Here is a 144,179-nt window from a genome sequence, read left to right on the forward strand (position 1 = left end):
CGATGCGAGAGTCATATAAATATGCTAAATAAATTGAATGGGATTTTTGCTTTGTTAAACACTCGTTTAATGCCAAATTTTATGATTCCGATTAATGCTGGGAACACATCAAAGAACATTCACAGTGATGTCACTGAAATTCAGCTAGAATTCTTCCCGCACTTATTTAAAAAATTGTTGTTCAAATGCATGCAGACCAAAAATTCGCACACAAGATATTCATTCTGAAAACTTTTCTTATAAATTAATTTATTCAATAACTTGAATCCCCAATGCAAAACTTTCCGTTAATGTCCCGAAACTATTTACTCCCTAGCATAATATGAATGGAGCATCAGTTGAGCAGAGAGAATAAGTTTTGTAATTTATTTACTGTTTGGTAGTCAATAAATTTTAAATACAAGGTACAGCACAGCGGTACCAGTATTCTTCAAGCACATCCTTTAATTTTTTAGAGTTTTACAAAATTTAACGATGTGCTAACAGTCTAGTGATAAAAGTATAGTTGGTACACAAATCGATGTACAATAGTAGTTTGTGTAAAGATTTTTTTTTTGGATTTTTGCATCCCTGCTAGGGTGGTTCGCTTTTTCATTTTGTTTTTATTTTTAAATGACATTTTATAAAATTGAAATTTTTGGTCGAAAAGTCTTTGCACGGAACAGTGACAGAGCTACTCTGTCCGAGTGAGTTCGTAGAACGTTAACGCTCTTATACGATTTTGTAGCTAGGTTCCTCAGCTATTAACACGTAGAGATAATGCTCGAGCAGGCACTTTAGGCACGCGGGAAAGTGCTAAGGGAGTCGGGGAATACCTCAAAATAAATTTCTGAGAATCAAAAGTCAAATTTTTTATTGCAAGCGCAGCGCGCAGCGCTGCGCCTTAATACATAACTGTCCCGGCATCTATTACACGATGCCCGCAGGGCATCGTTGTTTCTAAAAATCTAAAAAGTAGATAGGAGCGTTTCTTAGGGTGGCGAGATGGGAAAAAGTCGAGTTCGGACCTAGGTTAGGACTGAGGCCGTACCTCGGACCTAACGATTTTACGGCTGATTTCGGTAGAGCTTTTGATGCTGATTCAGGAAATGTAGGTCAAAAAAAATTTTTATGCGTCGCTTGGCCGCTAGGTGGCTTCAAAGTCGGAATTTTTGAAACGAAAAATGGCTGCCATTTCGCGTAAATACAATGGATTGTAGTGAAATTTGTGTCTAAAGGGTTTTCGAGGTCGGCGCTTCCGAATAAAAACATTTGAGAGCGGCCACATGCATGTGAGCCACCGCAAATTACCAAAAAGTGGTTTTTTGGGTGGTTTTTCTCAATTTTCTCAAAAACGGTACATAGAATTTTTATGCAAGTCTTACCGTTGATAGCCGCTGAAAATACCTATCGATTGAGGTATATATCAAAAAAATCGGCGGAAGCGTTTTTGAGAAAAGTTGGAAAATGTGTCAATTCAGTGTGCCAACTTTGATGTTGGTACGGCCACAAGATGGCGTCGTAGAGATTTGGTCTCTTCGGGACAAATGTTCAAAAATGAAAGTTGAGGGGGGTCCTAGAACAAAACTTTTATGTCCGAGGTCATTGGACCGATCTTAGATTTTAGGTCACTCGATGTTTCCAGAGCCTCAAGGTGTGGCACCAGAATTTTATTTCACAGGTGAGATCTTTGTGTCGCTTCAATTTCGTGTTTACGTAGACAATATCATCATAACGCATCGAAGAAAAAGTATCTGTTTTCTAAAGTTCGGACCGGCGATAATCTAAACTAATGTAAGCAGTTGATGCTGGATCATTTTCCTAAAACAATTTTTCGAAAATAAAAATTTGGATCAGTGCATGTTTACGAATTAAATTACCTGCGAAAAGATAAGGCCTATCGATTGCACAACATTTGATCATCAAACACTAAACATTTTATATTAAAATATTCGATTTTCGATTCAACTTTTACAAAATTCCAATTGCATCAAAGAACCATTTTGTGGTTTGTAAACATCAACAATGTTTCTGATTGATGTATGTACGTCAAAATGGTAGTGCTAAACGTACTAGATCAAAAGGTGTCGAAAACAGAGAGATGCTAATATGACGGCTGGGACGCCGTTTCGACGGATAGAGGGAATTTGTCCATCATTTCTGAAAAAAATTGAACCGTATGCGACCAGCTGTCAAATTGAAAAAGACATAACCACAGATTTTTTTTAATACTTCCAGCATCACCAATTTTAATGAAATAAATTGCTAACATGATCCTTGTGGGATCAGAATGAACGTAAGTCCATTTATTTATAAATCAGATTCAGTATTCGTACAAAATTTCCGAATTGAAAAAAGCAATTTTGGAGACCAATTTTTGAACGCGTATATCTCAGATAATACGAAAGTACCTTGCAAATAAAACCCTTTACGTTAATTTTGACACCGATGCAAACGTATTTCCATATTCTGCTTCTCGAATCATTGTAGTCAAAAATTAATTATTTTGTAAACAACCGACCAATTTTGGAAAAAGTCAGCCATTTTTGACATTTCATTCGTTATATGAAAAAGGCTGACAAATTCCCTCTATCCGTCGAAACGGCGTCCCAGCCGTTATCTTAGCATCTCTCTGGTCGAAAATGGTACGCTTTTTGTGAGCGCTAAAATTTTTAAAAGTTCATGTTCTAACCTTCACATGCAAATGGAAACTGATTGTTATATTTTGTAATTGAATCAATAAAGTTGCAGTAACAACTGTTGTTCGCACTATTTGGATTTTTCGAACATTGAAAACTTTATTTTTATGGAAAAAATATGAATTTTTTTCGGTAATTTGCTGAACATCGATGTCGTGGGATTGTTGTCACGTGGCGATTGTGGTTGTTTCTTTTTGCGATATCTATTTTACTTTAAAGAAATGTTAAAGTGAAACATTTCGTTTGGGAAAAGTGAATTCATCCTTTTACAAATTGTTACAGTCGGCGGTTCAACCGAATTTATTCAATTTACGCCTTTAAAAATCTTTTGCGACTTTCGAACGGATCTTAAATAAATGATTACCAATCGTTTCCCGTTATTCATTGAAAATTTAAATAGGCTAATCCAAGGTAGTATACCGATGCGCTTCGGCTATTATTGTAAAACTTCTTTCGAAGAAAGAGTTAAAATCTTCGTGATTGTTTGTCCATTTTCGTATTATTTTGAATGTTCAGCGGAGTCATAAAGTGAAAAGTCGTTAGAGGCGTAAATTATGGAGAGGTTATAATTATTGCTCATTCTAATACAAATAATTCACATACCATGATCGTCGTCGGGATGATAGAATGAATTTTGTTATTATGTAAAATCATTAAAGGTCCTATAAAAAAATTATTTTAGGAGGATTAAATTTGACTAAATGTTCAAACGCAATCTTTGATTCCAACAGATTATACAGACTGCAGTTTTTGCACTGAGTCAGTAATCCAAGAATATCCTATAGTCTGTATGAAAGTTTTCAAAACCAATTTTTCTGTCCCATAAAGAAAACCTAGGAAGATGGTTAAGCAGCTTTAGCTGCTTCAGATGTATCTCCTTTTGAGTTTACCACAGTGTTTTGATCTTGAGCAGCGAGTAAGATATATAAGAGACTAGTTTTAAATTTATTTGAAGATATTCCTCGACTCCCTAAGCACTTTCCGGTGTGCCTAAAGTTGACAAGTCACAATAACCGGCAACGTGTTAACTACAGTTATCAGTATTATAGCCTTCTGTTCCCAAATGTTATAGATGTCAGTCACCAATATGTAAACCTCATGCTACGAAAATCAAAAATCAGCCTAGAGGCAAGATAAAATTAAATTTTCAGAATTATTTCTGCTGTTTCAGATTCCTTGTTTAATTCTAAGTACAGCCTGGGGTAAGGCTTTTTAAAATAAAAACAAAATGAAAATACAACCCACCCTAATCACTACTCGTGTGTTTGGCTATAATGCGAAAGTGACATCGTCGTATATCTTTTTAGGATGGGCTGACAATAGCTATGCAAAAACAAGTGATGAAAATAAGGAACACGTTGCGAAATGGAGTTGCTTTTGTCACTAGGTGTGAAACGAGTTTGATAACCACATCGTGTGACAAAAACACCCAGTTTCGCAAAGTGTCACAAACTTTCTGTCGCAAAATTAACTTTTTAATGCAACATTCAGCTGTATAGTGTTTTACTTTTTATCACTAGTGACTAATAGTTATAGGTAAATTAAATCCGTTATATCATTAATGATAAACCGTCCGCCAATATACCATTGCGCAAAACTTCCGTTGCCTTTATTTAACATTTTGTTTCGGAATCGGAATTGCATAAATTACTATATTTATCAATTAAACATTTCAATGAATAAATATGCGGTACCGCACCGGATGACGAAGAACACATTGCGTGTGAAAAAGTAAGATTTTTACAATACGAAATTAATATGAAATAAAAGGAAAGAAAAAAATTGTTCTGTCTATTTAAAAACGCCACAGGGGATATGGCGACAATTTTTTTTTCAATTCTTCAAGTCAAAAGGATGAAGGATGCTGAGATATATAAATCGTTTTGTTAAAGGAATTTTTTTTCTCTCTCTTCCATTTGAAGTACACTCATTAATTTAATTTTTTTCCTTTGTTCGTTTTTTACATTTGGTTTGTGTCTTTCGTCATTATGCAATGTAATATTATCTCTGTGCTCAATCTCATCGTAAGCGTACATTGGTTAGATACGGATTCATTCAATTTGATTATGGTGTAACACGTAAGAAATTAAATTTTCGAATTTGAAGAAAGAGAAAATACCTTTACGTGTTGCACTACAATAGGTATAATGGACGATACGAACATCACATAGGAAAAGATTGATGGCTGACTACTAACATTTTAATTTAAATTTCAGTTTTTGAAATGATAAATTGATTGATTGAAAGATAAGGCATAAGACGACATTCTGTTGGTAGACGTAGAAGTTTGTGTCGTAAACGAATCGAGAATATTATTTGCTTTTGCTGAGCCAGCGATTTGCCTAATCGTGTTATTCGAACATTGTGCGAATAGCCAAAGTATTATAAAGTAAATATTCGCACAATGTCTCTTCTTAGCTTTTCGAACAGAATAACATATCTTTAGATTAGAGAGCTTACCTGCCAAAAGGTTTAACAGCTCTTACTTTCCAAAAAGGATTTGATCGAGATTACCGCTTAATCAGCGCGTACAACTACCTTTAAATGCCGGTGTTCATACACCAACATTACCAAAGGTGAGGCCAGAGCCTATCATAACCCTTACTGCACTTCCACCGGGAGCAGTACCCCAGCGCATAAAGCGCAATTGAACCACAACCACCACGTTTCAGCCAAGGATAGACTCCTCAACCGTCGCTGGGCCCGATACCGAGAGTTTCTCACTTCGGATGGAATCATGAACTTCCAGCTCCGATCGACTTGCATCAAATTCCGCGGGGTTGCATCGCCCCGAGGGAACATCGTGAAATGGGCCGGGACTGCTCGGTTTAGAAGCAGAACCAACTTTTACGTCAGTAATACTGCCACCAGTAGTTCACATTTTGCGGTTTTTCGAACAATCTGATTCTGAAGAAAATAGTATTTGCTCAGGGTCGAACAAAACACTTAGGAAATGTCTGTACACATGTTCATTTTTTCAGTAGCGCCAACAGCTAATCTTTGATGCTCCGGAACACCACCTTTTTAAGTTGACTGAACAGAACGTATATTTTCGAATTAATGATAAATTAAGTGTACTTGCAGCACTTAAAAAGTGAACGTGTTTATGGACAGTCACTTATACAGTGGGCGATTGTGGAAGAAAAGACTATTAGCATATCGAGCGAATAGTCGCTTGATAATACTTTGACTATTCGCACAATGAATGTTTGAATAGCCGAAGTAATATAAAGCGACTATCCGTACAACGTGCAAAGAGCCAAAGTATTATTAGATCGCTAAGCCTGTTCAATACAAATGAAGTAACAGATTTCTGAAAACAATCCCTGAAAATCTTCGATCAAATAAAGTAATAGTTTGAGTAGTAACACTGTTAATATGCTTGCCGTCTGTGATGGCAGGTTAAGGAGAGCCTAAAAGTTCGCTGACTCTACACTACTGTGAAGTGCACTTTAAATACGAAGCTCATATGCAATCAATTAAAAAGTAATCATTTCCAATAAAACCACACAATTCAAATCATTGTATTTATACCACAAAATTGAAATTTCGTTCAACGCAGAACGACTGTAAAACATCAACCATCTGTCCATAAATCCAAATCAATTAACTGAATTTAGTAGCAGCCATAATATTTAAACAATTTGTTGAAAGTGTTTAACACTTTTATTAACTTGAATTAATTCATAAATCAAAAATTAAAATTCAGTTCGGATTCAAATTGCTCAAATTCACACAATTATCAAACGAAACGTAAACATAATGCAATCCCATAAACGATAATCAAACATAATGACACATAATTGCACCTGAAAGTTTTTCTGAATCGAATTCAATTTTCGAATTTATTTTTCTATTTTTTTTTCTTTTTTGTATCTAATTCTTCAAGCTGATTTGATCTGAACATAAACTGAAGAACATTTTTTTTTTCTACATAACATTCAGTTTGTTACTCAAGGAATTAAGATGCCACACCTAAAATAATGAACATGACTTAACAATATTTTAATTCTTTATCTTCAGATTCAATTTGTATAAACATTTCGTTTAATATTTTCACTACGCTCGATCATTCTTACACAGAAAGTTTTTTTCTCTCTCAATATTTTTTTGGGTTGTGAATGTGAAAACTCTTTCAAATGTTGAAGAGACCATCATCGACAAAAATGTACATTTTACATGCATAAGGAGGTTATATAGAGTTTTGATGGTACTTGAGATACAAAAAAAAATGTTTTCTCATTTCTTCAAAATTTTCAAACATTTGAGAAAACTATTCAGCTCGAACACACCATAAACACTTCCAATGACATATTCTGTCTCTGTTAGGCAATAAAATTATTCTTGGAGCACAAAATTCAGTTCAGAGCTTAATTGAACAAATAATATTTCACTTCAATTGGAAACTGAAATTATTACAGAGCATCGCGTCGCATTAATACAATAACAAATTAGATTTTAATTTTTCGTATAAATGCAATTTAGCTTGCTCCATAAATTTTTCCAGATATTATTTAAAGACCCGCATATGATTTCAGCCATGAAATGTAATTTTACAGAGATTTGCAACTTAATGAATTTCGTTCACACATTAATGAATTTTTTCATGCTTCGGGGCCGAAAATGAGGGCAATTTTTCGAATGTTCTCGGGTTTCCGGCCCTCTGCATGAAAACTCACATGTGCACCTGTTTGGGACGGTTGATTTAAGGCACTTTCGCTTGTAAGCCTCACTTCGTTCGGCCTACAATCCGCGAAATTGCCTAAAATCAATCGTCCAAAACAGGTACACAAATGACTATTGTTATATAAAACCCGAAAGACAAAGTTTTGTTGTCGAATGATATTTTTACTCAACCGTGACTGCATAGCATCATGTGGAATAGAATTCACAAGGTGACGGCAATAAATTTTCGTTGAACGGATAAGTTATTGCTGAGGAATAGTTTTGCTCAAAATAAGGGTGAGAACTAAGTCGACTTTTAGACGGATTTTTTTTTAAATTTGAACACAGACGGAATGTTGTAGGAAGTTATTCAATTTTATAATGCTAAAAAAATACAAACCAGAAAAAAATGCGACAAAAGCGAAGCGAGGGCTATAAATCAATCGAGGTCGAATTTCCCCGGGGTTCATGTGCAGGGCTTATTTTGGGAATTTTAGTTCTGAAAATTCCAAAAAATTTGTAAAGAAACCTTAAAAAAATTAAAACCAAAAAACCTTAAACGATGAAAGTGACGCAAGTCCTTGTGTCTACTTACAAAATATCTGATATCACTGGGGGTGACACAATCTCCGCCTGTCCATAAACCAAAAAAGAAAGAAAATTTTACAGAAAAAAAGAATTTGCGTCACAAGTGGCAGATGATGCACGGAAAATTCGGCAAATTAGACATTTGTTGTGTGCTGCATATATTTGCTGCAGACTGAATAATGTTCCCGTGTGTTGTATTACAATAAACATGTAATATGAATATTTTCAAAATATAGTTCCGGCAACAATATTATTCAGCTCGTAGGAATATTGTGAGGTTCCCAGGTATATATTTGCTGTGTGCTGAATTATATCTTCAAATTAGTTGTGGGATGTATTACTTAACTTTACCTGCATGCCGAATATTGACTAAATGGTACTATCGAACTATACCTGCATGCTGAATATTGACTAAATGAATAAAGTCGTCTGTATTTAGAATGGACTATGCAACAATAAATTTATTGTTTTAATGAAATAAAAGGAAGATCTCAAGAACATACGCATAAAGATGATTATCAAATCTAATTTTATTCCTTCATTTAAAGTTATTTCTATTTTTACCGAATTAATATGCAATGATAGTGTTACATTTATGTATTTCAATAGAAATTTTGACGAACGAACTTTCAAATCCATTTTCGGTGTTAAAGGCTTTTGAAATGTTAACAGAAATAGTTGGTGGTATTCAGCGTAATTCGCGTAATCGATGCTCACTATTAATGTGAACAGTTTTTTTGTAGAACGATTGAAAAAACCTCGAATTCAGAACCAGGCTCAGAATTAAAATAATAATATCCGATGACATTGCTTAGTGGGGAGAAGTACTACATTTCATAGAAAATAAATTCAATTAAATGTTGTTGCATAACCCATTCTAAATACGGACGACTTTATTCATTTAGTCAATATTCAGCATGCAGGTATAAATATGCCTGTGTGCTGCATAAAGCAAAGTAACAACGGTTCGAAATAAGACTGCCACTATATGCAAGCAGTATAGCAGCAGTGGTAAAGTCGTTGGCAGTCAGAAACTGAGGTTAAGCATCGATGGTCGCGGTCCGTACTTGGGTGGGTGACCGGAAAAACCGTAAGCAAAAAAAAAATCTGTTAGCAATTTAATATGATGAATTTAAATATAAATCTACGGCTAATATAATAATAATAAAATTGAAAAAAAAAAAAATTTGAAAAAGTTTTTTTGTTTTTTTTTTGCTTACGCAAATAAAATTGATAAAGTTAATTAATCAATTTCTTCTATTAAACGATAAATTAGGTTGTTTATTGAATTGAAAAAAATGGCGTCATTTTATATTATAAAACAGGCATACAGCTAAGACCTGCACGCTGAAAAATAATATCCAGCACACAACACCAATATTCATTAGGCGGGCATTGTATGATCCTCAGATCAATATGCAGCACACAACTAATGTTCTATAATCGTGAAGCTGTTCCCGATTTCTTCGTCTGGGGTGCATATATGAGTTTTCCGTGTGAGGAAACTACTGTTACGCAAATGGTTAAAATAGAGAAAAGTACGTCCTGAAAGACTGGAATTCAAACGGAAGAAAGTCGAATCGAAAGCCAGGAGGGAGAAGTCAAAAAGTTGCTGTAAATATGTTCCGTCGTCACCAAAAAAAAAATTAAACAAATTTTGGTAGTGGACTTGCTCTGCTTACTAACGTTCGGCATGATTTCGGAATTTTCGGAGCTTTCTCAGAATTTTTGAAATTTTCCAAATGAAAACTCGAAAAAAATCTCATCAACCTGCTACCTGCTCATCTCTTAAATCAGGCCTCCCACTAAATTTTGCCCTGTCCGAAATTCGGACATTTCGGACAATTTGTATAAAATTTCGGACATTTCCAGAAAAAATTTCGGACAAATGTTTTCCAGTTTTCACTAAAGAATCGCAATAGGAATAGTCTGTGAGACATTTAAAATCATTCCCTCACCAAATTTCAACGTTTTATATCAGCAGAATTTGGTGACAAATTCTAAACTCAAAAATTTGTTTGGAGTATATTTTGACGTGACATGAATTGATCATTAAGTTGATATAGGACTTGAAAAATGTTTTACTAAAAGTATTGTTAAATTTGAGGGTTAACTGAAACCTGGCTGAAAATATTTAAAAAAGAAAGAAAAAGTTTTAGAACGGCTTTCTTCAAATAAAACTAGTTGAACTTCCGGGCAACATACTTTTTTACCGCAGATGACTTCAATTCCAAAACTTTTGTACTAATGCTTAGAAATGTATTTTACTTTACTAGTGAGGGAATGTAGCCTTTCTCTCACTAGTGAAAACCCTTTCCCTCGCTCGTAAAGTAAAACGCCATACTATACACTGGTTTAGTAATGTACTATTGTTCGCACTTCTTTGTGCTAGATGCCTACTAATACGTCGACCTTCAAAACATCAGTCGTATTTTTACTTTTCGAAGCTCGATACGCCACACAGTGTTCCAAAACGTTACTGCCACATTCATAAATCTATTTTTGACATCAGTACATCACTTTGCGACCCCTTTATGTACTGAATTACCCTACAGTAACAGTAGACTTTCGAAAAACCAAGAAAAAATTTTCTTGGTTTTTTGGGTTTGGGAGCCCATTTTCACCGTGAGGGGTTTATAAATTTTCCTTGTTAAATATAAAAATCCTAAGGACGTTGCAACTTGCACTGAGACACCTCAAGCATACTCCATATGGTATTTTCTATGTTCCCGAACCTACCTGCTCACCAATCGCTGTAAAACAGATCTCTTATTCCACATTTTCATCAATAACCAAAAAAATTCAAAAAAGCCTCATGAAATAAAATCGTTGTCTCTAACATTTCTGCAGTAGTAAGTGAAGGAGAGAGGCAGGGGAACATAGAAAATACAATAAGAAATGTGCTTGAGGTGGCTCAATGCAAGTTGCAACGTCCTTAAGATTTTTATATTTAACAAAGAAAATTTACAAACCCTTCACGGGGAAAATGGGCTCCAAAACCCAAAAAACCAAGAAATTTTTTTCTTGGTTTTTCGAAAGTCTACTGTTACTGTAGGGTAATTCGGTACATAAAGGGGTCGCAAAGTGACGCATTAATGTCAAAAATAGATTTATGAATGTGGCAGTAACGTTTTGGAACACTGTGCGCCACAGGCAGGCAAATTTTCTATTTAGTTCCAAGTAACTTAAAAAATTCGACAATATCGATAGTTCCCTTACTGAATAAAAAATCTTTAAAAATTTGTCAATATGGGATGCAGAGTTTTTTGAATTTGACTGCCTTCAGAAGTTAAAGTTATCCTGAAGAAACCAGGAGAGCGTGTCTATCTCATCGATTATTACAATATCTATGTGGAGGCTCGGATTGTGACGAGTGAAATGAAAGTAGTTTAAGTTAATGGCGGCTCGCCGGTTCGCTGATGATAAATTGTAAAATCTGTAAAATCGTCTATCAGCGGACGCCTGAGTTTCTATGGTGAACGAAAAAAAAACTTGCTTTAGACGATAGAGCGTGAAAAACTATGGAACAAATCCGTTGTTGGCGGAAAAAAAATTTTGATAGCGGAGATCGCCGTAGAATAAGGGTTTGAAAATGCAGACCTCCGCCAATTGCAATAGTTTTGTATGACCAGTTACCTCAGATCAAATTTTTAACACTTTGAGGCAATAGAGAAAGGATCAGTCTAATGCCTAAAACTACGATTTTTTCTTGAAACTAGAGTTTTCAGTCTTAAAAATTGTAACGCAACAGACCGTTATTGGCGGAATCTGCCCTTAACAAATTCAGTAACGATTTAATCAAATTAAAATCGTTTTTAGTAAAACACTTATTTAATTAGCGAATGAGTGTTGTTGACTGATGGACGAATCTTAATTCAAATAATTCAAAGGGTTGTACATATGTACATATGTACGTAAAATTAATTTACTCCCTCATAAATTTTAAGACAAAGAATTGGTACATGGAAATTATAATTGAAAAATGTATGAAGCGCGCCGCAGGCGATTTTTTTTTTGTAGAGTCTTTTATAAGTTTCAATATTTAAATCCGGTCAGATCTTGAAGAAAATTTCGGACATTTCGGACATTTCGGACAATTTCGGACAAATGTGTAAAATTTCGGACATTTCGGACATTTCGGACAAGCGGGACGCCTGTCTTAAATACACAAGTCTTTCGCTCTGTTAAGTTAAATAGTATTTTAAATCAGCAATTTAAGGTTTACTTGGAAAATTTTCTTTATTAAAAGCGAAAAAAAGGCTGCAAAGTGCAACCGGTAAAAACTTGGAAAATGGTTTCATCTTAAGTACTTCAAAGCTTTTTTATTCGGATGCAACCGCTTCAATTTATCAAATCATTATGTTAAGTACGTCAACTCACTGCAAGCAAAAGTGTTTCTAATGACAGTTGCCACATAGAGTACTATTTTGTGTGTAACTCCATTTTCTAATTCTTTACAGCGCCAAAATTTGTTTGGTGCACTGTCCAGTTTCAGTTTTCTCAGTACTACCAATCATGCCGTAAGTGCGTTGACGACTTCTATCTTTAATTTAGTTTCTTCTAAATATATAGACAACTACAAATTGTCACAGTGCAGCTACAAACTTCAAACACGACAGAGTAAAATAAACTTTACTTTTCTCTTCCGTGGTTCAAGTAGTTCTTAAGGAATTTGGCTCTTGATTACACAACACATATGAGAAATCTCCCACTCCAATTGTGATTTCCTTTTCGCGTAATATTCAGTACAAAATCTTTTACTTCATTTGATTTAACACACATTTTCTTATTATAACAATGAGTTGTCACCTTCTGTCTGCAGATTTCTGTATGCCAAAGGAACTACTGAAAATCATTAATAACATAAATGCATAAGAAAACCATCAAGATCTACAATTAATCCACAAATTGCAATTGCATCACCTGTCAGTTTTGTGACTCAAAAGTTTCAATTCCATTTTAAAAATTAATCAAGTTATTTGCAGTAAAATTTTACGTAGTGCTACTCCTTAAATTTAAATTTTTATACAAATACTCCCTTTCCCGAATGAATTTTCTTTCTCCTGTAAAAATTAACTCTCCATCTCATAAAAACTGACTATTATTACAACGAGAAGAAATACCATCATGGCTAACGATAACAGATTTTCTCAGATAGCACTAAATAGGTCGACATTCACACTGTTTTTTTAAAACACATTCTCAAATCAATTCAAAGAAAATCATTTTCTATTTTTCCGCACACACCAGAAAAAAATCGTTGTTGAATTCTCACCGTAGAGCAAGACTGGAATATTAAAAAGGTGTTTTCAGTGGGTGACTCCGGTCGTTTCAAAATTGTATACACAAAAGCGAATGTATTTTTCAGTGGTTATGGGGCTTCCCTTAGAGCCACAAAATTAATTCTTTTAGGAATGGAAAAGAGCTTTAGGTATTTCGAATGAAAAAAAAAACTTTCTCGGTTGATTTTTTTTCCATTTTGTTGCTTTTGAACGCAGTTGAGAATAATAAATTGGGAAAATGCTGGTATTTAGAATGGAAAGAAGATTGTCTAAGGATTCGTTTATTTTTCTCCCGGCTCGATGGGAGCGCACCATAAAAAAGTCTATCATACTTAGTAAAGAGAATGAATGATATACATTTCTGGAAAGTATCAAAGTGTCGGGGGTCTTTTCTTAGTTGAGTACGAAAATGGAATTATTTTGACATAGAACAATTAATGGATTTTTTCCGTTTTTACACTTTCCTATGGGTGTGAAAGCATTTTTCCTCCGTTATGGTTGGGAAATGGCCATAAAAATAATTATGCAAATCAGGATTTATTGTTTTTCATCAGATTACATTAAAGGTTCATGAGATTGTTGCGTCCTGCATGAATGGTAAATTCCAAGTTGGCAACATTTCTGTAAAGTCACACCATTGCAATTAGTAATGTAATTTGCATTTGAGAAGAAAATTTGTCACGAAGTAATGGGTTGAAATTATCAGAAATTAAGAACACACCACGTATGTAGTGCGTGCCGCGGTAATTGTGTGCTTACGATAGCGATTCAGTATTTTTTTATAAGTAATACGACCCGACGACAGTTCATTTTTTATGAACTGCTAAAAGTGGTAATAAACTCAATTTTAATTTTTGTGGTTTGAAGGTAAGTTCTTTGACTGTAAGTGAAAATGTTTTATTGTTTGCAAGCTGCTGTTAAAGTGCTAATCGAATAAAGAGGCTGAGTAGCTTCGAAATATTCCTTTTATAGTCATGGATAAAAAGATGAAAAGTGAAGTTTCGTGTGAATTTTGTTGAAGCGAGGCGCGGCAGAGGTCATTAAACACACGAAAACGAAACTTTTCATTTTTATCACCAGTTATTGTAATAGAGAGTTTGCACAAATGACTTATAAATTATAAGTAACTGAGCTATAAGTTATAAGTCAAACTTCAAATTTTGTAAAATTTGTCAGTTTTTTACAAATTGCGACACATTTTACAGAAATTTGAAGTTTGACTTATAACTTATAGCTCACTTACTTATAACTTATAATTATAAGTTATAAGTTGACTTATACTTTATAAGTCATTTGCGCAAACTCTCTCATGGTTTTTACATGCTGATGGCGTTGAAAGCAGTGCTTGAAACATCAAAAGTATGGTTTTCGACTCATGTGGCATCTTGTTGTAATGTCACTAGGAATTTTGTTCATATAGACGTGACGGAATTTATCAATGTAGCTAACTTGAAATTTCTCTCGGTTCTGATACAAGTACAAACTTGCTGCACTCGTGTTAATGTGCTTGATTCTACGACACACAAATCAAAGAGTTAATCTCTTACTTCAATCAATGAAAGTATCTACTGTTGTTTGATACAAAATCTATTACTTCTTTTGTTTTAGCATTCATTTTGCTATATTTAGGATAACATAGGCGGGTCAAAGCGTTTCCTTTTTTGGCGTCGTTGTCGATAACAGATGACTAACTTGTTGAATACAACTTGAGTCCGGAGTGTGGATACTCATTATATTTTAAAAGGACAGCTTGAACTGTCTCATGGTATAAAGAAACATTAAATCCAAAGCAAATTTCAAAAGTAATTGAAGTATTTGTGTTGTCCGTAGATGTAGAGAAGTAATAAAGGATATTTATTTGTTATAAGGTTCACTGCTATTTGTTCAAGGCTCCGATTGATGGGCTAACTTCCACATCGTCAACGATGAATGTCTTCTAAAAAGTTAATCACAAGGAAAACACGAAAAAGGTCTCCTCGTTTGATTCGTTAATAAATTCTATGAGTTGAAACGTTGGATCATCATTGCATGATGGTTGTTATTGTTTAAACACTTCTGATGCCTTTCAAAGATCACAATAAAAAAACATTAAAATTATTCAGATTTAATGTTAATTCGAATGAGAAAACCAGAATAACGTTTCAAACCACAAAAGCGGCTATTGAATGCGACACAGCGTCGAACTAGGGATTATCAAAGTAAAACGGAATGAAGGAAATGATTTCATAAAGTGTGGACACTAATCCGAATTTGTAGGATTTGAATTCAAGTTTCGAAATTGTAATTCGTAATCCTTGTGTGAAGGATTTAGTCGATTTTAATGATAAGTACACCAGACTATAATTATGGCTCTACGTTCTGTTCATATTATTATATAATAGTGTAGGCACTGGTTTACACATCCAGTGAATTATGTTATAATACATCCCTGTCTGTTGCACTTCAAGTGAATGTAATTTTTTGGTTAAATGAATTTTCAAGTGCATATTATTGATGCCTACATTTCTATATGTACAACAATATTCTTGTGCTGTGCTGCATACAATACGTACATGCCATCGAGTGAAACCTCTCTACACCTCAATGGATACTTTACGTTTAATTTATACGCATAATAATTTAAAAAAAAAGTAAAATTCGAATCATCTCCATGCATCATATAAATATTTATGATGACTCTGAAGAGAGGAATTGTTGTTTGTTTAGGACAATCAGTTTCGAATTTGTTGCATGTTGATTTTTAGAATGTAAATGTCCACTCTGAAAATATTGACCATTTTAATTATTCAACTTGAAAAATATTGAATTTTGCTGAAGGCTCTTAACCTGAAAAAAAGGTGTATTGAATGTCAATAAAAATGATTTTTTTTTGTGTACGGTTCATTAGCACAATATTAATCTTGTTAAAATGTAAAAGTAATTTGGAGAACGATTCGTTTTTTATTTGTTTTATTGGATGAATGGTTGGATGGTTATGGCTATTTCATTAGCAACTCAAAGGAAAATTGTGTGACAATTTTGTTAAGTGAGTGAGTGTCGTTGATGTTCGTTGTCTATAAAAAAAATCATAAAGGAAGCTCAAACTTCATGATTAGTTAATTTTTAAAAAATATTAGACGATTCACTGAACGCCAGATTTTTACCTGTGATTGAATTCGAATTAGACGATTAGACCTACAATAGACAACTTGCTTGGTCTTCTGGAAATATTTTATTATTGTTATTCGGGTTTCAAAACCATTAAATACACAATCTTATGGTCAAAACAAACGAGGCATTCAAAACATGTTTTGGTCCTATTTTTCATGACGAAATTTTCGAAACTGTCAAATGAAGTTAGAACTAGAGATGAGCGGGTCGACGTTTTTTCAATACCCGACCCGACCCGGCCCGATCCAATTTTTTGAACCCGAGCCCGACCCGACCCGAGACTTTTCTCTTCGCGGCCCGACCCAACCCGACCCGAAAAAATCATCGGCCCCACGTGACCCGACTTTTTTTTACTATAAGAAATTTAATGAAAAATCATTTTCTACACATAAAAGCTTTGCAATAATCTTATACGCGAAGTAAAATAATAAAATAAGTTAGTGTTTCATGCTTTATAGGCTTTTATTGGCTTACTTTAAATTTGTATTTCTAAGTCGGGCCGGCCCGAATTTTTGTTTTCAAAGCCCGACCCGACCCGGCCCGAATGAATTTTCAAAACCCGGACCCGAACCCGATCGGGCCGGGTCGGGTCGGGTCGGGCCGATGTATTTCGGGCGGCCCGCTCATCTCTAGTTAGAACTTTTTCTATTCAAAATCGCGATTGCTGCATCTGTCAATGAAAACTAGGACCAAAACACGTTTTCAATGCCTCGTTTGTTTTGAGCATTACACATCTCTTGAGTGAATTAGTATTTTAAATCAGCAATTTAAATTTTGCTAATTCGTCTACGTCATCGTTCTCATTTGCGAGTAGTTGATTACATTCGAATAAGTATTTGTTAATATTTTGTTTTTTTTTTTTGTTGGTACGTAAATAGACGAACAACTAATGACGTAAGCGCAGCTTTGCGAGTGTGTTAGTGTATGTATTACATTATTTGAATTTAACTATATAAGACCACAAAGCAGTAGGTCGTCGCTTATAAATGTCGTTTCTGTTGATGACAGATGATTAGCGTTTCTGAATGGTGAGGATTTTTTGTTAATCCAGATGTTATGTTAAAAATCCTAAGATGAATTAACTGTTTGAGTTAGTTTGGTTTGGTTTGGAGGTAAGAGTTAATTTTGACCTTAAATCAGATACCCAATACGCAAGGGAGCATGAGTCTATAATTTGGCGTTATATTTTAAGCCGAAAGTACACGAGCAATTCCATATTTCCGAGATTGACAATTGACGAAGTAAGTGTGCCTCAAAATTTGAATTTCAGTTGAACGATAAAAAGTGCGACAAATACGTACTTTTCGGCAAGGTAAATATACATACTGAAGGTAACGCAAAACCTCAGGGAATAGCAAGAAATGCGGACTCCAAGTTCCGGGTGAATATAAGATTTGTTATGTTGCATCCGTGACGTTTGGCGCGATAATGTTGTTGGAAGTGTGTGGTATAGTATTGAGTTTTGGCATGTGTTGGGGTCCGTGTCTTCTTGCGGATTTGCGTTACCTTCAGTGTTTATATACTCTGCTTTTCGGGTCCTAGGTATGAAATAGTACATTTCGTACCTAGTGTATAATATTGGAGCTTCCCGCGACTATTTGAATCGCTATTGTAAATATGACCGAATTAAGGGTAATCGATGCGCGTCATCTATTATAAATCATGATCAGTATTTGTATGTTCGTTTAGAGCGGTAATCAGAATTTAGTTATAGTCATTCTGTGTTAAGCAACTAAAGAAACAACAACCAACCAACCAGCCAACCAACCTATCATTATAATACAACCAACCTACCAATTGTTACATTTATGAATAAATATTAAATATCAAAAAATCGAGGATTTTAAACACCTAGGACTAAAAGTCTTTTTTAGCGTGTGAGAAGTTTCCAGACAGAGCCGAAGGCGAGGTCTGGAATCGAATTCGCTAAAAAAGACTTTTAGTTCGTGGTACGAATAGTATTTTTCATATTGGACCGAGAAAACGTGCGACGAAGTCGCACTTTTCGGGTCCTAGGTATGAAAAATAAATTTCAGATTCCAGATTTCAGGCCAAAAACACACTAGCCATTTTTCGTTGCTGAGATCGGCAGTTATGCTGGATTTTTCATTGTAATCCTATTTGTAGCATATTACGTTTAACAACGGAAAATACAGCATAATTGGTGATCTGAGCAACGCAAAAATTGCTGGTGCTTTATAAGCTTTAGGCCTAAAATACACGAGTAATTTTGGGTCGATGGGATTGACAGTAATGCTGCGTTGATCTCATCAACTCAAAATTGCATGTGTGTTTTCGGCCATACAAGGGAAGCGGTTATTCGATGTACGTTGATATTTCCGCCTCGTCAGACGTTGATTGACTACTGAAACTGAAAAGAAATGCGAGATTTTTCCAAGAACGACGACAGAGTTCCATTGGTCCGAAAGGAAAATCCATGTACTCCAAGTACGTAATATCGATAGTCAAATTTCGAAAAACGAATTATCAATCAGTTCATTCCTATAATTTCACAAATAAAATTAAATTGAAAGTTTTTTTTATTCAACTGACAAATATTCAACGGCACAGCAACGTAAAAGGAGGTATTTAGAAATAATTTCGTCGGCTCCAAGTTATAAAACTCTTAGAGTACATAAACTTCGTTGATAATAGCATTGAGACTTTCTTCAAATTTGACATAAAATTCCAGTCACGTTCGCATGTCTCCTCCAATACATATGTATGTATAGCCGAACCGAAGCTCATATGAAAATAAGGCAAATATTTCGATAAATAAGATTTAGTGACATATAATAAAAACGTATGTACCCTATGCACGTTTCATTTTTTTCCCGTTTCTTGTGAATCGTGTGTCACATGTAGTACACCAGTATTTTGAACCTCAATAATGTTTACGCTATATGCATCGTATAAACCGAAAAATTTTCATTGCCATGAATTTTATTGTTCCGCTTCTATTTAATATCATATCTCCTCGGTTATGTAACATTAAATGGATTGAGCTTCTGACCTACATCAATGCATTTTAACTATGTATTTCTGGGCGATTAGATTGAGATGCTCGGTTTTCTTATTTATATTCTACGAACTGCTGATAAACATTTTTTTTTGTTCCTGTTATTACATAACATTGGGTACAAGACAAAAATAAATTTCACAAAAATTCTGTCATTCTATTCGTTTTAATGTATAATAGAAAAGCGTACGTTTGTTATCTGTTTCATGCACAACTCATAAATTTGGAAATCGTCTTATACTCATAGACGAGTCCTTTTGCTATTTTACCGACATACGGAACACACTGCGATTTTGTATACATTATACGGACTATTTACGTAAGATGTTTGGTGCCACAGTTAGACGTTTTTTTTTCTTCTTATATTACTATTTCGGGACATAAGCAATATGTCAAGTACGTAGACGGCTACAGTCTTCATGGAGATTCCATAATTATGGATCATGATAGATTAACAAGTGGACTAATTTTCAAGAAAGTCAATCATAAGTCTATAATAATCGAATCAATCACTTCGTTTTTAAAAGATTCATGCAAAATCTTTTACTTCATTTGTTTCAACATGAAATTTGCTGTATAAAGAAACAGGTTGGTCAGAGTTGGTTTTTTTGTCATCTCTGTCGGTAGTAGATAGCATATCCGGATTACATTGATTTTACGAAGGAATTGTTGATCCAGAGAGAGAATCTAACCAATTTTGTATAAAGGTCTACCCTATGCTTCTCGAATTCTCTGAAGTGTTTAAGTGAATGAGATGGCGAAATAACACCCTTTTGTTCCATCTCGGGGTCTGGTTTCAGATTCTTTTGTATTATCGATGACAGCATACCTCGAGTTGATTTTCCATCTCGCTCTACTTTAACACCGTATAGGTGCCACATGTCATTCACATGCTCCTTCTATCACGCTACATGCGTACCAACTTAACATTTCTCTGTGTTGATCATAAAATTTTCGGATATGTTAAAATGCAACCTGTAGAAAACCTCAGCTGGCCTGCAGATGCGTTACCATTTTTTTAGTACTTCATTCTTTAAATATAGTAGAATTTTACGAAAATTATAGTTTCCAAACAGCAATTTTCTCTAGACCTACTTCAGCATTTGATCGAAGTAGATGTCAATAGAAAAAAATCTTCAATTTATTTGTAGACTGTTTAAGTTGGGGAAAGAGACCAGATGAATCGGGTGGACAATGTCATCATTTTGCATAAAAAGTATTTATAAAATGACCGCATTATAAATTTTGTATGAAAATAATGACATTATCCTTCCGGTTCATTTAGTCGTTTTCCCCAATTTAAAAGGTCTATTGTCTTTTATCGCTTTTACCCGTGGGTCTGGACAGTGGAAAGTTAATATGATCCGTACATTTCAAAGCTAGTACAAATCATCAAGTAATTTTAATTGTAAATTAAAATCTATTTTATGAGTGTAAAATTGGGCAACGTACTCTCTAACCTGCATTGAACGATAAAATGATAAAAAAAAACTTTGTTGCTACCAATTCTAAGCCTAACTCATCGACGTTACAAATATTTTAAACATATAAAAACCAAATTTAATTATACTTCTGAATAAAACAGCGCTGATATTTTAATTGATTTGTTTTCTCACTAAATAAATTCCCTTAATAATTTACGGATAATTTTCATAACATTATTCGATCAAAGAATGAAAATTGCTACTCTTTGCTAAAAGAATGTTCGAACTATGTTCGATGATGTTTTGTTTTCATAAAATATTTAATAAAAATTGAAATACCAACGGTCATAAAAATCAGTTATGCACGCATGGGGTCCCTTTTGTGCGATCCGTACAAATCAAAATGTATAAAAAACGGACATTTTGTATCTGATTTACAGTTGAAAAACAGATTTTGAATTATCTTCATAACTTGTTAAATTAACAAGCACGTTACAAGACACGTGGAAAAATAAACAGATTTTCCAGCTTTATTAACCGTTAACCCAGACTGATGTAGTGCATGCTATTTCGTATTATTGTAATTTGAATAACTTCACAATGGTTGTCAGAGCGAGAGAGAGAGAGAGTTGAAAACTTTTGTTATTATTATTTAACGATTTCGTTCTGTTTTCATAAGAATTAACTTAGTTGGTATGGGATAATGGAATCAGATAATGTTTTTTCTTTGAAAATATTCAAAATAAAATACAAAAAAGAAGTTAAATAGAGGTATAATAAGAAGAAAGAGAGCATGGTCTGAGTCGAGTACGCATCTTTTATATTTCATTCGAAAAACTCAAAAAAAAGTTGTTGAATTTAAAACAGAACAATTTTCGTTTTAACCATTATTTTTTGTGTTTATTTTATCACGCTGCAGTAGCTCGCCCATAATTCTCTCTACTTGAAACCTTTATGAATATAAATAATGTTTCGTGATGAATATAAATATTTTCGGTGTTGTTTATAGAGAAAAAAAAGGTTTACAAAATCATAATACAGAGCCATGATATCCCAATTGAAACATGGCAAATACTAACATCTTGTAGGTGTGTATTCGATGCGTAAGGGCATATGGTTTCAAAACGGTACGTTCGGTTACATTCCGTTTACAAAAATGTTGTTACATCTTCGTTAAAATGACCCAAATTAGTGTAGTATTTAACAAATACCATCTGTATTTAATCGAAGATATTTCGATACATTTTGACGACATAGATAAACAAAAAATAATTATGTTCCAGACGTTAATGACTATCATGTATGTTCGGATACATAAGTATAACCTGCCTGCATAACATATTTTATATTCAAGTATGTATATGCAGGATATGATGGAATCGTAAAATTTCACAAGAGCAGAAACAATAGAAACATTTAGTGGAAAGTCAAAGACTAAAAAAATGGAAGAAAAAGCATTTCGTGTCATTCACACAGTGTCCACAATGTGCACGAAAAAAATTGGCGAATTTCAGACATCTTCTCCCATGGGTTCCACCCATCCACTCCTTCCTAATTTTTAGGACCTAAAGAGAATACGTTATTTGTAACGGGCTCCTCAGCGATAAACGATCCGTTCTGTACAATCCAATCCGGAGAAACATTACTGCGCACAAACGCGTCAGAACGAGTTTCAGTCAGCGCTTTTATTTAAAATCTAATGTTAGCTTGTCTCACCTTGCCTCTTATTACCACATTATCATTGAAACAATTTTCAAAAAGTTTGTCGTACGTTCGAAGGTGTGTTTCAACCATTATATGCTCAGCGACTTCAAACGGATTTTTTAATTTCAGTTTAACATACAGTTAAACGCTTGCTCCTCTTTGCACCACTCAAAGGAACTTTTAAATGTCTGATTCGTTTCCAACAACTTTTTTTTTCTTCTTCCGTTTGCATCAACCCATTTTGCCATGCGAATATCGTGTGTACCGGGTATACAGCCACTTTCTTCGAGTAAAATTACATATTTGCGAAAAAAAAACTCCGGTTGCGAAACAGTAAATAGTGGAAAACTAATTTTCACATCAAGGAAAAACACCACATCTGAAACGTTTGAAGTATTTTCCAACGCTATTTGAAAATGCATGACATTTTTTTTCCACTTATTGTTCCAACCATTCCGACTTTGATGTTCAATAATAGCAAATTTCATCTGAAGGAAATAGTTCAATGAAAACTGAAAGATTTGAAATGCTCTGGTAGCGAGTACCTACTATTCAGAGCTATTCTTAAAAAAAAATCCTGAGGTTAACAAAGTGTTGACAATATCTACACATTTTCTTCGGAGGAGTTATAAGTGAATGGTTGACCGAACAACATATCAGACTTCGCTTTCCACTGGACTTTATAGATTCATTTCATCATTATGTCGAATAACAAACCTTGTACTAATTATTGAATCTGTTCTTCATTTAAATTTAAGATTAGTCAATCGATTCGTACCAACGCACTTCAAGCAAAAGTGCTATTAATGACAGCTGCCATATAGATTACAATTTTGTATGAAAAAAGTGCCTGAATTTATTACAGTGTCGATATTTGTTCGATACACTGTCCAGTTTCAGTACCCTATTTAAAGTACCACTAATGCTTGAAGTGCGCTGTTCATACTCAAAATCTATTACTTCATAAATTTTAACACACATTTTGCTTTATAAGACCACATTAGTAGTAGTTCATTGCTTATTCTTGTAGTATATGTCGATAACAAATGGTGACCGCAAAAGATTTAGACGTCGTCCTTCCTTGCACATTCGAGTTTGCCCTGTGGACTAAGCATGAACACTGAATCACTGGCAGGAATGTGCCACTTGTATCGGCAGTATGCATTGAGCATCTACATGTTGTACAGCGCCAAGTCGCCACTTGAAATGCGCGTGACTTACATGCTAACAACAATCACCGCCGCTCGACAAAGTGATCGGACTAGCTACAAAGTTCGCGTTTCAGTCAACATATTAAGCATTCAATTACCTGTGTACCATTCACTTAAGTGATCTTTGTTATACCATCATATTAAAACGTAAGCTGCAGCTGTATGTCAGACTTCCACACATCCAAATTTCCAGTGCTTGCTTATAGGAAAATAGAGTTTAGAAACTAAGGGTAAAATCTATTACAATTTAGTACTTTTCTTCATAAAAAGACTGCTGTCACTGAATTATTTTTTAATGAACAAACTTCACTGCTGTGACATTTCATGGGAATGAATCAATGTGAAGTTGTTACACCAAAAAATAGTCCAGTGGGATTGAAGTACTATAAAAAAAATGTGGCGCCTCTACAGGCCAACCGACTAGGCTAATCGGCAGTGCCTTGGCACTTTCACACGCCTTGAGATTGGACCACATACGGGTCTACTCGACTGGCGTAGACTCGAAATACTGTTGGTGGACGGAGCAACTGTCGGCAGTGATATTGACAGGTTGACGGAGTGTGATGTGCACACACTAAATAATTTTTAGTCCTAGTTTTCATGACGAAAATATAGTAGCTGTCAAAGGAAGCTAGGAATCTTTCTGTCCAAAATCTCGAACTGTCAATGAAAACTAGGACCAAAGAATAGTATATTTCATTATATGCGGCGAAAAGTATGCATATCATGAGGGATCAATTTTTTGATACGAGCCGAACTCACAAGTGTGTGTTTAAGCGTCAATGTTTGAAAACTGTTATTTTGAAAAGGGTAAAGTTTGCATATCCGAGCCGAAGGCGACTTTCCCTCCCTAGGTAAGAAATGAACTTTCCCGAACGGACAAAAACACTCAAAATATCGCTACCTGATATACATGCTTTCCGTAGGGGGTAAACATACGTGTTATGCTCACTTTCCGGGGGGATATGCAAAAAAAGGTTTTAAAGTTTTAAAGTTAAAATTGTTATACATTGAAGGTTTTTGAGGGAACATTCCGTCTCGTTCCCTGGACCATATTACATTTTATGAGTACTTCAATTTTTGCTCTTTCTGGTTTATGTTTATAAAATATAGAGCGCTGCACGGCACTGCTCCTAGCATGAATACTGAATTGAAAAGTGTCATATTTGGAGGCTGTGAGCGCTGACATTAGTTTATTAATTTTTTATGACGAAATATCCTAGAAATATAATAGAATTATACAAAAGCTCTATTACGTTTGAGTTTTAGTTTCCAAACCACATATCTCTTTGTTGACTCTTCAAATTTCTGACTTCCACCATTTTAACATACATTTTGCTACATGTCAAAGCACTAGTCGCGGCTACTGATTATCATTGTTAAGGTCGTTGTTGACAACAGTCGACTAACCATAGCCATAAATAAGAGGTGGAAATTTGTGGGTGCGTATTCGCTCTACTGATATTTTCATAGCTATGTTGACCGCAAATGTTACAGCTGACTTCCATTATGTGACAGACATTTTATGGTAATAAACCAATGGAACCAATGGTATGCCATCAATGACAAGAAAATAAGGACACATTTCTGTTGCTTCATTAACCATATAGGTTATCATCGGCTGGATGTAACAGAAAATATGGCTTACGCAAACATTCGTTTGCAATAAATAACGGTGGCTATTAGCATAAGATAATGTTTTCCCTTTTTATTCCGTATTTTCGTACAGTCAAGGAAGTTTTACATTCGAGTCTTCTTGATATGAAATATATTTTAACTTCTGATATTAATCAAAATAAGTGTATGGTAAGTCAACTTCTTACGCTAAAAAGTTTTCCCAGTATTCGCGCATTGCAATCCAGGAAATAAATAGCAAACACGGGCACTTTTTTTGTCGCTTTTTATATTTTTCTATATATTTGAAACGGAACATTTTATGGGCAACATAATATTTGTTTGGCAAGAAGTTTTGAAAAATTTGTTGAGTTGTGTTTTATCTGTATTTTACCCATGGAGTGTGTTGGTTTTTGTTTCACTTCAGCTATTACGGCGGATATAGCGTTGCAGTTTTCAAAAGTGTACAAGGAAGAAATCATTACTTCCGACTATGACATAATGGTGGAAGTTCTTTGATATACTTTTTCAAAGAATAAACATCTATGATTTAGATGAGCTTTTATAAATTGGTACTTTACAGTCAACTTTGTATACGTATATGTGTGGTATCCAGAAGAGTTAACGTACACTCCCAGCATACATGAAAATGTATCTTGAGTAAGGCAAAGAAAAATTTATTAATTATTGTTGGCGGGTTGTTGTAATGCGGATCCATTGTCTATTTTTCTTTGACAATGTTGCCTTTGATGAATTTTCAAACGATCCAAAAGCACGCACTGGAAAATCTCGAAAAATACATTTGTTGTTCGTAATAATCCCACTTACAATTGAAGCAGTTTCCACAAAGTATTACGTAAAGTAGCATGAGTAGTTAATTAGCCTTAGATATATTGTTCGTCGAAAGCTTTTACGTTGAGAAGATTTTTTTTATTCGGAAAATATAAGACTGTGAGAGATCTAACGCATGTTATGATAGAGAATAGAGAACACTACTCGTAATTCAACACTGTTTTGTATAACATCGGGAAATCTGCATAAAAAACATGAAAGCTTTCCTCATTAATTGGTAAATGTAAAGCAATTGCACTACTTGATATTGAAAAAAAAATTCAAAAAGAAAATGTTTTGAATGGTTCTAATTAGCTGGATGTTATGGAAAAACAACACAAAACACGTAAACTCTCAAAGAATGCAAACGATATGGTTGTTTAGTGTAGTCACATTCAAAAATTCTGTATACCCTTTGAACAAAATCAGTTCTTTGAGCTTAATATTAAAACATGCTTTTGACTTTGTTTGCTAAGTAATTGTGCCGTGAAATAAATTTTCATCTTACTATGACTGCAGTTAATAACCAAACAAAGAACTATTTTCGAGATATAGAGACTTTGTTTCCAGAAGTGTGTCGTTTTTCTACGAGGCTTTTGCTGACATATAACATGACATGAAAGCATATTTTCGATATTTTCTTTAATGCCATTAACGGCGTCATTTTTTCATTTTAGAAAATTTGTCTGGGTTTGAATTTGAAAGCATAAATTCTTCAAAGAAAATGCTATTACCGATAGTTCATTGATGCAATGCGTTTCTACATTTCTTTTATAATTTATTTCAGCTGGGGTGCACGTGGAACAGGAACATCAAAAGCTTCAGAACACTGCTTTTATCATAATTTTTACACCGGTAAGTAGAGCTAAATTTTCACTGCTTCAAGCTAAATTTAATCAACAGCTGGCTAGGTCAGGTAATATTTTTAGACATTGAAAGATCAAACGGTCAAACTTTTATACGAGCTTTTTGTACAAAAATTTCTAGTGGGTAAAATATCTCAATTGATTGTGCTCCGTTGTAGAAGTTTTTGGAAGCGGATAAATTTTATCCGCTTCCAAAAACTTCTACAACGGAGCACAATCAATTGAGATATTTTACCCACTAGAAATTTTTGTACAAAAAGCTCGTATAAAAGTTTGACCGTTTAAAATCCTTAACATGATTTAATCATGTTAAGGATTTTAATTCGGTGTTGTCTCATTTCATTTCGAAACGAATAGGTTTGTTCCAAGTAACTGTAAACACGAACTTTGACAACCCGAAAAACGACAATTTCATCCATAGCACCGTCGTTTACGTGATATTTCATACAAATCGAGCAACGTCGCCTACGCGATTTACACAGAAATATTATTGAGGTTATGGTTCTGTGGATGAAATTTGACAATTCATATGGCCTTGGAACAAACCTATATATCAAAGTGACATTTTCTCAACTCAATTGTCAACCAACAAAACGTTAGCAGGATGCCATTCTATCAATACATTTTGAGGCGAGAAGTAGTTCTTTGTTTACCGAACGGAAAAAAAGGAAGTGCCAACAAGAGTGACGTATCCTATTTTCTGCAGAATTGAATACAACGTTTTTCAACAATTTTTCTGAGCGAAAAGAAAAGTGACAGTTCGGGGTAGAGAATAACTTTGTTCTCCTCTGTCAAAACGAAATGTGAAGAAAGTATACATTTTCACCACCGCACTGCCATCAATTGCACTGAAAAATCGATGACACGAAAAATGACGACTTTCTTAAGAAACGGCGAGTTCCTGAAAAAGATGTGAGTAGCTGACGATTCTTCATAAACTTTTCTTGCCTCTTTAAAATTTGATACAAGGAAAATCATCTTCTACAATATGTTAACTACGAAAAGGCGAGTGCTTGAAGATCCGGCGACTGCTCACCGCTTGGTAAAGAACTCCCCGATTTTTCAGATAGTCGTCGTTTTCTCGTGTCGTCGATTTTTCAGCGCAATCTGTCATCGGGCAAAGAGTCAACAAAACGTCAGTTTCTCATGGCCTTTTGAGCCAAGGTTCTGAAAGAACCTTGGTTCTGTTAAGCAAGTGAAATGTAAATAAACTGGATAGTATGAATGTGTTAAGTCTGTATTTTATAAGACGACAAAACAAGTCCAAAAGAATTAAATGTTTAGTTCTTTTTCAGAATTTTTTTACGTAAAAAATTCTTTAAATCTGTTACATAAAGCTTGATAGTGCTGTAACTATGAATAAGTCTCTCATTCACTCGCAAGAAAACAATAAGAAACACAATTACAGTTGAATTAGATAAAAATAACAGAAAAAACTACTTTTGACCACTTTTGACTGTTCCTGGCCTCGATATGGAACATTTGCCACATTTCTTGGATGGAAATACTTTTTTCGAGTGCCATAAAAAACAATCAAATGTGGAAAGGTTCAACGAGCTATCACACGTGGCAAAGGTGAAGATTTGGCCGAGATGTTGAATTTCAAAATCTTTATTTTTGTATGAAAATAAGCAAAATTTTGTATTTTCAGATAACTCAAATTGCCTACGTTAGCTAATAAGTTCCTATTGAAAAGTAAATCAAGCAACTCCTAAACGTTTCTAAAAAAATTGCGTCACAAAGTGGCTGATGTTGAGGAAACTACTGGAATTCAAATGTAAAAAAGCCGAATCATCTGGCACTTTGTGACGCAATTTTTTTTAAATTTTCTTTCTGATATGTTTTTGAAACTAGTGTTTGTGCTAGAAGCATAGCAATGAATCAAAAGTTAGGATTTTTTTCACGAAGATTTTATTTATTCCAATCGAAATATCTAGTAACGACAAGATGATGAGTTATGTAATCGTTGCACAGTTGGTTTGTTCACGGAAAATCGTAAAGATCGACGTAAATTGATTTTTAGCAATTGGATCTACACAGTTTTCAACTGATGAAACGAAACATTCCGACACAGCATCGAATTCACTAAAAATTGAACCAAAATATAGTTATGAATTGTGAACGACAACGGCAATCACTTACTCGCAATCGTCTTTGTCCATTTTGAATTCAAAATATTCGTTTTCGATGAACTTTTTCACAACTCTCTTCAAAAACGCGTAGAGTGCCTTATTTCCGCATGTCAGAATTTCGTCCTTGTTGATCATAACACATTTTCGTCCTTCGCCATCACGAGAAACCAGCGAAGCCAGGTCGGTTCCGCCATTAGAGCAAACTGAATCCGAAATGGCTTTCAGAATGTCCCGTATGTGGTTTTCTCTTTTGATTTCGCGTGGAAAAGAACAGCGATCTTTCAGCATCCTAAAATCATTCACGTACCCGAACAGTTCATCTCGCTTCTGGCAAAATCTTGAATTTTAAATGCAAATCAGAGAATGTAATGAAAAATAAAAATTCGCTTGGTCTTACGTCGTTGCGACTAATTTGAAATCTTTAGCTTTTGTAGCATTCTTAATAGTCTCATACTGATATTTCAGCCACATTACCAACGAATTTTTCAATTCGTCCTTTGCGCTACTCAATTCAGCGTACGCATTCTCATCCCCGGACAATTTCGTACACTTTTTCTGGTAAGCTTCCTTTAAATCCTGTTTCAACAAGCCACACAATTGACCCACACGGAGTTTCGGACCAATTTCTTCCTTTACAGTGTCATTTGAATTGGCTATCAAATAAACGTGATTTTGTTAAAATCACGGCAGAGTAAATTTTACTAAAATAAACCAGGCAGATGCAGTTCATTTTCGAAACGTCAAATTAAGAAATAAAGCGACCTAATACACTGTATGAAAATGAGCTCAAATGAACACTGACAAAAGTTGAATTAATTTTATTCGCAAAAAATTAAGAAGTGACTATTCGCAGTGAACTGCCAATAGTCAATATTGATGCTATTCGCAAAAAAAAGACTTCTAGATAATTCAGGTCCCTTGTCAAATAAAGCGCCCCTGCCTGGTTTACTTTACTCTGCCGTGTTAAAATGCATAGATTCTTGAAATAAAACTTTTTATTAAAATATTTACGAAAATACTGCTCCCATGCAATTCCAATCATAAAGACGAAAGTTCGAATCCATCGTTTTGTTTTGTAGACTTTGTGGTCGTATTCGTCCTCTTCGTCTTCTTCGTCGTTGACGACGTCTTCATCGTCGTTGACGACGTCTTCATCGTAATCGTCTGATGAAAATGAAACTGAGGTAGTGGAATCTGCAATCGTGGAACTGTTGTCGTTCTCGTCATCTTCTCCCTGAGGAGATTTCGTAGTATCATTTCGATCGTTATCGTCACCATCATCAGTACTTGATACCGAACAAACTGTGAATCCAGTTCGAAACAAATTAATTTTAGTTGCTTTTAGATTCACAATTTTTTTGATTTTTTCTGAAAGGACAGATTGACACCCTCATAGCAAAGCCAAAATGCAAAGACTCAATTGGTATTTTTCCACCAAAACGTTTCGTTTTCACCATATCCCGTTTTATGATGAAACAGAGAGGTCACGGGTCACTAGAGAATTTCAATGACCCTTTTGGATTAACCTGTCTTTTCAGAACTGTGCCTTAAAACTACTACGTATGTATCCAACAGTACTATTGATGTTGTTGAAATGAGAAATTAATTAATTTTACCACTTGTTAAAATTAGCAGAACTATAAGAACCAGTTTCCTGTTCATATTGAACGGTCATTCACTTTTTGCAAATTTACACAATTTACACAACGTTTCAGAGGTATGACAAATTTATAAAAATTGAATATTCTTTCTTCTAACACTAAACGCTAATAAGCGGAATATGGTTCTTACGTCTCCTTTTATGTCTTCATAATGCATAGTAGAGGGGACTACTGATTTCAATAAAGGGCCGCACTCTGAGAAATTAGACGCCCTTTGAGAAGTTAAGCGGAAGAATAAGGATAAATTAATTGATGTTTTCAACTAAAAGTCAAAACTAGAAAGCAATAATAGTTATTTGTGTATCTGTATTGGACGATTGATTTTAGGCAATTTCCCAAAACTCACTCATTTTCGGCCCCGACACATGAAAATACAGTTCTTCACCAAAATTGTCCTTCAGATGTTGGAGGCAAGTATACTACGCCGGAAAGTGAATATCGACAATAAATTTCAATTAACAGTTTTTTAAAGTGGCATCGACTTAATCCAATAAACGAACCCTATTGAAGATATCCAGAATCCGATTTCTCCTTCGAAAGTTATTTAAAAAAAAAACTTTACCTTTATAAAAGACAAAGTTCTTAAAAATTTTCGAAAATTTCCGAAAATATTCTTTTCTCGCTGCACCCCTGGAAAATGAGTAATTACTTCCAGACGGCTTCATATTATTAAGTTCATTTCTCCCCTATTTCCCGAACGCTTAACCAGTAATATATATTATCACATACGTGCAGTGTTCGGATGTCAAAATTACTTAACTAGAAGTTTAATTCAAAAATTACACCTCAGGTCTATGTTGTTGTCTCGTTTTCGCTTATGTGATAAAATAGAGTACACACTTATCACTATCTGTCTCGGCAAGCCTCGACTTCTTCGTGACAAGTGTGTAATATATATTATCGCATACGCGGTGTGATTCCCCGGAAAAATTATTCACCTAGGATATATAAACAAACATTATACTTCTGTAAATTGTGAAAGTGTCATTCGCATATCTTGTTGTCTCGTTTTCGCTTATGCGATAAAAAAGAATATGCACGTATGACAAGCCGTCTCGGCAAGCCTCGACCGCTTTGTCATACGTGCATAATATTTATTACTTCCGAGGTTCCAAGTTGTGTATTTGATAAGTTGGGTGTTACAGCCCGACCCGAAGGGGAGGCCTGTATTCCCCACTTGTCAAATAACAACTTGGAACCTTGTAAGTACAATGCTTTACGTGATTAGGCAATGTAAATGAAAATGAAACATGCCGTAACACGTAAATTAAAATACCTACTGGTTTAGATATTTTTGTGTCCGTTTGAAACTCGATTCGAATGTGAAGGATACATCCACACAAATCAAACTGAAAATCTACCAGTCAACAATTTGGCATTGTTTGCTAAAGCGGTAATTATATTGGGCGAGATGCGAATAAAGTCGCGACATACTAGCATATTTCAGAACATTTTCAACTTTTTCATGTTGATGTCAATTGATATTGATAAAAACCATTTTTAGTTATCAATTTTAAATTATAAATAAAGCATCGCATCGCCTCTCCAATGCAATTACCGCCTAAGTAATTCTGCCGTGAAATAAATTTTCATCTGTGGTATTCTTGTGATAGACAGGCTGCCGAAATCGGACGCATTTTATAGTAGACTTTTCTAGGTGTGCCTAGAAAGGGCTTCGACCCTAGAAGCCAAAACCACTTTCAAAAAAATTCTTCGAAGTTTGTGTGGCTGGTGAAAGGTGAGCAAAAACCGAAAACTTGCAATTTTCTTATATAAAAATTTCTTCAGTTACGCGAGCCGGTTTTCGGTTTTTGATCACTTTCACCACACAAACTTCGAAGAATTTTTTTGAAAGTGGTTTTGGCTTCTAGGGTCGAAGCCTTTTCTCGCCACATATAAAAAATTCCACTGGAAAATGCGTCCGATTTCGGTAGGATGTTTTTCAAAAGAATCCCTCTCTGGCTATGACTGCAGTTAATAACAAAACAAAAAACTATTTTCGAGGTATATAGACTTTGCTGCTAGAAGTGTGTCGTTTTTCAACGGTGCTTTTGGCAACATATAACATGACATGAAAGCTTATTTTCGATATTTTCTTTAATGCCATCATTGGCGTTATTTTCTTCATTTTCAAAAATTTGTCTGGGTTCGAAAGCATAAATTCTTCAAAGAAATTGCCATTACCGATAATTCATTTATGCAATGCGTTTCAACATTTTTTTTACATTTTATTTCAGCTGGGGTATACGTGGAACTGGAACATCAAAAGCCGGTAAGTAGAGCTAAATTTTCACTGCCTAAAGCTAAATTTAATCAAAAGCTGGCTAGGTCAGGTAATATTTTTAGACATTGAAAGATCAAACGATCCAATTTTTAAACGAGTTTTTGTAACTTTCGTTGGCGTCTAGATGTTCTCGTGGGTATTACCACGATAAAATATCAGAATTGGTTAGAATTTTTTGGGAAAGAGTTGAATTGTATCCCACACGCCATAGGTTAAGGGATGATAATAATAGTAGATTATTCACCTCTGTCCACATGTTTATTTAGACACTTGGGGAGTTGTTGCATGAGCCGAAGGCGAATGTTATAACCCCAAGTGTCTAAATAAACATGTGGACAGAGGTGAATACGCTATTTTATCTACCGACGGCGAAATAATAGCACTTTTTCACTGCTATTATTTCACCTAGGTAGATAAATTGAATTTAAAAAAAAAGTTGAAAAAGTAGAAATTTTCTCACATAAATTGTCAAAAGACATCAACAGATTGCCATTCTGTCAATGCATTTTAAGTTGAGTAGTATTTATTTGTTTACCGAGCGAAAAAAGCAAAATTCCAACAAGAGCAACATTTTATGCGAATCGCTCGAGCTGGACCTACTTTCTCCTGAGTTGAATACAAAATTTTTGAACAATTTTTCAACACAAAACCAAAAGTAACAATTCGTGGTAGAGAATTTCTATTTGGTCCTCTGTCAAAACAAATGGGGACAAAATCTAAATTTTCTTCGCCGAACTGTCATCAGACAAAGAGTCAACCAAATGTCATTTTCTCATGGCCTTTTGAGTGGAGAAAATAAGGTTAATCCCACCGCACGCACACATAACATATATATTTATGCAACCATTTTGCCACTAATTGCTTAAATAGTCAGTCACTCTAGCCACAGACACAGTATCAATACATATAATGTGCCTACACAAACATTTATCACCGAGGTGAATACAACCTTTTTCTCAAAAAAGGCATCAGAACAGTCGGAGCGTTTGCTGCGACTTAGCCCCGTACGACCCGTAATCCTATTTCGTCCGTAACCATAATACGTCCGTAGCCGTAATACGCCCGGAACCCTAATACGTCTACAACCCTCTAATGCGTCTGTTACCAAAATGCAAGTCAAGTTGGGCATGGTCAAATTTACTGAAAGTGTTCATTTTTAAAATTGCGCATAGCGCAATTACGAAAGCCGGTACGAAGTACCTCTCAAATAAAACCAACAATTTACGACATTATTTTAGAAACCCAAAATTTTTTGCCAACTTTCTATTGGGTATTCAATTATCTCTCAAATGAAACAAAAACTAGAAACTTTTTTCGCCACGTTCTTTGCGGTATTCAATTACCTTCCATAAAAAACTAAATCTAGCAAAATCGGATGAGATTTACTCGATTTATGTGCAAAAAACACTTAGGGCCGAGTAACGACCTTTGAGCCCTCCCAACAAGCCCGGGTTGCATCTTACCCAAAAACAATGTTCAGCAACTTTGTTCTACTCGTCAATACCTTTCATTTGATATTTCACAAGCAGCTACTGCGTGAGTATTTCGGTAGATATCGTCGAAAGACTGAAAAACACCTATAGGGCCCTAGCCCTGGAAGGGCCGGCCCTACCATGCCCATTTTCGAACTTGACCTTACTTTTGTCGATACCAATCGGGGAAAAAAGAATTTTGAAAAAAGGTTGTGATTTGCTCAAGCTAGAGGGGTCACAGACGGACGGACGGACGGACGGACGGACGGACATTTTTTTTTATTGCGGATTCGTCATCTATGAACATAACCAAATGCTTTGCCCTTACTGTCTGCTTCCAATTCGACGTGTTACAAACGGCATATTAATCTCATAAGCCCCCAGTACTTCGTACGGGGCTAAAAAGTCAACGAAAGTTTCAATTTTCGTCACTGAATTGAGAAATTTCTTCTAGAGACAGCTAGTTACCTGTTATCGATACCAACGACAAAAACAAGCGATAAACGCTTCTTATCATCGCCTTATAAAGTAATAGGGGCTCGTCTTTGATGGTTTTATTTAGTATTTAAAACCAATGGAGTCAATGATTTTGCAGGATGTCCCCTCAAATACTAGAAAATATTTTCAACAACGAACAAGATATGATTGCCGTTTGTAAAATCATTACACCTACACCGAAATACTGAACGAGGTTTCAGAACACTACTAAAATGAAGAAGACCAAGCTGCCATGTTTTTCGAACAAACTCTCTAATATTAATTGATTAATTCAATGATTCCAATCTTGTCGAGATGAATGAGACTATGATGCAGTTGTCATATTATATACAACAGTCAAACATTCAATTTGTTTTTCATGGGAACAAGACAACAAAACGTATTCTTTGGACAGGAATTTCAATAACTTAAAATTCAAAATATCAAATATCTCGTCAATAAATCAGATGGATATCATTTCGTGTTACTGCCGACACAGGTGTACTTTTCTCTCTGTCATTCTCTGGTTCTCTGGCTGTGAAAGGATAAACTTACACACATTTTATACATACTCGAAACCGATTTCTCAATTGATAAGAATGGAAATACATAGAAATTTGATGTTATTTTAATAAACAAAATGTAATCCTATTCCCGTCGTTGTCGACCGCTTACATTTTTTTTTTATTGAAACGGAGAAATTCGACTGATTAATATTTTATGTTGATAATTGTTTTGATTTTATATTTTGATTTAAAGTTTAGACGACGACGTAATACCACAAGCGATATGTTAATGCTCAGCAACAGAGAGTTGGATAAATTTTCCATGTAAAATTCTAATTAGTAAAAGTTTTGATAAATCATCGTAGTTTTGGTGGTACACTGATAGAAAAAATTTCGTCGACATACGTCCAGTATGTATGAAATGGCTGATAGACAGCTTCATTTTGCCTTACTTCAGATATTCCAACGTCTGACATGTATAGTATATCGTCAACGCACTTCAAGCATGAGTAGTACTCAAAATGGAGTACTGCAACGGGACAATCTATCAAACAAATTTTGGCTCTGTAAAAAAATCTGGAAACATTTTTCATACAAAATAGTCACTCGAAGCACTTTTGCTTGAAGTGCGTTGATATCGTACATGTTCGACGTATACGAGTGACACGAATAGTCACTAGCGAGCGCAACCTTACACGTTGGACATGTACGATATACATGTCAGACGTGTCAGACGTGGGAAAATACATATCCGAAGTAAGGCAGAAATGAAACCAGGGCTTATTATTGGGAATTTCAGTTCTTAAAATTCTAAAAATTCTTAAAAAATTCTAAAATTTCTCAAAATTCTTAAAAATTCTTAAAAAATTCTTAAAATTCTTAAAAATTCTTAAAAATTCTTAAAAAATTCTTAAAAAATTCTTAAAAAATTCTTAAAAAATTCTTAAAAAATTCTTTAAAAAAATTCAAAAATATTTTGCATTTAATATGAAAGTCAGGGTTTTATGACAGAAAATAACCTTAATGTACGTAACGCTAAGTTCAATATGATATTTTGAAAATGTTCTACATTGGCATAAAACGTTAAATACAGAAAACGTCCGTACGCTTGCTTCCGCGATAACTCAAGTAATTCTTTACCGATTTTCAAAATTTTGGTTTTAATCGATGGAGAATGAAAATCATGACGTTAAGTTCGTAGATGGGTAATATTGAAGTAGTGAGTTGGGAGTAATTCTACACACAACTTTTTTCTTTTTATTGCCACGAAATTTTTTTTTGGTTGGTTGAGTACAGTGAACGACATCTCAAATGTCTCACTGTCATTTTTTTCAGAGAATGTCATTGTGAATTTGCAATGACACAATAAAATTCTCAGAAAAATTTGACAGTGAGACATTTGAGATGTCGTTCACTGTAGTTATTATGCTCTAGAAATTGAGTTTACATAAAATACACATGAAATCACTAAAAGACGAAATTTAATTATATGATACGAATTGCTGTCCATATTGTTTATAGAGATAAAGGTTTAGGTAGTCTGTGGTTTGGAGGTACATGGGTCTTATAAAACTTCATTCGGTCGTAGTTCAGAAAAGTGAGTTTTGAAAGTAAGTTTAAGCATGGATTTACATGACATTAAATATTTTCTGGTGGTTCCGACTAGTGGGTAGTGAAGTTCGAAGATTGGATTTTTATTGGACTAGTAATCTGGAATCTAAGACAATTTTTGCATGAAATTATATCTTTAAAAGAATTTTTCACATGCTTATAAACTTATGAAAGGGAACATTTGAACGAATGTAAATATTGCGACCAGAGCGAAGCGAGGGCAGTAATTCACGAGGTAGGTAAGAAATATGCCACCTTTCTAGTGCTTTTTAGTACTCATATTTATTGGGTGTAAAACATCGCTTGCTGAACCTTCAACTCAGAGCTCTCTTTGTTTATTCAGAAAATTAAATTAATTTTGAGTTTTCTAAACGGCCAGTGAAAGTAAAAGAGATACACAATCAATGATGTGGCAAATAGACCATTATTGTATCGCTTTTTCATCTGAATATAGTTTTGTGTTCTTAAAAACACAAGCTTATTCAAAAATTGTAAGAAAACTGGGACTGCAATTATTGGAAAACTTAGTCAGACAAGCGAGGTGGGGCCTAGTTTCGAACTCAAAATAACTTTCTTCACATTAATTAATGGTTTTTTGTCGCTTTGACAATCAGAGGCGACTTCATCAGTCGAAATCGTATCAGACACAACTTCATGCGATAAAATTGAATTTTGAATTGTTCGATTTTACAGCAAAAATCAAACAAATTCTTAAAAAATTCCTAAAAATTCCTAAAAAGTCTTAAAAATTCTTAAAAATTCTTAAAAATTCTTAAAAATTCCTAAAATTCTCAAAAATTCTTAAAAATTATTAAAAAATTCTTAAAAAATTTCCAATAATAAGCCCTGAATGAAACTGTCTGCCAGCCATTTCATACATACTGGACGTATGTTGACGAAATTTTTTTTATCAGTGTATGATACGTTCATAGACATAGAGATGCACAGATTATTGTAAGAACAATCTCTTCTCTTATACTTACTAGTATAGTTCTGTATGGTATGGTATGTGCTACGTACAGTCTTCTTCATATTGCTAAATGAAGCACACACCATATTTCAACAATATCGATCCTTCTGCTCAATATAAATACCGTAATCAGAGCCAGCACATCCACTCTATTTGCCATTATATACTTCTAACACAACGAGTGTTTTAAGCGCCGTTAAATTAATTTTTATTAAATCTCCGGTTATGCGAGAAAAAAGTTCGTGTGAGTTCAATATTGCACCATATGTAACATCAATTATATTTGCAGTCATGGTGGCATAAAATGCGTTTGGAAAATGTGTTGTTATGGGCATATATTCCGAACAATTATGATATTTTTTTATCCATCGTTTTATCGCTAAACGAAATTATTGGCGATATTTTCAATTTATATATAATTTGCGTGACATGGTAATAATAAATTTATAACCATAGTTCCTATTATATATGAGCAGCGAGCGGTTTTTAGATGCTTTTCTGGAGTCAATAAACTAATTAAAAATTAATTTTTTTACGATCATCACCAGAGTATTTTACATTTCAAGAATTTTATACTAAAGCCAACAGCTCAGTATATATATGATGTAATTTGTTCAACAATTGCTTACGACAATTTGCTCATCGATGCACGATAATCAATTGATGGTTTATTGCCGATAAAAAGTATTCTAGACCGAAAACACATCAGTCCATTAACCGGTTACAAACGGCATGTAAATGACCATTATTTTTATAACATCTGTTACTTCCATCGATCAAAGTATTTTTAATTTGTTGATTGCAAATCTTGTACTTCAATTTTTTTAACATGCATTTTACTATAATAATGGGACCATATTACCCACAGTTTGTCATTATTTTTGTCGTCGTTATCGCCGCATGTGACAGGTTCAATTGTTTCTTCGAAGTGAATTTGCATCGCTTTCTGGCAAAATTTAAATTTCGAACGAATGACAAACAGAGTTTTGCTGGGATAGAAACAGAGCATCTTAAATACGTTTTTGCACATTTTCATGAATTTCCACGAATTTTCACGATTTTTTATAAATATTCCCGATTTTTCAAAAATTATGAAAATTTGCGAAAACTATTAGAACCTATTCGAATAAGAGCAGAGCCTGTAACAGTGAAAACGTTTTCACCAATTTTCATGAGTTTTCCCGAATTTCCACGAATTCTCACGTTTTTTAAAGAATCCCGAAAATTCATGAAAATTCGTCAAACATGGACTCTTTGTCTATTTTATTATTTCGATGAGTCAACTAGTTGCCGCTGCAGAAAGAGCAATACTGGGAAGTCATTTTGGGTAAATTATCAATTTGGAATGAAACGAATATTCGAAGTGCATTTTTATATTAAAGTAGACTGAACCGCACACATACTGATTCTAGTTTCCGAATACCTGCTGAAAACTTTTTCAACGATAAGGAAATTATTATCTTCATCAATAACTGAATATTTCGTCGAAATTCCTCATAGTAGCTTCGACGACAGACACAGGATGTAGAAGTTCTGCCTTTGTGTTGGTTCTATACATCTTTCCCTTTATAATTTTATTGAACCAGCTTTCATGCTGACTGTTTCCGTAAATTCAGTCTCACATCGAAGTCGATGGGAAAAGTAAATTATGACCACCTCTTACCACCCCTGGCCCGTCATCTGGAAATATCAGGTGTCATTTATATAGTCAAACATTTTATTATAATTTCAAGAAGAACAAGAAAAAAAAACAAGAAATTCTTCACATCAAAATATTATGTGGGTGCAGGAGGTAGGATATATCATCCATATCGTCGCGTAAGTGCCACATATATATATACATGGCAGAGACATGGAAAGTGTTATACAACGATGCACTTCAATTTGAATAATGTGTGTTTTTTAGGGTGTAACGTTTTGTGATATGAGAAAGTTTAATATATTTAACAGGAACACATCTTAGCCTCCATATACATACACTCATATTGTATAAAATATGCAACATTTTAATAGAAATGTCTTATTCGAGTGTAATGCAAGAGATATATAAGTTAGTTTTGTTCGGAAGATATGTCTGCGGTATTTATGGCTCGGTAAAGAAAATGTTTCAAAATTCATAAGCTAAAAAGGTGGTGGAAGTATTTCGAAGAAACTGATGCTGGAATACCATATAACCATCCAGTACATATACCTAGCCAGATATAAAATGTAACGTATGATTTATGCAGAATGTCAGTGGAAAAGGTAGGAAAAATTTCATTTCAGCTCTGCCCTTTTTTTTCAATTAAATGTTTAAAGTCGAAACGTAACTTCATTTATTTCACGATATTCTTGGTGATATATCGCATGTGTTGTAGCAAAAAATAGCGGGTATGAGTTCTGGTGTACATTATGTAGTTAAATATGAGAAGATAGTTCGCACTCTAGGTGGCGGAAGGAAGATTATTTGAAAGCATTTGGTCGCCTTGACAAGTACACTTGATATTGTTACATGTTAATTGAAATTATTGTTTGAACGTTTATCGTATATAAGAAGGAGGATACGATGGGATTGTGTGCATATATATCTTACAACAACATCGTTTTAATTAACATTCAATCAAATATTTGTAAAGCCGGCAAAGCTAACACACACAGACAATTTATTATTATTCGAAAACATACAAAGATTTGCATATATATTCCAGCCATTCAGTGTTCCATCAGTGTAGAAATTCGCATTTAACACCGACTCACAATATAATTACAACACAAAACCGTATTCTTTGGAAAGCAATTAAACTATTCGAACAGGCTCTCTTACTCCTTTTCGCTGTATGTGTAACTCACATACCCTATACAACATCTTAACCTTATGTAAGTATTTTAATCGAAAGACACATAATTTGAATTGAAGGTAGGATGTGGAGTTTAATATGACGCAAACTTTGTTCATTATTACTTAACAAAAGCACGCCCTCCCGTTAGATATATTTGAGCTTAAGATCCTATATTATATTTAGAACCCAATATTAAATTGGCGCACAGATATAAAACTTGGAAACATACTTTATCCAACCGACACCACTCTATCTGTTCCTTGTCTCGCATAAACAAAATTTTCGATTAAAATTTTGCCTGTCTCCGCTCTCGTTTTGTTTGCGTATCTTGTCATAATATTTGAATAAATTTTTCTTTTCTCTGTTGTTAGTTTATCCTTCAGATTGTATTGTATCTAAAAGATGTAAATTTTTTTCGCTTCCATATCCATCCATCGCTTTTTTATTTTTCACTCTCAATTGTTTTTTAAGGATATTAGAAAATGGGCCAAACAACAGAAAAACCGAGATATTTATAGCGGATACATAATATTGACATTGCCTCAATAGAAAATTATGGATTTTCAATATATATCCATCAATATATTGTGTATAATGTAGAGGGCCTCTTTCAATAACATTAGGGACATTTTGTTTATTGTCTGTGTATTGCCTATATGCGTACATCGAAAAGTGTTTGAACAAAAAGAAAAAAAAAGAAAAATTATTCTCCATATGGCGAATTCTATGTACCAATCGACAAAATGTAACGTGGTAACGGTAATAACACTCTCTAAAATCGAAATGGTGTATACCGATGTACCATTTTGAGAGAATTTTGTTTTTATCTAGTTGATTTTACATATCAGCACCGTATGGTGTAGCGTTTAAATTAAATTAATTTTGCTGTACCATACCATACCATCTCGATGCGATGGTTTTACTTCGCCAATATTCACAATTTCAATAAGGCTTTCTTAATTTAACTTGAATTAAATTAATTTTTTCTGCAAAATAAATTAATTTAGATTATCTAATTAATAATCTAATAATTTTTCGATAGGTGGTATCCAGCCGAAAATAAAATTCAAAATAAATAAAGTGATTCGAACTGAACCGATTGTAGCGTCTGTAACATGGTTCTCAATAGAATTACCGATATACACCGAGAACATTTTCATTCGTATTGTATGGTGTATCCATTATTGTTGTAGCGTGTTAAAGGAAGGGACATATACAATATTTTGTAGGCACAAAAGTTGATGGATTTTTAATGTTGCGTAATGGGAATTTCGTTTCTTTTTCAATTACTCCATGCTCAATTAGACGATGTAATCGGGAATTATGGATCGTGTATATAATGCAGAAAATTTTCAACTTGAATAAAATTATTTCAGACGGCAATGACGAGTTTCTAAACATTTTGGTACCGTTTTCACCAAACACACCCTAGAATATGCTTCTCGTTCATAAATTTCTGTAATTTATGACTTTATTGAATAAATAAACCCTCCGTGAGCCACATATAATACATACATCGACGATCGGTCAATTTACGAAGAAATAATCGACAATGCGATGAGGGTATGACCGATTTGAATTTAAAGTTTTTTTTTTTGATCTTTGATATTATTGGAAGAGAAACAAAGATTTTACTTCAATCTTTGGAAGGGAAGAAAATATTCCTGACGTTTTGTCCTACTCCGCATTATTTATTTAAAAAATCAACGGAATCTTGGTATGGCTCGACTCGATCTTGAGTTATAAAGTAACAATAAATATTATGCACCTGTGTCCAAATGTTTCTTTTGACGAGTTGGTGATGTGATCCTAAGCCGAAGGTCAGCCTGATTTAGTTGAGATCTCAGATCAGGTTGTCACGTTGATGTCAACATGCAAAATTGCACGAAAAATATCAGGTCAAACTGAGCCTGAAGTTATCACAGGCAACCCCAACAGTCGAAACAATAATTTGAAAGATTTAGTTATCTACCAGTGTCGAGCGACAAGTAAATACTAAATCGCCGTTATGATTCTTCAGATATATTGCCCCTTACATCCCATCAACAGACACAATCTGTTAAAATTGTAACTTCATTTTATCAAAAGACGAACATTTGCATGTCTATTAGGCAGTTGTAAAAAGTGATTGTTAGATGTTGCTGTACTTATGGCACATAATAAACCGTTTCAATGTAAAAACACAAAGAAATAGATGTTAGAAATTTGGTGAAAAATCTAGTACTTGAAATAATTCACAGAACCCATTTTTTGATCATATTGGAGGGTTTCTAAAAACCCATCCCCACTTCCGATTGATGGCTAAAAATATTTATTTTTGTATTACTGTTCTATCATTTGAGAGCATGACACCAGACATGAACAATTTGAATGCAAAATGAATTTTGTGCGACGCTTTTTATATTGCGGAACAGTGGTATAGGTGGTCGGGTGAGGTGTTACACAAAATAATGGTATTTCTAGGAACCCTCTCGAAGCTTTCAAATAGAATATAATTTATAAATATCGAACAACAATTAATTTTTTTGAGCATTACGTACTGCGCGGAAATGGCCTGTTCCGCTATATAAAAACCGTAGTCCAAAATTCATTTTTCATTCAAATTGTTCGTGTCTGGCATCATTTGAAAGCTGATGGTACAGGGATACAACAATAAAGGGTCATCAAGAAATCGGAAGTATGAAGAAGGGTTTCCGAAATTCTCCTAAATGATCAGAAGTTAGGTTCTTTGAATTTTTGAAGTACTAGATTTTTAACAAAATTTCTTAAATCTATTTCTTTGTATTCGCCTAGTCGGTTGGCCTGTAGAGGCGCCACAATTTTTATAGTACTTCAATCTCACTGGACTATTTTTTTGTGTAACAACTTCACATTGATTCATTCCTATGGGAATGTCACAGCAGTGAAGTTTGTTCATGAAGAAATGATTCAGTGACAGCAGTCTTTTTTATGAAGAAAAGTACTAAATTGTATTAGATTTTACCCTTAGTTTTGAAACTCCATTCTCCTATTCTTACATTGAAACAATATTTTCTGTACCATTAAAGTCACAGGCCACACAGGAAGAAACCAATTTAATTTCTCCCATAGACATCCACAGTAATTTAAACTTTAGACAGTGTTGTGGGTAAAAGTTCTTAGATATTTCTAAAAATGCTCGATACTTTTCGCTCGTTTTCTCGTAATAGAATGTATTTCCTGACTTTGAATGCATCTATTAATGCTGACGCGAATGCTTCGCACTTTGTGTATGTAAATACATACTCAACCGTATCAGTTCTCAATAACCAATCTTTACACCTATCTGGTATACGGACAGTGCTAAGTAATTGGTGTCGGGGAATCTCGCACACGCGATCATAGTATGCGTCCTTTTACGACATGTAACGAAAAGTCATGACTGTGCGAGATTCACTACTTAGAGGTGAATCTCGCACACCATGAATTTGTGTGGTGTGCGAGATTACCCTACCCCAAGTAATTCGATACACAGAATAATAATGAAATGAAGTAGACACTGACGATAATTCCTTGCATTTAATTATGCATGGACCAAAGACTGACAACATCAACGATTAAAATATAAATTCATATTCAATATTACGACCAACCGCTAGCCAGTTCCTAACTCCTACTAAAGCTATATGCACTCTATAGAGTTTAGGTATATGTAAAATGGAAAAGGAAATTTGATATTATCTTGATGGTGCTGGTGCCACATAACACATTTATTTAATTTTACAAATGAATACACAATTTATTTATAATGTGTACTCGTTTGTAGAGAAGATGCGGTTTCAATGGTAAGGTGAAAATAAATGAAAATAAACGAACACATGAATGTCGTTGTCGTCGTCGTCGTGTTCGCATTGAAAGATATACAAATAATAATGTTCGTTTAACAGTTTCAAAAGCTGTAAAGTTTCAGATTTGTTGCTGAAAATTTCATAAAGAAGTTGAAATTATACGCACAACTTTTTGATATTCAGTGTTTCACGTTCCATATAAAGGATAACCACATTAGAGCGATGTTCGGTAATGAATGTGGTTATTAAAAAGTTTTATTGCTAAAAGGTGTTGTGTTTATAAATGTGTTGGCGTGAGTTTTAGCACTGCTTTGCAATTTCTCTCGGCAGAGCAACTATACTAATGGTTGAAAATGAACCAAAGAAATTAAAATGGGGAAAATTAAATTGGTGCCGCATTTTCAATCGGAAACATTTTGCCTTTGGTAAAATGTAAGTTGAACGAGTAACTTTTAATTGATGGTTACCCCGCTCAGTTAAATCAATTGAGATTCAGTTTAAAGCCTTATAAATCTATCTACAGTAAAGTGTACTTTACAGGCGAGAAAACGAACTGTCAGTAGCTCGATATATAAACCTCTTTACTAGAACTATTAGAGGGGGTTGAGCAATTGTGTTCTGAGTCTGGGCCACTTTGGACCGAGCATTGGACCAATTTGAATAATTCTTTGTTTCTTAGTTGTGTAATAGCCAAGAGAAGGCTAAGCTGTTCAGCTCGAAGATGAGCAAAATCATTCGAGTGTGTGTAGAGATATAGTCGAAAAGTGCCATTTTGGAGAACTGAAGGTATTTCACATATTTTTCACGGACTGGAAGTAAGTGATACAATGATAATAAAGGTTTCACCATAGCACTGCTACTAGCTCGAACACTCATTCTATCAACGTCAAAATAGCCTCCAAATTTCAAATATGTATGCGTGTACGATTGCATGTGCTTTGCGTCTTTATTCACACTAACAAATCATGACTCCTGTCTTTACGAAAGAAACGTAACGACTATTAAGATAGCATTAGCCTCCAAATATTTCTTATGTTGATGCTAGTAGCAGAGCTGTGGTTTCAGCCTTTATCTTGAGGAAACCGATGTAAAGCAATTTTCATGAATTCGTTTTTCACTTGAAACGTAATGAAGCTCGTCAATTGGCTGTGCTATTTTCACCTTCCCAAAGAACTCATGTAGATCAGTCTCTTTGTACAACTTCTTTCCATTTCACGCTTTCACTTACAAAATGGCCTACTAGCGCCATATTGGATTGTTGTAAAAACTAAATGTCTCGGTTAGAATGATGCTAAGGGAGTTGCTGTGAAGAATGCTATGTGATGTGCGTGGTCCTATGGCATCCTATTTATGTTATTATAACTATAAGGAGCTATAATGAACAATATACTACAATGTTCAGCTGTAAAATACCCACTTTAAATTGAATAGCTGAATATAGTAGTATACGAGACCGGTATATATCGAACTTCGTACGGGACTTTAAACATTCCTTCAAGCTAATGAGAGATATATAAGGGGATGTTAAATGGAGTTTGTAATGTGGAGTAAATATCGTGCACATCTTTTCTATATTTCCAATAGAATTTTCTTTTATTGTCTGCCCCTTGCCCCTTGTCTTCTACGAAAATTGCCCGTTACCTAAAAATATTTTCGGTTCATTTTTCGTGAATTCCTTTGGTATAATCTTCGCATGAGACAGGCAATAAGCTAGAATACATTGGATCTTCGAGATCGACTTTATGATTACGATGATTACTCTATCACTTCATAAATTCTAACCTCATGTAATGTATTACTTTCGCGGCATCTAATGTAATCTTCTATAGTTTTTCCCTCTACTCTTTTTAATTGTTGTATGAATGAAAGGTATCACTTCTTTCAAATTATATATGCAGACCAACGTGCCATTGTTTATTACGTAAATTTTGAATTCGGTTCCATTCCCATCCCCATAAACAATATCTTGTCAACAGTATAAAATATCCCTACACATTTCCACTCTGTGCAATGTCAACACTTTACACAAAGTTAACATTTTTGTTATACAAAATAACAATAAGTTCGTTTGCGTTTCGGTGAAACGGAATTAAACCTTTTTAATATTAAATAAACTGCAACATTTAGAGTATGAAAAGACACACACATTTCCATTTATAATTTTCCATTTTCTTTTGTCAAACAAATTGCACGAAAAGGTAAAGCAAAGTTTATTTAATGAATCATTCGAAACTGTTTTCCTTATGAAAGCTTTAAATATAAACCAAAAAAACAGAAATTTGTTCGCGTTCGCACGATACAATATATTGTGCAGGGTGACTATAGAAAATTTAAGCAAAACTTTTCCATTACAGTCAGAGGCAGTGAAATTTCAACATGAATTTGCTTCAGCTGATCGACACAAACTGTTGATGCTTACATGAGGGTGGTGGTGGTAAAAGAGTATAAACAGTTTTGGTTGTTTGTGTGGATCAGCTGAAGTAAATTCATGCTGAAATTTCACTGCCTCTGACTGTTATCCAATTAATCTTTAAATTGAAAAGCAACTTCTTTTCTTCGGTGTACAACTACTTGTGCAAATCGGTTTTATTATCATTATCCCTAAGATTCTCGTCGTAATATAATTTCTTTTTCAATTCAATTTTAATACGAAATGACAACGTCATACCCTGTGTGTAACATGAACTATATGTAGACGGAGGATGCTTGGTATGTATGGCTTTTAAAATGGTAAAGAAAATATAACAACAGCACGGTGTATGGATGCGGGTTTTTCGTTGAATAGACGTCTTAATCGACTTTAACACGTTCCCTTTCTGTTATATTATATTAAATTATTATATCTTTAATGTTGTTTTAAATTACAGGCCCTATTGTTGATTCTAGCTCTGTGTTGGTTTTATTTAACAGTTCTACATCAAAATTATAACAAGGAGATGGGATTACCTCGTTATAAATTGACATCGCACCATATATTTATGTCGTTGTTGGCACAAAATTGACAATCTGGGGTCACATTACGTTCGTAATAACAATTAGTCAAAGTCCAAAGAATTTATTCGGAAATTTGATTAATGTATCCAAAACAGCGCTCACGTTCATGTGGGTAGTTTCGGTATAGTATTTCACTGGACGTTGTAATAGGATGTATTGCCCGCAGCGACACAATCGACGCTGGACACAATAGTAGATTATTGACATATGAGGAAAAATGTAGAGGATTGCCGAGATTTCCTTTCATATGTCGATGAGCTATTTTATTGCATAGGAAGAAGAAAAAGAGAGAACAGACGTAGTGGAGCGATAAATTTCACTCTCAATCTCAAATAATGTCTGTTTATAACATCGATTTAATATAGGGTAAGTAATGTCAAAGCAACTTTATGCGGAAAGATCACATGAATGTATGTGTAACGTAACTTACGTTTTGAGAAAGCGCGCGAAATAATGTCATACAAATATTTGAAAATAATGGGTTGTGATTTTCGCCATCTTTTTTTTTTAATGTGCTCAACTTTTGCTAGGCGGCGCAAGTAGTAACTCTATGACAGATTTTATTTGGTGCATAAAATTTCATGGCGTGATTCAGTTTCAAGCTCTAAATTGTTTGTTTTTCGAAACTTTTATTTTTGAAAAGTTTTTAAAAATCAAAATTAATAACGAAAAAAGTGCACAAACAAGTATTTGTGAAATTAAATCACAAAATTACTAAATCCGTGACGTAAACAGTCCAAACACAAACCAAACAGTCTACCGAAATGCCTAGAAATTGTTGTGTCCCCCAATGTTCTAATGTATTCAAGAAAGGAAGTGGGCTTAAATGCCATGAATTTCCAAAAGACGTGAAAAGAAAATCGAAATGGATTAACGCCATCAAAATTGGTCGCCGGCCTTCTTCAAGAATGGTAGTTTGTGGAGAGCATTTTGACGCGAGCGACTATTTCACATCTCAGTCTAGTACGATCCGATAACTTGAAGTCATTTATGTCCATTTATTGACTGATTGATTGTTATTTAAGGAATTAGTCAGCTCTTAAAAGCAAAAGCATTTCCACATCTTAAGCTGCCGACCACTACATTGCAACGATTAAGTGCACCGAAGAAAGAAAGACGTGTATTGAAACGCCAAGTCGTTGACCGTGTTGACCAAGTTGATGATATTCCGATGGAATATTCCGAAGTGGAAATGGAACAGGAACTGCAGATGAATGAGGAATGCTGCCAAACAAGTGAACTGGAATTCGAAGATAAATTCTGCCAAACAACGGAACTGGAATTCGAAGATAAATTCTGCCAAACAACGGAACTGGAATTCGAAGATAAATTCTGCCAAACAACGCAATGCCGACGTGCTGACGTTGATACTCAAACACCAAAGGTAGATTCACCACACGAATTTTAATGGTTTTGTATTATTTAGTGACTTTTTTGTACAAAGATCAGCACAGAAACGCATGCCACCCAGACATTCACTCAAAGACTCATCGATTTCCAATCATTGAGCGACAACGACATTAAGTATTTGACCGGTTTGGATCGGCCACGTTTCGAAGTGGTGTTTCAAATGTTGGAAAAGTTTAATCCAATCAGCGACAACAACAAATTTTGCAGACGTGAGGCTTTGGTATTGATGCTGTTCAAAATTCGTCATAATTTGGACTACAAGATGATGGAATTCATATTCAAAGTCAACAGGCAAGATATTTCAGCCAATTTTAAAGAGGTCACAGAGAAACTTTACGATGTTTTGCGTCAAGTGAATATTTGGGATACATCATACATTAACTGTCAGTGCTACCGATGCATATTAGATTGCACTGAAATATTTGTGGTCCGAGTCGAAGATCCCAATACCCATCAACTGACATTCTCATCTTACAAACATCGGCCAACTTTCAAAGTGTTAGTCTCTTGCGATGAACGAGGAGCAGTCAATTTCATTTCCGATTTGTTTGTCGGATCGATTTCAGACAGAGAAATCATTATCAAAAGTGGCATTCTCGAAAAACTAAAACGCGGTGACTCTATTCTTGCGGATAGAGGGTTCGACATAAGCGATTTAGTAGAAACCAAAGGCGTCACTCTGAACATACCTCCTTTTTTGAAAGGAAGAAAGCAGTTTAGCCATTACGAGGTTATGAAAACAAGAATCATTGCGAATCGAAGAATTTTGATTGAGAACGTAAATGGTCGAGCAAAAAAAAATAAAATTTTAGTCGATCCGATGCCTGAATGCCTTTGGCCGCTTGCTAATAAAATTGTTTACATCTGTTTCAGTTTGATTAATCTCTACAATCCGCTCGCAAAGTAAATGATCAATTTTTGTGAAGATTTGTTTAAGTTGAAAATAAAGTCACATCTACGGTTCTGAACAAATTTTTTTTATTGATTTTCATTTTTCAACTTGTAATAGAATGGACAAAATACGTTTTCGTAGTAAAAGGAAATAGTTTTCAAATATTGACCCACTAGCTCCACATCATACTCTATGGGCTGAATGAAAATACCCTTGGTTGTCCAGACAACAAAGTCACATTTATATATTTTGGTTACGTACATTTGAAGTTGAACTTGTGTGTAATAAGGATGGCTCACCTTCAACGCTTCATCTACTAAGAAATGAGCATCTTGAGGTCGGTCAAATCTATTGACATATGGACATTTGATCTCGACAATAATCGACTTAGAGTTATTGATACCGTCAGGCGTAGCTGAAAGATAGTTTAGTTCACTATCAACGAAAATCCCGCAATTAGAAAATTCTTCTCCAATCACAGTAGAATACGCCTTCAATGCTGCGCTTTCATTTTTGATACCCCATGCTATGGCATCGGATCTAATCTTTTTGGGAAGAATATGTTGTTTCAGAAAACCGGTGACATACTTTCCAGTTCGGCAAGTTCGGATGACTTGGTGTGCAATCGAAGCTGTTATCCGTGTGTGTCTTACCGTTTCCCAGTACTTATTGTGGACTCTAGTTTTTTTTTCAATTATCACTCGTTCCTCATCCGAAGTTTTGTTTACTTGATTCAGCATTAACGCTTCTAGTCGAATGCGAGTATATTGGTGATCGTTGAAATATGCCGGCAGCCTACACTCTCTGTGATGAATCAACGGTGTTCGAATATTCGCTGCAGAAGTTGATTGAATTGATCGTATAATTAGTCGAGTGGATCCCGAAAAGATCTAACGAATACTATTTACATGGACGGGACGTAAACATTCCTCAAGTGTCATGCTAACGAGATCACGACACGAAAATGACTCCTCACCGACTCGTATTCACAAAGTTGACTTTGACTTCTCACAGAAACGTATTCACACAGACCGGAACATAAAAACATTCACATTCACATAGAATTTTTCTTTATTCAGGTCGTGAACACTATAACCTTTACCTTGAATTATTGAGTTGAAAAAAAAGTTAGTTATCGCTTCAGAAGCTTCGTATTGTTTGCTCGGAACATTCATCAGCTTGTCCACCGTTATAGCTTCCAGCTGACGACCTTTCTGACGAGGCATATGCCACTGTTGTAGCTGACTCGTACACGCACCATTTTGCTTCACTCGACCTTCAAGGAAATTCATAAGTAATCCGGAATTTTAAATTTTGAAAAAACTGTTCAGTAATGTACCTGTTACAGCGAAGTACTCCACACCATATAGAACAGCACCAACGTGTTTGCAAGAAGCATTTTTTCCAGATCCCGCTGGACATTCACAATTTGCTTTGATGACGGTCCTCTCTTTGCAATTCAAGTGAACCCGAACAGCGTAGTCAGTACTTTTTTTAGTTTCGGCGCTGCACACTGAACTTATGAAGACATCGTTATCCTTAGCGACAAAAGAAATGTTTTTCAGGAACTCGCATAGAAAAAGTTTCCTTCCTTTGTCGTGGCCCTTCGTTGATAAACGCTCAGAAAAGTAGTAGGCTATAACAGATGGAGTTAACCACTCCAGAATTTTCGAATCCAGATTTTCTAACGGTTGAGACTTCATGTTCGTCGGAAAATTTTCTTTGTCCTCTTCGATTACGTTAATCTCGAACAACGGTCGAGTGACATTGTTCTCTTGCCAATTCTTCACCCTAAAGAAATGAATTGTTTCAAAGAACCTTTCACGTTTAACACAGTTTTACTGTTTACCTCTCTTGGAGAACAGATTTGTTGCCAGAAACTTTTGCACCCATAGCACGTAGCTGATTTTTGAGACCATCAACTGTGGTCTTACCGGCGATATTCATCACGGACGGTTCATTTTGAATAGTCTTCAACCTGCACATAATTTAATGTCGGGAATAGCCTTCGGAGAAAAAAATTCACACGTTTACCGCTTTCTCGTAACAGATTCGTGGACCGGGACAATCTTGACTTGATCACTGACTGGGCTTTTGACAGCACTAACCGTCGTTCCTTTATCGGTTAAATTTGGCAATGGCAATGATCTTAGGCCATCGATTGTGGTAGTTTCACCGGCAACGGTGATCACGGACGGTGTAGTAGCATTTTTCTGTTGAGCATTGTTTAACCTGCACACACTTTCATGTTCATCAAAGCTTTATGTAAATAATTCACAAAATACCGTTCTAGTAATACCGATTTGGTACCTGACACTTTCTCACCCAGGTCTTTCAATTGTTTTTTCAATTGCGCGACTGTTATTTTTTCCATTTTAAATTCAAATTAAATTAAAACAACCACGAAACTAAACAAACACCATACTGGAAGCACTTTTTATCATAGAGTTACTACTAGCGCCGCCGCTGTCAACGGAAAGTACGTGTAGTTCCATCACGACCCATTGAAACTCTACATTTCTCAATTTCCTTTCTCTCTTCGTTTTGTGTTGTGATTCGTATTTTTTGCACTTGTATGTGTGTTATATTTCCGAAATTTCGTTGTTCGTGTCTACAGTATCTACAGTATATTAAATATATCGATGGTTTATAATGCTCAGTTTCCTCTAACCAAAAAAGTACGGAGTACTTTTTGTTGAGTGGAATGGACACTTAAGTGCTAGGACTGGACAATAATAATTTGGGGAAGCATCGTGCGTATGCAATAAAGGACTTTTGAAGATTGGAATAATAGCACTGCGTTGTGGCGTTTAATTCAAAATAACCAAATAACCAAATCGAGGGATGGCAAAAAATCGGTCGACTTTTCGATTTCAGAAATTCCGTTTCAGAAGTGAAAATGCAAATAAAACATTAGGAAATTACATTGAAGCGGTGTCACGGTCAGGAAAGTATATTTGCCAACGTGACAATCCTAAATATTCAATTTACTTTCCACTTGAAATTCCAATATTTCCACAAAGTTTCACTCGAAAATCCAATATTTCAATTTAATTCCAAAAATTCCAGTTCTTATTTCCAAAAATTCCACAGTAACCCCCTCGCACCAAATTGACAGTTAAAAAAATCTGTTTTTGTGCTTGATATTTCAAAGTGTTTCCTTTACTGCGAGTGATCGAAACGTTACACGCACAATTTTGCTTGTCCCTGAATCACCAGATAAAACGAATCTCTTTGATGTGAGGTGTCGTCATATTCAGAAATTTAAATTGAGTTTCACGTTTTATCCTCGGCCTCAGAGATGGCCATAATCATTCAATAAGATCAGTGAATCACTTTTGGATAAAGGGTCAGACTGTGTGAGTGCAAACAGAAATTTTCAAAGTTATTGAGACAATTCCATTTATTTCTGGAAAAATTTATATTTTTGTGCAGGATATCAGAAGTCCAAGTCACTAAAATTTATACCGAACAAGTAGGAAGCGGTCTTATCTATTCACCAGAGTACGTCAATAAGAATGTTTTTGAACATTCGATTTTATCGCACAGTCGGAGAACATTAATTTCCACATTTTCCCTTAGTTCGTCTGATATGCACGACTTATGCAAGTCCAACACTTTCAAGCTTGAACACTTCGCTCGAATAATTTCGAAAATAAGTTGTGCGTACTCTCTATGGTTAATTCGACTAACTGGGAATGGAGCTTAATGAATCCATTCCAATTGATTTTGTCATACAAGTTCCGAATGTGTAGCGTTTTGAGATTGGGTAATCTCACACCACCGATGAGATGTTCGTAAATTGAGCCAATAGTAAGCGATTCGAGTTTGCTTAAATTGTGTGCAACTACTTTCAAAACGGATTGGTCCACATAACCGGTATTGGGTAGTAATACATTGCGAATGTTAGGAAGTTTTTTGAGAAACTTGTCAACGAATTGACTTTCATTCAGCTCACTATCCAGTAATTTTATCGTTCGAATACTGGCATTCTCTTGCAATCGTTCGTAAAAGTCGTTGTCCTGTGGTAAGTCATCAACCATCACACTTAATTTGTTTAATTTGGTCATGCTGGCAAATACGCACTCATACACCGAACTCGGAATATGCCATCCCATTTCTATTTCTCTTAAATTTTGCGCTTGTGATCTAACAAATATCGATAAGTAGTCCGACGATATTTCATCATAATTGTGTGTAATCCTCAATTCCGTCAACCGGAACGGAATCGGAACGTTCAATCTTCCCACTTCATCCAGTATCCATGTTGACACAGCGGTTAACGACGTCAACATCTCCTGCGATGAAAGGAATTCTATCATTGAGCCGTAATGTTCGGAACGTATTTCTTCCCGTATTATCAGAGTGTTGAGTTTTGCTTTTCGAAAGCATTTGATGATCCGTTGATCCCAGCAAAATATCTCCAAGTTTTTCAATTTTTTCACGGCTGGTAAAACGTGATCCAGTCGTACATCATCATCACTTGAGGCGATCGAGCTTCTCGTCTCTATAACAACGTTCGTCAAATTCGGAGTGAGATTTAAAAGTTCGGGAAATGCAACGAGACTGTCTGTGCGACCACCGTAACAACGCAGCTGGACGACATTGAACCCGTGCCTGTGGAATATTTCACGAATTTGTGTATCCTCCGTCAAATGACCTCGGATAATTCTAATTGTTCCAAATCTCCGATTTGTCGTCAGAATAAAATTCATCTTTTGCTCTACACGGCAAGGATTTTTGCTCCAAAATTGACCATAATCATCCTACTCCAGCTTCAGTGACCATCGACATCCGGATTCGATCAAATTGTTCCACCTGGAGAAAAAGACAGAAACCAAAAGATGATCAAGCCGTTGTCTAAGAAGAAAGCAATTCCGTGGATGATTGCACACTCACAATTTGCATGTCAATGTCGCGTCTTTCAAATCTCCTGCATCCAGATATCGGAAAATTTGTGTTAGAATTTCGCCAGGCAGATCGTTGATATTTAATTCGCTCATTTTCAGTGCAGACTAGCTTTGGATATAAAACTTATATCAAACGGCAAAGTACAATACTCGTATCAGTTTTGTCTCATTGGTAGAACTGCTTTCAGAACTGCCATCCAGGCGTTTAGTGGTATGGGTGGTATGATAGAAAGCGCTGCAAAAAAAGCGGTCAAATCCGACATTTCAAATTTTTGTATGGGAATTAACATTCAAACGTTGAAATCTCTGTTGTTTTTGAAGAATAAGAGCCAGATTTTGCATCATAATGGTTTGCATCTTTTATGGAGTTTTATCGATTGGCTTACTCATTTGTGTGAAATGTTGAGTAAAAGTTTGTTTCTAAATACGGTTGACTACTAAGAATAGACCTATTATAGCACTGGTCTTAGCATTAACACCAAATCAAAATCCATCAAATCTGGATTCTTTAGTGATAAGAGCCACCGCTTAATTGTATGTTTTGACTCATATACAACAAAAACCATAGAGGTAGACTACCTAGAGGAATAAGGAAGGGACGAATCGATTTTTTTCCGAGCTTTTTTGTCAAATATTAGTAGAAATACGAAAAGTAAGAAACTCGTACATCGGGCATTTCAAAAATATTGGCAAATTGAAAAGATTTTACAAAGAGAAAATCTATGAAAATAGCACTTCCCACTTAATTTCACAGTCAAATCACATCCACCTTGAACTTAGTCACAGCACTGCTACTCAAGGCTGTATACTTTGGGGAGGTCACGCAGATCGCCATTTTATTAGATACGCGGGAACACACCTTTTCCATACAAACAAATTCTCCAAAATTAAATTTGGTGAATTTTTTGTATGAAACGTGGTGTGTAACCCGCGTATCTGCATCTGCGTATACAGCCTTGCTGCTAATTAGCATGAACACTGAATTGACAAGCGTCAAATTTGAAGGCTTTAGTGATACGAGCTACCGCTTACGATTGTTTGTTTTAACTCATACAACGAAAACAAGTCATCTATCTGTATAACAGAAACGCAGTGCCTACTGTGATTTCATCAGCCTCCGAATATTTTCTATGTTCGTGCTAGTAGCAGTGCTGTGACTTAGTCAAATAATGGTTTAACGAAAAAAAACGTCGTCAAAGTCGTTAATCGTTAACAGAGCATTATTGTTTTTCGTTTTTGAAACGTCAAATCACCAAAACAAAAATTTAGTGTTGGTTGTAAAAAATGTTATAATTCGAAAATCTTCCTCCGAAGATTTTCAACGTTATTGCCAGGAGCAGTGCTAGAATGTCAATGATGATGTTTAAAATCAGAGTGAACTGTCAAGGCTGGCTGACCTTGTAATTTTTAAGTGCCGATTAGCATCAGCGCCGTCATATCATATCATCTCCATAGAGCCGACCATTATGGAGCTAGAGTTATTTGCTGGCGAAATACCATGACTTTCGGTCAATGAGCTGCTCGATTTTCTACGCGATCCCAAGCAATGATCTGCTACGTTCTCAACTACTTTTTCGTTGATTCCCTAACAGCTAGCACTAGTGCATTGATAAGTTGTAATGTTTCTTTTAACAATCACGAATTCTATCTGCTCAACTTAATGTAACATGCCACGATATTATGAAAATTTATTTTAAAAATACACAAACCACTGTGATGCGAGAAGAAGAAACACCATAATCATATTAATGGGCCACCGATGACATATTTATTTAACTAAATATTTAATATTTTTCAATTCTGAATGACGTCTTTATTGGGTGATATGAATAAAGCAGATTTTCCCCGAAACTTTCAAAATGTATTCCGTTTTGTTGGAAATGTTATTATAACTTCCTGCTTAATTAATTCATATAGAGAATGATATGTAGTATGTCTGAACCGGATATGTAGCGCAATATTTATACAAAACAGAAAATCCATAACCGCATTTCGTTTTTATGAAATTTCGACCTAACATAAAATCTGTTCTCAAGCTAATCTGTCTAAAAAGAAGTAATAGTTCTAAATGCCATCGAAATTTTAGACTAAACAAATAAAAACGGATGGACAAATTGGTAGCAAATCGAACTAGACTGTTAAACAAACAATATTTATTTGAGATTCAGGATTTCTATAATATATGGATGATAATGGATGATTAACTGGCGCTATATTGTCTCCTTTTAGAATGCAATATTTGAGGAGAACAAAATGTATTTGCAACAAAATTCTCCTCCTGAGTGGATTGGTTTTCATCTGTTTTAATCAGTTGTTTCGGCAAGCCGCGATTGTCCGTCTCATGTATCGATAATCGTATATGTTAACGCATTCTAATATTAGAAACTAGTGCAATGGAATAATTCAAAGCTGCGTTTGTATCAACGTTACCAACAAAGGATTGCATTGAGGCTGTTAATTGCGACCTACAAAATTAGAAATAATTTACAGCCCTAGGGGTGCAATATATGAAAAATACATACACCATTGACATTGGTAGCTGGCTTAGTAATAGTACACAGTACACTACATATCAATAATACCGATGGAAATGAAGCTTCTTGTATGAATTTCTTGATCTGAGCTGCAGACGAAATCGGTAAACTCCAAGGCTGTAAATTTTGGGAAGGTCAAGCAGATCGCCATTTTATTAGATACGTGAGAACACTACTCTTCTGATGATTTAACATATATAAAATACATTATGACGACAATAATCATCACTTGAGGCACAGCATTGCTCCTAGCATGAACACTGCATTGACAAGTGTCAAATTTGGAGGCTTCAGTGATAAGAGCAGGATTGTTTGTATTGTATGTTTTAACCAAGGTAATATGGGCAGAGGTAATGCCATATATAACCGTATCAGATGTGCAGTGGCACGAAAGTTCGCTTTATACCTTCTCTCCCTTTCTTTAAAAACACAAAAATGCTTAGAAACCTGGGCCATCTGTTTTGTGATAGGCACAACATTTTGTAAAACCCAAAGGATTAGCATGGAACTCGATCGATCTATTGTGCTAGGCCGCGCGTCTGAATGACACTACCTCGCCCATATATTTACCTTGGTTTTAACCCATATAGTGTTAAGAGCGCTCACCCCTTGGCAAAATTTTTAGCCTACATTTGTTCGCAAAAATATTCGTTTTTCGATGATTTCTCTGAACCAAAATCTTTTTTTTAAAAAGTAAAACCATTAAAGCATGCAAAAATGTGTTACTTTTAAAGGAAAAATTGGGTTGTGAGTCAAAACTTTACCTACTTGGAGAAAACATTGCAAGATGTATAATTTACACATTTTGCAAAGGTTTCTCCAAGTGGGATACGTTATCAACCACAAACCAAATTTTCCTTTAAAAGTAACACATTTTTGCATGCTTTAATGGTTTTACTTTTTCAAAAAAAGATTTTGGTTCAGAGAAATCATCAAAAAACAAATATTTTTGCGCACAAATGTAGGCTAAAAATTTGCCAAGGTGTGAGCACTCTTAAAAGATAATGTCTCAAAGAGAGTGTTCACCCATCGAGCTCAGTTTAATTAACTGGTTTGTTCCTAGTTAACTGGACTTTTACATACAAATTTTGATGTATCACCCATCGAAACCAGTTGAGCAAGTGGTCATTTTTCTCTCTTTTACGCTCTTTTAACACTGGTACCTGGTACACAACGAAAACAAGTCAACGTGAATTTTTCTAAGAAATCCGCCATTTTATCGTCAACCCACGCGTTTAGTGGTATGGTAGAAAGCTCTGCATAAAAAAGCGAATCCGACATTTCAAATTTGTGTATGGGAATTCACATTCAAACGTTGATATCTCCGTTGTTTTAAAAGAATAAGAACCAGATTTTGCTAGGTTTTCATCTTTTATGGAGTTTTATCGATTGGCATACTTATTTGTGTGAAATGTTGAGTAAAAATTTGTTTCTAAACAAAAATAAATGAGGTGTTCCAAGGTTGGTTTCTAAATTTTGGGATGACAGATGATTCCTCTGACACTACCTAACTTCCATCGGATTTTTTGATGGATTTCGGTTATTTTCGATATAAGGTGAGGTGTTCCAAGGTTTGTTCTTAAATTTTGGAAAGACAGATGATTCCTCTGGCACTAACTAACTTGCATCAGAATTTTTGATGTATTTGGGTTATTTGCGATATAAGTGAGGTGTTCCAAGGCTGGTTCCTAAAATTTGGGATGACAGATGATTCCTCTGACACTACCTAACTTCCATCGGTTTTTTGATGGATTTGGGTTATTTTCGACATGAGTGAGGTATTCCAAGGCTGGTTCCTAAATTTTGGGATTCAGACTGATTTCTCTAGAATTTTTTCCATAAGGTTTTTTGATGTTGTCGAATTGACAAACTTACAAAAGTAGTGATATCAGTCAAAAAAACCCTTCAAGGGTAAATGTGATGCAAGTCCTTTATCTTACTTACAAAATAACTGATATCGCTGAGGGTGACGCATTGTGCGCCGTACGCAAAAGTTTTATACACAAAAAATTTACCCAAAAAATCTGTGAAAATTTTACAAAAATAAATTTGCGTCACAAGTGGCAGATGTTGAGGAATCTATTGTTAGGAATATGGCTACAAAATGTACTGAAAGAATTTAAACGGAAGAAAACCAAATCATCTGCCACTTGTGACGCAAATTTATTTTTGTAAAATTTTCTTTCACAAATTGTTTGGGTCAATTTTTGTTGATGAAACTTTTGCGTACGGCGCTATAACTATATATACAGCTATATTGAGCTATTTACAGGCATATAGAGCTATATAATATTCATCTGTGAAATGTTTATTAATAGTGAAATATAGTGAAATATAGGTAAATATAGTTGTTTAAATAGGAATTTATGAAAGTTGACTTCGAGCGGGCTGTCTATGGCTATATGTTTATATTGCCTCAGGCAATTTATTTGTATATGATAACAAGGCAAAGAGTGGATACTGTAAGTGATTTTAAAGGGCTTTTCAATAGAGAAGAAAATGAATTTTAAGAGAAATGAAGAGTTTCACAAGTGAAGTAAAAATATAACGAACTGTGTACTTGCCTTAAATATACATTAAAATCGCAGAGTCGTTCGTTAAATATACTAAATAACCTCCATACAAACAACACACACTCTACGGGGAATAATGGTCGAGATGTGCGTCAAATTCGTCTCACTCTGCTCGGAGGGACCAGCAGTTTCATATGTTTTTTTCGTTTCACCCTGCCAAACAACCTAAGTGGTCCTGCGTGAAATAACGCTGACGCACATCTCGATCATTTCATTATTCCCCGTAGAGTGTGTGTTGTTTGTAATGGAGGTTATTTAATATATATTATGCACCTGTTGCCAAGATTGGTATTTTGACGTGTAGGACATTATTGCCCTAGCCGAAGGCGTGGGTCATAATGCCTACACGTCAAAATAACAGTCTGGCAATAGGTGCATATCATATTTTATCTGTCGAGAACAGATATATCGAGATAAACAAAAACTCCCTAGAGGGATAAGCTCGAGATTATCGTTCTAGACAGATAAAATATACTATCTAACACATATTAAAGGCTTCGTCAACACACCGATCAGCATCGATGTCATGCTATCTTTGGAGAGCTTACGAACAAAAAAGGTTACATCACAACTGCGATTCATTAACAAAAGAAACGTTTATTGCGACTTATAATAATTTCAGTCATCACAATAGATTTACCCTTTCACACTTAGTAGCTCCTGTATACTCGGTTGTGGGATACTAAGAACTGGTTGTTGTTGCCACCGTGGTGGTGGTCGTTGACCGTTGTGTGGTCTGGCCGTCACATTGTACATGGGCTGGAAAGTCACAGGCACCCAACACTTGATTCCAGAACAATCCGGGTGAACAAGTTCGTCCAACGAATGTTCTATTCGCAGCGCATTGCAGGAATCGGTAACAGTGGGTTGGATGTGGAGCATAGTATCCGTAGCAATTCGGGTCTGTGACGAAACAAGGATCACCTTCATTGTAACCTGGGTCATAAGGAGGGCGTACAGGAACTTCAGGACACGGTTCATCTTCGTTGACGGTAACTAAATAAGGAAGTGCTGCAGTAAGGCTCACCAAAACAGCCACCACCAATGTCAAACATAGAACTGGGATTTGAATGTAAAAAATTTTAGTTACAAAAATCAAAATGAAAGTACAGTAAACTTTCGGCAACTGAATTTTTTTAAATTTGCTAAAATGCTAAGTTGAGCAATTTCAGACCGAAGATTAGGAAAATTTTTATCGAAATAGATTTCGAACCAATTAACAGACCTTTTGCCATTTTGCTCTTGTGATTCTCGTGTACTCGTGTTGATACTAAACAGATTGAACAACAACTGCTTTGATGTGTATTTATACCAATTTTGCGATATCAAAACGCAAAAGTGGCTCGCGATTAGATTAGACGACGTTTTTGCTGCTTTAATCTTTTCGATTACTTTTTTAGTCGTAACATTGAAAAAGTGCTGTTGTAATTATCATCCCATACGCTTTAAGATTAAACAGTACAAGGAGTAATCTTGCTCTCAGATAACGGATATTTGTAGTCTTACCTTTAGTCGGAAAAATCGTAGTTGTTAGAGAAATTTTATTGATTGTTTCAAAGTTGTATATGAGGAGGTTACGCAGATCGCCGTTTTTTCACTAGACGATCGTTTTTTTACTTGAAACTTGAAGAAACCGGAACTTAGTTACCTTCTTCCTTTCCTCGGTCGATAACGGACAGCAGTGCTAGGCTATAAGATGAGCAAAATCGATCGAATAGGTCCAGAGATATCGTCTAAAAAGTGCAATTTTGGAGGGCGGATTTTTCACAGATATTTGCGGAAAAGTAGACGGCACTACGTCAATTAATGAAATGAAAGGTGTTGAACACATCAATTGGCTAAAGCCCTCACAGTGAGGGCAAATCGGGCTATCTCGCCTAAAGAAGGGTGGCGGTTTTGCTTCACAGATAGAAATATGGACCTAGATCTTAATCTTTTAGGAATTAACAGTACGCGACAGCATCTTTTTAGGAATTTAAATTTACTTCCCTCAGGAATTGCTTTCGTTTAACCCCCAATTATTAGGTCCTTCAGCACACCAGTCGCGAATCGATACGTTAAAAATTGTAAAGCGTTTACAGACGTGATGCTATGTCTTTCACTATTATTATTTTGACCCGCAGAAAATTTGAATTTCCCTAATCCCTAGCCAGGGGATTACAATGTAATCCCAGAAAAATTACTTATTGGAAGTAATCCCTCCCGGGATTACAATTTTAATTCCAGATTTCTGTCTGTGTTTCATCTTGCTGTTTGCAACTTCAGCAATATCAATTCAGAAAATTAAAACTCAATGTCTAACAAAGTACAAAAAGAGTGCAAGTACAGCCTTTCAACCAACCCAAACTTAAAAAAAACATTTCCCTTACCCGTGTGGCACAGCTACTTGCAAACGATGCGTCAAGTGCTTCTGTCGCAAGATCAGTATCTTCGTATTCAAGTAGGAAATAACAGAGTGATGCTAAATGATGGATGGCAATACAATTTTCAGGTAATCTAATCTCTCTGTTCATAATTTCATAAAATGTGCACAAAATCACCTTTTATTCACTATTTGTGTCTGTTTTATTGAATGACACGTCGATAAGTTGTCTAAAAACGTAATATTTCGGAAGTTGAAGTAGAACGAACATTTTCTTATCTCATGTTTTTCGTGATTTGTTTTGGCAAAAAACGAGATTATAAGATGTCCACAATGGACAATCAATCGGAAAGATTTTTTTTGTGTTATCTTCACTGTACTATTCTTCAGAAATTTATTTTTCACAATTTCAGTTACATTCAATATTGTCTACGCTACACTATAGCGTTTGATCGCACAACCAAGACGTAGCTTCTTACCAAAAAAGCATTCGATGGTTTTTTATTAAAATCTACGACCATCTGAGACGACTTCAGCTTTTCATCGAAATTGTTAACTATAAACTTGCGGGGTGGAGCGATTTTAAAATTTTAATTTTTATCGATATAAATATTAAAAATTTTGCATTTTATTGTTATAGCAACCCAGTTCCAAAAATTTTTATTAACTTTAAATGGCTATTTGTCACACTAGGCGAAAGTTTTTGTTACTGAAATAGGGTTGCCCTACAGCATTTCTTGTTGAGTGTCGAAGCTGTAAGCGTCACCTCTACCGATATCAGTTCTTTTGTAAGTGGATAAGAGGACTTGCGTCACACCTCCACTGTAAGTGGTTTTTGTCGGATTTACATGTTCCGTTCAAACACGTAACTCTACACGGTACCTATACCATGTTAGTAGATAGTAGATAGTTCAGTTGAATAATAGTTCATAAAATTCATTTAATTAAAAGCAAATAAAATGCATACAAATACACACCAAATCCACCCTTTACTTAGCATTAAAACAAATTTCACCAATTTTGTAGTATTATAACGTTGTATTTAGTCCGTTTGGTTTTAGGGTGGCGGCGGTGGTGTGCACACATATACCGTTGGACTGGACTGGTTTATATATTAATGATAGGTGTTCGACTAATCTAGAGACAGGTCTAGAGTAGGAGAACGTGCACGGAGGCCTCCGTTTGGGCCTATTGTGCTACTATTTAGTCAGATTAGGTATGCACTACGTCTCGGAACCTTTCTGTACTCACAATGTAGTTCAGAATGTCCTTGGGTTGCATATTTTTGATCGTCTGGTATTTTATGATGTAACCGCCAACATGCTTACATCGGCAAGACTGTACGTTGTTCCAGTGTTCTTGAAACTTTGTGTTTTGTAATGAAAGAATCTTTCTTCTTTTCAAAGAGGTAGGCCTTGATACCTTGATAATAGGCTGTGGTCCTGAAATAGTACTCAGAGCTGCAGCTTTAGCTAATGTGTCTGCCATTTCGTTGCCCTCAATTCCTGAGTGGGCTGGAACCCATATTAGCTTCACATTATTGTTTATAGCCACTTGATTTATTAGATTCCAACATTCTAATGATATGGCTGATGTTTGAATGTAGGCTCTCAAGGCCTTCAAGGCGGCTTGGCTGTCTGCACACATATAGACATGCCCATCTCTACAGTTGTTGTCCAACAAGGCGTGACAAGCGGCCGTTATAGCACACAATTCTGCTAGACATATGCTGGCATAGTTTCCAAGTGGAATCGATATTTCCATGTTAAGCTTGGGACAGTACATGCCTGCACCAGCAGAGTAATTCATAACGGAACCATCGGTGTATAGGACCGTTCCTTGCTTGGGTGGAAGATCACCGTTTAGCCAGGCATGCCTATTAGGAATGACGACTTCAAAGTTCTTGTCCAGAGTGAACGTTCTATTGATTTTATCCGACGGCATCGATAGACACGGAATTAATGCGGTCGCCTCGAACCAGGCTTTGCTATGGTCAGTTTGCCTTATGGCACACTCTGCTTGTGATGCTAGTCTGTATATAACCTTTACTGCCTGCGATTGAATCAAGATATGTAACGGAGGAAGATTAAGGATTACCTCTAAAGCGTCTGAAGGTGTAGATTTCCAAGCGCCTGTGATTGATCTGCATGCTAGTCTTTGGAACTTTTTGAGCTTTCTTTGGACGTATTTCTGATTGCCTATGTGGTTCCAAACGAAAGAGCCATAAAGAAGTATTGGTCTGATGACCGTAGTGTAGATCCAATGCATTACTTTTGGGGATAAGCCCCACTTGGTACCATAGGCTTTTCGGCATTGCCACAGGGCAATAGTTGCTTTGTTTATGCGGTAGTCTAGATTAAGTAACCACAGTAGTCTGCAGTCGAGAATTATTCCTAGATATTTAACAGCGTTCGAATCTAGTCCTGAAAGCAGGGGCACATTATTGTCTTTGCAGTACTCGACGAGCTCAACGAATTCGTTTGTGGGAGGTGCACTCACTGAATCGTAAGGAAAATAAGACGAGCAAATAACGATATTTTTATCAGTCCCATTTAGCTTGATAGATAGTAACGCAACAGCTTGATCTTTCGTGCTGAGATGGTATAGAGGATGGATCGACAAATTTTTCGAGTGGTATATAGCGGCTCTGGGTCTAACGTTGCCCCCGCCTGAATAACGCTGTCTTTTTTCCTGTCCAAGCCTTTAATAGCACTAATCCTTACGGCTGGTTCTTGTAATAATGCGACGAAAGATTTTTTTGAGTTGAGGAGTCGTTTTAGCTCAGATGTTGGAGCATATGCGCATATAGCTTTGTGAAGGTTTATTTGGAAGAATTCTAACTCTTCAGCCATGGCAAAACATTGAACTTACCTCAGGATACCATTCGGCTCTAATGATGTACTGGTAGAGAATAATGGTAGCTGTTAGATCTGTTTGCTGTTGAGCAATGTGTAATTGCAAACACAAGTCTTTGATGCTGTGAGTAGAAGATTTTATTGAAGAAAACGAATCATGCTCAGTGTACAATAGCGCGGTAGTCTGTGCCATCATTTATTTTGATCCTGCCGGTTTCGTAATACGGCCTGAAGCGAATGTTTTTCCAAAGAACACTATCGTCCTTTCTTCTTTGATTTTTGAGTTTTTGTACGGTCGCCAGTGCAAGGTATCCAGGTTATCATTTTTGCGTTCCATTTCCTCACAAAAGTCTACGAAAATAGGCGCTTTGTTATTGAATATGCAAGATGTCTTTACCAGCTTTGGTATAATACCTTGGCCAATGACCTTTAGTTTCATCTTATCGAAGAGTCCTTCTAGTTTCGGTGGTATACTCATGGCCCATTTTTTAGCTGATTCATTTGGACACACAAACTTAAACCGACCTCTGTCTGGCACACTGAATTCAAACTTGACGTCAGAATTTTCCTCCGCCTTTAGAGCGGCCGCGACCTTGCCGGCAATTTTATCCCCTTGAGTCTTGGAGAAGATACATGCAACCTCTGCAGGAGCGATTAGCACTAAGTGAAGGTCTGATTTCACAACGGATTCTTCATCGGATGAAGCCATGATGATTTTCCTGTGCTTTGCCGTGGGAACTATGGTGCTGTCTGGTTCCGTTTTTTGTAACGATCGCTTATACAGAATCGATTTGTTTACCTCACAGTTCACCGCTGTCTGTTCGGTTGCGCTGTCGTTTACTGCAGACGAGCTTTGTGCTACTATGGAAGCGACCGGAATTGTTGCCTCAGACTCGGTATCCAATAGTGCTACGGGAGGTCTCTGTTCTGACACCGCTTCTGCAGAAGATTTTACTACGTTGATGTCTCCGAGATGTGAATTGGATGCACTCTTGTCGTTAACACTAGCCGAGTCTTTGACAGCGGTATTTTCAGAGCAACGAGTACCCTGTGCAGTTGCAGAAGTCACGAAGGTTTTCTTGAATATTGTTGACCGTCGCGTCGCTTTCAAGGAAAACTACGTTGCTCTCACTTAAAGTTACCTCGAGTTCTGAGTCTATTGTGGACGGATCGCTGCAGTCGTCTTGACTCGATCCCAATAGTTTATCGTCGTCAGATAGGCAGTTATCGTCAAGAAAGTCGCTCATTCCCTTTGAAGTACGTCTTTGAAGGCTGAGTAAGAGACGGTAAACGTTAACTAACGTGGTGAGCCCCGTGAGTTCTGAACCAGCCGTTTGTCGTGCCTTAATGACGATAAGAAATGAGCTTTTTTAGGCTCGTATGTTACACCGAAGTATGCGCTAATGTCTTTTACCTGAGATGATGTCGATGATAACACACTAATCCAACGATGTAAGATAACCTACAAAGCCACGAGGTTTTGATTGAAAAAAGCGTGCCACTGACCGATGGATATTTAAAAACGAGTGTGGTACGAGAGGATGACGTTTAGCCGTACAAGGATCTATTTGGTGGATGATTGTTGTAGTTATCAAGAAGCGTTTGTTGCCGCTATCTGTTACTACGTTACCTGTGAACTCTGTGTCCGCTAGTATTCCCCTTTTAGCATCAGTAAGCTCTAAATGTAGATAATGCCCTGCGCAATCCGATGATGTGGTTATATTTCCTTGAATTAACTTTGAAATCCGACTACTATTGCGATATAAATCTAGGTGAGGGTTAATTTTCCCAAAATGTGTCCCCGAGATTAAAATAATTGTCGAGTGACTGTTTGTCAATGCTGCTGATACAAAAATGGCTAACTTTGTGCAACCAAGGATTGAAGGTGGCGTGAATGTAACTTTATGTAGAGGGGATTGGAGAATAGGAGAGCCTGTGTGTGCAGTTGGTTGTTAAATATTTTAGAGTGTGACTATGTGATCCTGTGTCTGTATTAAATTCAGAATTTCTCCCATTATAGAATGACTGAGAGAATAACATAGGGCAATATTGGCATAAATAATGAGTAAAGCCAAGGGAGCTGTAAGGCAAAAGGCCTTTGAAAGAGTTTATGTAAGATATGTGAAATGAATACAAGAAATTGTGAAAAAAATTTCGGGATCGTTGAAGGCAATGCCAGCCGAAATATAGAAGTGCGTACCATGAAACCCTTTGGGCATAAATAATAATTAAAGCTCATAGAGCTAGAAGGCAAAATGCCATAAGAAGAGTTTATATAAAATAAACCCACTATGCCGTTAGGCGTGATAGCACCGTAGTGCGAGATGTCAGGCCCGTAGCCAGGTGGGGGGCAGGGGGGGCATCGCCCATCCTGACAATTCTCTTGCCCCCCCTGGGATTTTTAAATAAAATTAAAATTTAACACTGACTAACTAAAATAACAACGTGAAAACCTTTTGAATTTCAAATTTTATTTAAAAAAATTCTTTGCTCGCTTCGCTCGCATATATCTAACTCTTACCACTTTGCTTGGAAGAGTACGTTATTTAAAAAAAAATGTTACTAACCATTAGTGCTGTTAGACTCAATGTTATATTGTCCACTTTGATTTAGTATATAGCTTCAAATTAAGTATATAAACGGAACAGAAATTACCCGGCTTTGAAATTGCTGACGGTTGGAAAGAGTGCGAGATCACGGGATCATCTCTCCCGGAAAGAGATTTTCGAAATGGTAATAAACGCGAATCAAACCCTTTGTTACTGGTTATGACTTTTGTGAGCAGCCTTTTTTTCGCTTTTACAAATAAATAAAAAGTGTCTTTTTTAATATTTCCAAATGTTGGAGATCGGGAAGTTCCTAAAAGTTACCGTTAGGAATGCAATTTTGTGAACTTCGATTTCTGTTTAAATTGAAATTTTCTGAAGATATGGTAACCTCGGTGTCACTATCCGGGAATGAAGAGTTTCGGAACAAAGCGCAGACGACAGGTATTGTCATGAAATTAACTTTGGGGTGTCCTTCAGGCATAATTAATTTTAACTGAGTGCATGCGGTGCTTCAATGACCAAAATTTATGCCAAATTTTTGCCTGCGCCGCAATTCTGTTTTCATTCAGTGTTTTAGTACGAAGTCTCGAAAATCGGAAAAGCTCATCGATTGAAAGTACCCATTTTGAAAATATCGTACTCTTGCAAAGCAGATGCTTCTGTAACTCTTTCTAAAATGAGAATTTTGTGTTAAAACACGTTTTTATAAATTATACGCTAAATAAGTTTTATAACACACTATCCTGGGAAGAAAACAATATTTCCACCAGCGTCTAAGGACTACTTACTAAATGACTGTATTTAAATAGATATAAGTTCTACTTTGTGTGATTCAACAACAAAAAGCGAGAACCTCTCTATCTACAACTTTTCAAAAATCGAAAACTTTTGGGTCAAGAAAATAGTCGATATGAGTAAAATAAATTCTATGCAAGTGGAAATGAAAAAAATTTCGTATTCGGCAAAATTACACTATTTCTAAAAATTCAATATCTTTTCGAAATATTGCGTTGGGGCGCTGCCCCCCCTGTCAATTCATCCTGGCTACGGGCCTGCGAGATGTAGATAGCTACCATCAACTCTCGTAGCCAACGAGAGAAATTATGAATTTCTTGGTGTGAGTTAGGTAACTGTGTACTGTTCCAGAATATTGCAGAAATATTTTCCATAAAAACGCTAGGGACTCCAAAAGCATTGCCAAATGGGCCGTAATGATGGCAGAACGTCTGCCTGTGAGGGATAGGCAGTCATCAAATACGACCGCCACATCCACTCGGTTGAGTAGCCAATCTATGCTAATTGATGCCATGTGTTCATGAACGCAATATACACGTCTGCACTCATCGGCGAACTCAACTCAACTGGACTGGTTTAGCGGTTACCAAAATAAACATTGCCTAAGCTACTTTCATATTCTTTATCGAATGTCCCGGAGGCTTGGAATATGTTGGAATTTAAAATAACAAAATGTAACCCCCTTTCGGGTATAACATCAAAAAAATAAAAGACGAAACAGCAAGTCGGCACATGGATGTGAAATGGTTATTTGTTTACCAAGAGGATAAAATAGGAAATTGCAACAAGAGCAAATGTTTGCGACTAAAGCGAAGCGAGGTGAACATACAATTTTCATCAGTGCGCGGCGTGAATAGCCTTATTTTATCCACTCAAATTCAAGGCTGTATACTTTGGAGAGGTCACGCAGATGCAGATACGCAGGTTACACACCACGTTTCATACAAACAATTCACCACGCCATACAAATTCAATTTTGGTGAATTTGTTTGTATGGAAAAGGTGTGTTCCCGCGTATCCAATGAAATGGCGATCTGCGTGACCTCCCCAAAGTATACAGCCTTGCTCAAATTCGGTGAGAAGATATCGCTTTGTTGACGCTCTATCTGACAGTTCAGTTGAGAAATATTTTATTTTCTCAACTCTTGTTTTTCATATGGGGCGACAAGGAGTTTTGGTTGTCGTGAGGCCAGAAAACGACTCATTACCATGTAAACAAAAAGCAGTTTTTCGCATTTTCTGGCCGCAAGACAACAAAATATCTGTTGTGGACTGTAGATCTTAGCCTTTTTCGCATGTCGCCCTCACTTCGTTCGGGCTACAACTCACGAAACTGTCTAAAATCTACTGTCCGCCACAGATACATAAATACTATTGTTTTGACGTGTGGGATATATTATGGCCGATGCTAATGGCACCCGGTGCAAATACAACTAAATTTAAAGAATTTGTTTATTCAGCCATAGTTCAAAAGCAATGGCAAATATGTTCACATAAAACACCAGTTTTGTCTAAAATATTTTTTTTTTTTCGTTTTCGTAAAAAGAGAAATAATAAAAATCTCTTTTCTTGTTCAATAAAATTTATTTTTATGGTCAAAAGAACATGACAATAAATTAAATAAATTAATGAGCATATTTTTGCTGGTTGATGTTCGGAATGGGACACTTTTTTTGTATCTTATTCGGTTCTGTATATCTCTCTCCCGCTCGCACACACTCCACTCGTTTTCGTGTTGTTTTCATTTATCGCGCTTATAATATTTATTATTGATTATAAATTTAGATTTAATGACATTCTGTTTGTTTTATTGTTTAAGTATTAATGATTTTCCACTTCGTAATCACATCTTCATTTACTTAACTCTTTTGGTTGTTTTTTTTTATTCTTCTCTCCTCTATACCACTCTATATTGCATGTAATGTTTCCGTTCTTGAGAAAAACGATGTCTGCTTACACGATCATTATCTTTGATGAATGAAGACAAACATTATTCTGTTCGTCCGACGACACATACAATTCCTCTAAGATAAGCTTCTGAAACCGGTAAAACAAAAAATCGAATAAAAAAAATTCAAAAAAAAACGAATCTCATACTCCTAAACAACTCTTCTCATCTGTGTGTACTGTAATGTGCAATGGTAGGCATTTAAACGATGTCATTTAATTTTATAAACTGTTCAATAAATAACACTTGTAGCGACAAAATGCAAATTGAAATTGCACTTAAAAATGTACATTTTAAACACGTTGATTTCCCGATTTATAATAAATTATTGTGCAAACAAGATATCATCTCTATAAAAATGTGTATTTTATTCAAACATATGGGGAAAAGAATAATAACACAAAACGTATAAAGTGGATGGTCGTGGAATTTAATCTGCTAGGCAAGCTATCGTATCGTTGGCATGACCATAGTGTAGTTGTAGTTTTGCTGAGATTATTATATGACAGCGTGATATTGGCCTCGGTGTCAGATGCGATCTTTTTTAGATAAATTACACTATTCTTTTGACTTGGTCGGACTGTGGACCGGTATATATCGTAATGTCCGTGGAAAGAGGTTCACCTCTTGCAGACTGCAAGCATATAAACCTTACCAAGATAATTTTTAAATTAGTTTTTTGCTCTTGATCGAAGTATATTTTTGCGAAATTGATACAAAATCTTTTAAATATTTCATCAGTTTAAACATACACTGACTGGCTGACCGAAAATGATAAATTTACGCTACATAGTTTACCGTTTTTTGACTTTTCATCAAAGCCAATCATTTTTGATAAGGAAACACAAGTCCCAGCTCCGAGCTCAGATCCGCTTTTCGCTTTTGGGCGCCATAGGAGGGATTCTTCTGAAAAACAGAAGACCGAAATCGGACGCATTTTCTATTGGAATTTTTTATATGTAAGGAAAGGAAATTGCATGTACTTTCATGGCAAGTAGGGTCCTATTGGGGTTTGGAGGCATCTTCGACGAATTATGAGAAGTTGAAATGTTTAAGTGCTTACATTGAATCGTAGATGCTACCAAACTTCCGTAAGCTCTATTTGCCCTGAAAGTAAATGCAATTACCTTCCTAATGACACCCCACACGACCATGCACGTTTCGTGTACCTCGAGAAATTTCTGTAAGAAAAGTGTAAGTTTTCAGTCTTTTTCCGGTTGAAAACTTCAACTGTACATATCTCAGTGTGGATGAATTTTAAACCCAATAAGACCCTATTTGCCCCAGAAGTACATGCAATTACCTTTCTAATGACACCCCACACGACCCTGTACGGCTCGTGTAACTGGAGACATTTTTGTAAGAAAAGTGCAAGTTTTCGGTTTTTGATCACCTCACACTAGCCACACAAGCTGCGAAGAATTTTTTTGAAAGTGGTTTTGGCTTCTGGGGTCGAATACCTTACTGGGCACATATAAAAAATTCCAATAGAAAATGCAGTTTCTCAGAAGAATCCCTCTAGGGCAATTGGAAAATAGGCGCCAATTTAGTAAAGCTATATTTCAGCGGATCACAAAAAATATGGAACCCAAGTTTCGGGTAAATTTACAGCGTCTTTAAACAATTGTGTGTGTTCGTACAAAGTGTTTTCAAAATTTTCAATGTTTGGAATAGTAGCAGACATGCCCTTCGATTATTAAAAATAATTATCGACGTAGTTCCAGCCATCAATCGGCTTCCCTTACACCCATGTGATATTTTTGGTGGGGCACCAATTTCGTAATATTAGAATTGCAACCGGTACCAAATGAGAATCCGAATCAGTTCTCCACCATTCACTCCGTAGCCAAAAATAAGTTTGCAGAACCTCGATATTCTCATATCAGAGTACATTGAAACGTATTTTTCAATTCATTTGTTCATCCACTGATTCATCCAAGATTTGGGGATCGCAAGTCACGCGCGCTAAAGAGATAAACAATATGATCGAAAATGTAATAGAAAGAGATGCACATAGTCGTCACGCGTGACATATACATGAATGATACCTTACGCATGCATATGACCGCAGTATTAAAATCTGGTCTATTACTTCCATTGATAAAAGTATTTTTAATCGGTTGATTTCAAATCTTGTACTTCAACTTTTTTAACATGCATTTTACATTATAAAGGACCAAATTACCCGAGACTGTCATTATCTTTGTCGTCGTTATGATAACAGATGAATAGTCGTATGTGACAGGTTAAGAAAAAATTCGGAATTCTTAGAATTTGTAAGAATTAAGGAATTGAAATTCCTTATAATAATCTCTGCTCAAGCCGTGTGTGAGTCCGGAACGTAGAATCTTGAATGCTCTTCAGACCATTTTTTTTTCAATTGTAGCCAAAATTAGCATTTCGCTTCAAATAAACAACAAAATAAAATCCAATATTGACATGATGTCGTAGTATATAATTTGAATATAAAAAGCACAGTTAATTATTAGCATCTATCGACTATATTTTCCGCTATATTTTCCCTTCTAAAAAAAAAACTAATGTTAAAGAAGTCGTTGATTTATATTCAGCGAAACAATTTCTGGAAATAAAATATTGAAGAACCAGTGTACCAGGTCGATATATTTTTTTTTCGTCTCTATATGCTTCGCATTTGAATGACAAATATGCCAATTTTTTTCTTAATAGTTCTCGAAAATATCCCGCTGATTATCAATAGATAAAGATCTCTAGAGAATACAAAAAAATTTCATATTTTCACGTCGAATTAACATTGCCACAGAAACTCATATTTTAACCTTTATTTTTTTGACCATTTGACAACGAGTTTCTTCTGTAAACGTAATTAATCAGATTCATAACAAGACAACATACACATCTATGGCTAATATATGCGCACGTCGCTCAACATCATACGAATGCCATTCCATTTTAGCATTTTCTTATTTTAGCAATCAAACCAATTCGTTTTTCGATCATGTTTTTCTGTTTTTAACTAGTATAAAACATATGTCACACCTATTTACTGTTATGTGTACTTCAATCGCATCAACACTACAACACTAAATCTGGTAAACGACTTGGACGCACCTCCTGTGGTATAAGATGGGATAGAGAGAGGTCATATAAGGCGATTTCTGCGAATAAAGATGTTATTTTTAAGGAAGATTTACAATTCACTAAAAGTCACATATTCATTTGCAATTTTAAAAATCAACAAAATGTTGACTTTCTGTTGAAAATATTAATTTAAATCCTTGGTTAAGTGGCCATTAAAGATCAACATACAATATTCAATTCCAATAATACCTTTCTGCCTTTTTGCCATGAGTTCGTAACTTTTTTATTATCTCTGTCCTTTAACGACATACACATTTTTTATGTCCTTTCTGATGCATGAAGCAACGTTATATTATGCATTTCGGATAACATGTTTCTTATCTGGGTTTCTCATGCTGAAGATAATGTTGTTTAAAGAAATAACTTCATGGATAACGATATATACAGACCCTACACTTTCTTACCTGCAGCACAATTTTCAAATATGTTACAGGACTATGTTTCCCTTTTCCTGATGCTTCATTGACTTTCTATTTATTGCATCCATATTTCAATATTTAACTTCGTTTTATGTTAGGCAATAAAATTTTTGGTTGGAATATATTTGAAATATGGCAAAGATTATAAACAAAATTCGAAATTCCCGGTGGTGATGGTAGCGAATCCAGCATCACATCGACTCAAAACAACGTTGTCTGAGGAAATGTATAAATCACTGCAGATGGGTGTTGCTGATGTTCTATAACAATTCAAATATTCATAAGACAATTCTAGATCGATGAAATGATACATTCAATGTAAAAGCAGGGAAAGGTGAACGTGAACAGTTCTTAAACGGGGATGCATAACATACCGATTCTACTACTTCATTTGGCCTGTATTTATAACAGAACGATAGAGAAAATCTTTTACATTATTTGTTTTCGCATGCATTTTGCTATATTAGACCGAATATATCATGGCTTATATTTTTCATCATTATCGATAGCAGATGCCATTATTTTGTAGATGAGTTACGTTCATCCATATCTTCACCAGATAGATGCTAATATGACGACTGGGCCGTTTGTACGGATAGAGGGAATATGTCGAATGATTTTGAAATTGGTTGAGAGAAAATGTATTGAAATTCTCCAACTATCCTTCTATCAAGCATGAGTGGTACTCTAAATAGGGTACTGAAACTGGATAGAGTATCGAACAAATTTTGGCACTGTAAAAAAATTCGGACACTTTTTTCATACAAAGTAGTACTCTATTTGGCAGCTGTCATTAATAGCACTTTTGCTTGAAGTGCGTTGATTTCTCTCAGAAAACCAGCTGTCATTCGACAAATATTCCATCTAATTTGACATATTCCCTGTATCCGTCGAAACGACCCAGTCGTCATATTAGCACCTCGCTGACCTTGACAGATAAATATGACTATAGATCATTGTCAATGTCGTTTGAGATGTCAAATGAGCTGTCATTTTCACAAAGCTAACCACAATTTGAGGTTAGCTTTGTGAAATTGACAACTCATTTGACACTATTTTGAGAGAAAAACCGTTATTTGACACTGATCTATTATTATGATAGAGAGATACTGTAAATACTACATAGGTTTGACCTGTTAATATGTATTATTATCGGGTCTATTACTTCCATCGATCGAAGTATTTTTATTCAGTTGATTTCAAATCTTGTACTTCAATTTTTTTAACATGCCTTTTTCCAACACACTGCTCCTAGCATGAACATAAGAAATATTTAGAGGCTGATGAAGTCACAGTAGGCACTTCTTTCGTAAAGATAGATGACTTGTTTTCGTTATATGAGTTAAAACACACAATACAATCAATCTTAAGCGGTAGCTCTCATCACAAAAGCCTCCAAATTGGACATTTGTCAAAGAAGTATTCATGCTAGGAGCAGTTCGTCGATTTTACTAAATAAAGGAGCATTATGGTCACCATATTTCCTAGAGCTTGTCATTATTTTTGTCGTCGTTACTGACAACAGACGAAATTCCCGAAACATCAACGACCAAATATCTAAATGTTTTTCCTCATCCCAAAATGTTTGTTTGCTGTTAATAATTTACAAATCGTTTTCTTCGAAGTAGTGCCTAGTGACTGTTAAACATTCAGTAGAAAAACCCCCAGTGGGTACCTGAAATAGGCTATGAAACATGTTATGGAGTACATTAAGCATGTAGAACTTAACAACACCTCCATAATCACGAACAAGCCTACCATCTTGTATTTTTATGATCTCTTTTGCATTTTCAATTTATAGCTCTTTTTAAAGAGAACAGGTAAACTACCTTCGATGTGCAACATACGTACACACTTCAACATAACATTTTAGAACACACAACATTTCGAAAATGTTCTCCACACACCGTTCTTACTTCTTTCTTCGTTTTCATAATAAGTTGAATATACGATGCGTATAATATTACGCTTGGATATTTCTATAAGTTATGGCCTGAGAAGAGCGTAATCAAATTAATGAAAATGAAGTGGATAAATGCGCTCGATGGACTCCACTCTTATTATTAGTTTTTATTATTTCCGCAACGAATTAGAAAACTCTATCGGCAATTTTCCAATGAACAATTCTAATTTTGTTGTTGGTGTAATACCACCACGATTGTATACGCCAGACCACATTTTATTCGAGCTGGCACAACAGCAAAATATTGACAATCTCTGGACATATTTTCAAACTCAATGTGCAAAATATTGATCGTAAAATACCAAACAAAAAAAAAGAAGAAAAAAAAAATACGGAACGTAACGACGAAAATATTCAAGATAAATAACGAGGCGTATATAGCTCCGTACAGTCAAACTTTATTCTCTCAGAGAATAGACCAAATAAAAATACGAAAAATGGAGAGAATTTCCAGTGAAAACAGAGAGTTCTGTGAGCAATTCTGTTTTCCTCTCCATTTCGTATAATCCCACCAACCATTTTAAAACTGTTCAACTCTAGAAACTTGTCTGCGGTTCTCGTTTCAGTTCAGTTTGTGGAGAACATTGACGGCGTTGAGGTGCAATTGTAATTTGTTGCTCGTTCGGTCTGTGATTTATATGTTTGTCCCGAAATCATAATTATTCGAACTGCAACATCATCGGTAGCATTTTCTTAACTTTAACAATTGAGTGATTGCTGTCCACAACATTTTACGGTCGGTTCGGCCGAATTAATAGAAAGAAAAGTGAATAAGTGGAAAGAATAAGAACAACAAATCGTTGGTTCAATTCGGAAACGAAACACAAAATAATATTGAAATTTAACACAGACAAATAGAACGAAAATGAACATAGAATCGATGTGAAGTGAAAATTTTATGTGTGTATTTCATTCACAACACTTTATCTTGTGTAAGGTGTAATAATAAATAAAAGTTTGTTTCTAAGTAGGAGTACATAAGTGGATGTTGTGAATGATTCAAATAAATTAATTATCACGCAAAAATACAAGCAGCTCGTTAACATTGTATGTACAATATTCATAAAATAACAAATGAAAAAATGAAGTCGCGCAAACTTAAAGACGTTGTGGCTTTCTTCAAACAATAATTCTTTTGAATGAGATTGTTCAGTGTAAATTTTCGGAATATTATAAACAACCAACGGCGATTGTAATCTCTCTGGATAATTTATATCGTCCGGTAAGTCAAACAATTTAAGTTACATTTTTGTCTTTCGAAATGATTGAGCATTGAGCGACATCAATAGGATAGTCTCTCGTTCTGCTCGATTTAATTCTGAAAACAAATCGACTTTCGGTGCCAGAATACTTTAGGTCTGATCCGTTCATACGAATTTTCGAAAAATGTCATGCATTAAGATTACGGATAATCCAGCATATCGTCGAAAAATTATGCTGTCGCGTCATAGGATTTGTTATTTTTTGGCAAAATAAAGTGTTAAAATCGACTAATCTCGGGATTAATTCCCTCACAAAAAAAATCTTTTCTTGCTCGCACAATTGCTACTTGGAAACAATTTACCATTTTTCATTAAAAAATTCCTATGGGAACTATAAGTCATTCTACTGTGTAGAAAGAGTTACCCAATCCAATAAAGAACCAGAAAAGACTGTATTCGCTTTGTGTGTAATTGTATGCATATTAGCTGAATGGGTAGAGTGTCTACGTCAAAGTCTATATATATGTGGAATACTTTATTTTCCCCGTCAATTATATCAATAAATGTTTTTATCATCCGCATAGTTGAAACTGATAACGACATAACGACACTCAAAAAGTATGAAACAAAATATGAAAAGCCAAAAAAAAATTCATTTAGAAGCATGAGTGGAAATGGTTATCAGCGTTCCATTGTTATTAACAGAAGGAAGGTATAGGTAACGAATACGTAAATGGAATAAAACAAATAAAAAAAAAATAAAAAACAACAGTCGAATATGTATGAGAATCCAGTATGGAATGTTATGCCTCTGAACTGATAGAGTTGCATTGTAAAAGCTTTCTTGCTTCAGTTTGAAGATTTAAACAATTTTTTGAAAGCCATGAGATTTGGCTATGCGATTAGCTACCGTCGAAAAAAATTCTCTTTTCATTCAAATTCAGAATATAAATCGAATTAATTTCAAAGACAAACATTGCCATACGTTTCTAATTGTTTTGTTTATTGTCGACTCAATTCCATATTTAATTACAATTGATTTCGTTTGATACCTTAACAATAGCTCGACGATCAAAATAATCGATGAACTTTCATGACCGTTCGTACATTCAATATTCCGAAGGTACAAAACTATATTTTACCTGTAAAACATACTAATTCCATGGGTGGTGTTATCTAATATGCAATAATTCGTCAAGTGATGTAAAACTATAAAACAAACAAAGCAGAACAGCTTTTCCCTTACCTAATGGTCGCGTGAAGCGAAGGAGACTAGATTTCTGTTTTCGACCACGAGCACTAACGACAGTCAAAGACTAGAGTGGGCTAGCCTTCATCAGTTTTTCGTATATGATTGTATGGGGGAGTACCAGTTTTTTTTTTAATTTTAAATGTTTATCGTGTAGCAGGGATAATTACCGATCGAATGGTACCAAATTCGCCGAGTGCTGGTCCATAGGTCCATAGGTCGTCGTTCGCCACTGTTGTTGCTCACCTGTTGTACCTTCCTCTGATCATTCGCCTCGTTCACTCAGAAAGCGTTTCTTGTGACCACCCTGTAGACAATCTGTAGAAGTTAAAAAAACGTTTGCAGAAAGTTGTGCATGGAGGTCTCCAAATAATGTTAATTACGAACGAAGAAATGTTCAGATGTTATTACCAAATCGTAATGTTTAAGTAAACGATTTTGTGTAAATCTGTTAAAACATGACGTAGGGAAATACGCAGGCAGTAGCGATTCATTTTACGAACGCCAAGTTGACGTTTGCTAAAAATGGAAAATAAAAATTGACTGAACATACACCCACCATTGACTCAGTTCAATATCACGATAAATATTCAATTCGTCTTAAATTAAAAATCTAAAGCGGACTTACGGCGAGAATTAGAGATAGAGACCTGTAGATATGGTTTGACTTTATAGAAATAACAAAATATTTTCAAGTAAGAAAAAAATCGATTTTCATAGTTCTCCTCTTAAAGCTTTCACAGGCGGCAATTTTAACTATTTAAATCGGATCTAAGCTAAGTTCCCATCAAGAGATTGATTCCTAATCTTCTACTTCATTTTTTAAAATATGTTTTTACTGTAACACACCCCTTTAGTCAGTGCCTCTCATCTTACTACCGAAATACAATCGTTATTTTGTAAAGATTTGCGCTCAGTTCTCAAAACTTAAGCCCTATGGATTGAATGGTCCTAGTCAAATCAGCCACTTAGTGATGTTTTTGTAAAGTTAATAAATAATACAAAGCGATAATGACTGAAGCGACGCTACGTTGATTTAGACATAATTCAAAATACAGAGTCTTTTTTAACAACCACCTAAGCATAATCTAATCCGTATCAATATATCGAATCTTCTACTTATTCTGATGTAAAAGTAGTTTCGATTAGAAGGAACAATAATAAAGAAAATCTTGTCCTTCAATAGTTTCAAGGAACATTTCGATTTATATAAGACAACATTAGCCGAAGTTCACCGCTCATTTTGTGTCGTCACAGGTGAATAACAGGTGAAAGAGACGTCTGCAAAAGGTGATGTTTAAGTTGTTTCTGTAAATAATTATGTAGTCGACCCATTCGAAAAAAGAGAAGAAGTCAAACCCAAATTTCACTAAATAAATTGTTTATTTCTTCTGTGAAAAATCAATAACAATTTTGTGGTATAAATAAAAGTCGTAAGGGCCACTTAATTCGGTATAAAATGACACTTTACTGCTACGAAAAAATACAAATCAAGGGGGATATATTTATGATGATTTATGTCTTTATTGTTATTTATGGATACCAATAACATTTATATGTACGCATATTCTATGAACAGTTCAATGGTGTGTACGTTATTTTTTTATCATCCATATTGCTTATCGTTGATAAGAATGCGCTACCTAGACTTCCTATAATTGACAATTATTATAAAATGTTTTAAATGGCTTGCTTTCAAATGGAAGTTTACATTTCTTAGTATATACGAGATTATCTCTTCCATAGGTCTGGGTGAAGTAATTCAGGTTATCGGCAGCTAAACTAATCTTATCGTTGTTTCTGTGCTCGGTTCGAAAACTGAGTAGAATAATGTTTGTTGAACAGCAAAATCGTTTCAGACTTTCTGCAATAATTTTAGATTCTTACCGCAAATGTTTCATGCAGATAACAGCCTTTTGAAGTAGTTGTAAAAAGGCGGAGTCTGACAACACTGCAGTTAAGGCTAGATTGTAGGCTAAATACGTTTTTTTAAACTACTTTTTACAACTACTTCAGATTTTTATCCCCAATCCTGAAGTAGTTGTAAAACTAGTTGCAAAAAGACGTATCTAGCCGACAATCTAGCCTTTAACTGCAGTGTTGTCAGACTCCGTTTTTTTTACAACAACTACTTCAGGGGAGTGTCTATAACTATTCAGAACTTATCTAGACGGAAGTCATTGTCACTGGTGCTATTGAAACATTACGTTAATTAATTTCAACCCACTCTAAAACTTTAAACAAATGCGGTACGGTGAATCTCTAGTCTCTCTCTAATGAAAGTTTTCCAACATGCTAATGGTGATAGATTTCCAATGTTCGAAACTCGAGAATATGTCAATTTAATTGAATCGTGTGTAAAGTATACCTACCTAGCCAACAATAAGAACAAACTTCCTCACTAACTGCTGTGTTTTCGTGTTCTGATATATGCGTATAGGATATTATGTTATGCATGCAAAGTGCTCCTCCCAAACTATATATACCATACCAATAACAACACTAATGGAATAATGGAATTTGTCACATTTGTGCGAATTCATTTGGTTTTCGTATATTTGTTTTAATTCCCGTTGTTGTTTGCTGTGAATTTGAAGTTTTAATTGAATTGTTGGTTAAATATTTAGTTTCTAATACCCGAAATGCTCTTCCCTCTGACATTATATTATGAATACGATCAATAGAAAACAGATAGATAAGAATGAACTTATCAGCAGACTGGTCAATGGTATATATGATATAATATGTCTTGTGTACACTGGATATTTGAAGAGCGTTTGTGATTAGACAATTTCGAGTTTATAACTTATTTGACGTGTGAAATTGAATTGAATTAAAATTCTCCATTACCGATTCGAAGCGCTGATTAATCTATTAAACCGTCAACCGTTCTTTTCCATATTAAATCATTTTGCGCATATCAGTCCGGGTTATGTATACAATCACGTTTTATCGTTTCATTTCGTTTTTTTTTTGTTTGGTGCGATAACTGAATGCTCATTCAAAATAATGTTATTTGCTGTGTACTGTACATATGTCACTACGAAATATATATATATATATTCCTTTCGCTATCTCTATCTATATTTAGCAATAAAATGTAATTCATCGCAATATTGCATGAAATGTAATTAATTAACAAGACGTATGATATGGCTCGACATATGCATATCATTTTCGGTGTAACGTCTGTATCTCTCAGTTCTGTTTTTTTTTTTCATTTTCCGAACAAATTAATTACGACTCGTCAACTTGCAAATCTGACGGCCTGTTTAATTGTGATTTAATATTTACTTGATGGGTAAAAGCATCGAGAGCTATAAATTTTGCAGCGGGCACACGACCTAATGTGTTTTCTTTTTCGTGCTACGAATTCATTCGTTCAGCAATTTAATGTAGCTGAGATGTGGTGAGATATAATTGAGTTAAACTTTGTGTGTGGCTCAGTGGATGTAACCATATTTTCGTTTGTGGGATAGCATATGGTTCCAGTGAGCTGAGAATAATTACCAGTAATTTTGTGGAACCGAAAGTTAATTTAAAGAAATTATCGTTTTTCTCGATCAGTAGCTCTGACGTCTCGCATCAATCATTGTATGTATTCAATCAATGTGATGAATGTCCTTAACGGCCTATCGAATTCTTTTGTTTCTTTTTTTATATCTCGAAGCAATCAACTTCTTCGATAATATACAGTAGGAGAGCAGAGCATATTAATATATCGCCAAGATACATACACCACATGGTCTACTAGTAAAGGTAAACATAATGCCGTAGAAATATCTAAGGTGATACAATCTAAATTACAGCAATTTGAAGCCATTAAATGGGCTTACGATCAGTTTAGATTACTTGAGCATAAAATCTAAAGGACGCACATACATCCATGCATATATACACACATCCATACACTGCCATATCAACGTTAATATCAATTCAATTCACAAATTTCGTCGATATAATATTGAATGAGTGTATTATGCAAAATTGTCTAGATTGTGAAAGCCTACGTATTGAAGTATAAATGTGAATGGAATTGTTATTCGTTCCATACACACACAGAAGAGAAAAAAAAAAACGCACGCTACATATACACACAGATCTGTGAACACACATGTTTGTGTATTGTACAATGACACTTTTAACCCTTGCTTCTCCGACTATAATATCTGTAACCCTTATTTTGATTGAGCTGGGTGAATTGAGTATGGTGAATGAATATACCATTCAGACAATATTCAATGTGTACGCACACACCCTTTTAATTATTATTGTGAAACACAAGAAGAAATGAAAGGTATACCATGAATGTACTGCTCGAAAACAATACAATGCTATCACTTGATATGTCCAGCTTACAGGAGGCATAGAATGGATAATTGGGGAAAAAAAATCCTTCGTAATGTTAAACACTAAATCAGACTGCTGGACACCTTTGTAGAATTTCCACAAATTATTAAGGGGAATCCAAGTGTCGACTTCATACTTATATTGAGTGTATAAATGACAGCTGTCACCAGAAAATAATTAAATTTTGACTCGACGGCATTTCGTCAAACAAAAACTAAGATCTGCCCAGTGATAAGACTTTGAAAATACGAGGTGGTGGACCTTTTTTATTCGCTAAGTCTTTGGGAAATGAGTCATTACTTCATTGACATGACATTGTTTGGGACTTTGTATTTTGCCTTGAGTAGTTGCATCCTTCGCCTTCGACTCCAATGTCATATTTGACAAAATAAAAAGTTGAAAATCAGGACGTAATCGATCTATAGGCATACACCCGATATACTCAATATACTTGAGTATAAAGTCGAGACTTAGAATACCCTTATTGTGTTTTCAACATTTTATGTATAGTAGGCATGGGGTTAAGTACATTAATTCAGGAGTTGGAAACAAAGACAAAAAACGAAAATATTTTTGAATTGACAAGACAACGAAATGATTTAAAATATACAAATTTGGCTAAGCGAGCCAGCACGTTGTACGATTAATTAAAATGGAAAATGGAGATGATGAATTTCGTTTAACAAAACGGCGAACCAAGTAAAATGTTAATTCGCTTCCAATGTTGTTTGTTTTGTTTTGTTTCGTTTTTTTGTGTGTAAACGTGACATGTTTCTCTGTGTGTGCACAGCACCAGCGCTACCACATTTTGCAAAATGTTTCATACTTAATATGTACACATTATGATGTTACATTATGCAGTGTGAAAATTTTCATTTCGTTTATGTGGTATATGGTGACAGCAGTTTGTGACATGATGCAACTATAACTTATATACTACAGCATAGAGTTTAGCAGGAGAAGCAGAAGCAAAATACCAAACTATTTCGACTAATTAAAATGCCTGTTAAATTTACGAGGTAATTTTTTAAAAGATGGTAAATATAACCAGACTGGAAGTGACACTTTTCCATTTACAAAAGAGAACTTATGCTTCGATTTGTTGGAGTGATGTTTCGTTTATTTAATTTAAAAAAAAGAATGGAGAGAACAAATTTATCAAACTTCGCAATAATAACCAGCTCTACATCATGTTATTACTGCTCGGTGCTATAAAATTTATTACTTCGAAAGAAGACGAAAGAATTCAATGTACGTACAACCAGACCATGTTCAATAACAATTAAAATACAAATTCGAAATGGATGTTTTCTTGTTCATTTCAAGAGCAAGTGTAATTAAAAAAATTTCAATCGTTTCCATTTTCCATGCTTTAGTGACTTTTCGCTGCTGATAAACCACAAGAGCAGAAACGCTAAACCAATTATTGCGCAAATCCAATTGAATGGCGAGAGCTGAATGCGCGCAAATCGTAATCGTAGTGCTTTTTTAGCGTGTTCTGTGTATTTTTAGAACCCATTCGGGCTTCTCTCTCTCGACTGTATATTTATTCACTGTGCCAAGTTATATTGTTCGAAGGAATTTATTGAAATGATTGAATGAATCATAATTTAGTTTTGGATGGGGGAATGGCGTTAAAATGGAAATAAAATTTATCGAGTAAAACCAATTGGATTTAATTGAATTTACTGGATTTTTAGTTTTCATTTTCCTGGCTCTTTTATGAGCGTATCATTGAAGGAAGTGGAAGCCTATTTTTCTGATTATTATTGGCAGGAATGGAGAGGTATACGAGATATTCAATTTATTATCGATACAGCGATTTGATATGCATTCCCATGTCTTTGAAATAACATTTAGAGAAACAATTTACGATCTAATCATCAGCTATCAGCCGGAATGAAGTGGACGTTAGAGGAGAAAATTTCCCAACTAGTTCCCAGAATATTCCAGCTCGATTGTGGAATCGAATTTACTCGAGCCTGGTGTTCCCATCTTTTATAAATGGCATGCACATCACAATTCACGATACAATCATGACTTCTATGACTTCTGTTGTTTCAAGTATCACCTAGTCATAGATTTCGAATCTTTTACTTCCTTTGTTTCACAATTCGTTTTTTTTATAAAGAACACTGGCCAGAGCTAGTTGCATATTTTTCTCGTCGTTATCGATAACAGGTGACTAGCCGTTTCTACAAGTGTTTACTGTTGGCTATTGGGGTATCTGTGTATATTTATAATAACATTATCCTCCTCATTCTTATGTACTAAGAAAACACAAGTCAGGATTGTGTACTCATAGTCCTCTCACAGAATAAAAAAATCGCGCATGGGTAATTCATTTAAAAGATTATTTCCAGAACTTTCCTTTCCCTTTTATTTTAATTTCGGCTTACTAGTTTAACTCTGTAAAGCTCCAGGAACTTATTCAGTGTTCGTGGCTAATCAAAAATCGGTTAGCAACGACAAAAATAGGTGTTGACCTCTGTTGGTATAACGTAAATCGAATGTTAAGACAATTGAAGTAATAGATTTTGTTTTATGAACTATACCTAAAAAAGACGTAATGATTATACGTTTGCTGTTTCTGAAATGTTAAGATAGTCTCAGCATCCCCACGCTGCTATAATAAATTGCAAAATGTTTCCAAGTTCAGATACACAAATGTTTAACAAAAGGATAAGTCTGTGAAGTTCTCACCCAAACTTTAACGTTTGTTTTACTATCCGTTCCGAATATATATATCGCACATCCATACTTCCTGTTACATTACAAAGAATTTAAACAATTTGTCCAATTGTTTATTTCATTGCGTTCGTTGCGCGTTCAATGTGTCACTGTCAAAACGACTATCGGAATTTCCAATTCACAAGAAAAAAAAGAAAAATTGGAAAATTCTAAAATTAAATTTTGTTTCACTGAAAATTCATTTGCCAAATAAAATTGAAAATGTGTGTTCGATTCGATGGGGTTAAATTGCGTACAATTATCCTATTAAAAGACGTGAAACTATTCGGTGATTTTATTTATTTTTTTGGTCTCAGCGAATATGTTTTTTCGGCATTTTTATTATAATCCATGCCTTCACATTCCAATACATCACCGATCCGTGTCCACATGTGCGCAGTTTGGTGCGCAAAAGGTCAATCATTTGCCAGACTATAAAAGTGTATACATCTCATTGAATTCAATCAATGAACGGAATTTTAAACCATTTAATCGCGCGTATATATGAAATTCGTATATTTATCGTGGTAACGGAATAAAAATACTTTTGAAATATTTCTTGTTCTTCTTTCGTTCAAATATGTTTTATTTAACCATCAGCGACACATTCAGATAACGAACAGCACTCTGATGAATATTATAATGAAGAAAAAAAACGTATCAGCCACCATAAGTGCTACTGAGACTCGAAAGCATAGCAAAGTAAATAATACCATCGAGAGAATATTACACATATATATGTGCTGTGTGCACGAGGAAGATGGGAAAAAAGGAAAAAAAAGAAGCTCAGCACATTGAAAACGAAAACTTTTAAATTATATTGCAATTTATAGCTCATTGAAAGCCAGTGGAAATATTATGTGTGATAAAAATATATATTAAAATGTGTAAGTCTCGTTAGTGACAAGATGGTGATTAGGTTGTGTTGGGTACGTTTCAATTAACTTTAATTCTTTATGTGGTGCAATTCCTGTGTATATTATATATTGCATGGGTACTTGTCCAATTGGTGTTTGTTGGAACAGATCATGCAGCTAGATTACTTTTGATGGGCACTTTAATTGAAGAAACGCTAAAATGCAATGCAACAGGAGCGCAATGTTTTCTTCATATTGGATCATTTAAGAAAATTTATAAATTCCAAAGAAATTGAACTGGATAAAAAGGCATTTCAAAATAGCCGTAGAGAAAGAATTCAATTGCTGGGAGCAACAATGTAATAAAGAGTGAGAAGAAAAGGATGGCAAATAAATTGGTGTATTCATTGAAAAGTTGGTCGATGGTAGATAAGTCGATTTCTTTTCAAAAACTTATCGCCTTTGTTGTTCTCGTCTCTTTTTGTAGTCCGTTGAAAAGTTGTATTTATCGGAAATTGGTTCTTGTATCCTTAAATAATAGGAAATTGTCTATTGCTCTTTGTCGACCTGTTGGTGGTGAGGATATATTATGGTGTTAATTATGGTGCAAGGCAGTTAGATCGTCGAATCTATTACTTCCTTTGATCTAATTCACTACAACAAATTGATTCAAAATCTTTTATTTCATTAGTTTTACCTTAGACTTGGCTTTATAATATCAATCCATACCTACAGCTCATCGCTTTCTTTTGTCGTCGTTGGTGCTAACAGATGACACACTTCGCCTCTGTATTCACACATTCGCAACTAAATTTTAAGGTGAATTCACTTCTGTAATGTTATTATCGTCATATGTTCTGGTGACTAATGTTGTTGCACCTGTTTAGTTTATATGGAATCAAATTCACCTTATCACTAGTTGCAACTTGACGCAAACGAACTCAATATGTGTGCAACGTGACAAAACTAAATTCACCTGAAAGTAGGGATCCGTGCTTAACTACTCATTTGCGTTACCTTCAGTGTTTATATACTTTGAATGCAATCAACTGCTTCAATTAATTTAATTTTGATTTGATCTTTGAAAATGATGGCGTTATATGACGACGTTTCTATGGAACATGTATGCCTCGGACGTATGCCCTTGTTACATTTTCATTTGCATACAATGATGTGTCGTGTAAACATATTCTATTCTAAACGAAAGCTACACTCCTAAAAATCCAGTCAAATGTAACATGTTGTTCTGAATAGAAAGAATTTAATCAACAAAAAAAAAACTTGTAACGAAATTCATTCCACAACGAGAACAACAACAAAATATAAATTTCGAATCATTGCAGCACCGAAACATATACAACACCACACAGTACAACACTAATTTTTAATATATTTTTTTCAAATCAATCATTCAACGTCCCACCAATATATCATCTCATGCCTACACACGCGGTAATAACGAGTTTCCTTTGAAAAATGCAGAACTTTGGCTTTCGTAACACACAAGAGAGAAGTTTGAAAAAAAACCAACATTCAAATAAAACAAGACATTGATTTGTTTGTGTATTTTTATTAATAATAAATTGATTTTAAATGTTAAAGAGAAGTTACGAGCCACAACAAATTGCCATCGATTAACCGAACAAAATTTTAATTTATTCACTTTACGAATAAAGTTTGATTCAAAACAGAAATTATAATCATGTGAAGTTTAATGGGAAATGTTTTTGGATGTTTCTCGATGTTTTATTTACAGATTGACGTTCCAATATAACCGATCAAATATGCGGTCGGTATATACATTCAATCTGAAGTTTATGATTTAATTGAGTCGGCTTTTTCGGACTAATTTTTCGGCTACTTTACTTAACAGAAAATAGAAATAGAAATAAAAAAAAATCTGACAAATATTTCGATGTACTCAATACCAAATTTAACATTTACATTAACCGAATCTACCAAATTATTCATACAAATGGAATGGGAATGGGTAAAAGCAATTTATTTAATGTTTCATGTCATACAAATATTATGTTCGTTACGAGAACGAACAATGTAAGTTTCTGGTTATAAGTTTCGGTGTGTGTCTATACACTACACATTTTATATATACCGAACTACCCACTTAAATAAAACTTAAGTCTTTATACTGCAAGCTTCACATAACATTTAGATTCACTTCGTTTTGAAAAAAATATAAAATCCGTGCTATTATCGTGTGCTACGTTATTAGTCCCCAAGTCTTTTGATATACATATAAAACTACACAGCGATACAAAGGAGACATAATAATACACACACAAAAAATAGTGCAGGGAGCAGGTCGTCGACCGCTTTTACCAATAGTTTTTCGTCACAATTCAATTGAGCTTAAAGCTTCTTCGTACATAAACGATGTCATAATCAATATCGCTTGGAATTATTAATAAAGCAACCGTTTCGATGTTTGAACAGTTTTCTGATGATTTTGTGTTCGCTTAGGGTTTCCCCCTTTCACCATTACAACGTAATTGCCTGCAGTTGAGTGTGGACAAAATGTGTATCGAGTGATTCTATGGTTACCTAGAATCGCAAAGAAAAATCTTGTTTGACATCGCTGAAACTTGTGTATGGGAAAGGTTTCATTCTTTTATTCTTTTCTCGTCGTCAGTACATTGAGCAGTATAGCCAACACTAACACTTTTGCTATACGGATTTCGTTGGAAAAGAAAAAAATATTTCGTTTTATACACAAAATAACCGGTACAACACTACTGCAAATTTTTATAGCAAACCGAACCAAAAAAAAAATCAAAACAAACAAAATCTCTATAAATATAATACACACAGTTGTGTAGTGTAGGTATGGAACATCATACACCCGGTATATATATGTATGATATATGTATTTATATAAGCGCACTGTAAACAATAAGAAATATGCTAAAGGAAAACATTTCTCTTTAAGATTGACAGCTATATAGACTGCCTTTTATTACAATGTTTGCGTATACCTCAAACTGGTAATATTTAAATTGCACTGGCATATATTGTATATACTCTGTACATCTATATCCATATTATACTCTCCATCGTTTTTGATCCGATGGTGTTGGATACATGACTAAATTTGCTGTGAGTTGGTACAATATTGCAAAAATAAATACTAAGAAGAAGTCATAAACGAAACAATATATAACATTCGTGGACTTGTGCACACAAAATTTGTGCCACAACAGACGATACTTCTCGTATGCGTAGGTTCACAACCGATAATCTCTTCGAGTCTACAAAATAATTTTTTATTACTTCACATATTTGTTAATTATTTGTTTTATGAACATTACAAGACCCATACACCCATTCACCGTCTAAATATACGCACGCACACAATACATCATTTGGCAGGCGGTGAGTCTTATTGTTTGGAAACGTTTGATAGTTTGATTCTTTTCGGGTGGAAGATTTATTTATGCAGACTTTTGCTATTATTAACTGGCCTTTGAAGCCAATCGATTTGGGAAAATCGAAACGCAGAGCAAAAAGGGCAGGTGTTGTTAAGCTTTTCAAAATATTTATTTTACATTTCGTTTTAACTGAAATGGAAAATGTCCTTTAACCATTTAATGGCACTACGAAGACAACGATACAATGGAACTGATCTTTAAGCGGCTTATCTCACTTCTTTCACAGCATATTATACATTAGACGGTTTATTTAGTTTCCCATTAAATTTCCAGTTAACATTAACTCGAAAAGAAATTAGACATTAGTTCGATTCCCGTCAGCGTTGATAAATTTGACCGGACAGAAAAATAATCTGATGGGAATTATAATAGCCCTGTCCAACCAGTTCTGGTTATGGGCGGATCATTATTTTACTAATTTCACATGACTTTATAGGTTCTCGCTTTTCTTTGCTTATCCCTGATACCGGATTGTTTTACAGTGCTCAGTGGTAAGCTGTGCCAGAAACCTAGTATGATGTATACTAAAAGTACAATACCAGTGTCTCCCAATAATGCGTTTTTACCGGTGACACTTCTCAACTCAACTACCGCAGATCCGAACCGGTTCTGGTGTCCATATTCGACGAATCGGTTTTTTCTCTCCAGCGGTTGAGATTCGAACTCTCACATTGGCAGCTCAATCGAGTAGTAAAAAGAAAACGATAAAGCCATTACGCCATTGAGTTGCTGATGACGGGAATTGAGCTAGCGAAATTTCTTCGAAACGAATATGAACCGAAGATCATTTCAATATATTTACCGGTAATTGAATCTTGTCTATCGACTGGGCATATTACAGGGGAAAGATGAAACCTTAACCTTTGTGGTAGATTTCTTTGAAAGCCAATTCAATAAATCAAATTGATCATAGACACATCAGTCTTTCGTTTTTTTTGCTGGTAATTCAATGCAGTGAACGTAATCAGATTATAACACGTAATTTCGTAATGAAAAACTAATGCAACAAAAGCGCTTTTGCTTTTAGTTATTGTTTTCGTTCCATAGTCATTCATATTCTAAATGGGAAAGTGCTTTCTCGCATATCGCATTTTTAATACAATCGATGATGATTTACCCTGCAATGATATACAATATTTTTCGTTGCGTAAATAGGTAATTTATTACTCATATAACTATAACTGGTATCTGGTTCTTCGTACAGGATTGTATTTCAAAATGACTATCTCTGGAAGATTAAGATTCAACAGTAATTCTATATTACGTCCATATTTATAATATATATATTGACAGAGTGGCGAGAGATACGATATTCCATACGATATATAGAAATGTGCGTACTCGTACTACATGAAAGCATGTTTTTGCTGATTAAAATACAGAGAAAGCAATATGTGGAGTTCATAAATAAATATCGAAAAGTATTTTCCTTCATATCGATAAAAAAGAGACTACTTTTTAATAATGTACAAATAAAAATTCCAATATTCAGTGTGTTGTACAGCAGTATCATAATAGTCAAGTGATAAATGAGAGCTTTAAAAGTCATTGACATTGAATTTATGGTGTCGTAAATCAATGTGTTTTCTGCTGATGCTCTTTCTTCGGAATCGTTTTTTTTTTCGTCGTCTCTGTGTCTTTTCTGTGTTTCCATTTCATACTTTTCTCTAGCTTGGTGTTTCACTTCCAGGGTATATTTGAATTTCTCTGTGTCGTCGTTCGGATATTTTCTCTTTTTTCCTTTTTCGTCTATTGTCTTAAATATGTTCAATTCAGCAAAAAATAAAAGGGAATCATCAAGGAGATGTACATTGTTCATCGTGGGTTTTCATGGTATTCAGATTTTTATCATTTGTTGGATTTTTTTTCTGTAAATTCGCGAATAACATTTCTTTCATTGACATTTTGCTAACCCGATAACAGAGGAACTTTTAAGGTTGGCTGAATATTTTATTGCTAACTTAAGAGAGTTTCGTTGTAGAAAAAAAAAACTCAAATAAAAAGAAACTTTTTGTGAGAATTTTCTGTATTCTCGTGTCCAGAGGACCAGTATGCTGTACTCAGTGCCGTCTTATCAAAGGAGCTAATTTTCCAAACTATTTTTGACATATGTTCGGTGTGATTTACCTTGTTCTCTCCCCACAATAGGCCATTAAAAAACTTCGTTTTGTTTGGTCGAATTTCATTTCTAGTGAGAAAAGTGCAACACTTTTTGCCCCTTAAAAAAAATAGAACTTTCCTCACCTGAACTGTCACTTCGTTTATGTTGTCGAAGATGGTATGGTTAATTGATGTTTTTTGTTGCATGAAGAAAAACGGTAGATCACAGCAGTTTATCTCTGTGGGAAATAAGAAATTCTAACTGGAGTAAAATTGCGGCACTCGCTTCGCTCTGGTCACAAACATTGCTCTTGTTAGAGTTTCTCAAGTACAACTTTAAAAAGTGAAAAGTTTGGCTTGTGGTGCCTTTCAATCTTTAAAGTTTATTTGGTGAAACATCAGTTTTTAAAACCATCGGACAAATATGTTTGAAAGAGTTTGAAATTTCATTTCCAGAGCGTAGCGAGTGTCACAAGTCACACGAGAAAATTTCCTACTTTTTTCCCGTCGTCAACACAATGTTTTTCACAACTAAGGCTACCGAACATCTAAAACTCCAGAAGCTTCAGCTGAGGTGAGAAAAGGACTATTTTCTCGCCTGCGTTGTGAAAAAGTCTTAAAACGGCCCTGACGATACTAAATCCTTTCATCAATTTAAAAAAAAACATAAAAAAAAATCTTCATCAAGGGACACGAGACACTGTTACCCAGTCGCAAGTCAACTAGCAGTCAAAGAGAGTAACAGCTATTTAACGATGACAGTGTGTCAATATACTAACAACATAATGTTCAGTTAATTGCACTTATAGTGTGAAGACGACAACAATGCACCGTCAAATAAAATCCATTAAGAAAGAATGTTGAACAAACCACACAATGGTAGAATTATGAGCGTAATACATAGGAAGAGAAATATAACATCCATTACATAGAATGCGATAAAAACCCCGTTTTTGTCTTATCAATTTAATCGTTTTTAATTATCGTCGTCATATACAAATACGAATGATGTTGGAACGAACCACGAAAAAAAAAATGTCTGTACACAGAACCGAATAGACCACCACCAACAACAACAACAACCATACGGATCCAATGGTGTGAACGATAAATTTGTCATAAAATGATTTGTACTACACACGACCAAATTATATTTACTCAATTTAGTTATGGAATTAACTGTTAATATGGTGCTCATCTATGGGTATATAAAACAAGACATAAAAATGGTGTTGTTCGTTGTTGTTGCTGTTTTATTTTTATGTTCGGACTTGTATTATGACAATGTTCATTGTAATGTGTGTGCGTAATGGGCTTTAATTTTGTTCAAATATTTATGGCAACCGAACCAAATATGTTACATGATGGCAATTACGTTTCGGTTTGTTTTTTTTTTATTCTCTCCTTCGCATTTGCTACTCTAAAGTGGTCATCTATGTGCAATAAATGGCACTTTTCCATTAAATATATTCATACGTTGAATTCATATTGTGATCATAAATGCTCTCCAAGCATTATAGTAGAATAGGTTCGTCGTGGTTGTATGTAATATGTTGCTGCATGGTTAAAAAGAACCAGCTAAAAGAACAAAAGCTCTCGTTTATTCAAATTGGTGTTAGGCTATTTGGCGTTTCCGGCGAATTATCCGCACTATTTGACTATACATATTATAGCTACTGAAGCAATAAAACAATGTATGCCATTTTCCCGGGCTGCTAAATGTTTAATTAAATAATTCCAATATTGAATTGCTTAATAACTCCACGAGTAAATGAAATTTAAACGCCTCGATTTACGCACCACAATATATACTAACCGAACGTTTTTTTGTTTTTGTTTTAGATTTTGTTGGATCTACTTTGGGAGAACACGGGAATCATGTCGAACTGAAAAGGTAAGCTCGATGAAAATCGATTTGTTTTAATAACTTTCAATGCAAACGAAACACCTGATTCGGACAAGCCCCCAGACAGTTTATGCTTCCACTTTATTAATTCAATCCGTTAAAACATTTGACAAGCGGCATGTATGTATGTCAAAACATTCAGTAACAAATATTTGGCGAAACTCTAAACAAACGAAGTAACAGATTCAGATCATTCAATCTGCTACGTCGTTCGTTGGAATTATCTACACTTGTTTGCAGCGGAATCTTTTACTTCATTGGCTTAAACATACATTTTACCATATATATGAGAACAACAGATGTCGGCAACAGATGACTGGTCGTTTCTGTCATAATTTATGGTTGTCTTGGTCACATAAATTAAATTATTCGATTGATTAATCTAATTCTCGATGGCAAATGGATTGGTTCGCCATAGTTAGAGGACAAGCAGAGGCATCATTTTTGTCGATCTCCACTGAAGAATAAATCTTAAAATTTTTGAGCAACTCTCAAGTCATTTCATGTAGCCTGAAACTTAGAGTGTTCATGCCAATAATCCAATTCTGGTAATGGATTTCCCTGTATTAAAAATATTAAGGCAGAATTCTTTCAATTGACTTTACAGTGACTTTAGAAACTCAACGTGGAGATACTTATTTTGTGGTACAGACGGCAAGCATATGACCAGTATTATTATCGGGTCTATTACTTCCATCGATCAAAGAATTTTTATTCGGGTGATCTCAAATCTTGTACTTCATTTTTTTTAACATTTCACTATATGAAGGACCACATTACCCAGAGCTTGGCTTTTTTTTCGTCGTTGTCGATAAAAGATGAATAGCCGTATGTGACAGGTTAATTAATATATAAATAAATGAGCTACGACCAAGAACTGCTGGTTAAACAAGCGAATAATTCAATGTCATCCCAAATTTCATAGAAATTATGGCAGTATAAACAACCATATGCCCGTGATGGTGTCTAACCATCATAAAAATAATGATCGTCCTGTGTTAACTTCAATGACAAAAAAAATATTTTGACTGACTTTCTTATCTATACAATCGCCAATGTCGAATACACATTTTTATGAATTCCAGAGAAGAGAAAAAAACGTCCATGCATGTAAGAAATATGTCTCTACGGTTTTAAGTTTCAATTTTTGTTATTTATTTTTTTTTTCCTTCCACAAAACAACTCTGAAAAATGAACCCCAGACACACCGTATTGAACATAAAATTATAAATTTTAAAACGCAACGGGGTTTCATATGCACACACAGAGTCATATTTTTTTGCCTCTTCTCTCTCTCTCTACCTGATTTGTTCGTTAAGATTATTGGTGTACACTTCGTATTTAAAAAAAAATCTAAGAAGTCGAATGGTTGGTTTTATTTTTGTAACAAGTTCGAATAAAAAACGACATATTTGACTTTACTTGAACAAGGTTGTGTTGTTTGTTTCTTCTGTTTAAATAAATTACCTAATTTCGTATTTATGATTAAGTTTTGTCTACTCAAGATTAATTGTAGCGATTTTTTGTTTATAAATCATTTTAATTGACGTAATTTTTTGTTGTTCACTTCACTTCACTCCATACAATCTGAAACCAGCACCACATTCGAGATAAACAATTTTTTTTCTTGTAATTTTCCCTTTTCTTTTTCTGTTTTCTGAATGAGTGAAATCAATTCCAAAAATCTTATTTTAATTAGTGTGAGCTTTAACTCTTCTTTTCTGTGTTCGTGTTCCCAATTAGACGATTGGGTTGGTGTGTTTTTTTTTTCTTCTCTCGTCGGATGTACATGCAACCAAATTTTAATCATTCATTTGATATCTTTCGAACTTAATTAAACAAGAATTTTGTCACATCATTTACATTTTGGGGCAATAAGAACATTTTGTTTTTATCATAATTGATTAAATGCTGCTATATGACTCACTTGTGCATCATGCCTATAATTCCTGAAGCTTAAATAAGATAAGGTAGTTCATCTGCAGAAATATCAGTGCCTGTGGTGTGTTTTATTAATCATACATGGTATGAACAGCCTTCGTTAAAATATAAATCTTGTGTGGTAAGATCACCATCTCTAAGAACAGAAGAACAGAATTGAGGAGTTTTCACCTCGCCGCAAGTGTATCATTTGAATATCTAAATGCAGGAAAAGGACATGTCCAATTATAGCGAATTAGAAGAAAAATGAAACTTCATTGATTTAGCTCCATTTACAATAGACAAATAATTCGCTAATTGGACATTTGGGATAGTTATAATAATATAACGATTAAATCTGTTACTTCCTTCGTTTAAAGTACCGCTTAGTGGATACCTTAAGTCGTGTGCCTCTTTAGTTTTAGCATGTAAGATACTGTAAGATACTGGGCGCATACTGATAACAAATGCGAGTTTTTAGTTCTCCAAGTGAGGGGCTTTTAACAGATCGTCAGTTAACATTTTTTGAAAAGTTTGCTGATCTAAAGTAAGACAGAACTCACATGCCTATCGACTGTCCTATTTACACCAAACTTTGGCTTACTACATTCGGATATCATGAATATCTGTTTGGCTTTTGACACTTCCTACGTGAATTCCCTGAAAGTATAAAGTAAGGCCAAGGAGTAGAGAAAGGATTGCTTTAGGCATTGAAACTTGATCTACAACCATACTGCACAGACAATGACTGTTCATCCCATGAAGCAAACAAAAAATGTGTGTGGACCTTGAATATATAGTTTGCAAAGCGAACGAATAGACGTCTTTGTTGGTTTTTCCTTTTTATATTTATTCCTTTAGAAATTTCTGAATATTTTTTATTTGTTCACAAAGCTAAGAAATGGCAATAACAACACATGCAACATTTCTCTATTTCTTTTCGAGATATTTTTTTCTATTTTATTTTTTCACAAAACCATCCGACAGAGTCGTTTTCTAATGAAAACATTTTTTTTTGTTTTTACAACAAATCGGTCGAGTCAACCGAATAACATCAAACTGATTTCGAATGTTTTCATTCAATTTCGCTTAGGGGGTGATTTTAATAAAAACATTCAAATTGCCTATGTGCCATTGCCTTTACGAGCGATTCGGTTTTTTCTGCTCTTCCTTTTTTGCTGCGCATATAACAGAATCTAAACCAGTTCTGAATATTTTCTACACCCATAATGTCATAAATAAAATGCCAAGTACATACCTGGTGGTTCTGTGGTTCGAAATATAAGAAACATAAAACGTTTTTTAAAAAAGAACTGAGGAGAAAAAAAACGACCATTTCATGGACATGTTCTTCGTACCTAATGGAGACAAAGAGCAACACAATATTTTCTTTAAATAAATAAAAACATTTTACAATCTGATTAACCGGATGATAAAGCCTGCATTTGCACGAAATGAAAATGTGGTGCTGGAATCATAATCTTAAATTGTTGCTATTTTATGAATGCAAAACAAAACAGCAAAATACAATGGAAATGAAATATAAGTAATCGTGTGGCTACGAAAGAAAAATGTTTTCCGGATAAAAATACCAGTCAGCGAAAATTAAATGTTCTCTAAGAAATCTGTAAGAGAAGTGTCTCTAATAACGCTTTTATTATCACACTTTCCGGTCGTCGTAGTAAGCAAATTAAAGAGGTGTTCACCAGAAGATTATGCTCCTGTAATTAATTTTCTTGTGAACCAATCTCGGAATGAATACAAGAGAAAAAGAAATCTTTTCCTGTATTTACATTGTATGATAAAGGCACCATCAGCAGTATGCAGTAGACTATCCGTGACGAAGCATTAGGTACTTAAAAGCATCATAAGTCAATAAGAAATAAATGAACATTTCGATTATCGATGTTTAATCGCCCTTGCCCATTGAATCTCATAGCCAACAAAATAGCACAACCAAAACTCAAAACAACTTTAGCTTAATGACTATATCCAGTAAAATATACATTGGGGTCAATTGCTACCAATGCTAACGAGACCGATGGGAGAAAATATTCAAAATCAATCAGACGAAACATTGATGCTTTTGATTTTAATCGTTTCTCGTTTTATACATCTTCGACCAATCCATTCCGATTTCGATAATTGCGGTTATTGAAGAATTCTTAACCGACGAAACAGACAGATATTCGAAACTAAAATCAGCCAACCAACAACATCCAATCGAGAAAATCCATTTACTTCATAACACAAACCAACTCCAATAATATGTTAATGATGAATCGTGGATCGTTGATTATATCGTTGAATTTGTCTGGAAAAACAAACGTGCTGGGGATTAACTATTGGTCATTTAACATCACAAGTCTGTGTGTTTAAATGCTGCTTCCAGTGAAAACGTTTCTGTGTAGCAAGACTGATTGCCAGATAAAATAGCGTTTTGCCACCATTTGATAAATGTAAAATATATTCCTAGTATTCCATGGCTGTTGCATTCACTAATTAAATCTCTATATGGGATAAAGTGCGGCCGTGTATATATACGAACTGTTTTTACTAAATATGCATGCGTGATGTTAGATTCCATCGAATGCATGTTTTTTAAATGAAATAAAAAAAATTTCATTAGATAAACAACGAATGTTTTTCAGAGCATTTTATGTTACAGTGTATTAAACTGCTCTCTCCATTATAACTCCCATATTCATATAACGAAACGAAAATACAGAAAAACCTGTGCCAGCATTAAAAACAATTTTTTTTCCTTCTTCTTCGTTTAGTTTTCATTGAGATCTTATGTAAACATACACATACTAAAAAAGAATTATTTTCTTGAATGCATCTGCTAAACAAATAAATAAATTAGACAAGAAAACATTTCAACGAAAGTAATAATAAAAAAACACACACCCATCGAACAGTCAATGTTAATTAGGTCCAGACAACCGAAAACCGAAGAAGAGAAAAAACAAAAACAAGAAACAAAATACCCAAATCAAACTGGAAACGAAATCAATTTCAATTTTATTATATATTGAAAATATAGCCAGTGGGATCCTTTTGTCTTTACAATATTTTTTTCTTCTTTTCTTTAACTGATGTGTGGAGGAGCACACTGTGTAATGCTGGCTTGCATGTTTCACTGTAACATTTCATTTCATGGACCCAAAAAAAGGCTACGAAAAATGAAGAAAACGAAATTAAAGAATCGAGGTCCTCGTTAACACAAAATAAAAAATATTTTTTCGATTTTTATCCAATTATACCGGGAAAGGTGTAAAATTCTCCCAGTCGTTCACCGAAATGGATAGTCAATCGATTTCTTTTCGAGTAACACGCACGACTTAAAATCGTACTCAAACAAAGTTTAGCAGCACACGATGCATAAGTAAGTGGTTTCTTGTTGTCCAAAAAATGAATTGAGTTTATTTATCATTTGTTCATTGTATTTAAACAATTTGTCGTCAAACATATTGATCGGAAAAAAAGACTTAACACCAACAATTCCAATGCCATTCTATACCAAACTTCTTATACCAGTGAAGGTGTGAAATCTTCGCAATTCATGGATACACAAGTGATGTTAAAATTATCTATCAAATTAAACATACGAAGCTTAGACTTAATTAATCTTAATTAATTACTTTCCTATGATGATTCTACGAACCGCCAAACCGTTCAAACAAAAAATCACGTTTCGGTGAAGGTTTTTTTTCTTCTATTTTTGCGTTCATTCAAATATTGCCATCACATATAAGTCGTCGTTGTCTTGTAGAAATTTTTATTGATTCAACTTTTTTATGACAATTTTTTTTTTTCATTTTTAAAATTTAAATTTTAGATTTTTGATTCGCTTTTTTTGGTCGAAACTATCGTGTAAGCAGGTGGTAATTATAGAAATTCGATTATTTAACAATGTTTTTTCTTGGCAATAATTAAATTTTATTAATGACCATATTCAGAGGAATTGTTTGGTTTTTGCCAGATTTAATTGCTTACTTTTAATAATAAGATACGTCTGGTCATAAAAATTTTGATTGTTCCTTTACAGTGGAATGCGAACACGACTTGATGGGTTACACAAGTGTTGAGGAAAAAAAACGAAGACCTTAATTTTTGTCCTCTCTAGTACACTGAGACATCGAGTGTTTCTATGTCTCTGGTTCGGTTAACTAAATGTGACTAATCCAACACTTTTTTTTGGTTAACTCGGGTGTTTCCATCCATCTGTCAGATGATGATGCATCTTTAGATGTTCTGTATTTGTCAAAGCAGTACAACAATACGTAAAATGCTACATGTCACCAGGTCGTGATTAAAGTGACAAAGTTAACAACCTCTGTGACTTTGGTAATATCTTTTGCAAGCATGTGTACATCTGGCGAATTATAAGCTAAATGAAAGTACTGGCCATTTTGTAATGAAGTGTATTGAGAAATGAAGCTACAAGTCAGCTATTACGGTGGTAGTGAAAACGAACCTCTATGAGGTTGGTTGTACCCTTTTGCAAGCATGTACACATCTAGCGATTCATAAGCTTAATGAAAGCACTGTTCTTTGTCTGATGAGAGCCAGTGTTTTTGAGGCGATTGATAAATACAAACCAATGAAAAGATGCATCAAATCAATGAACCTAACAGATCAAAACTCTGGCAGTAATCATTTGCCAATTGTAATGACATTTACGCATTTTGCATGTTGCAACTATTACCTCAATGAAAGCTTTGCCTCAATCTTTTATTCAGATGGGAACTTAGACAAATCATAATTTAATTTGATACTGGAACCGCCACCACAGCCGTTGGCTTCGATAACCACGTCGCCACCAGTCATTTAATTTCTAATTGTAATTAAACCGCACAATTTGGTAATTAATTACAACAATAATAATGAATCTCATGGCTTTTAGCCAAATTTGCTGCAAAATTTAAATAACCCGAGAAACCATCAACGTCGACCAGTAAACCGATTCCTAAAAATATTACCTATCTACTATAATATCCTTGTTTGTGTTGTGTTTTATACGCTTCACTTACAAACGTTTCGAATGTCTATTCAGTTAACAAGATAGGCGTCTGTCATGAATAATTAATTATGTAAATTGGCTTTTGTACCACAGCATGGAGTTGCTTGCTGGCTTACGTTTATCTGTATGCGTACAGTATTATCATCGTTACAAGAAACTATACACTGCGCTTACTAACGATACACATAGACCGTACCGTTTTGAAGAAAAAAAAATTAAAAAAATTCTTACCGCGATATCGTATGGGTTATGTTACCAAAATCTTCTATGGAATATCACGGTCACATTTTGTGTTCATTTTCAATGCTTATTTTAACAACACAACCGTACAAACATGAGAAAAATATTTACCAGCAGATTCGGGGGATATAATAAATTACGGCTGGTGAACAAAAGATGTTTGGTTGTATCGTTTAGATGTTGTTTATGAGCGTAAACCGGCAACTTTTGTGGGCTATTAATTAAATATTCTGATTTTAAGGAAAAAAAAACTTTTTAATTGGTTCTTTTGCGGTATCGTTAATGACATCACATATGGGACTAATCGGAGATGAGATGTTTATGTCGGTTTAAGCTTGAAAATCCTTCGTTTTCCGAAATCGATAACCAAAATAATAGTTGATGTCCACTATTCTTACCAACGGTTAATGCTATTTTGTTTATCGCCGGTTGCTCTACATAACCCAACTATTTTCTTGAGACTTTAAGTCTAGGAATCTTTTGATCCTTTATGAATAACAAACTAATCGGGCGCTATATAATAGTTAAAATCTACTACTTCTTTTGTTTAAACTAACGCATATCGTTTGATAGAAAGTATTTTAATTCATTAGGTTTGTGCAAAAATTTCGTTATAAAAGACGCGAGTTATCCGAGCTCATCGCTTAGTTTGTCCCCTGTATCTATAGCAGATGACTTTCGCTTCTTTCAAGAATGCTGGTTTCTCTTCCAACAACTAGCATTATTCTACATCTCTTGATCATTATCCACGTAATTATTTGAAATTATTTAAATTTCTTTCATTTTTTTTTACTTTACGTACAATGTACATAGAAAGAAAAAAAACAAATCCGTACCACTAAAGCATTCCATGCGTATACATATGTATCCGATGTAAATGTACTGAATCCACACAGCATCCATGAATAGCATTATTTATGTATAAAAGACTTACCGACAGATATCACAGACATTTTTCTCAACACCTGATTAGTATGCCTATTACACGGCTAAATTGATTTTTTTTTACTTATTTTCGTTTGCATGTTTGACTTTCTGTTTATAATTTAACCTAAATGTTGTTGTATCTTTATCTCTGTTGAATAATTTTAATGTTGGCTTAAATTATACTTATGTTGAATATATGTGAAGTTGTTTTTCAATTTTGGGCTATAAGTCTTTTTCGGGAGAATGTGCGTATCGGGAAAAAAGAAATATTGTTCATGAAGTTGGATGTTAATCGGTGGAGTGATGTTGTTTCATGGTTAAGCTATGTATGGTTTGGTGTAGACTGAGGATGATCTCAAGCCTATTTCTCTTTGGTACCGTTATTTTCGACATTATTTACAACTTTCGTTAAATTTAGTTTGGTTCTTATAATCAAGTAATACCAAAAAAAATTAAATTGTTTTCTTTTCTAAAGACGACAGACTGTATTACTCTTTAATAATTCACAGACGACAAACATATATCAGCAGTGCCTATCCTATCCTCATTGTATAATCATTGGATCCATTACTTCATTTAATCTAACAATTTTCACGACTGATGATGTGAAATCTTTTACTTCGTTGTTTTACTATGCATATGGCTAGAAGAAATCAGCCAGCGTTTGTCGGTTATTTCTATCTTCGTTTTTGATAACAGATGGGTCCGTCCGTGAAATTCACTAAATGGCTTTTTCCAGACTTTGAGCACTATCTGTTGAAGGAACAAATTGTCAAGACAAAATTTGCTAATTCCACAGACAAGAAACAAAAGAAGAAAACTATGGCAAAGCTTCCGGTAAGCTCTTGGATTCACGGAGTAAAGACTAATTTTTTTGGAAAATTTACTAATGTGCGGGCATGATTTCATTACAGTCATTTATTTCATTTTCAGTTTCCAAATGTAAACTTAATATTAAGCTAGCAGCGCCCTAAAATTTCGTACTCTAGGTATTGCGTGCCAGAGAAGTTGGAAATTTCTTAATTTTACTCGTCAAGCTCAACAGGTCTTTCCATTAAAAATGTTTCAATAACAAATGATTTCAGTCTTGGCATATATAGATTTGAAACCGTAACCTCATAAGAAGCTTGTAGCGTGTACGCAAAAAGTGTGACATCAATGTTGTAAGATAAAGGAATAACGCGAACACTATGTGGGACCCTGGGACGGCAGTGATAATGTAGAGAAAAACCGGACGCCTTTATTAATGTCTTGAGGCAACCTTTTCCGTAGAAATGTTTCTCTTCGCCAATTAATACTTTGCTTGCTCGTCAACAGCACCTTGCCTTCGCAATGTCGTGTCATGTTTTTTTATGTAAATAAAGCTTTGCTCGTCAATCATATCTAACAAACATTCCGTCCATCATAAAAGAATGATAGATTTTCACAAGTCATTGAGTCACTGTTCTAGAACATCAATTAAGTGGGTTGTAAACACCCCGAATCGATCTCTTATTAACCAATTGTTCTGCCGATTTCAGTTCGTTTATCAGTGATATACCCACCGTCCTATTTGAAAGTATCAGCAGTATAATATAATTAAAACAACTACAGCTTTTGTGCTATATTATCGTAAACGAACATAAAAGAACTGAAAAGAAATGGTATGGCACCGAAAAAGGATACACATTTCTTATTGTGGAAAAAGTAAGTCATGCATTATGACTTAACTAAAATAAAGAAAATATACGAACGCTGATTAAAACGGCCGAGCTAAATAGTGCGCTGTTGTTGTTGTGAAAATGCTTTCTCATTTTCCATTTATTTTGCTGTAACATTAAAGTTAATTAATCAACTTCAAAAGCCACACACGACACCGAAAAGATTTATAGCGCTTTTATTACATTTTGTTTTAGTTTGTGGCGGGCACTTGATGTTAAGTTTCCATATGGAAAATGAAAATGAAATAAACGGAAATGAATGACTGTAATTAAATAAGTCTTTACTCCGTGAATCCCAGAGCTTACCGGAAGCTTTAACATTGTTTTCTTTTTTCGTTTTTATTTTTTTGTGTGTGTGAGTAGAATCTGCAAATTTTAACTTGACGATTGGTTCTTTCAACAGTAAGCGCTAACCGCCACCTACAAACCTTTCACTGACGGACTAATCATCTGTTATCGAAAACGAAGACAGAAACAATCGACACACTCTGGTTGATTTCTTCTTATATAGGTAGCCAAATGTTAACAGAAATGAAGTAAAAGATTTCACATCAGTCGTCTGAAAAATTGTTAAAACAAATGAAGTAATAGATCCAATGATTATACAAAAGGGCTTGCTGATATTTGTTTGTCGTCTGTGAATGGTTAAAGAGTAATACCGTCTGTCGTCCTGAACAAAACAATTTCAAATTTTTTGGTACGACTTGATTCTCACGACCAGACTAAATTAACTGAAAGTTGTAAATTATGTCATTCCGATGATATATTTATGTTTCAAACGTGACATTCAGAGCCGTTGATAAATTTCGATCATCAATTACATCGAAAAAAATAAAAATAAATATTTTCCATCAAAAACCCTTATGCCAGATTGATTACAGCATAAGACTTCGATAAACACAACACACATATCGAACAAAAAAAAATTTACCTAAACATCGTGTCAATCAAGTTCTTATCAAATTGTGCCACCATAAGTCCATAAGTGATTTGATAATAAAAGTTTTGTTGCTTTTTTACTTAATATTTATGGAAAGAAAAAAAAACAATATTTGCAGAGGTTATCAGTGAATTGAGTTCATAAATTTTATGTTTCAAACGAAACACTCGTGAAACGTTTATTTTGGGTTAACAATTTGATAAATTTATAAGAAAAAGCAAAAAAAAAAAACTTAAATTGAAGGCAGAGAGGCACACAACATGTTTCTTAAACGGACACTCGTCGAATTTTTTAATTTAAAAATGTGATGGAGTTCCCAGTGGATTAGAAGCTTTTTCGAATGATGAGTACTCTCTCACTAATTATACTTTAATGCGGTGGCGAACCCACGTTCAATTTATTTTCCCACATATACTGACGGCGACGGCAAAGCTTTTATGCCATCGTCGAATTCGATTCACTCGAGTTGTGTTTTTTTGTCAAGCTTTCATCCGTGCTCAATGTAGCCTTTTACCCATTGCACACTATACCCGACACACAAAACCATCTACCACACCATTCGCATTGATTGATTGACAAAAATTGAATTATGCGCGAACAAAAAGCCATTTTGATGCGGCAATGTAGTTAAAAGTTTTTCCTTTGACAAAGAGGAATTTGATAGATTGAGTGATGGGTTTTGCCATTACATGAAACATATTTTCGAAAATTTGAATTATTCGATTTTACGTTTCTCCGTGTTTTTCTGTGCGGCATTGTGTACATACAATACTCTGATGGCTGGAGTGTATCTGGTTTTTAGAGACACAATGTGCCTTCACATAGCACATCCTATACACATAGGTCACCAATTTGTACATCGGTTTGAGAGTCGAGTTTGAGTGTAATTAAATTTAAATTTAATTTCCATTAGTTCGCTACAATGTCGGAGGTTCAATTGTTTTCTGTTTCAATTTCAATTATTTCACAATCGATGGATCAGAATTCTAATCAAAATCACATCATGGATTGAATGTGGTGTTCGTTTTCATGTATATAAACGGGGTGATTGATTGGGCTAACGCCTACCTATAGAAAATATGAAGAAACCGTACTTGGTATTCTACCCTTGCAAGGCAATGATTGGATCAAAGAGTTTTGTCTTGTCCGTTCCTTTTTGTGCGTTTTTGACTAGATACGAAACCGAAATAGTTCTACCAGATGTCCTAAAAAACACAATTTCGGATAGGTCTACGTAGTTACGTGTCAATATTAATCGATTAATGGTCTTGCTATGTATACATCGAAATTCTACGACCAAAATAACGACTTTAACGACTTCAATGAGTCCAGGAAACATAACCGAAAACATTCGCTCCAAACGAAAAAATAAACAAATTTCGAATGGAACACTTTATATTGAAATAATAAGCCATCAGCCAATTGAATAAATAATTAATTCGAGTTAATGAGTAAATATTTAGCTTCATTTTGATGTGACAGTTTTATCAGGTAGATTATTTATACTGCACAGAATGTAGCATCATCATCATCATCATCGTATGAAACTATCTCTATACATAATTACACTAACAGTGTTCCGGATCTGTGTGTGTTGTTGGCAGTATATGAATTCATGCGAGATGATTAATGTATGACAAAAACTAAATTCAAACAAAAATTGGTTGATCGTTCGTTAAACTTTGAACAGATGTAATGTTGCAGTTGAGGATTTATTTGATGACAGCCATCAGTTTTTGTGTTTGTGTGGAAAATGGGGTGAAATGAACAAAATGTTCAAACTGGTTGAATTAGAAAATTAGACGTTGCATCTAAAAGGGTTTGGTCATAATGTCGTACTGTATGTTCATAAATTAGTTCAATTTCGTCAGTGGTTTTTCATAGTTGGATTTAATGCATCACTGGATAGTATCAGACCACCAGGACTGTAGAAGTTCATGTGCTCTGAGCTCTGATTAATATTCCACAGAACTACAGTTTTAAGTCGCCTGCTACTATATCATTCACTTCACCGAATTCAGTCTTCGAAATGTGTGCACAGTTTGGCTGTTTCTACCGTTTTTCATTTTGCTGTTGTTCCATTTACAATTTTCCAAAGTACCGTGAGCATTGCTAAAAACAACAAACGACACAAAACAAGAATTTAACGTGTGCTTTCAACTTTGGTACGAATTTTCACAGCTTTTTTTCTGTAATTTTTATTTTTGTCTTTTCATCAGTGTGAAAAGAGTTGTCTCAAAGCAAACAAAACAAGAAAACGAACCAGCAAGACAGCTAAGAACACTAACAAGTAAGGTGTTTATTTTAGAAAAACGGGAGACTTGGTTTTGTGCATTATTCTTGTGTACACCGTCTTTTTAACTCGTATAATGTGCTATGTGTACGTAACTACTCTCATACACGATGTTTTTGTTAAGTTTTTTTTATTCTTTTCTTTTTGTCATCTCACTATGGTTGCTTTTTCTGATAAAATGAGAACATTTTGTGCACCTACACATAACACCCAACCAACTCCATGCATCATTTTTTGATATAGTAGTGTGGCGTTTCCTCGCATATAAAGAAAGTTGATGTTACGAGTACGGTAGTGAAGTACGAAACGATTTTTATTTCTTCACAATTTTAATCAACTTATGACTAACACCGCAGGGAAACTTCAGTTAACTTACGATATTAACAAATTTGGCTGATTTTAGATCTACAACTTTAATCGGGGAAATCGAGTTCAGGGCCGGACTGACCATATGGTGAAATCAGGCGAGCCAGATCACTCCTCTTGGTTTAATCAATCGAAATTTCTATTTTGGCGCTTATTTCACGTTATTTTGTAAGATTTTGTGTCCAAAGACTGTTAGCCAGATGCGCCCTCAGGTAGCGTTAATCGTGAGATAGATAGCACTGACACTTGGCGTTTTGTGAACACTTCTACGTCAGGCCGAAAACACACGACCAATTCTGCGTTGCTGAGATCGATAGATTTGCTGCTGTTTTGCATTGTTTAACGTATGGAACAAATCGGATTACGATGGAAAAGTTAGTATAATTTTCGATCTCAGCAGCGCAGAATTGGTCGTTGTGTTTTCGGCCTAATTCACACTGTACCCCCTTCACAGTTACTCTACTTTGTGACAGTATTTATCCGAGTTATTCCCTCCATATCGAATCTTCTACAACCATTCTCTTCCAATCTCAATATTAAACTTGTGAAAACACAATAAAAGTGCAGCAGTGCTTTCATAAAAAAAAAACCATCCGAAAAAGCTATCGTTCCTCACATTCTTGTTCAACAACATTGTTGTTTCAAGTTTTTATTTAACTCTGTTCTTCATTCATTTTCGATTCCACAAGCACTGTGAATTTTACAGATGAAGAAATTCAATTTTTTTTTCTTGTACAGAAGGTAGTTTTGTTTAAACCATACGAACCTATCCGACTAAAAAACCAACTGACGTATTTTCCGATCACGCTCAACCAGATTGCAAATTATAAAGTTTTTTCTTCTTTCGAATCCATATTCTCTGCAATCGTCAATTTCATAATCACTCATAATATAAATGATGGCACAGAGGCAGGAGTTTTTTTTTCTTCTTTTTAAATAAACAGGAACTGTTTGAAATGAGGAGAGAGAAAAAAAAACGTGATGCTCATATACGTGCTTCACTTGTATTATACGTATAGTAAGTCAACCTAATGAATATTCAATCAGTTCCAGTTTAAACAAGAACAAGATTAAGAATACCTCCAGCAATGTATGATGGTACCTTTTGTAGAATGCACATAATATATAAATATGCATGCATTCTTACTGCATAACACGTTTTTAATGGTATGCACTTTACAAGAAGGTACTTGACGGTTGAGAAAAATCAACAAACATTTAAAATTGCCAATACGCGAAAATCATCAGTCATGGATGTAATTTTCCCGTGTAAATTGAATATACGGCTGAGAATTGCATTATATACCGACTGTAGTTGGTCTACCGAACACGAGGAGTGTATTCATTGTCACAACCGTTGAATGACTGTCAAATGCCAATCAGTCGATCAATTGATCGATTTCAACTGAAAATTATCAATTTTCCCGAATATTAACGTCGATGTGCTCTTCTCAAAGCCCCATCAGCAGGAACCATAAGTTTTTTTTTCTCGAATTTTCATTGGCAATTAATTCCAAAACATGTGTCAATTTTAACTGTCATGTCATTACCATCAACACCGGAACATAATTGCATCTGACATGAACTTTGTTTTTAAACGATATGTGAAAGACATGCTCTTCCTTGCTGTTTGGTACACATATATGTATAGACAACAGCAGACACACATTATCTGCATCCCTACACAATGACGAATGTACGTCTTTTTGTACACAAATGAAATGATTTTTTTTTGTGTGTTCAAACTTAGATGTGGGTTTTGACACACAATATCATGTATAACGTACAGTGTAGAGCTGTACGAACATCTAATACCATATGTCTAATATCCCCCGGAAAATTGTCAAGATTTTTTCTTCGTTTTGTTGTTTTTCCATTAATGAATATTAAAATTGAAGAGTGCAGGAATGTTGAACATGTGCTATGAGAAATTGGATGTCTATTTCGGTTCGAATAGCACAGCACATCGTCGTTCGGCATCCAGGTGCGATATGATGGTATAAAGCATAATATCTGCTTGCCTTCAATTTACGAAAATTACACAGCATATACGTGTTACAGGTTCGTGTAATCCTTTCACAACATTTTCAATTTCGGGCACGGATTTGCCTACACTGAGCGAATCCAGTCCATGTTTTAAATTTAACTCAAAACTTTTTGTGTTTTTTTCTGGAAATGAAATGAACATCCACGACCAATATCGTTTTATTGAAACACACACCGACATTCTTGAACGGTCGGCGCATACGATTCCGGGCCCTAATTGAATGGTCTTGTATATAAATTCTGTTTGTATATAAATTACAATTTAATGAATGAATTATTTGTAATTGCTGTCAGTATAGGGTTGATTAACATTACTTCTCAGTTTGTTTTTTTTCTTTCGGAAAAACGAAGATATTTATACTGGCGATGAAAGATTTATGGACGGATTTTTATGTTGTTCGGAATAGAATTTAAACAAATTAACAGCCACACATTTTGAATAAATTTTTCTTTATTTATTTAGATTTAAATCTTGATCGTTGTAGTTACAAGTGCAAGTGTTTTTCGGTTAGGTCAATGCAGGACTCGCGATAGTGGTAATGTTCCACGCACAATAATAGGGGATTGGTTATTCGATCAATTTTTAACCAACCCAAATCTAGTAAAATCAAACCGGAGTTTCTATAAAAATCAATAAAAAATCTGAAGCGAGAAAAAAATGTTAACAGCGCAACAGAAAACGGTCATTTAATGGTCTCTTTACACCATAAAAACGTATACCAACCATACACTTTGGCTGGCGTAGACAGCCATTCGAAAAGTCTTTTGCAAAGACATTAAACCGCTTTATATTTTCTTTCTAAATATATTTACGAGACAGACGTTGTAATAAATTAAGTGAAAAAACAAACAATAAAATTGAACAAAATTTCGCCAAAAGAAGACTTAACGTCATATTTATTATATAGCTCTGGATATTATAATGCCCACACGTATTTTAATGTGGCAAATAATTTTTTGTTAAACAATATAAATTCTTAAATAAAAAAAGACGAAATTTTAAGAAGTTTTAGTAGGATGTCAGTTGGATTCAGTTCGTTTTCTCCTCTCAGCACAAGGAGGTTGGAGGTTCAATGTTTTAAGAAATTTGCAACAGTAAACTATCTGCACCCAAGGACCCAAGTGCTTAGCTTTCACAGATTATTTGCACCCAGGTGGGTAGCAAATAGTCTAAAATACACTATTCGCACCTAATTGATTCAAGTTGTTTGTGACGAAACAATCAATAGTTAGACCTGTTTGTGAGAGAAAGATTCAAGTTGCTTCTGTCGAAACAATCAATTGTTAGGCCTGTTTGAGCGAGGAAGATCCAAGTTGTTTGTGACGAAACATTCAATAGTTAGACCAGTTTGCGAGAGAAAGATTCAAGGTGCTTCTGTCGAAACAATCAATTGTTAGGCCTGTTTGAGCGAGGAAGATCCAAGTTGTTTGTGACGAAACACTCAATAGTTAGGTTTGTGAGAGAAAGATTCAAATTGCTTCTGTCGAAACAATCAATTGTTAGGTCGTCTGTACACGGAAAAATGAAAATGTTGCACCCTCGTCAAAATAGTGTCCTTTAAGCTATTTACGCCTGAATGTCAATAGTGAATTTTAGGCTATTTGCACCCAGGTGCAAATAAACATTTTTTTTTCTCGCGTTTGAACGATTATTGATTGTGCCGATTCACGAAAATCATAATGAAATTTCTCAAGAAATTTTCTCGCGTGAAACACATAACGTCCATACAGTAACCAAGGTATCATGCAATTCACGGTGTAAATGTGCCTTTCAACGCTTCCTTGTATGAAAATGACACTACGTTAGAAAGACTTCCGCACTTTCCAGTTTTAATTTCGACCGCACTTAGGGCGTGAATTACGAAATTCACATTTTTTATTGGCATATCCCTTGGATATGGATGCCTTTTTCCTCTTGTACCTCTTATCATTCATTCTTCAACCTCACTCCTCGCTCAACGTTCTCAAAGAATTTGAACAGAAAATTTTATTATTTTGATTTTCCTTATTTCTTCATCATAATTGCATGCTACTTAACTTGTGCCACTGTACACAGGCAGATTTATAATTATTTCGCAAAGTAATTTGTATTAAGAAGGGAATAAGACGGAAAAAAAACGGCTCTGCTGCACAAGCAATCCAAACGAATTGGACAACATTTTCTCGTTGTGATTTAATTTTTTTTTATTTTTAAAACATTTTCATCTCGTTAACTCGATTTCTTGATTTCATAAAATTTTAATTTGATGACGCTCATATAAATTTATTATATGACCTGAAGACAAACACCGACATACTCTCCGTATACAAGCCATCGCTTTTAATACGAATATATATTCAGATTGAAGACATTAAAGCATATTTTTACAACTGTTTTAGCAGCTATGGTGACAATTCTTCTTCGTACAGATTGTTTTTTTCTCGTCTTCTCCACTCTTACAAATACGTCCAATAGAAATGCCATCTTAAGAATTTGTGAAACATATAAGTATAGTCACGCCAGTGCTATGACATATATATGAGCGAATTTATACACACGGCAAATAAATTGGATTTTGTATGTAAAAATCTGTAAATTTTATAGGAAAACGAGTTTAACGAACGAATTTTAATAATAAAAAAAAATGTCGAGCTTGGAGCGTTTAAATAGTAATGAACAACAAAACACACATGTTACATATATGTTACATACAAGCGATCATAACATTTTGAAAATGAATTGTCGTGTGTATGTTAATTCCAGCTACAGAACCAGACAAATTTATCTATATAAATTCAAATAAAATGTGCAACCGAAACCGAGAAATGGGAAATAACATATAAAATGTCGATAGTTAAACATTTTCCGTTTATTTATGTTTCGACTCAGACTATAAAATCGTGGATTTTATTTATTTTAATTAAAACGCGTTTAGGTTCGCTATTGTTATTTTAGAGTTTATTTTAAAAAAAATATTTATTTGTTGGAGTGCACATAGTTTTTCCTATTGGGTAAAAATCCATCCATATCGTGTAGAACACAGTCACTTTTTTTCCTGTTGTAAACATATCACACTCACATATGGTTCTATACCAATATAAATACCATGTCGAGAGACTGAACAAAAACAAAAAAAAAATGATGTTCAACGTTTTATTAGTTGCCTAGGGTTGATCCGAATTAATCTTAATTTTGGGAAACGCAATTAAATCAGAAATATATTTCAGTAAAAACAGTGCAACATTTCCGCTGGACATCTGGATTGTGTTTCTCAATAAAACACATCATTGTGATTTAAATAGAAACAATTTGCGGATTATGGTCTGACATGTCTGGTTTATAAATGAAAAAATTTAAGAAAGAAAAATCCTTTTTTCCTAATCTAAAATCTCAATATCGTATGAACTGCAGAGAATTGGTAGATGAGTGTTCCACCTGTACTTTAAGTCCCTCATAAGGCCATTGTTTGATTATATGCCAAATTGTTTATCCAAATTGAGGGTAATTGCGGCTTAAAATGGAGAATGGAATTGAAAAATAAAATTTTCGTTGACTTGTCAGGCCAGCCATTCCATTCTACATACTGGGCTCCAATATCTTCATTTCGATCCCAATTTGAATTTTCTACGATTTGTGGTGGTGGTATAAAAAAAACACCCTTAAAACCCTTCTAGGGCTAGAAGATCAGGTAATTGAATGATTTGGCATAGGTTTCAAAGAGTCACCTTATGATGGAGTCAAATTGCCGCGTGTTTTAAGAGGATTTAAATTCAAGAAAATTCCCTAATTTTTCCGTCGCGTTTTATCTGTTTCTCTAAAGTAACAATAGATCGAAGTGCGTCTGCTGTTTTGAGTTAGTTTTTTATGTTTTGGAGAGAAATTCAGAAATTTTAACGAATTTTTGAAATTTGCAGGAATTTATTTCACTAAAATCAGCCCTGGCACTGGTATGTGGTATATAGATGTTCCATTGTTCCGATTTGTTTTAAGAATCTCTGACTCTCTCTGCAATTCACTTCACTGATAGTTCCATGTACTACTCTAGAACAAGGTTTTAAATACAACTTTGAAATGCCAACATAATGTTAACGTATTTCCATAACATTGTGTCGCTGTGGAATGCTAAACTAATTCGTAATGGGAGTACTGTAATTGAGTGGACAAGGTGTTTATCACTTGTTTTTAAAAGCCCTCCAGTATGTGGTAACTTGCACTGTAATAAACTCTCATCAACATTAAATCGACAATCACATTTAAACCGCTGGTGCTGTATAATCCGAATAAAATGTCGCAAACCAACCTGTCAAAATCAATTTTGATAAATTAGAGAATAACCGAGAATTACACATCATACCGAACAGACAATAAACCAAAACCCATCGCATACACGATCCAATTACGGAGACGTTAAACCGAAAGTCCGATTACAAGTTTCGTTTGCATTAATGTCCGTAAAAGTATTATAATATTTCGTAAGCGAAAAAGATTTAACAAAGATTGATCATCCATCACTTCCATCACCCATTTATACCATTATCTCAAATTGACGACGATAACTGACATATTTTTTCTTCGTTCTTTTTTTACAGAATAAATTGCAACCAATGATGTATGACATCCCGATAGCGGAAATGACGATATATTGAGAAAATTGCTGAATGCGAAGCGACAAAAGCATCGAACGTTGGACCTAATTTTTAGATATTAATTTCAATACCGAAACGATTGAGCCAAAACAAACACTATGATGACTACCAGATTGCACATTTTCATTATTTTAACGATAGCTGTGAATGCAATAGCTGGCGACAGTATACACAGCGGTGTGGAACCGCTGCCTGCTATACCTGCTATACCAAAAGATCCAAATTCCAGATGTGAAGAGATAAGACTGACCATGTGCCGTGGAATCGGTTACAATTTAACATCGTTTCCAAACGACATGAATCACGATACTCAGGAGGAAGCTGGCCTTGAAGCGAATCAATTTGTGCCATTGGTTGAAATGAAATGCTCGCCAGACCTGCGATTCTTCTTATGCTCACTTTATATGCCAATTTGTATCGAAGACTATCACAAACCTCTTCCAGTGTGTCGTTCAGTGTGTGAACGATCCCGTTCTGGATGTGCTCCGATTATGCAACAATACAGTTTTCAATGGCCGGAACGGATGTCCTGCGATCGATTTCCGGTGTCAGGCGATCCGGAAAATTTGTGTATGGAACCGAAAGATGAAGGTGGCAGTATGTCGGGTGGATCCAGTGGAAGTGGAAGCAGCAGTGGCGGCATGAGTGGTTCGGGCACGAGTGGACCGAAGAAAACAACGCCAAAAGACAAATGCAAGGGTAAAAATTCAAAAAACTGCCAAAACACCCCAGGGGAAAAGGCAAAGGAATGCGGTTGCCGATGCAAAGCACCGCTGGTTCCCCTGGGGAAGGACAACAACTATTACAACACAAGTGTCGCAAGGGTCGCAAACGTACCAAACTGCGGCATTCCGTGTCACGGGGCGTTCTTCACAAACGAAGAAAAGGACTTCGCGCAAGTGTGGATAGTCCTGTGGTCGGGACTATGCTTCGTCAGCACGCTAATGACACTAACCACATTCATTATCGACACGGAAAGGTTCAAATATCCTGAGAGGCCGATTGTGTTTTTGTCGTTGTGCTACTTTATGGTTGCCGTTGGTTATTTGTCGAGAACGGTTTTCGGTCATGAGCAAATAGCCTGCGATGGACGTGCCATTAAATATGCATCAACTGGGCCTGGATCTTGTACGCTCGTTTTTCTACTAATTTATTTCTTCGGCATGGCTTCATCAGTATGGTGGGTCGTTCTTGCATTCACTTGGTTTTTGGCTGCAGGACTAAAGTGGGGAAACGAGTCGATTGCTAAACACTCTCAGTATTTCCATTTGGCTGCGTGGTTGATACCTACGTTACAATCGGTATCTGTCTTATTAATGGCAGCAGTCGATGGCGATCCAATTGCAGGAATCTGCTATGTGGGTAACTTGAATACCGAACATTTGAAAACGTTCGTACTGGCACCATTGTTCGTTTACCTTGTCGTTGGCACAACATTTTTAATGGCTGGATTTGTATCGCTATTCCGGATTCGATCGGTGATAAAGCAACAGGGAGGAATCGGTGCTGGAGCAAAGGCTGACAAATTGGAAAAACTGATGATTCGAATCGGTATATTTAGCGTGCTATATACGGTCCCTGCCATGATCGTAATTGCGTGCAGCTTGTACGAGGCTGCATTTTTCGAGGACTGGATGACTGGCATTGCATGCCCATGCAAAGCTGCTGTAGGACCACGCAAAAAACCGTTATACTGGGTGCTCATGTTAAAATACTTCATGGCGTTGGCCGTTGGTATTACGTCAGGTGTGTGGATCTGGTCGGGCAAAACAGTTGATTCGTGGAAGAGGCTGTGGAAACGTTTATTCGGCTCGCCCGACCGAACCGGTGCCAATCAAGCTCTAATCAAACAACGACCGCCAGTGCCATATCCGTATGCTGGTTCTGGAATGGGCGTTCCCGGATCAACAGCTGCTTCATTGCTAGCCACACCATACACACAGGCTGTTGGTAGCGTTGCATCCACAAGCCATCACCACTTGCACCATCATGTACTGAAACAACCACCGCCCAGCCATGTATGACCTGGAGATATTGGCGGCACATCAGTCACTGGAACTGGTTCCGTCGTTGATCCGCGCGCCGTCTCCGTTGTCGTTACATTGCCCGGACCACATCCCGGTCAAGCGTTATCCGACTACGGTCCTATATAGTTAACGGTGCGACCAGACACTGCTCGTTGGATACAAAGCAGTAGCTTCAGTCAACTATAAAGTGTGTCTCGCGAACAGTGAATCAGCAGCGACTCATTTGGATAATAAATTAGCATTTTCGTAGTCGTGTGTGTGAAGATCGTGTCGCATCCAATACATATATGCAGCTCTCTCTAGTCCATAATTTTAAATAATTTTACATTAAAAAATCTAATGAAAGAAAGAAACAAAACAGGCGGTTCGGTTACGTATTTTTGGTTTAGAATGGCACACGACACACCTTATCTCAGTGTGTGTTGGACTAAAAGGAGAAAGAAGTTTCGACCTTTTTTTGTACATAAAATGATTCAGTTCTTCATATCGTTTTTATTATTATTATGTCAACATAAAGAGAATTGGGTTTTCAATTTGAAAATGAATGGAAATTTTTGGTTAATCAATTCATTTATAGTTGTAGAAGAAAAAAACAAACAAAACAAAGCAAAATTGTGGAGTTAATCTCAGTGCATATACATATACTATTGAGATGAATGAGATGTTAAATAGAAGATAGCAACTAGCAATATTTATAATAAATTATTGTAGACGAACGGTTTATATAAAAATTAGTGCATAACACAGACTAGAATGGACCATATTTGATGAATGTTTTTCTTTTTGTTTCGGATAAGTGTTCTAAAATATTATATTAAAAATTGGTATATGTGTTGGCAAAGTAATAATTCTTGAATTAAAAGATGAAAATTTCTATTGAAAAAAAATTTTAAAAAAAATTGAATTGAAAAACACTGCCCTCCAACCAATGGAACCTTTCTAATTTCCACTTACTAAAAATATCAAAATGCTAATTAATTAATAAAAAAATAAAACCCAGAGATATTTGACGAAAAACAATAAACCAGAGCCACAACAAAAACAATTTTTTTGATTGTATAAATTTACAACAAACAAAAAAGAAGAAAAAAATTGAAGACCTCAGCAAAGGTGCATTTTTGAAATTTTGATACGTAATTTAGGTGATAGCATCCAGATTTATAAAACAAGCAAAAGAATTAGATTTATATTGAATGTGATTAAATTTTAAAATGAATGAAAAAAACAATTTTTGTTTTCTTATTATTATATAAATAGCGATGTGAGTGTGAAACTAGCCTGTGCTGATTTTTTCGTTTTGATCGAACAGGATCTTATTCAATGGGGAGATAGACGTTCTCGACAAGTTATTGTTCTAGAGTATGTCTCTAAAGTGACCCGATTTTTTCTAAAAAATTTTAATTCGCACTATGAAGGACAGCCGCCATAAATGCACTGACAAAAAAAGTTGAAAATCTTACCTGTTGCAGGTACCTTTGTCTCCAGGTAGCCTACAATAGCTGTCACAGCTGTAGCTCTACATACAAAAAATACAGCTGAATAAGATAACATAGATTAAAAGTTACCTAAGACAGGTAAGATTTTCAACTCTTTTTTTTGTCAGTGTAAACATCAAAACAGGATTGGTCATAAAAATGCAGTTTTTGATCACTGCAAAAATGTTAATTAAGCGAATATCTTGGAAGTTGCAATATAATTGAAGCTAAAAATGACTGCTAAGAGGGCATTATATTTTCTAGACAACTTTTTTTTTGAAATTTTCTCAAATTTCTAGAATTTTCTAAAAATTTTCTAATTCAAAGCAAATTTTAAAAATTGCTGATTTTTGTAAAGAAAAAATTTCTGGAAAATGAATTTCTTCTACAATGCAGTGCTCTTAAATTTCTAAAAAAAATTATGGAATTCCTAAGAACTTCTTGAATTTTCTGACACTTCTAGAATTTTCAAAAATGTCGAGAATTTTCTGGAATTCCCTAGAATTTCTGGAATTACCTAGAATTTCTAGAATTCGCTGGAATTTCTGGATTTCCCTAGAATTTCTAGAATTCTCTAGGATTTCTGAATTTTCAAGAATTTCTAGATCTTCCTAAAATTGCTAGCGTTTCCCGGAATTTCTTAGAGTTTCTAGAATTGTCTAAAGTTTCTAAATTTTTCAAGAATTTTTTTGAACTTCTAGAGCTTTCAAAAATTTCCTAGAATTTCTAGAATTTTAAAGAATTCATAACAAAAATGATTTAACCTAGGTCCTGTTGCCGGATGCACTTCTGAATCATACCGTAGAACTATTTTTGCTTAAAATAATGTTTTACGTCGACAAATACAAAAAAAAACTTGTGAAAAAATCTTTCTCCCCTATTTCTAATCGACTTAATTTTTTCGTTTCGATGGAAGATGGCAGTAGAGTTCTTTATGGAAATGACACGTACCTACTAGCTGTGAGAACAGCAAACCGTTCTGCATATAAATTGCGAAGGAACGCCGCTACTTAGAGGTACGTTCCATAGTCAGGGAAGTGCTCTCTATAAGGTCTTTGCAACCACTTTGGGTGCTTCTTTAGCAAATCTTTCAAAGTTTTCGTTGTTATATTTCTATACATTGTTTGAACTGCGAAATTTGAATCGAACGAAAAATAAAAAGAATCTTGTTTCTGTAAATAATAACAAAAAAGAAAATGTTCAGTATGTACTGCATGGTTTAGCCACAAAAGATTGAATTTAGAAGTGACGGAAAAGTGAGCGTACACACACAGATGCGTAGAGATTGATTTGCAGAGTTGTATTTAATGTAGATTGTTTAATCGTTGGTAAGAACAGAGTAAGGGTTTAGCAAATAACTTTAATTATCTAGAATTGTGTCAGTGTGAAAAATAGATCGAAATCAACGTTTAAATACAATTTTTCTTTCGCTTCATTCCACTCAAATAGTACAACTCAACAAAAAAAAAAATCAATGAAAATGAAACCGGAAACAATGCAGAAATGCAGAAATGCAGCACATATCAAAAAATCAAATCTATCGAAGTCAGGAATTTTGTATTTAAACAAATCATAGAATCAAATTTTGCACATCTCATAACGACCTTACCATTACTAGTCTCAATCTGTACATCTCCTCTCCAGTGTTGTAAATTTGTATCGAAAACTTAAAGTAAAAAGTAGTGAAAATGACTGTGTATGTGCATGATGTGGAGTCGTCCAATAAATTATCGGGAAGCTTTTTCCGTGTTTGTAAACTCTGACGAATTTATTTGGTTTTTATTTACCAATAGGAAGACATAGGGTGAACATGATAGTTCCAGGCCCGTTGCCAGTTACGATTACTTTAAAGAGAAATTCGAGTTACACAAATGTGGGCTTGACAGAGATAGTGGTCCATGACTAAGTTAATGGAGGCCAGTAACTGATCCTTTTACCCTATAACAATAGACAATATAATCATGCTAGGAGTTTGACTTATTGGAGCCGAAATGTGTTTCAGTTTGAACAAAAGTTACCAATTTTACCACCTGAATCTCATCTTAAACAAAAAACCATTTCCTGATCGATTCAATACTAAGATTTGAAAATACCGCCCGCCTTGAATTACAAGACTTAAAACCGAATTACCTAACGGAGTCTTTGCGAATCGCTTCATTTAAACGGTAGGATTTTTACAATATTGTTAGATGAAATGATAAAAAAAAATTGTCTCGATGCTCAATTCGAACGAATCTTATTGTCGGTTATTGTTCAGCTTGCAACTCTTTTACATAGTATCTTAGACCAGGTCTCTAGTTCAACGTGAATATGATTTCCCTTACAATTTTATTTATTAAAAAACCAAAACTTTTTGATTTGTTCGTCAATAATAAAATCTTCAAAAGAAATTTAATAAAAATGAAAAATTCGGATGCATGATTGATGGGATGAAATGTATTTTTTATAAGGAAAAAAAAATAAAAAACAAATAAAAATGAAAAGAAAAATCAATAAAAATATGAAAAAGATAAAAATTAAAAATGAAATTATTAAATGTGTAAATTATGTAAGGAACTTGTGAATACCTTCTGTTTGTTGTCAGTTTATTTATATATGGTTTTGGTACACACTCTATCCGTGTGCCCTTGCAAAGAAAATTTCTTTCTGTTTTTGGTTTAATATTTCCACTTTCATTTAGACATTTGACTGCGCAAACTAATTTAGAAAAATAATTTTTTGTACATTCTTATCAAAATATGAACCTAATTTAAAAAAAGTATAAAATTAAACAAAATGAGAATAAAGAAAATGAGTAGAAATTGAGCGAATTGTACCCCGATCGTATCTCTTAAGTTTCGTTTTTCTTTGTTAATAAGAAAACCAAAAAAAAAACAGACAAAAATCTGCAAAGAAAATACTTCTCTAAAAAACAACAAGTAAAATTCATTGAAATGAAAATCAGCAAGAACTGGAAAACATTTTTGATCATGAGTAACGTCTCGTGTTATTGACCATCAATAAAAAATGGGAAAAATGTTTAAAATAACGAAAATTGTATAGCATAAGAAGTCTGGTTTCACAGATGGATTGTATACGAAGAATGAAATATTGATTAAATTTTGATTGTTTAAATTATCACAAAATTATGCATTTTATTTCGGTCAAGGTCGTTTAGCCAGACGTCGATGAGGACACCTCGAATGGATAGTTGAATCAGCTATTAGGGTAGGTATGTAAAATATGTCGAGTCCTTGATTACCTTAGGAAGGTCCGTTTACCTTGTGGTTGAAGGAATAGACCTAAATCATTTTATTGCCTAGCCCATGCGAAAGTTGACCATTACACGGCAGTTTGCCCACTGCGAAAACGATCCATAACATGAAGAATATTTTCGTTGCATTTTTCTTGAATTTAACATTGAATGCTGCTACGTAATTCATGAATTCAAGAACAACCTTCTGATAATCGCAAACTTGTGTGTTTTTGAGCAACTTTCTTCTGTAACTGCCTTTACGACAAGTGTAGAGTTTGTATATCCTCTGGGATGTCTGAGAAATGGTTTCTAGCTACGGGCCTGAGCAAATGACTTTAATTATCTAGAATTGTTTCAGTGTGAAAAATAGATCGAAATCAACGTTTAAATACAAATTTTATTTCGCTTCATTCCAGTCAAGTAGTACAACTCAACAAAAAAAAAAATCAATGAAAATGAAACCGGAAACCATAGAGTTACACTTAGACATTTCTGGTTGTTTTCACATTGCAATTCGGCAATGGGCTATTCGCACATACGTAGCATCTTGCGTATAACAAGCCGGGCAACTGAAAAAGGCCTAGCAACTGACGCGGCTTATTCAGCTATTGTGGACGACTGTGTCTCTTCGTATTCCGTGAATCGTTCGTCTCCTGTTGGTGTTGTCCCGAAATGACAACGCTTAGACCCGTCAAACGCTAAGAGTACTTCGACCGATCCGTCTGAGTATACTCAATCAGCTCGAGCTTGTGTCGTTTCTGAAACGCAGCGGAAAGATTCAAGTGATACCCAGGAACCACGCGTCGCTTCCAATTTCCCGTTCTCAGTCAGTCAGTGGTATCTTGAAGGAAAGGTCTGTTAATCTACCTGAAGTAGTAAACAGTTTTGAAAGTTCATCGAAAGCGAAACATACGAATCGTAAAAGCAGCAACAAAGAGAATTCGCAACGTACCACCGATTTGCCCGCTTTCAAATCTGGTTTAGTTCTACTGGCAGAACGGAACCCGTCATTGGTCAACGAGATTGCAGCAGGTGTCCTCCGATATTCGTCAACTGCGACGCTACAGTCTATACTTTCTCATGCTAGGCATGCTGAGTAATTTTGTATGATAGTAATCCTGGCCAGTCAATTGATCGGAGTACTGAGGGTATCCGATTTGTTTTTTTGTGTTTTTTGCGTTGTTTGTTGTAGTAGTTAAATTCGGTCTTTGTCCGATTGCTCGCAATAAACGTTTCTGTTTCGATTAATTAGCGATGTTTTCCGTCTCTGCTGATTCCTGGTGTATACCGTCTAGGTTTTGTTGCGTTGTTTGCTCCAGTGTGCTTTGCAATTGTAGTGTCTCTGTCAACTTGCATGAGTTTTCGTTTTCTCTGATTGTGTCTGGAGCCTGGTTGAACGTGAATTACCTGGAACGTGAGTTGCCTGAAGCGTGAATTGCCTGAAACGTGAGTACTCTTGCTGTGTTGATATTGTTGTGTGATGAGTGTGTGAAGTTACGTGAATTTCTTGTTTTGCGTTATGAGCGGTTTTGGTCTTCTACGCTATCCTCAATTTCTGATTTCCATCTTTTGATGGCCAGTTTTTCAATTGTAAAACTCCGAACACTAGTTCAACGTCGAAGTTTACTGCTTTCTTGTGTAAGAGGCTAGCGGAAACAACTGATGATAGTCAGTCCATTCTGACTCTTGGACCGCCGCTAGTTCTCGAGGTCAAAACAGCCTTTCTTCCTGTTCATTCACTTAACGTGAGCGCATCGATTTGAAACTACACAGGATCTTCAATCAACACAAATGGACATGCAACCTTGCGAGTAATTACGTTTTGGATGGTAGACAACGACAAAACTACTTAGACGTCCGTTTCTACGTTTCGATTTGACCGTTAGCTCTAGTGTTGCTTTTAGTCCGTTGCGAGTTTGTAACGTTAAAAATCCAGCGTGTAACTCTATGCCGGAAACAATACAAAAATGCAGAAATGCAGAAATAGAGCACATATCAAAAAATCAAATCTATCGAAGGCAGGAATTTTGTATTTAAACAAATCATAGAATCAAATTTTGCACATCTCATAACGACCTTACCATTACTAGTCTCAACCTGTACATCTTCTCTCCAGTGAGTGTTGTAAATTTGTATCGAAAACTTAAAGAAACGCTTTACAGCGATACGCATATTTAGTAGTTCGGCGGAGTGAAACACACAGTTTTCATCTGTTACGTAGTCACGTACCAAACTACTAAATATGGGTATCGGTGTAAAGCTGAGGTTCATAATAAGTACTAGTTTAATCAAATAATTGCATGAGTCAGGTCACAGCTCTCATCAAAGTTCACCGAGGTTTTCTAGATTCTGAGAAATTTTCCGAATGTCATATTTTCGGCCGTTTATCATCAAATTTTTTGAAGTTAATATTTGCCCCGGCAGTACTCGACGTCAGCTTTCCAACAAACCCATACCCGCCCGTATCCTCCCCACCTTACGGAAATGAAATCAGGAATACTAAACCCCATTTTTCGACTTTTGGCCACTTACAACCAACCAGGTATCGAAGATCAAAAATATCTGAGACTGGTTTTGGGGCCTAGGCACCAAGGCCTAACTAGGCATATATAAAAAAAGTCCCGGAAAAAATAGCACCAATTTCGGTTAGTCGAAATTCAAATGAATCCCTCTAATTGATTTGCCTGGTGTTGGTTTGCTCATAGTAGCATTGCAATTTACCACCGAGGTAGTCAACTACCAAATATTTGAGTTATAAATAGGCAAGCAGGCAGAGTAATTTCGTCAGTCGGTGTGCGTCTCTCGAGTAAGAAACATCTTTGCTGCTAAATATTTTGGGGGTCCAACTACCAACAACTACCAAACTTTTAAATTGCAATGTCTGCTATGAGCGATTGGTTACCAGATAACAAATAATAATTGATTTGCCTGGTGTTGGTTTCCTCATAGTAGCATTGCAATTTACCAACGTGGTAGTCAACTACCAAATATTTGCGTTATAAATAGGCAAGCAGGCAGAATAATTTCGTCATTCGGTGCGTAGCTCTCAAACGGTAAACATCTCTGCTGCTAAATATTTTGGGGTCCAACTACCAACAACTACCAAACTTTTAAATTGCAATGTCTGCTATGAGCGATTGGTTACCAGATAACAAATAATAATTGATTTGCCTGGTGTTGGTTTCCTCATAGTAGCATTGCAATTTACCAACGTGGTAGTCAACTACCAAATATTTGCGTTATAAATAGGCAAGCAGGCAGAATAATTTCGTCATTCGGTGCGTAGCTCTCAAACGGTAAACATCTCTGCTGCTAAATATTTTGGGGGTCCAACTACCAACAACTACCAAACTTTCAAATTGCTATGTCTGCTATGAGCGATTGGTTACCAGAGAACAAATAATAATTGATTTGCCTGGTGTTGGTTTGCTCATAGTAGCATTGCAATTTACCAACGTGGTAGTCAACTACCAAATATTTGCGTTATAAATAGGCAAGCAGGCAGAATAATTTCGTCATTCGGTGCGTAGCTCTCAAACGGTAAACATCTATGCTGCTAAACATTTTGGGGGTCCAACTACCAACAACTACCAAACTTTCAAATTGCAATGTCTGCTATGAGCGATTGGCTACCAGATAACAAATAATAATTGATTTGCCTGGTGTTGATTTGTTCATAGTAGCATTGCAATTTTAACTTTTATCAGTCACATTTTATTTGTGACACAGACGGACGGACGGACGGACGGACAGATAGATGAAGTGCCCACAATAGGTCTTTTTTTCCTATGGAAAAAAGACCTAAAAAGTAGTGAAAATGACTGTGTATGTGCATGATGTGGAATCGTCCAATAAATTAATGTCCGCTCGGGAAGCTGTTTCTATGTTTGTAAACTATGACGAATTTGTTTGGTTTTTATTTACCAATAGAAAGACATAGGGTGAACTTGATAGTTACAGGCCCGTTGCCAGTTACGATCACTTTAAAGAGAAATTCGAGTTACACAAATGTGGGCTTGACAGAAATAGTGGCCTATGACTAAGTTAATGAAGGCTAGTAACTGATCCTTTTACCCTATAACAATAGACAATATAAGCATGCCAAGGAGCCGCTATGCGTTTCAGTTTGAACAAACGTTCGCAATTTTGCTATCTGAGTCTCTATGGATTACTCTTCCAAAACCCAGGTTCATCACGAATAGCAAAATAAACTGAGAGATCACTCTTAGCGATTTATTGGTTCAAACAATCATTAATTGTACAAAATATCGCTCTCCCTCCTCAACTCGACCGATTAGTCGTTTATGTGATCCCATCACTTTACATTCAATGGATACTAAGGAAGTCGTCCCATTTCGGTCGCAGATGATGGTATTTTTTTCCTTTGAATGATACGCCCATAGAAAAAAAAATGATGACGAATATTTGCAGATCCAGTCATTTGATGGGGTTTCTTATCTAGGCCAAACGCTGAAAATGTTGAGTCGTCTCGCTGATAGAAATGATAGAGTATTTATTTCACTCTTCACTCATTTATTTACTCTATTAAGTTTACCAAATATTAGCCGAGTGCCAACGTTCCGAGGCTATATGAATTAACAAATTCCGTTAGCAAGTTCTCCGCGCTTGCCATTTTTGCGAATAAAATCGGATTATTTGGATGATTTTGTTAGATTTGAACTAAATTTAACATGTGTTGTCAGAATCAAAACTATGGAGCCGTCTATATTTAACGTCCATGTTTCGGTTGTGCATATAGACGGCTCAATATGTTTTGATTCTGACAACACATAGGTCAAATTTATAGTTAAAATTCACCAACGAAATCATCCAAATTCCGATATTTTTAGCAGACAGGACAAGTGCAGAGAGTGCACCAGACTTCAACACACTCCTGCGGCACAAAACATTTTCCATTACTCAGGTATTCGAATTCATGTATAACTATATACCACGGGACTTAAAAGATAATATCGTAATCGATTACTTCAAAATCAATTTTATTTTTCTCATTCAAAAATCTTTAAACAAATTAGTTCGTTGTCTGTTATAACTAGGAACAAATATTTTCGTCGTGTATTCATCACTGCTAGCTATAAGTTAAATTATTGAGCAACTCTAGTTACAGTAAAAAAGACATCAATATATATTACGTATCGATTGAAGAGGCCGAAAGAGTTACGTATTAAGTTTTATACACCTCAGTGTGCGTCTAGGGCAATAAACGATACATTACTGTGTTGTGTCAAATTTTGTTTTGTTGATTTTTTGTCAATTTTTCATGTCTTGGGCCGAAATTACGGAATTTTTCTAACGGATTTGCCTAAAATTAAAATATACCGTCCACAACAGATACGTAAATAACTATTTCTGTTGAAGATTTTATGATAAATAATAGTGGCAGCGTGTTATTTCATTGCAGGAATTAGTTAATTAATTTAGGCAACAAAGGTTTTACACACAGGCGCATAGTGTGTTGCGGTTATCGGTACTTTGTGCATTTATTAAAGTTGGAAATAAAGTTTTCGTAATGGTTTCAACAGTGACGCTTCCCTTCAATTAAGCGAATGAAATCTAATATTTTATTTGAAACTGACCATGACCAACCGTTAAGCGAACGTAAGCTATTGGTGACGACATTGCTGTTCTCTGCCACCTGAAAATACTTGAAACATTTCAAAGAATGAAACATCTGAATTGCTTCAACGAAATCATCAGGTCTCACACGGAATAAAATCTCCTCCAGCAATGGGAATGCTCTCGAAATCATTGAGCAATCATTAAAAGACATTGTGTCAGCATCGTAGCCAATATCGAATTTTTTCACAGTAGGATGTTTATTCAATAAACTGGAAAATTGTCGAAGTTCACTACTAGAAACGGAAATTGCCATTGATTCGAGCTTATCGCAAATAAACGGAAATGTCCATACTGTAACTATGTCCTCATCAAAGAAGTTATCGTCGATTTCAACCTTTAACTCTTTCAGATTTTTGAAATGTAAATCTTCGCTGACCGGTTTCATCAGAATATCGCGCAACTCTCGGCGCAACTCGGGATTTACGTATAGTCTTAGTTTGAGAAGCAGTTTTTCCAGATTTTGGAAATCTTCGTTTGCATTCCAAAAATTAAAATTGTCGGCGCTGAACAGCACTTCGAACCATACGTTGCCCGCTAAAGTTTTAATTTGAGGATTCGAACGCAATGCGATCGCAAAATTTCTTCTGTTACATTTGTTCATGTGAATCAAGTCAATCGTCAAATGTTCCAGATAAGGAAAACTGTTTGCTATGTATTCATTGTCTAGAGGTATGACAGCGTTACGAAAGCATCTTAATTCTAGTTCACGTAGTTTCGGGAATAATTCGTGCAATTTCATTTTACCTGGGTAAAACACGTCGCTTTCCAGTTTTTCAACTTTTACAAATGGTTTTGTGAGTTTGTGCACGTCATGGCTCAAATAATCTTTCAAATCTTTTCCATAAAATTTGATTTTGGTCAAAGACTCACTGCAATACTCATTTATATATCCGATAAGTAGAGGTTCCCATTCATGAGCTCTATGAACTTGAATAAGTTCACTTTGCCTAGATTGACAATACCACGAAAAAGGATGAGCCTGTCTAAAACAAAACATGAATTCAATTTCAGAAAATAGATCGCCGAAACAGCGCAAGAATTGTAAGCCTAATTTCAATTGGGCAATTTCTAATGTTCTGTCAGCCGAATGAAGGCGACCGTAGGATCGTCCCTTGCAACATTGACAGGTGCGCTCACCATCACCATTCCGAAATTTTAATACTTCAATAAAATGCACCAGCTTTCGACCATGCATCCGTTTGAAGACGCATCTGGCTATGTCTCTCATTTCCTTATTAGAATCGGCAACGTTCAGAAGTTCTTCAATGGTCATGTGTCTTAAACAGTTCTCCAGACAATCAAAACCCAAATCCATAATTTGCATACTGCTTTCATTCGTGCTCAGTTCCATTGTTGCGTGATATGAAGTGGACCACTGTTAAATATCGACAGAATTACAAATCAACTGTTAAATTTGTTATAAATGAACATAAGTTCTGAATCATTTGCATATTGTACCTTCACAAATAACTTCTTTCTCTTTACACACACAAAATACAGTTTGTTTCTACTACGACTTTCAAATTACGACTGACCGTAGTTTTTAGCAGTTGATGATTTTCAGATAAAGGTGACAAATTGGAAACATTTACTTGGTTACACGAATACACAATTACCTAGTATATTATAGGCTGAATATATAGCGGTGTACTCGTCATTCCCTTTTACCTGCTTCAACATCGTTAGAGAAGTATTTAGTCCGAAATCTATAATTTAGTCATAATGAAACCAGTCTATGAAACCAGTGGCGTAGAGAGTGCTTGCCATCATAAAAAAGGTTTATGGGTTGCAACGCCCTCATAAATGTAGGTGAGTTTCAATATTTCATATTGTTGTAGTTAGTAAAGAATAAAGTTTAGATCACAAAACCTTAAACGTGAAATCGTTATTGATTCGTTTTCGTTGGATTTAAAACTACTTTATTGATATCACCCATAGAATTATACTCTATCATCATCATCATCATCATCAAAGGCTTCTTCAATTTAATCATAATTTTTAACGTTGCAATTTGGCAACGGAGTAAATAAACTAATATGAAAGAGCACTAACAGAGGTTCACTCCTCTTCCCTTACCCCATCATTCACGTGAAGTGACTTTGAAATTAGTCACCGAAGCAAAGACAGTGTTTCGGCCTGTTTAATTTTGCATACACAAAGCCCAATGTAATATCTGCGTACAGACCATTTGCACATACACCACAAACTACATATTCAATCTTGCATGCTAAACAACGTAAAAGCGTTCGAAGAAAATATCATTTTGTCCGAACCCGTGGCTTTGGCGCTAGAGCTCTCGACTCATAATCGAGAGGTCCCGTGTTCAAATCCACGGCTGGGCAAGATTATTTTTCCTTCATTCGCTTTCTATGTAACACTCACTCATATGGTTCGTTGCCAATTTGCAACGTTAAAAATGTCGAAAGTACTGTATAGCTCTATGATATCACCAGCAGATTTATTCGCTTGATTGTAAGCCAAAAAATACCTGCAAATCTCTTTGACGGTTAGCCTATTCTGATTGGTGGTGTATCCATAAAAGACGTCCTCTTTTTTCAGCGCTGCCAGCACGACGAAGGATACAATTAGCGAGTTTAAGTTCGAAGATGGACAATGTTGGACTGAGGATCTTGAAGTTATTCACAGATTTTTTGCTTTCTTGTGAACACAATAACTGATGGAGCAGTTCTCCATCTATTTTCAAAAGCGTTTTTATTTGAATTATTCTTTGTTGTTTGATTATGACTAGTTAAATCGAGTGAAAATAGAAGAAATTTACGAGTGTGACGTTTGCATCTTTTAACAACATTAACATGGGCATTTTATAGACAATAGGAATCTTGTGAGAATAAACTAAATAATGGGGCTTAAATGAAGTATTGAAGTATTTTACCAGTGTTATGAGATAAGGAGCGTGTTCTGTAAATGGTTTTTGTTTGTCATGCGAAAGAGGAATGAGGAAACTAATTTTCATAAAAAGTGTGATATGAAGCAAATAAAAAGAAAGAAAAACGAGAACTGTGTAGTGTGTAAGTCCAGTGACATGCCGTTAATCAGAAATAAAAGATTGAAAGTACATCAGTAGTTGCGATCTTCGTGATCACGTAAATGATTTGCAGACCGGTTCCACTTACCATACTAAAGGACATAATGAAAATGTAAAATGAAAATGTAAAATGAAAATGCCTTTGATGTCAAAAGTGTCTACTTGTTAATTGTACACTTGCCATGTTTGTGGGTTTATTCAACTAATAGATGAAATCTAATAAGTTAAACGAAAAATAACTTCATTTTGAAAGGTTTGTAATCATCATCTCAAAATTTGTTTGTTTTTTTTTTGCACCAGGGCGTTTCCGATTCCGACACCACGACTGAGTATTTTCACCTTAGGCTTTAGATTCAAATTCGAAATCTGACAACACTGACAGAAAACTAAACAGCGGTCACAGGTAATGTGCATCTCCAGGTAATGTAATTTCGTTACATTATCTGTGACAGGTAATGTAGAGAAAATTAGCTGTGACAGGTAATGTTTAAGATTATCTGTGACTGGTAATGTTCGTTTTCTTAAAAACAAAAATTGAGTTTTTTTTCATTTCACGTTCACTCTAATTTATTTATTTTATTTCTCGCTGATGTGTGTGTTAGTTGAATCGGAAATGGATTCTAATTTTTTTTTTTTTAAATGTGCACCTATGGGGAATTGAACCTGCGGCCTCTGGGTTATGAAACTTGTGACTTGTCACTGCGCTAACCAGTTTAACGTAAAGTGTAGCTAATTATTAATATGAAGTTACTGGTCACATTACCATTCACAGATAATTTATCTTATAACATTACCTGTGACAGATAAACTTTCTCAAAATTAGCAAATAATCATTAGAACTCGATATGTCTTCTTCCTCGTCTTTAGTTATTGTATTTTATAAATCTGAATATGAATGACAGCCAGAAAAATATTAAATTGTTTCATTGGGACACTTGTTTATCCATCTTTTTTCCTATTATTTATTCATCTCACCTATCTCTTACAAAACAAAATTGTGAAATTTTGACGATCCGCAATTACAAACATTGACTTTTATGGAAAGAATCACAAGACGTACTGACATATTTCTTCTTGTGATTTCTTCGTCATTCAGTGAAATCGTAGCTATCTTTAATCTAAGTCAATTTGATATTTAATTTTGTTTAAAAAAAAAGTGGCGCGCACCGGTTTCGATCCGGGGACCCTCGGACCATGAGCCTGGCGCGTTGTCACTGAACCATTCATCCCATGCTATTTCGTTACTTATGGCGAATATAAGCTGAAATATTATCAGTGGCAGCCAACATTAAATTACCTGCGACAGATAATGTACATTACCTACAACAGCTAACATTTGCCGGACTAATTATCTGTCACAGGTAATGCTTAACCAGTCACAGATAATTTATTTATATAACATTACCTGTGTCAGCTAACTTTTCTTAACATTACCATCAGTAGGTCATCTTATTGAAAAGATTATGTGTCACAGGTAATGTGAAAAAATATTTTTTGTTAGTGAACGAAATTCGAATATTACAGCAGCAGCATTTTGCAATAATCATGTTTTAAGACATTCTTTAAATGGTAGAAACTTGGTTATTACAAAATGGTGTCCACAGGACAATGATCCTTGCGGCGAAATCTAGACAAAATTACTCTTGTCAAGTTCTACTTTCCTCGATCCACTAGACCGAGAGCCCACATGCATATCCGTACTATCATAGGATCACCGTTTGAAACCTATGTCAGATTATTACATTACTAGAAATTTGAATGTTCCAGCTTGTTGTTTGAATAGTGTCTTAATGTCGAGCACTTTCAAAAAATGCGTAAAATTGAGATTTAAATTTATAGAAATTGGCAACAAAATCATCGCAGGATTTCCTATAAGCAGCAACGATAAAGTTTAGAAATAATTTTAACGACAAATAAAAATTCAATAAAAACCAGCACTAAACACAGTGAACGGAACATCCACCATGTTACATACAATTATTATGATCGAAATGTATAAATTGAGCAAAGTGTATAGAATAAAATACAGAACGCACAGTATAAAGAAGCAGTCGAAAGTAATTACAAAGTACATTAACGACACGACAAGTTGCTATTCATCTTAATTTATCACTTCATAGAAATCAAGAATGTCTGATATTTCGTAGTAAATTAACACTACCGACGGCGTGAAGCAAATTTAAATGGAATGGAAATTTATGAAAATTTATTATGTTTAAATAATAATGCTTTCCTTCAGACATCATTTTGCGATGAATAAAGAGAAAATTGAACTTAATCCTTTGGCATAAAATCGCGGAATATTTTGTTTTTATAGTCATACACCATCGGGACCATTTAAACATTTGCGCGATATGTTTCATTGGTACATAATGAATGCTGTAGCGTAGACCTCTCAAAAATTTGCTGGAAATTATGTTCTGCTAAGTTTCAATAGTCGTAGTCATAGGGCTCACCCCTAGCATAGCACTGCTCCTAGCATTAACATAACAAATTTTCGGAGGTTGATGAAATCACAGGCTCTATATTTATTTTATAAACAGCCTCCAAATTTGACGGTTGTTAAATCAGAGTTAATACTGGACGCAGCATTCTGAACCAAAACTAAAATTGCAAGCTTAGACATAGCGGTGGGTAGCTACTTCGTGAAAACAGTTTGATATCTGCCAGTCTCAGTGCCCACCAACCGTGTCCACGTTTCCAATTACCTTAAGAGATACAACTTATTAATAGTTATGAGCATAGCACTGCTCCTAGCAATAACACTCGTATTTCAAACGTCAAACGTACAATTACATGTGTTATGTGTTTGAACTCACACCAAGGAAGCATAACGCAAGGCTGTAAACTTTTGGGAGGTCAAGCAGCATACAGATGCGCGGGTGACACACCACAGTTGAAGATAAAATTGCGGATTTCATACAAAAATTCACCTCCTGTGACGATTCTCGTCGCCGTGGCGATGTGGTGAATGTGGTTTTTTATATGTATAATTTTCAGAAGTAGTGTGTTCCTGGTGTTCCTGCGTATCTAATAAAATGGTGATCTGCGTGACTTCCCCAAAGTTTACAGCATTGACACAACTCATGTCTTAACGAAAGAAATGCAAAGCCTACTCTGTTACTATTAGACTCCATATATTTTGTATGTGCTAGACCCATTGCTATGTTATGAGTCTTTGCTAGTTACTGTGTCACTCCGAGTGCGACAAATTATTCAGAGCATCGAATCGTTGACAATTACAAGTCGTGCAAATCATCCTGAAGACTCATTGAGAACAAATAATTTTAGAAAGCTGAAATGGTAAGCAATTTACCGCTACTTTCTCATAACATTACAAAGTGTTTGCAATGAAGGACTAGATTAATGATTTGACGTCGCACAAATTCTATGAAAAAATCCGAGGTATTAGTTCTTCACGAACAAGAATTTTCATCATTTGATGAACCTTCGATTGATGTCTATTCCTACTGTTACAGTAATTCTATGTTCATCGTTTCTATTTTCAGTTAAGCGCCTTTCAAAGTTATCCACCATGTTAGAGGTCAGATTAGTGCCAGACTCAGACAAAATAATGACTAAATTGTGAAAATAAAAATCGAAATAAATCCAACAGCTACATCATCTGTAGTGGAAGGTACAAAGTATATGTGTACATTCGGGAAAATGACACATCTGCACATAAACATTGAACGCAATAATATATCACAAAATTAAATCAACTTTCATCATCAGAGTTCAATTCAGAAATTTATTTGATAAAGAAAGGAGTTACAACCGAACCTTTCAATCAAAATCGTGTTATTCTTTCCATAAGGGGTGTTTCTCTCTGATTGACATATTTTGTCCCTGCGATGCCTACAGATTATGTGATCCTGTGTGTGTATCCGATACGCTCGAAACGTATAATTCGGTCTGTGTATCGCTGGGCATGTTCGAATCTATATAATACGCACTGCATGCATATACGAACGATAAACATATAAAGTGGAGAAAATGTCGCCGTTTCTGAATGATTGATGAATTTCCAAGTTTGTTGTTGGTTTCACCTCATTTGAATTTTTATTTTTGTTCCGAAACCAATTCAAGTGGAAATGAATATGGTCTATAAGTCATCGGGGTAATAAAAGTTATTTTTGGTCCAGGGATTATTTTTGAAAATTTGAATTCCGAAAAATTATGAAAATTCCAAAAAATTATTAAAAAATTCCGAAAAAGAGAATTCGGATTTTTTTCGGAACTTTTTCAGAATTTTTCGGAATTCAAATTCTCTAAAGTAAGCTCTGTTTTGCTCTGGCATCCATGAAGAATCAAATAATTCAAGAAAATTCAAAACAATCTCCAAAAAGATTCCCAGTTAACACAAGTCCATTTTTTTAATGTGGTGCTCCCTAGTAATGTACATTTTATGTACGTAAAACTTTGCGCTCTATCTTTTGGACATTAAATGAGGACTTTATGTATATTTGAATTTGTACAACGTTTGATGTGATTTGGTTGTACATCTAATGTACAAATTACCAATTGCCAAGTATGTGCTTCGGTATGTGTACATCTTATGTACAAATTAACGACTACCAGGTTTGTGCTTCGGTCTGTGTACATGTTATGTTCGAGGCTATGTACAAATTATCGGGTGCAATATTTGCGCTGTGGAATGTGTACATCTTATGTACAAATTACCGGGTACAATATTTGTGCTACGGTAGGTGTGATTCGAAAAATTCACACCAAATATACGAATTTCCACGATTTGCTTCTAGTTTTTTAAAGTATTCAACTGAATGTTTGGTTTTTTTTAAATAAAAAAATCTTTGACCCGACCGAGATTTGAACCGCCAACCTCTGGTTCATGAGCCACGCAGATTTGTATATAGAATTGATTTAATTAGAATATAAGTTAAATTTTAGCTGAGCATTAGTTGTACATTTTATGTACCTTCCTCATAGAAGAATATTTGAATGGTTTCTGGTTTCTTTTTACAAGACCTGTTCAAGAGTTTTAACAAATTATGCCGAAAAGTACATAAAATGTGCATTAAAAATGCTCAAATGATGCTTCTCTAGATATAGACTTATATTCACACTATGACCATCTTTTATACAAGTCTCAGGGGCTAGTTCGTAACGCGTTTGGCTCATAACCCAGAGGTTCGTGGTTCAAATCCCGGTCGTGTCAAGGTAAATTTTTCTTTAAAAAAAAATGGATCTAGCTATTTAATTTCAGCACACACACACAAGCACTTCGAAAAACTTGGTAAAAATCGTGGAAACTCAGGAAAACTAAGAAAACTCCATCACAAAACGTATAAAAAAGTTGGCAAAAAATAAGAAAGAAATTAGAAGAAAATTATTTTTAAGAATTTAGTTGATTTATCGTTGTCCATTAAATGTACATTTAGTGTCCATTTAATGTATACTTATTGTACTCTTAATGTACAATAAGTGTGGATCAGTTTCAGGACCAGTTAAGGTGTAGATTACTGGACCACATCAATTGAACATTTAATTTGCACTGAAAAAATGTGAAAAAAGTCCCGCTAATGTGAAAAAATTTACCAATAAATGTTCGAAAATCAAAGCACATTCGGTGTGATGGTCCCATTTTCCGATGGTAATTTATGTACATTTCGTGGGACAAATTGTTAACTGGGATTGTTTTGCGTTCTATGTTGATTATTGAAATAGGTTCTTTCAGTCGTCTTACTGAAATAACCCAAACTTTTAGTTCAGTCTGAAAATTGCTGTTAAACAATGTTGCATTCATTTCGGTTGACCCGTTTGTCCTTCTGCAACTTTTGCGAATATTGTCTCACATATTAATTTACTGTACCGCCACAACCCTTCTAATCAGAAAACAAATGACACGAAGCATGATAGTGCATAATCTACGAGACCCCCTCATAGTCACCACTAATTTCCCTTTAAATCCATTTTCGCATTGAAAACAACACACTCATCCACATCACTGTATGAATATCCTTGTCCGCACACGTCATTTATTTATGCGCATAAATTAAACTGAAACGAACGTTGTGAGGGAAATGAGTTTTTTATTGTCGACCACATTTTTTTCGATTGCGGACATTTGAGTCGGAGTTTCTGTGCTGGATTCACCTCATTCACATTCAATGGTATGTCTTATTTATGGTTTACAGGTACGGTGCTTGGAATGAATTTCCAAACGGGAGTACGTTTTGTAAAATCAGAGGGAAAAACTAGGTCCCACCTTTTGGCTGGGTCAGGTCCCTTGACTGACCATTTTTGCAATGTGATTTTGATCAGCTTATTTTTCATTCTTAAACTTCCTAAGCATAAATCACTATCACCGATACAATAATTTAGTTTTTGATATGCTATAAACTAACTTCAATCTGTGATGAGCTGTCTAAGAGTAAACATCTCAGCGAAATCAAGGACATTCAGTCGATGATTGGCTGTCAAAGAGTAAACATCACTGAAAAACAATGGTATACTTCAGTCGATGATTGGCTGTCAAAGAGTAAACATCTCCGCCAAAACAGTGGTGTACTTCAGTCGATGATTGGCTGTCAAAGAGTAAACATCTCTGCCAAAACAGTGGTGTACTTCAGTCGATGATTGGCTGTCAAAGAGTAAACATATCTGCCAAAACAATAGTATATTTCAGTCGATGATTGGCTGTCAAAGAGTAAACATCTCAGTCTAAACAATGGTATACTTCAGTCGATGATTGGCTGTCAAAGAGTAAACATCTTTGCCAAAACAATAACATACTTTAGTCGGTGATTGGCTGTCAAAGAGAAAACATCTTAGCGAAATCAAGGACATTCAGTCGATGATTGGCTGTCAAAGAGTAAACATCTCTGAAAAACAATGGTATACTTCAGTCGATGATTGGCTGTCAAAGAGTAAACATATCTGTCAAAACAATAGTATATTTCAGTTGATGATTGGCTGTCAAAGAGTAAACATCTCAGCCTAAACAATGGTATACTTCAGTCGATGATTGGCTGTCAAAGAGTAAACATCTTTGCCAAAACAAGAACATACTTTAGTCGGTGATTGGCTGTCAAAGAGTAAACATCTCAGCGAAATCAAGGACATTCAGTCGATGATTGGCTGTCAAAGAGTAAACATCTCAGCCTAAACAATGGTATACTTCAGTCGATGATTGGCTGTCAAAGAGTAAACATCTCCGCCAAAACAGTGGTGTACTTCAGTCGATGATTGGCTGTCAAAGAGTAAACATCTCTGAAAAACAATGGTATACTTCAGTCGATGATTGGCTGTCAAAGAGTAAACATCTCCGCCAAAACAGTGGTGTACTTCAGTCGATGATTGGCTGTCAAAGAGTAAACATCTTTGCCAAAACAAGAACATACTTTAGTCGGTGATTGGCTGTCAAAGAGTAAACATCTCAGCGAAATCAAGGACATTCAGTCGATGATTGGCTGTCAAAGAGTAGACATCTCAGCCTAAACAATGGTATACTTCAGTCGATGATTGGCTGTCAAAGAGTAAACATCTTTGCCAAAACAAGAACATACTTTAGTCGGTGATTGGCTGTCAAAGAGTAAACATCTCAGCGAAATCAAGGACATTCAGTCGATGATTGGCTGTCAAAGAGTAAACATCTCTGAAAAACAATGGTATACTTCAGTCGATGATTGGCTGTCAAAGAGTAAACATCTCCGCCAAAACAGTGGTGTACTTCAGTCGATGATTGGCTGTCAAAGAGTAAACATCTATGAAAAACAATGGTATACTTCAGTCGATGATTGGTTGTCAAAGAGTAAACATCTCAGCCTAAACAATGGTATACTTCAGTCGATGATTGGCTGTCAAAGAGTAAACATCTTTGCCAAAACAAGAACATACTTTAGTCGGTGATTGGCTGTCAAAGAGAAAACATCTCTGCCAAAACGATGTGAGTGAATGAGTTTTTATTCGAAGAAAACAACTGACATGAAAGTAGGTTCTAAAAAATAATTACAAAATATAAAAAATTTCTTTCATTGACTCTCAAGCATTGACAAGGTTCCCATCACCCTATTTGCGTTAAATCTTTGAATTGGCAAACTTATTCTCTGTTTTAAATATTTATTTGCATTTTTTTCGCCGGTTGCATTGTAAATCTTGCGGAGTTTATTGACGAAATTGATAGCTTCTGTGGCCCAAGGCCCAATAGTTTCGACTGCGAATGCAAGAATAATATAATTCTGCTCGAGTAGTTTCTTGTATTTGTGGTGTTTGTTTAGACCCGTACGAAGTACTGGGGTCTTATAGGTTTACGCATACGTTTGTAACACGTCGAATTGGACTCCCTGAGTAAGGGGAAACCTATTGTGGTTGTCTAGAGATGCCAAATCCGCGAAAAAAAAATGTCCGTCTGTCCGTCTGTCCGTCTATCCGTCTATCCGTCTGTCCGTCTGTCTGTCTGCACGATAACTTGAGTAAAACGCATCCGATTTTGAAAATTCTTTTTTTTCCCGTTTGGTAATGTCAAAAGACAGGCTAAGTTCGAAGATGAGTGATTTTGGATCGACCCCTCCCGAGCTGTGGCTCAATAAGTGCTTTACGGATTTTCGAAGATATCTCCGGACATTTAAACGTTAAACTTGTAAGTGATACGTCAAATAAAAGGTATTTACAATACCAATCGACAAAAAAAAGTTTATGGAAATCGGATGTCCGACTCGTGAGTTAGACCCCTTGGTGTGGAACAGTCACAGGGCGGCAAGCAGTTTTTGCTTGTAGGTCGGCCACATTTGAACATATTTCGTCTGTTTTAGCTTTATTAGATAGGTATTGACCGTACCAATCAGGGAAATTTTTTTTTATGAAATTATGTTCTCCGGAGCGTGAGCTAGGTCTCTTGGAGTGAGCTCTTATCTGGCTACTCGGCCGTACAGTGAACGTGGAGTATTTTGACAATATCTCGAGTAAATTTTGACCGAATTTCATGAATTTTTTTTTGTTTGAAAGGTATTAACGAATGTAAAGCGTCGGTACTATTTCCGGTCTCCTAACAAAATGGCTGCCGGCGGCCATATTGGATTTTAGTAAAATAGAAATATCTTGGGAAAAATGATACTTAGAGAGTTTCTGTTAACATGGAAATAATTTGTTATGTGTGTGGGGTTTCAGGGATTACATATACGGACATCTAAATGTACCTATATACAGCTGTATTGAGCTATATACAGGCATATAGAGCTATATAATAGCATATATTTATCTGTGAAATGTTTATTTATAGTGAAATATAGTTAAATATAGCGGTATATAGCTGTTTAAATAGGAATTTATGAAATTTGTCTTCGTACGGGGCTGTCTATATTGCCTCCGGCAATTTAGTTATATATGATAACAAGGCAAAGAGTGGATAATGTAAGTGATTTTAAAGGGAGAATAGTTTTTCAGCAGAGAAGAAAATGAAGTAAGAGAAATGAAGAGTTTCACATTAAAGGCTTTTGATACGAATAGGTGTTTCGTACGGGTCGGCGTTAGCTATGTTTTTTGTAGCATTTTCGGCAACTGATCCGCTCTTTGATGAAGAATAACGAATGTACGACGGCGCCAACGTATCTGAACAAGTCACATCCCAAACCAACATTTGACGTCGGCTTCATGGCACCAAAGTCATTCCATCGACTCTTTTTCCATCGTCACGAAATAAGCCTTCTGGCTCTCTTTTAGATGGAATTGCTGCAGTTTGTAAAGCATTTTATAGAATATTGTCTAGTCCTGTGTGGCAAGGAAGACGTCCAAGACTCTTTGAACAGCTCAAGCCATGCGTTCCATCCGGAGATACAATGTCAAAACAATGGTATACTTCAGTCGATGATTGGCTGTCAAACCAATCAAAGCAAAGTACTGCTATTTTTGTTATCCGAATCCGGAGAGGCACTCATGTATAATAAGGATACAGAAGAGAATTGTTGAACCGTGTGGTATGTTTGGTTGTGCTGATATCGTTTGCTATGCTAGTTGATATATGTTGTGTGCATACTTATATTGCGCTCTAGGCTTAAATGTCGGTCGATTGAATGACAGCAATATATACTAATGCGGCTAAATAGCACGCTTCACATGTTATTTAACAGTCCCAAGCCCGTGAAAACGCAGAGGGGTAGAATAGGGTATTGGTAGGGTTTAGTTAGTTATGAATAATTTAGCGAAGGATAGGACATCGCGTTAGGGAAATTGTCAACCTTCGATGTGTAACAGCTAATTTCACAAAGAAATTTGATTCTAATGTGAACTTTCCACTGGTAAGATAGGTGTCCTTACTTGATCCATTTGCATAGCACAAACATGTGTAGCGAATGTGTCTTGTTTTACCACTCATTGCCGCCGGTATACGTTGTAGTATATAGTTCGCATTAGTTTTGAATTTCTTTCGGGTTAGCGATCATTTGACAGGTGATCAATTAACCTAACTCCTTGTGGGGCAATGAGAAACCGTTTATTTCGATCGTTATGTATCAGTTATAAGCAAACTTTCCTTGAAATTACCACATTAGGTTGGGGATAGATGCGACGCCAAGTTAGGGAAATTGTCAACCTTCGATGTGTAACAACTAATTTTACAAAGAAATTCGATTCTAATGTGAACTTTCCACTGGTAAGATAGGTGTCCTTGCTTGATCCATTTGCATAGCACAAACATGTGTAGCGAATGTGTCTTGTTTTACCACTCATTGCCGCCGGTATACGTTGTAGTATATAGTTCGCATTAGTTTTGATTTCCTTTCGGGTTAGCGATCATTTGACAGGTGATCAATTAACCTAACTCCTTGTGAGGCAATGATAAACCGTTTATACGATCATTGTGTATCAGTTATAAGCAAACTCTCCTTGAAATTACCACATTAGGTTGAGGATAGATGCGACGCCACGTTAGGGAAATTGTCAACCTTCGATGTGTAACAGCTAATTTTACAAAGAAATTCGATTCTAATGTGAACTTTCCACTGGTAAGATAGGTGTCCTTGCTTGATCCATTTGCATAGCACAAACATGTGTAGCGAATGTGTCTTGTTTTACCACTCATTGCCGCCGGTATACGTTGTAGTATATAGTTCGCATTAGTTTTGAATTTCTTTCGGGTTAGCGATCATTTGACAGGTGCTCAATTAACCTAACTACTCGTAAGGCAATGAGAAATCGTTTATACGATCGTTATGTATCAGTTATAAGCAAACTCTCCTTGAAATTGCCACATTAGGTTAGGGATAGATGCGACGCCACGTTAGGGAAATTGTCAACCTTCGATGTGTAACAGCTAATTTTACAAAGGAATTCGATTCTAATGTGAACTTTCCACTGGTAAGATAGGTGTCCTACTTGACCCATTTGCATAGCACAAGCATGTGTAGCGAATGTGTCTTGTTTTACCACTCATTGCCGCCGGTATACGTTGTAGTATATAGTTCGCATTAGTTTTGAATTCCTTTCGGGTTAGCGATCATTTGACAGGTGATCAATTAACCTAACTCCTTGTGAGGCAATGAGAAACCGTTTATATCGATCGTTATGTATCGGTTATAAGCAAACTCTCTTTGAAATTGCCACATTAGGTTGGAGGTAGATGCGACGCCACGTTAGGGAAATTGTCAACCGTCGATGTGTAACAGCTAATTGTACAAAGGAATTCGATTCTAATGTGAACTTTCCACTGGTAAGATAGGTGTCCTTACTTGATCCATTTGCATAGCACAAACATGTGTAGCGAATGTGTCTTGTTTTACCACTCATTGCCGCCGGTATACGTTGTAGTATATAGTTCGCATTAGTTTTGAATTTCTTTCGGGTTAGCGTTCATTTGACAGGTGATCAATTAACCTAACTCCTTGTGAGGCAATGAGAAACCGTTTATACGATCATTGTGTATCAGTTATAAGCAAACTCTCCTTGAAATTGCCACATTAGGTTGGGGATAGATGCGACGCCACGTTAGGGAAATTGTCAACCTTCGATGTGTAACAGCTAATTTTACAAAGAAATTCGATTCTAATGTGAACTTTCCACTGGTAAGATAGGTGTCCTTGCTTGATCCATTTGCATAGCACAAACATGTGTAGCGAATGTGTCTTGTTTTACCACTCATTGCCGCCGGTATACGTTGTAGTATATAGTTCGCATTAGTTTTGAATTTCTTTCGGGTTAGCGATCATTTGACAGGTGCTCAATTAACCTAACTACTCGTAAGGCAATGAGAAATCGTTTATACGATCGTTATGTATCAGTTATAAGCAAACTCTCCTTGAAATTGCCACATTAGGTTAGGGATAGATGCGACGCCACGTTAGGGAAATTGTCAACCTTCGATGTGTAACAGCTAATTTTACAAAGGAATTCGATTCTAATGTGAACTTTCCACTGGTAAGATAGGTGTCCTACTTGACCCATTTGCATAGCACAAGCATGTGTAGCGAATGTGTCTTGTTTTACCACTCATTGCCGCCGGTATACGTTGTAGTATATAGTTCGCATTAGTTTTGAATTCCTTTCGGGTTAGCGATCATTTGACAGGTGATCAATTAACCTAACTCCTTGTGAGGCAATGAGAAACCGTTTATATCGATCGTTATGTATCGGTTATAAGCAAACTCTCTTTGAAATTGCCACATTAGGTTGGAGGTAGATGCGACGCCACGTTAGGGAAATTGTCAACCGTCGATGTGTAACAGCTAATTGTACAAAGGAATTCGATTCTAATGTGAACTTTCCACTGGTAAGATAGGTGTCCTTACTTGATCCATTTGCATAGCACAAACATGTGTAGCGAATGTGTCTTGTTTTACCACTCATTGCCGCCGGTATACGTTGTAGTATATAGTTCGCATTAGTTTTGAATTTCTTTCGGGTTAGCGTTCATTTGACAGGTGATCAATTAACCTAACTCCTTGTGAGGCAATGAGAAACCGTTTATATCGATCGTTATGTATCAGTTATAAGCAAACTCTCCTTGAAATTGCCACATTAGGTTGGAGATAGATGCGACGCCACGTTAGGGAAATTGTCAACCTTCGATGTGTAACAGCTAATTTTACAAAGAAATTCGATTCTAATGTGAACTTTCCACTGGTAAGATAGGTGTCCTTACTTGATCCATTTGCATAGCACAAACATGTGTAGCGAATGTGTCTTGTTTTACCACTCATTGCCGCCGGTATACGTTGTAGTATATAGTTCGCATTAGTTTTGAATTCCTTTCGGGTTAGCGATCATTTGACAGGTGATCAATTAACCTAACTCCTTGTGAGGCAATGAGAAACCGTTTATACGATCATTGTGTATCAGTTATAAGCAAACTCTCCTTGAAATTGCCACATTAGGTTGGGGATAGATGCGACGCCACGTTAGGGAAATTGTCAACCTTCGATGTGTAACAGCTAATTTTACAAAGAAATTCGATTCTAATGTGAACTTTCCACTGGTAAGATAGGTGTCCTTGCTTGATCCATTTGCATAGCACAAACATGTGTAGCGAATGTGTCTTGTTTTACCACTCATTGCCGCCGGTATACGTTGTAGTATATAGTTCGCATTAGTTTTGATTTCTTTTCGGGTTAGCGATCATTTGACAGATGATCAATTAACCTAACTCCTTGTGAGGCAATGAGAAACCGTTTATATCGATCGTTATGTATCAGTTATAAGCAAACTCTCCTTGAAATTGCCACATTATGTTGGGGATAGATGCGACGCCACGTTAGGGAAATTGTCAACCTTCGATGTGTAACAGCTAATTTTACAAAGAAATTCGATTCTAATGTGAACTTTCCACTGGTAAGATAGGTGTCCTTGCTTGATCCATTTGAATAGCACAAACATGTGTAGCGAATGTGTCTTGTTTTACCACTCATTGCCGCCGGTATACATTGTAGCATATAGTTCGCATTAGTTTTGATTTCCTTTCGGGTTAGCGATCATTTGACAGGTGATCAATTAACCTAACTCCTTGTGAGGCAATGATAAACCGTTTATATGATCATTGTGTATCAGTTATAAGCAAACTCTCTTTGAAATTGCCACATTAGGTTGGGGATAGATGCGACGCCACGTTAGGGAAATTGTCAACCTTCGATGTGTAACAGCTAATTTTACAAAGAAATTCGATTCTAATGTGAACTTTCCACTGGTAGGATAGGTGTCCTTACTTGATCCATTTACATAGCACAAACATGTGTAGCGAATGTGTCTTGTTTTACCACTCATTGCCGCCGGTATACGTTGTAGTATATAGTTCGCATTAGTTTTGAATTCCTTTCGGGTTAGCGATCATTTGACAGGTGCTCAATTAACCTAACTACTCGTAAGGCAATGAGAAATCGTTTATACGATCGTTATGTATCAGTTATAAGCAAACTCTCCTTGAAATTGCCACATTAGGTTAGGGATAGATGCGACGCCACGTTAGGGAAATTGTCAACCTTCGATGTGTAACAGCTAATTTTACAAAGGAATTCGATTCTAATGTGAACTTTCCACTGGTAAGATAGGTGTCCTACTTGACCCATTTGCATAGCACAAACATGTGTAGCGAATGTGTCTTGTTTTACCACTCATTGCCGCCGGTATACGTTGTAGTATATAGTTCGCATTAGTTTTGAATTCCTTTCGGGTTAGCGATCATTTGACAGGTGATCAATTAACCTAACTCCTTGTGAGGCAATGAGAAACCGTTTATATCGATCGTTATGTATCGGTTATAAGCAAACTCTCTTTGAAATTGCCACATTAGGTTG

General features: G+C 35.2%; 5 protein-coding genes and 1 long non-coding RNA gene across 9 annotated transcripts; 2 read left to right on the forward strand and 4 right to left on the reverse strand.

Moving 5' to 3' along the window:
• Window positions 1–28,920: 28,920 nt before the first annotated feature.
• Window positions 28,921–30,935, reverse strand: LOC119078260. Of its 2 annotated transcripts, XM_037185755.1 has the most exons (6): window positions 30,781–30,917; window positions 30,305–30,466; window positions 30,176–30,274; window positions 29,562–29,817; window positions 29,175–29,501; window positions 28,921–29,117 (listed from the first exon to the last, which is right to left on the reverse strand). In XM_037185755.1, exons 1-6 carry the CDS (start codon window positions 30,824–30,826, stop codon window positions 28,988–28,990), a joined length of 1,020 nt encoding a protein of 339 aa, XP_037041650.1. In that variant the 5' UTR covers window positions 30,827–30,917; the 3' UTR covers window positions 28,921–28,987. The 2 variants fall into 2 exon arrangements, with proteins under 2 accessions (XP_037041650.1, XP_037041649.1); XM_037185754.1 differs by having other exon boundaries at window positions 30,176–30,466; window positions 30,781–30,935.
• Window positions 30,936–48,518: 17,583 nt separating this feature from the next.
• LOC119078250 (THAP domain-containing protein 2-like) lies at window positions 48,519–50,142 on the forward strand. Of its 2 annotated transcripts, XM_037185728.1 has the most exons (3): window positions 48,519–48,727; window positions 48,790–49,148; window positions 49,209–50,142. In XM_037185728.1, exons 1-3 carry the CDS (start codon window positions 48,529–48,531, stop codon window positions 50,079–50,081), a joined length of 1,431 nt encoding a protein of 476 aa, XP_037041623.1. In that variant the 5' UTR covers window positions 48,519–48,528; the 3' UTR covers window positions 50,082–50,142. The 2 variants fall into 2 exon arrangements, with proteins under 2 accessions (XP_037041623.1, XP_037041624.1); XM_037185729.1 differs by having other exon boundaries at window positions 48,790–50,142.
• LOC119078239 lies at window positions 50,086–52,563 on the reverse strand. 2 transcript variants are annotated; one of them, XM_037185700.1, is made up of 6 exons: window positions 52,352–52,563; window positions 52,101–52,298; window positions 51,916–52,044; window positions 51,406–51,857; window positions 51,169–51,342; window positions 50,086–50,901 (listed from the first exon to the last, which is right to left on the reverse strand). In XM_037185700.1, the coding sequence occupies exons 1-6, from the start codon at window positions 52,438–52,440 to the stop codon at window positions 50,153–50,155; spliced, it is 1,791 nt and encodes a 596-aa protein (XP_037041595.1). In that variant the 5' UTR covers window positions 52,441–52,563; the 3' UTR covers window positions 50,086–50,152. The 2 variants fall into 2 exon arrangements, with proteins under 2 accessions (XP_037041595.1, XP_037041596.1); XM_037185701.1 differs by having other exon boundaries at window positions 50,086–51,342; window positions 52,352–52,556.
• Window positions 52,564–53,592: 1,029 nt separating this feature from the next.
• LOC119078259 lies at window positions 53,593–55,128 on the reverse strand. The gene is made up of 2 exons (XM_037185753.1): window positions 54,966–55,128; window positions 53,593–54,884 (listed from the first exon to the last, which is right to left on the reverse strand). The coding sequence occupies exon 2, from the start codon at window positions 54,779–54,781 to the stop codon at window positions 53,687–53,689; it is 1,095 nt and encodes a 364-aa protein (XP_037041648.1). The 5' UTR covers window positions 54,782–54,884; window positions 54,966–55,128; the 3' UTR covers window positions 53,593–53,686.
• Window positions 55,129–60,657: 5,529 nt separating this feature from the next.
• LOC119078271 lies at window positions 60,658–61,445 on the reverse strand. Its single transcript, XR_005087965.1, has 2 exons — window positions 61,309–61,445; window positions 60,658–61,142 (listed from the first exon to the last, which is right to left on the reverse strand). It is a non-coding gene; the product is annotated as an uncharacterized LOC119078271 (long non-coding RNA).
• Window positions 61,446–76,642: 15,197 nt separating this feature from the next.
• LOC119078238 (frizzled-2) lies at window positions 76,643–117,211 on the forward strand. Its single transcript, XM_037185699.1, has 3 exons — window positions 76,643–77,316; window positions 93,871–93,922; window positions 113,962–117,211. The coding sequence occupies exon 3, from the start codon at window positions 114,117–114,119 to the stop codon at window positions 116,040–116,042; it is 1,926 nt and encodes a 641-aa protein (XP_037041594.1). The 5' UTR covers window positions 76,643–77,316; window positions 93,871–93,922; window positions 113,962–114,116; the 3' UTR covers window positions 116,043–117,211.
• Window positions 117,212–144,179: the final 26,968 nt, after the last annotated feature.

The sequence above is a fragment of the Bradysia coprophila genome, unplaced genomic scaffold (genome assembly GCF_014529535.1).
Source record: "Bradysia coprophila strain Holo2 unplaced genomic scaffold, BU_Bcop_v1 contig_248, whole genome shotgun sequence".
NCBI lineage: Eukaryota > Metazoa > Arthropoda > Insecta > Diptera > Sciaridae > Bradysia > Bradysia coprophila.

Coding starts and splice junctions, on each gene's coding strand:
- LOC119078260 (XM_037185754.1), bottom strand. CDS start 30,826: ATGAACAGGAAACTGGTTCTTATAGTTCTGCTAATTTTAACAAGTG. Junction 29,818..30,175: donor TGCATGGGAGCAGTATTTTC/GTAAATATTTTA, acceptor TTTATTTGATAG/CCAATTCAAATGACACTGTA. Junction 29,502..29,561: donor TTCAAATTAGTCGCAACGAC/GTAAGACCAAGC, acceptor TTAAAATTCAAG/ATTTTGCCAGAAGCGAGATG.
- LOC119078250 (XM_037185728.1), top strand. CDS start 48,529: ATGCCTAGAAATTGTTGTGTCCCCCAATGTTCTAATGTATTCAAGAAA. Junction 48,728..48,789: donor CTATTTCACATCTCAGTCTA/GTACGATCCGAT, acceptor TTGTTATTTAAG/GAATTAGTCAGCTCTTAAAA. Junction 49,149..49,208: donor TTGATACTCAAACACCAAAG/GTAGATTCACCA, acceptor TTTTGTACAAAG/ATCAGCACAGAAACGCATGC.
- LOC119078239 (XM_037185700.1), bottom strand. CDS start 52,440: ATGGAAAAAATAACAGTCGCGCAATTGAAAAAACAATTGAAAGACCTG. Junction 52,299..52,351: donor AAATCGGTATTACTAGAACG/GTATTTTGTGAA, acceptor AAGTGTGTGCAG/GTTAAACAATGCTCAACAGA. Junction 50,902..51,168: donor TTTCAACTCAATAATTCAAG/GTAAAGGTTATA, acceptor CAACTTCTGCAG/CGAATATTCGAACACCGTTG.
- LOC119078259 (XM_037185753.1), bottom strand. CDS start 54,781: ATGAATTTTATTCTGACGACAAATCGGAGATTTGGAACAATTAGAATT.
- LOC119078238 (XM_037185699.1), top strand. CDS start 114,117: ATGATGACTACCAGATTGCACATTTTCATTATTTTAACGATAGCTGTG.